This window comes from Gnatocerus cornutus, chromosome 1 (genome assembly GCF_029298725.1).
Source record: "Gnatocerus cornutus isolate USDA-ARS CGAHR chromosome 1, icGnaCorn1.1, whole genome shotgun sequence".
In the NCBI taxonomy this organism is placed as follows: domain Eukaryota; kingdom Metazoa; phylum Arthropoda; class Insecta; order Coleoptera; family Tenebrionidae; genus Gnatocerus; species Gnatocerus cornutus.
This window is the reverse complement of record NC_142233.1, coordinates 8432722-8551456: the sequence shown is the minus strand read 5'-3', so window position 1 is coordinate 8551456 and position 118735 is coordinate 8432722. Positions and strand designations below refer to the sequence as shown.

General features: G+C 32.2%; 5 protein-coding genes across 11 annotated transcripts; 3 read left to right on the top strand and 2 right to left on the bottom strand.

Annotated features, from left to right (window-relative positions):
* Nucleotides 1-437: 437 nt before the first annotated feature.
* LOC148180207 (F-box only protein 33) lies at nucleotides 438-11903 on the bottom strand. The gene is made up of 7 exons (XM_088038855.1): nucleotides 11771-11903; nucleotides 11229-11436; nucleotides 8317-8562; nucleotides 8026-8263; nucleotides 7681-7956; nucleotides 7304-7630; nucleotides 438-2797 (listed from the first exon to the last, which is right to left on the bottom strand). Exons 2-7 carry the CDS (start codon nucleotides 11432-11434, stop codon nucleotides 2663-2665), a joined length of 1428 nt encoding a protein of 475 aa, XP_087894981.1. The 5' UTR covers nucleotides 11435-11436; nucleotides 11771-11903; the 3' UTR covers nucleotides 438-2662.
* Nucleotides 11904-16074: 4171 nt separating this feature from the next.
* simj (transcriptional repressor p66-beta simjang) lies at nucleotides 16075-58893 on the top strand. Of its 3 annotated transcripts, XM_088033973.1 has the most exons (10): nucleotides 16075-16754; nucleotides 32584-32874; nucleotides 36308-36596; nucleotides 43165-43362; nucleotides 43727-43801; nucleotides 43938-44030; nucleotides 49325-49535; nucleotides 52652-52788; nucleotides 52847-53069; nucleotides 56978-58893. In XM_088033973.1, exons 1-10 carry the CDS (start codon nucleotides 16708-16710, stop codon nucleotides 57184-57186), a joined length of 1773 nt encoding a protein of 590 aa, XP_087890099.1. In that variant the 5' UTR covers nucleotides 16075-16707; the 3' UTR covers nucleotides 57187-58893. The 3 variants fall into 3 exon arrangements, with proteins under 3 accessions (XP_087890099.1, XP_087890107.1, XP_087890115.1); XM_088033981.1 differs by lacking the exon at nucleotides 43727-43801 and having other exon boundaries at nucleotides 16221-16754; XM_088033989.1 differs by lacking the exons at nucleotides 43165-43362; nucleotides 43727-43801 and having other exon boundaries at nucleotides 16222-16754.
* A 10689-nt stretch (nucleotides 58894-69582) lies between these two features.
* LOC148180205 (putative phospholipid-transporting ATPase IIB) lies at nucleotides 69583-87262 on the top strand. Of its 2 annotated transcripts, none has more exons than XM_088033996.1 (12): nucleotides 69583-70155; nucleotides 70573-70831; nucleotides 70882-71286; nucleotides 76941-77043; nucleotides 77096-77303; nucleotides 77360-77736; nucleotides 77790-78043; nucleotides 78096-78272; nucleotides 82460-83278; nucleotides 86208-86346; nucleotides 86400-86603; nucleotides 86655-87262. In XM_088033996.1, the coding sequence occupies exons 1-12, from the start codon at nucleotides 70007-70009 to the stop codon at nucleotides 86786-86788; spliced, it is 3228 nt and encodes a 1075-aa protein (XP_087890122.1). In that variant the 5' UTR covers nucleotides 69583-70006; the 3' UTR covers nucleotides 86789-87262. The 2 variants fall into 2 exon arrangements, with proteins under 2 accessions (XP_087890122.1, XP_087890129.1); XM_088034003.1 differs by lacking the exon at nucleotides 69583-70155 and adding an exon at nucleotides 70297-70523.
* Nucleotides 87263-89770: 2508 nt separating this feature from the next.
* Nucleotides 89771-95727, top strand: SerRS (Seryl-tRNA synthetase). The gene is made up of 3 exons (XM_088034818.1): nucleotides 89771-90233; nucleotides 90341-90718; nucleotides 94622-95727. Exons 1-3 carry the CDS (start codon nucleotides 89913-89915, stop codon nucleotides 95429-95431), a joined length of 1509 nt encoding a protein of 502 aa, XP_087890944.1. The 5' UTR covers nucleotides 89771-89912; the 3' UTR covers nucleotides 95432-95727.
* Nucleotides 95441-114248, bottom strand: LOC148180203 (protein VAC14 homolog). 4 transcript variants are annotated; one of them, XM_088034797.1, is made up of 13 exons: nucleotides 114035-114248; nucleotides 113834-113984; nucleotides 113553-113783; nucleotides 108302-108643; nucleotides 108128-108251; nucleotides 104797-104895; nucleotides 104609-104745; nucleotides 104296-104558; nucleotides 97373-97547; nucleotides 97206-97324; nucleotides 97049-97128; nucleotides 95826-95979; nucleotides 95441-95776 (listed from the first exon to the last, which is right to left on the bottom strand). In XM_088034797.1, exons 1-13 carry the CDS (start codon nucleotides 114133-114135, stop codon nucleotides 95608-95610), a joined length of 2145 nt encoding a protein of 714 aa, XP_087890923.1. In that variant the 5' UTR covers nucleotides 114136-114248; the 3' UTR covers nucleotides 95441-95607. The 4 variants fall into 4 exon arrangements, with proteins under 4 accessions (XP_087890923.1, XP_087890911.1, XP_087890915.1 ...); XM_088034785.1 differs by having other exon boundaries at nucleotides 104609-104895; XM_088034789.1 differs by having other exon boundaries at nucleotides 104609-104889.
* Between the last annotated feature and the right edge of the window lie 4487 nt (nucleotides 114249-118735).

The following is a 118735-nucleotide window of genomic DNA, read 5'->3' as shown; positions in this document are numbered from 1 at the left end:
CTAAAACTTTCCCCAAACAATTTAAAATTAAACTGTCTATTGATGTGGTTGAGTCGTATCTTTAAAAACATGGAAATAAATTGTTTAATCAGTACATCGAATCAAATTTGGTTGCATACATTTCAAGAAAGACTATTTCCAACATGGCGCCCTTGTTAAAACATCCCCACCACCACCTTTTCATCCTCTAGTAATATGAAAGTCTCAACTCTCTGCATTGAAGTAAGTAACATTATAAATAATTTTCAAGATAGTTATATTCATTATGTAAACAAAGCGGCAAAAAAGTGACAGGAATTCCATAGCTACGCTTGATGCTAGAAACATTTATAAACATCTTGTATGTACTGACCCTCGCAAAAAAAACTATTCATTTAAAAAAGCTTCACTTTCCACAGTTGTTCCATTAAATAGCTGTGATGAAATAAAAGACAAAATAAAGTGGATACCAAATATTTATTAACCAATTACATGTTACATTCAAAACGGAATATAATTACTTCTTTGATTATAACATACTGATTAAAGATTAAATTTGAGAACATTTGATAACACTGAAAGATTACATTCATAGATTTCATTTTAACCATAAAATTAATCTACATTTTAACTTCTCATGCTACACTAAACCTACACTACAAAAGGAGATTTTCCCAATAACAATAACCATATTCAAAGTGATTAGAAGTCGATTCTACAATGACGTAAACCAAAATCGACTCATCAATTTGAAGTTGAGAAATACATTGAATTATAGTGCAATATTGAAACGCAGAATAAACAAGTATTAATTAACACATCGGCAACCCCTTTACAGATGGAAGTGCCGAGACTTGTATACGGGTTACAAAAATACAGAAACAACGAACATTTTATAAAAAATATAGTCATAACGTTAACTCAGGTTGCATAGACAGGTAAGTAAAAATGAAAATGACTGTTTTGTCGTCCCTAACTTTCGAGAGACAGTTCGATCTTGCAGTGTTGTCATACTAGCCACTTTATTGTCTACAAGTTTTCGTTTGTTTATTAAAATATCGATTTTCATTGCATCATTCGATTTAAATTCTACAGACAACACTTGTTTTCTTTAAATATATTTAGCGATAGCATGAGTGGAATTTATGCTAAGGCTGGTGAGACCTACATTGTAACATTTGAGCGCTGTTTAACATATGTACGCTGTTAACAATGTGTCCGCCTGTACATCACAGATAGTTTCATGATAAGATGGCAACTTAACTTCAAACAATCTATTCCCACAGGGCACACATCTCAATACACCTCTGGAAGCTCCTTTTTGCAACATGAAAATATTCGTCTCCTTAATGACCGTTCGCAATCCCATGGGTGTAAGAGTGCATGACTTGGGAAGCTCTAATCATCCATTCACACATTCTATAATACATAATAAAGTTTTTATTCAAAATTCAACGCTTTGGACTAGGGTTAAGAGTTACAATAGCAGGCTAATTTTCGCTATAATCACTTGATATTCAGGTACTTGATCTTAACAATTTCTTATGTACATACATCAGCGTGCGTTTTCTGTTCTCAAAGATCAGAGCAAATGCATTTCTGTGAATCTCTAAACAAGAAATCTCCGCTATCACAGTCAAACTAATGCTTCTTTTAAGAAAAATAAACGGTTCCAAACAGAAAACACGCATGGATCATCTTTCACAATTAATTATCCTACGGAATAACGTATTGGAATGGCAATTTTGATTAGTCTACATTCACGGATTCTTTGTTTTCCTTAAATTGGTCGTATGGTGTAAATATAGGAACAGCACCTTTCCGATAACAGCGATCTCGATGTGACGTCTTTAAATATACATATCTCGTTAAAAAATTAACAGGTTGGTGTTTGTTGCTTTTTACGTAATTGGCAACAAGTTACAAACAAACATAATACTTCTTTGTTAAAAATGGAACCCATCACAAGCACAACATATTAAAAAGTAAAATGCAATGGCGCATTGTTGGAACACTGATATTCACGCTCTTATTCGATTGTTAACAATTTTTAGTGAGTACACTGGTCGCTTGTTGACGATAGTACAAGGCTTTTTCAAAAATACGATTGACAGGTACGTTTGTAGACAGCTGGTAATGATCTTTCCATGTTAACAATCGTTGTTTGTTGAAAATGTAAGAGTTGCTTATATCACAGATGTTTTTCTCCTTATCGCTACTTTATACAACTGAAAACAATAATAAAAAAATATAAATGAAAAATTGTTTGTCATTTTTCACTATGTCGAGATGAACTGAAAAAGAGATGTTGGACTGCGACAGTACTTTCCAACGAATATAAAATATTTCGATCTAACATTAATAAACTAAAAACAATTGTAGATTAATTAACAAATCGCGGATAGTTACTGTTCTTCCACACAGCAAACAAAACATTCATGAAACAAAAACATAAACGAAAACACTTTCTAAACTAACAAAATATCCAACATTCTTTTTGATTTTTAAACAGTAATCGCTTGGATTACTCCTGGTTACAATGGTCCTTGTTTTATATACAAAGTTTGCAGTTGTTAAATTACTATATTTGAAACAATGGTAAAGAGTTTTGCTTTGTTGAGTCGTACGTAGATCTTTTATTCATTAATTATTACTTTTTGTTCTTTTTAATTGTTGTACTTAACTAGTGCAGGTCAGCTAAAACTATTGGCAACAAGTACTCGTCTGAATCTCCTGCCGTCGGATTGCGAATGACGGGATGAAGATTTGCAGTCTTTGTTGGTGCCCAAGGTTGCTTCAAACGTAGTGGAATATCCTCCTACACAAAAAAAAATAGTTAGATATTTATTGCAGAACGCAATTATTTCAAAAACATCAAGACATCATTGTATTTTGCATACATGTCGATTTTTAACAATACAGGGTTCGACAACACTTATGGACACCCCTAAAATCGATTTTAAAGATAAAATTTTGAAAATGCGCTAAAAACATCTCAGTTGTCATTTTAGATTTTATGCAAACTGTTTATAAAATTTAAAGAAAAAAAAATGCTGTCTTATCAAGTTAGTTTCCAAATTCATAGCGTCAAAATAGAAGCTACGTTAACACCAAACTGTCAACATCTTGTGCTACAAATGTCATTTATCCTTTAGTTCTTGATGTTTTTTGTTCAGTCAGAATCCCAAAATTAATAAAAAATCTTGCATTTCATATTTAGTGCAAAGCGAAAATAATTTTGAATAATTTACATAATAAAGTTCTTGTCTTGTTCTGAGCAATAAAAGTCATTGCAAATGATTTTATAAAGTTTGTCATTTTAACTGAAAATCTAAAAAAGTTGAGAATTATTTTACTTTTCAACATATTAATGAAAATTGTTTTAAAGAATGACTTATGATTGCTTTTAGACTTCACCATTTCCAAGTGTATTTCAGAAAGCGTCAATTGTAATTCAGATTAGTAAGTTTAATTTCAGAAAGCGTTAATTGTAGTTCAGATTAGTCAAGTTAATGTCAGATAATATCAATTGTAATTCAGATCAATAAATTGTATTTCAGAAAAGATCACTTGTAATTCCGATTTGATATAATGAATTTCAGAACCTCATGCAAAAGATGCAATAAAATCTCACTATAGAAAAATGTGTATTTTTTTAAATTATTTAAGATTTCATGCTGATTGTGAGTAAATCAGTTTCAAATTTGTTCATTTGACAGTTTTTTGAAAAAGAGTCATTAAAACGTTGCAGAGGGCACAATTGTCTTGTAAATTAATTGTTAAAGGTAAAGACACACTACCGAAATGTCACGTTGAATAACAAATTTTATTTTCCACAACCTACGTGGTTCATATTCGAAAATTGAAAAATTTCAAGTAAATTGAAATTATTTGATCAAATCTGAATTACAAATGATCTTTTCTGAAATACAATTGATATTTTCTGATATTAACTTGACTAATCTGAACTGCAATTGATATTTTCTGAAAACAACTTGATCCTTTCTGAAATACACTTGGAAATGGTGTAGTTTAGTTTAGTGCACTATCGTGCATACTAAAGTTTCCAAAAACAAAATTATTTTGTATTCTTTTAAAGACATTCATATTCAGAATTACAAAAAAATAAGTGTTAAATACAAAATTAAATTTCCTTTAAAAAGAAGTATCAGATTACCAGATTACCATACTTTTGTTTTTTAGGCTATACTCTCTAGCACCACCATTTTAATTCTAATATTTAGCTCAAAATGTAATGTAAGCGAAACATTTTATCTGAATTTTATTATTTGCATTTATGTATCTTCAAAAATATAAAATTTACCAGAAAAACAACATTAAATGTGCATAGTAGGTTTAGTTTTGATAATTAGAATCATTTCAATTTTTTTTGCATTTTATTCCGTAATAAAATAAATTTCCATTTTATTAAATATGTATTTAAAAAACCAGACCAGATAAAAATTGTAGTTTTCAGTTTTCTTGTAAAAAATCGTTCAGATTCAACCTATTTTATCATGCGAAATAAATTCTTGTAAACTGTTATTGATGACTGATTTTTAAAAATCTTATTGAAATGTCAAAAATTTTATTATCTATAAATTGAAATAAATCATCATCCATCCGGCAACAACCCTATCTCAATATTCCCAAAGTTTTAGTGTTGTATTTAATTTTAAATGTTATCAAATCAGGGCTGGATTCAGAAATATTCTATTCTACGAGTACAAAAATTATTTTTTTGTGTTCCACTGTACAATTTTTTTTTTACTTTTTCTTGGAAACTTTTCAACGACCTATAACTCATCGCTGGGGTGAGTAATTCCCATTATATTTTTGAAATCAGATCTCATGTCTCATGAAAAATTTGGCTTGATTTTCATTTGCGATTTTCCATATAACTTGGGAATTAGCACATGAATTTTCCATTATAATGCATCATTGAAAAGCATTGAGAGCTTGTCTTTTTGATGGACTGACAAATGCATTGCTAATCGTATAATTTAGATGTTATAGAAGATTAAAACTTTGTAACTTTAGACGATTTCATTAAAAAACACGATAGCTAACTATTAAACATAAATACTCCCCAGTCCATTTGAAAATTAGCACAAAATGTATTTCTCGCATCTTCACTTGAACATTTTTCCAGTCAATCTAGTTGCAGTAGCCAACGAAGATATAAATTTTAAGAAAGATTTTATTTGAAACGTCTGCAAATGTATTTAAAATTTAAAAAAAACTTGACCATATGCATACTTTTTATCTGTGATTCTGACTAATAATCATTGAAAATCTCGAGATTTATCAAAAAACTACGATTTTATGAGTATTAAAATTAAAAATTTCACAAGGTAACAAAATGTAATTTTTTTTCTAAAAATCACTTCATATCCATAGTCATGTCAGTTCTAAACGACAAAAGATAATAACGTGTTTAACACCGCGTTAGAAAACAGAGATCTTGACCTTTATTATTAATTATGACGTATCATATTAAAAAACCAAAGTACCAATTTAGGAATGCTATGTAGAAAAGTATCAAATATTTTTAAAAATCGATAATTTTTCGAAATTTTCATTAATTTTTCTCAACTCAATGATGTATTATACAGGGTTCGGCAACACTTTAAAATTTTAAAGTTACAATTTTGAAAATGGGAAGCGTTCACAGTTGACAAAGCTCTAGAAGCTGACGCAAAAATTTGTTTTTTATCACGGTTTGGTTGGCGTCGCGACGCCTAAGAAGTATAATTTTTAGCGATTTTTGAATTTTTGCGGAAATATTCGCGAATTCAATTTTTTTTCAACATAACTGTGATACAAATATCTGAGTTTTTATTTTAAATTTACTGCAAATTGTGTTTAAAATTTACAAAAAAAACGTTGTTTTATCAAGTTAGTTTTCAAAATTATGATAGCGCAGCGGGAAACTACGTTTACACCAAAATTTCACAAGTCACTTCATTCAATCTTATAAAAGGTAATTTTGATTAACACGAGCATGTTGCACTTTATGGACCCCAGAAATTGTTAATTAACATCGACAAAGCGACAATTTCACCAAGTAAGACTTTTGTTACAATCTAAAGCGAGCCAAAGGATAGATGTCATTTGTGACACAAGTTGTTGACAGATGGGTGTAAACGTAGTTCCCAATTTTGACGTAATGAAATTGGAAACTAACTTGATAAAACAGCATTTTTTTATCAAACTTTGAAGACAATTTGCATTTAATCTAAAATAACAAATGAGATATTTTTAACACATTTATATTGAAAAAAAAAATAAATTAGAGGTTGATATCACAAAACCTCACAATTACCTAAACATTACATTTTTAAGGCGTCGCGACGCCAAAACTATCAGTGATAAAAACAAATTTTTGCGTTAGCTTCTAGAGCTTTGGCAACTGTGAGAGTATGCACATTTTCAAAATTTTCTCTTTAAAATTAAAGACCATTTTGGGGGTGAACACAAGTGTTGCCGGACCCTGTAGAGTTGAAAGTTGTTAAACGAATTCAAAAAGTAAACTTTTACATTAACGCTTAAAAGCAAAACCCGAGATCTGAATCTTTCAAAGCAATCGGAAAAGCTCTGCTTTTGCTTTTACATGTTGGAAGATAAAATTTCGTCAGTTTGACTTGACGGAGCAAAACAGGCTCTGGATTCTCAATCAGAAGAAAAATTAATTTTACAAATGACTTTCTACTGCTCGAAAATTTGTTAATTCAAAAATATTTAAAAATAACGAAGCAAAATTAGTTCCCCGAAAATTGTTAATTTTGAACGAAAACAACTTTCAGCAGTGCTGCCATATTATGTAGTACAATTTCGTCATTTCTAGTGGACTTTCAACAGCAAGTTTGATGAATAAATGAGTCAAACATACTAAAATCTAAAGAGTTGAACAATAAAAATGCTGGTACAAGACTTTACATCATAATAGTGTGTTTCAATTTCGTATCTGCAACGAGGATGTAACTAATGAGTTAATTGTTAAAAGTTACATCGCGTTCTAAATTACTTCTCATATTACAGTAGAACTCCGACCTCGGAACAACCTGAAATGTTTCTCAGCCACCGCCTAGACTTTATGTCTCGAATTATTAAGAATTTGAGTCATCGTTTTTCGTAAATTCCTAGTCAAAACATTCTTAATAATAATTAAATAATTAATTAATAAGCTTAATTTGGTGTTCCAATCCGTAAAGGTCAGATATTTATGAGGAGTTCTACTGAATTCTAGTTGTTTTTTTTTCTGTAGTATCTTTACTGATATGGAAAAAAAGAAATGCCATAATGAAAAAGTGTGAATACTTACAATCAGCAAATTTTCGTTAGAGAGGTAGTATTCATTTTTCGAAAATAAAATATCATCTTCAGCTATTTCCAATTGCTTCAAATTGTCGCCCCGCAGTCTTGCTATGGCTATTAAATTCTCCCCACTGTATTTATAGCCATAAAATACTAATTCCTCTAGCTTCTTGCACAGCCACGATATCATAACAAGCGGGTCAGGACTGTTTTCGTAGCGTGACGTTAAAAACGACCAACTTTCTTTGCTGTTACCCAAAGAGTCAACCCACATAATACTACGTAATGTCTCTGCAAAGTATGCAGAAAGAAATTCCAAAACCGCCATGTTTACCTGCAAAAAAAATTGAATTTTTTTGATGATTCTACACGCATGCTACTTACGTTTTCACAGAAAAACACTTTAAGATGCGTCAACGGCATTTGTTCTTTCAGAACGGTTTCGTGCAAAACCTTGATTTCATCATAAGAATGAATAACATTGAGTCTAAACTCACACTTTGGGTGCTGATTTTTAAAGTCAGTCCAAGCTGCGTTTGTTGTGCCTGGATGCCCATTTCGAACTCCATGTAAATGCACGATTAAACGTTCCAAATTTGTTGCATTGTTTAAACAGCATAAAAAATTATCGGATAATTGATCGAAGTCGATGCTTAATACCTGGGGAAAGAAATATGATGTGAAATATTCAATGATGCTGATTTATTTGTTTGTTATTTAAATGTTTACCTTTAAATTCGTAAAAGGTTTTATTATATCACATTCAAAATATGAATCTTCGTATTCATTTGGATTATCCTTAACTGATGCTAATCCCAAAACTGTCACTTTTGCTGCTTGTTGATTTGATAAAATCATTAAGTACTCGTCGAGATAGTGAGCAAAATCTTCAACGCAACCAATACTGAACTTGGACAAATTAGTGAGACAACGTTTTAATAAACTTATCACATATTCAATATTTTGACTGAAATAAAATATTATCAATATTTTGATACTTAGAGAAAATACAGAACTCACCTGGATCCGTGACAGTATTGTCTTGAGATGTCAAAATGGCAATGAGTAGGTTCGATAATCAGTTCTTTTAAGTTATTATTTTTACTTAAAGCTTTTAAGAGTGTGATGAACTCATCGATACATTCTGGAGCCAACGTGTTTACTTTAACTTTCGCAATTGAGACGATTTTGCCAAAAACGGATGTAAAAAATTTAGCTCTGTCGATATTGCACGGTTCAATTTTGAAAGTTCTCTCGGGCCACCACCTAATGAATTATTAAATTAAATTAGTAGTTTCACAAAAGTTGTGCAATTTGGTTTATACAAATAAGAGAAAGCTGCTGGTTAAGGTAGCATGTTCAGCATAACCATTTTCTTTTGCAGAAATACTCTTTACCGACAGTTTTTGGGAAAATCGTATGTAAAATTAAAATTTTCTACCTTATAATTTGAATTTTGAATATGTCAAAAAAAATTGTACCAAAACAATGTTTAGATGTTGAAGAAGTGCATCGAATTCACGTGTGAATTTTGATTGCTATTTCGAAATTCCGATATGATCGACTTTTAGGCATGTGCGAAAAAGTAAACTAACGGGTCGATTTCAAGTCACTGCGTTAACGCAAATTTGCAACCGTTGTCAAGGTATGAGCAATGTGATTGGCGTTGCTATGTTGCAAATGGGATTTGCAGTAACACAAGTCACACTTGAAATCGACCCCAAAGAGTGTGTAATAGATATTTACAATACTAGTGCGCGAAGCTTATGTTGTGCATGAGCGTTTATTTAAAGCACGAGCGACTGAAAGGAGCGAGTGTTTTATTTACGCGAATGCACGAACAAGCTTCGCGCACGAGGATTGTATAACATTTTTTATACGAATATATTTTTAATTAATTTTTTTAGATTTTACTAAATTTTTAGACAGAATTGTCATGCGGTTGCCATGATTTGTAAGCTTTTTTTACATGGTACTTTCAAGTCACTAAGGAGGCAAACAAAGGGGTAGACAAACTGCTCAAGTTTTTGTGTTCAGAAATAAAATCAGAAATTAAATCAAAGTTATTTAGTAACTTAGCAACCATTTTTTATATTTGTAATTTTGTTATTGTGAAATATTCAAATTTGTGTGCCCCAATGTCGAATAATAAAACCTCGTGTTATTTATTTGGTTCACCCTTTCAATATTAAGTTCCGTACTGACACTGGTTGTCAAGGCACGATTGTCTTTTGTTTTGTTTTGCGGTCGACTAGCCCTACTCAACCGCGAAACACTGCTTCGCGCACTGAAAAGCGTGCGCAAAACATCGAAAAATCTAAAAAAATCTAAAAAAAAAATATAAAGCTTTCTAAAAACTAAAAATTTGTCGCTGCTGTCACTTCTGACAATTCTTTTAATGCCTTAATTGCAACCAACAGAGGTTTTGGATAAAATCTAGTATTATATTCGAGTGTAAGGACAAATTATTCACTCCAAAAATCTTATTATGACTGATTTTTGTCGTGAATAATTTGCGTCCTTACACTCTTATACAGGGCTGTCCCAGAACTCGTGCCCCATAGAGCAAGAAAGGGTGCCGACAGCAATACAGATGGTAAATTTCAAAACGAAAATTGACTAAGTTTAATAGTATTCGAGAACTGATAAAAAGTTAATAACCAATCCCGAAAGCTTATTCGAGAAGTGGAGTAAAAGGCGATCCCAATTTCCTAGGCAACGAGAGTCTAATATTCATCTGACCAATGGATGATAGTATGTGTCCATAGTTACCAATTTTCAAATTCTGTTCAGCTTCAGGATTGGCTGGGTTTTTTGTCTTATCTCGGTTATTTTTTGAGTTTAAAAATTATAGTTTCGAAATTTTGGTTTAGAATTGTTGTCTCCATAAGCCCTTTTTCTCTGGCGCGCGAGTTCTGGGACACCCTGTATAATAAATATCTATTAAAATCATTCTTTTGCAACAATTTTTTTTTTAGGTTAGGTCCTCTGTAAAATAATTCAATTTTGACAGGATATATTCAAATCGCAAGTGTGACTTTTATTTTGGTAAACAAGTGTACGAAAACATTAAATTTCGAACCCATTTAACCGCGAGGAATATGTCACTTTATCGTAAGAAAAAGTATTTGTCACTTTGACAAGAATTGAAATTGTATGTAAAACAATCTTTTTGTACCCCTTTTTCAAATAATCCGTTACTGTGCGAAAATTCTGTCAAGCGAAGTGTTAATTCAACAATAATTATCAGTACTGTCACTTCAAGTATAAATTTTGCTCGATTTTCACTAATTACAGAATAAATCTTGTTTTCTACTCGTGCAAAATAAATGTTAAACACACGTCGAGTTATCCAAGCTCGTTGGCTACGTCTAGTGCGTAACAGTACCATTTCGTAACTGCGAAATTTAGTATAGTTTTATAATGGATGAGTGCCTTAATGGTCTTATGAACGAGTTTTTTATACTATTTTTTCTAATTTGTTCTTGTAACAGAGCTTCAGGGGCTGAAGAATTATAAAAACGTCTCTCAAATCTTGGACGTCTGGTCTGGCCTGGGGTAGAACAAGCAAGTGGAATCGCGGCTTAAGAGCTCCCCATATTATGGCACTCAGAGTTGAGATTTTTGAAAACAAACAAATTTAAAAATTTTCTTGTGGAAAGTTCATTTATCTGTGTACTATTTTTGGCACTTTAAGAAGGAGTTTTTCAAAATTTTTGAGGAAACCAGACGCTTAAAGTCGCATGTTCATCTTTGTGGAATTATTCCAATTGCTGCGGAGAAAATTAAAGTGTTCTAGGCATTTTTTTTCCAAACTTTACATACAATTTTCTCAAGAACTGCACGATAGACCGGTTTATAACTTTGGAGTATTACTATTGGAGCTTTAAGGAATATTGGGAAACGGTTGTCGACCATATTATCATACTTACTTTGGATGAAAGACGTTCTGTCTCCAATTTTTACATACACTGGACGCATTTTGTCTATCCGTTCTGTTTAATAGGTCAAAAATGTCGTGAATCACCACTGAAGGTAAGTGAGCCCATTGTGAAACTGTCGCGCTTTCTTCTTCCGAGGTCTTCGATTTTTTGGGCTTTGGGCAATCTCCAAAACAGGCAGAGTTATCACTATTCATATCTGAAAACAAGTTGTTACTTTTTGCGTACATATGTGAGGAGAGGACAGAGGTTGCGAAAATTTACCACTGCTTTTGCGTATCAATTTTATCGACATACTGTTTGTAACATTAGTCGAATTTATTTGTAATTTTAGTAAAGTTGAACTAAAATGATTAATTTGAATCATGAATGCTCTTAAAAAGGCTCAAAAAAGTCTAAAAAGAGTTTTTTTTCAAATAACTGACAGAACGAAGTTGACTTCGATGGAAAGGTTTTTTGTGACTTATGATGAAATATTTAATGATCTATCTGTCTACTCATTAAAAAGAAGGTGATATAAACATAAAACTCACCTAATTCACATCTGTAAACACTAACTAAACTTATTATTAAACGAGTGAGGAGGTTTACATATGTTCAACAATAAAGTGACAGTTCTTGAACAGGATTGACGTAAAGAAAACAATGGAGAAAGAGATCGGACAACTGGTGCGTGGTGTGTTGCTGGTTTGTTACGATTTGATTGGTTGCGCGGCAATGAGCGAAGGACGAGTAAGACACGTTAGAGCGGATGTACGAAAAAGCGCGAGAAGATCATATGAGCGAATATATCGCCGTACGCAGACTCGTTGTCGTTTCTGCAGTGACGGCCAAATTTAACTGGTATAGTTTGTACGGTGAGAGATTGAATGACAGAAAAGTCACTAAATCTACGCGATAAAAAGTGTACCAAACGCGCGAAATTTAAAATAACAAAATAACCCCAGTTACTGACAACCCTGTCAACCCATTTCGCGTAGGAATTTAGTGTATTTTGTAGCATAATTTGCTACCAACCTATATGTCAACTGTCGAAATATCCCAATCTCTCACCGGATAAACTATACTTACACTTACGGTCATGGAATTTCGGGCCATGTCAAGTGTCTCGGTTGGTTTAGGTTCAAATGTCCACCCAAGATCACAAATTTTAAAATTTTTATTGTGCAATTCGTTTTTGCAAATGTTGCAATGGTAGTGTTTTTTTTTAAATTGCGAAAATGAATTCATCAAGATTCTAACCTTAAATGACAAAATTACTGTCAAAGTCGCTTGAAAAATCAGTTTAAAAATTTTGAAACGCCAATAAAATGACAGTAAAGTATAGTTCACAATATTTTTTTGTACACTTGCAGTCATGCAATTTGGGACTGGATTATGATAATCACAACGTCATAATTTCCATTTTTTTTTTCTCAGCTGTCAAACTAAAAATTTAGAGATACTGTATATCCGGTGAGAGATTGGGAGATTTCGAAAGTTGACATATAGGTTGGCAGCAAATTATGCTACAAAATACACTAAAAACACTAAATTCCTAGGCGAAATGGGTTGACAGGGTTGTCAGTAACTAGGGTTATTTTGTTATTTTAAATTTCGCGCGTATGGTACATTTTTTATTGCGAAGGTTTAGTGACTTATCTGTCATTCAAACTCTCACTGTACGAACTATACAATCACCAAATGTTTTTTATAGACATTCACAACTTAAATGTTCTATTTAGATAATACAATAATTATTCTTCCTCTTGGCAAGAATAGTGTATTTTTGTCAACATTTATTTTTTGGCCATAACTATGTCTATTTCAGAAATTTGTTGTTGGAAGTGGTTTTTGTATCCTATTGTATCAAGATCATTTGGTCAAATTCAATAATTTTTATAATTGCCTAAAAAATGTACAACCATATGACCTAACAACAAATTTCAACAGTTCACAACGTCAAGGCAATGACGCCTGTCTTTTCTTAATTCTAAATTTGATTTAGTGTTTATTTTAATTTGAATTTGGTTTTTATTAGAGTAATGGTCATGTCGTAAGTAGCAACACTACAGAAATGCAAAATTCTTTGACATATTGTTTTTCAAGTAAAAACCGACATACGTTTAAAATGCTTGGCCTGTCTAAAATAGAAATTCAATAGATCACACCAACATCTCTAAATTTGAACTACCTAGATTCTTTGAGAAATTGTTGGACCAGATTGGAACCTCATGATGGCCCCGTTTAATTTTGTTGTCATGTAATTTGGATTGGAAAAATTCAACGGAGCTGTTACCGTTGCCATGGTTACGAAGTTTACAATCCTATTAAAATACACAGGAAAGTTACAGAATACATTCGTTATCTGTGTGGCGTTGCAAATTGGAGGAAGGTATCGATTTACAATTGCTTAGATAAAAGAACTTACGTTTTTTAATCCTGAGCAATTAGAGTATAGGAAAAATCGTTAAAAAAACATTTAAGAAGTTCCTAAAATGTAAATCATAAAAAACTGAGTACCGTTAAAAATCCACATACAAATTCAGAGTAATTCTAAAAATTGTTACAACTATTTTGATTTTTTATAAAAATGGTTGGCTCAAAATTACTTTAATTACAACGCAAAAATTTAAATTGGCATATCATTGAAATTGACGCTTTCTTCATTAATACATAAAGTCCAGCTCATTGCTATCCAGTCCACTCTCCTGTGTAAATTTTAGAAAAGTTTTGGGAGTAAATCAAGCTTCCAAATCTTTAGGGAGAAAATTAGGGAAAAATTGAATATAGCGATTTTTGACGTTTAAATGTTGTCAAAGTTGAGTGGATTAATCAATAACTAATTAAACATTTGTAGCAACAGGAAGTTTTTAATAGAGATTTAACATGTTTTAGCAATGTTGTGCAAGACGATTAGCTTCTACGCATGCCACAGTTGCGTCAAGGTCAAACGCTTTTACTGCCAGTTGTTATCAAAAATACAATTTATTCCCAAACACGAAATTTCGTCAAAAAATGCTAATATCAATTGTTATCGATCAAAATTGCTAGGCGCTGCTGCCAACTTAACTTTTTTATGGGTGGACCGATAGTATAATGAGCTCTGTTTTTTTTTAAAATGCGGTATTCAAAATAAATGAGTATTGTGCATAAGATTATTTGTTATTTTGACAGACATTAACATTGTGGGTAAATATAAACAATCGTTTTGTACCTCCAATTATAAATCTTTTATCAATTTTTGTAAGATTTCACGCATGTTCATGCTATTTTGTAAGTTTTCTAATTTAGGTACAAAATGACGTTTGTTTAATGATAAAATAGTGTCAATTTTTGTTACTACATAAATGAAAAATTAGACAAAAGAAAATGTTAAATATTCATTTTAATGAGTTTTTATTGCCAAATTGGGAATCTTTTTACCTATCACACGACGTGTTGCCTATCTCAGCTTTCTCTCGTTGGACAATAATCACGCGTAGTGATAAAATTAAGCGCTTTTGCGTCGAGTTGTAAAAACAACTGTATGTATGTACATTTTATTATTTCAATAATTTTTTTATCATTTTCGTTTTGTATTTTTTTTATACAACATTATTTGTATAAGTTAAAATTATGTAGGACTTTATTTTAGCATGCAAGATTGTACGCACACAAGTTTTTGTAAAGCGATTTAAATAGAATTCATTCGAAATTTTAACCGAATTTGAAAGTAAATATTTTTAATCGATATGTAAATTTTTGTGTGCAACAATTTAGCACGGGAAATGTATAGGTGCTTTCCAATAATGAGACTTTTTTTTATTTTTTTATTTTGTAGATTAATTGCTAATACACATTCGAGACGAATAATGTTTCTTTGTTTTACGTAGTTGTCGTGTTGATAATCCAAATATTTTTCTTAGGAATAAACACTTCCTGCGCATTGTCATTGAGTTAGTTTATCAAATTGTGACGTGTTGCACATTTTTTACGATTACAATAAATAACAAATTAATGAAGCAATTATGAATAGGAATGCAATTGGAATTGGAATATACATACATAGGTTTAATCAATAACTGAAGATATAATGGCGGCTATTGAAGTTGACAGTTCGAATATGGAAAGAAAACGGAACCTTTCATTTTATAACACATTTGTTTTTTTTTAAATAATTTCCGTTTTATAAGTTTACTGAATTATAGATTCATATTTTATCTAGGAGAAGGCACACACATCTGAAGTCATGTAATAATTTTCTGCATGCATAAAAAAATGTTGTGAAAAATTTCTGTTTTTTAATTTATAAAATATTATTTAATAGGTATAATTTTTTAACATCTTAAAAATTTCAATAAATCATTTAATTTGAATATGTACGAATAATACCCAGTAAAATAAAATTCCTCTATTTATTTAGACATCCCGTTATTGATTTTTAATTATATTAGCATATTAAATAGATTCGAACCTCGGACACTTTCAGTTTACTTTAAACCTTATGGTAAAGCCCCTACAATAACATTAATTAGGTTAGAAAACGACATTTTTAAAAAATTTCCATAATTATGCGCGAATAAAACCGTTGAATCAAGAGTCCTATGCATGAGTTATCGATAATCAGGCGAATGATTTTAGTCTACAAGTTTTTTATAGTTCATTTGTTCTCGAAATATTTTTGTTAAATATTTAATTGGTCGTTGCGTCATTGTTTAATCTCAAAGAGGCAACCCTGCAACGCTGATACTTCTTCCGAATGACATGTTTATGAACGAGCGAAAACCGTGAAGAAATCGCTCACGTCGCTATCTTAATAGCCTCTATTTCGTACAATTTAAAAAGAGACCGATACATTTCCAGCTGTTTTGTTTCCTGTGATTGGTTCGGAAGTGAGATGCCAAGTAGTTGCCGCGCGCAATTCTTCCGTTAGACGGTGATGGCGCACACGTTATGAAGCTGAACAAAGCGATGCGGGCACGTCGTTTCTTTAGTCAGGCGGCGTATGAATAAAGGCCGGTCGATGCGATCCCCGACGCACGTCGTGAAAGGTAGGAGTGACGTAGTAAAAGTTGACTGTTCACGATACGTCTGTTTTATCATCGCGGTAGTGTAGACACAACACAAGGCCACGCCATATTGAATTGAATCAGTCGTCTGTTAATTTTGGTTCGGAGTGAAGTGCCGTCTCGGGCTGATTTTTCCGTGTTTTGAGTGCTGAACTGTGAGGCTCAAGGGGGCCGAGGTGCTGATGGTGGGTGCCAGGGATGTGCCGGTGCCGGGGGTGTTTATCCCGAATGTGTGTACAGGAAGATAATCGATTTGTCAACGCTAGGTTTAGATTACGATTTTCGGTGCACTAATAATTGACCTAAGGGGCGTTCGGAGCGTTGGGATCGCTGTGTCATGTTTGGTGTCGTCGTCTGAGCCTCTGAGCGGTCTTCGCAACGGTGAATAGAGGTTAGGGTACGACGACGTGATTAGCAGGTGATCACTAGGCAGGGGGCTCATGGAGAAAATGGAAGTTGATGAAGCTGTTGTCGATCTGAGTCTTAGGTGGGTTCACCACATTTCATACATTAATTGTTTCGGCGCCGCATAACTTTAACAAACATTGCTAAATCTCGTGCAAAATTCGAGGTTTTTATGTTGCGGCGTTAATTGCGGGAACACCACGAGTCACCTTTGCATTTATATCAATCGATAATACATCTCCGATTTTTACTTCAATTACTCTTGTGGTCGTGGACTCAGGTCGCGTTCGTTTGTCATCGTGCTTCCATATTATTTTGTTGGCACTTGATAGACGAGATTAGCGTTTTGTGGATTCAGTATCCATGTGAACACAATTTCGTATAACCAAATATCTCATTTAAAATTGGGTTGAGAGTTGTGGTGTTTGTTGTTGTTGTGTAATTGTTTTTATATTGTTTCTATGGTTACAACAGAGCCCTAACCAGCTCTCCAAATAGGGGTCGATCACAGTTGACAGCTGCACATTTTCAGTTTTGATAATGTAAAATCGGACTACCTGGGGAACGGCAATCTCCATTACCGGAGTCACATTTTACTATAATTTTGAAAAAAAGATAGTTTTTACGAGTTGGTTAATCAGGTCTGCTGTTGAAAATACAGTCGCGGTCACAAAATTTCAGGGGTCAAATTTACTCGATTTACCTTTGCGTATGTCAAACCTATGTATGTCATTTGTTCTTATTTTCTTATTTAGAATAAATGATCGATATTAAACTATTTCGATTGTTCTACAACAAAAAATTGCAAGGATTTTATAATATTTTTTTCGATAATTTAACTGAGAACATTTTAAAGATTGCTTCTTTTGCTTTAAATATCTCAGTTTCTTGTCAATATTTGATTGATAATATTGTGAATACGAAATTTATTTTTGTAAATTGTTTTTATTCTTAAGATATTTCAAGATACATAGTGAAGTTTTTTACATAAATTTATTTCATCAATTCTACATTGGGGGGGTCAGTCTCTTGAAATTTCAAAATAGATACATTTTCAGTTTGATACAACTTATAAATATGAATAAAAATGTGTGTAGTATAAATGTAGTACGTTCTCCATTGTAAAAAAGAGTTTCGATGTTTCGAATGCATTTTTCTTATCGAGTTGAAATTTCCATAAATTTCTAAAATTTTTGTTCAAGATCAGATTTTTTAGGATATTGTTGTTGCATATGGAAATTAGTTTTCTGACTCAATTCTGCTAGTGGGAATAGTTAGAATAATAAAAATTATACTTGCCAATTATACCAGCTGTTCTAAAACAATTCTAAATAGTTTTTCCGGTGACATCGGAGGTCCACGATTTTGATATGATCCAGATGAGCAATATTGGGCATCTTGTTACAAGTTTCATAGCTCTCTAACACTTTTTGATAATATTCTTTATTTATAGTGGCTATTCATTATGCCTTGATTCAACGCTCGTAGCTTTGGTGGCAAGAAAACGACTTTTAATGCATTTAACTTATGTTGGATGTTGCGATGTGCAGTACAATTTTCCATCAGAATTAATTAGGCATTCAGGCTTTTTTTATTATGACAATAATTTACTGGCAACACTTGACGCCTTCAAAGCATCGAGGTTTCGCACTTTTTCCGATCAGAAATAGTTTTAATATTTCAGTCTCGTTTTGGTTTTTAAGCATTAATGTTTTAACTGACAAACGTTTAAAAAACAATCCTGTTTCGTCTACATTAAACATGTTCTTGTCGTTGGACGCTAGAGTACCTGGCAAAATACTTTTAATCCAATTGTTGCACTGTGTTTTATCTACAGTTGAACTTTCACTTTAAGCCTTTTCTGTCCTATTTGATGCCTAAAATCTTCGATTAAATAAACACAAAAATTTCAAGCGGTTCAATTCAAGTTACAGAATTTCGGGTTCTAGAGATGAAGTCACATGTAAATTATAAGGAAAATGCAAATTTTGAGTAGTAGAAAAATTTGAGTAATAGATGTTCCAGTTGTGGAAGTTTGATTGGAATTGATTTCTAGTTCGTTATTTAATAATATAATAAATTCCCCTGATAAACTTATAACCCTTGCGGTCTCATTTCAGGAAAACTTTCATTGAAAAACCTGCTTAGTTCAAATTAAAATCGTTAATTACAAAAATAAAAAGTCTAGAATCTGACGCAAAATTGTGTTTTTTATAAGCGTTGCAACGCCTAACAATTGTAATTTTTAAACATATTTGAGTTTTTGTGAAAGCAATCGTTTATTTAAATGTTTTCTCGGATGTTTTTGAATATAACTGAACTGAAAATCTCTCCGCTTTTATTTTTGTTTTGAGACAGTAAACGTAGTTTCAATCTGCGAAATCATCACTTTAGATAATAGCTTTATAAAATAGCAAGATAATAGCTTTATAAAATAGCAGTTTTTCCTGAAATTCTGAGTACAATTTGCATAAAATTTACAAAAAAAACTGAGATATTTTTAAGGCAGTCATATTGAGAAAAATATGAATTGGCGATTGTTTTCATAAAAACTAGAAAATCGCTAAACTATAAAATTTATTAAGCGTTGCGACGTCACATTTGTCGTTGATTAAAAAAAAACTGCATTCAAGTAAGCTGTGCCTACAATGCAAAGGTGTGTTTTGTAGATTGCGGATGCATTTAAAAGTAAAGGAAAATAAGCAAACCACTGCATAAGTAGTTTTCAACAGTTAGGATGCACCAATGTTTTTTTTTTGTTTTAGTTTTATTAATGTTAGGTAAAAGCAGGACTTTTAAACCTCATATTTGCTGAAGAGAATTTTTTTGTGGCTGCTAAATTTAAGATACGCTCCCGTCATTTTTTTAAGTTTTCGGAAAAGCGCCGAAGAGTTTGGAAAAACACTACATCGTGTTTTTTTATAAAAGGCGGCTTATTCACAATTTGATGATAACTTTGAGGTTATACATATTACGAAATAAACATGTTATGTTATTCTCCGTTGAAAGTACTTACCGTTAGTCTCTTAACACATTAACACACAAGCTTTCATTTTCAACAATTTACGCAGTGTTGATAATTTCACTTAATAAATAATAAAATAATTGCCAGATGACATTTCTCAATGACAGCTTACTGTGTGATGAATGTATCTTTTACTGTTTTTAACTGGTTTAGCGGGCGTTAAATCACACCCCAACATAAGGGTGGTTCTTTCTATTGATTCAATGGTATGTTAAATGTGATGTCTACATGCTGAGTTAACTTAAAGGGAAATAAAAATTGATTACTAAATGGAAGAGAACTAGATCTGGGTTATCCCAATGATTGTATAGTAGACAAGCATTATAATTTTGTCATTTAGGCAGACAAAATGGTGCAATTGGATTTTTACACTAGTTGCATAATAACATAGTACCATAAAGTAAAACATTGGCAATAATAGAACGAGAGTCGGTGACATTAAACTCTGACGGAAGAAATGCCATTCAAATGCAGCGGAGTGTCATTCCAGGTGTCATTTTTCAATTGTTCTCTCAGTGTTACCAAACTATGAAACAAAGCTATGACCTGCCTAATTAATTTTTAAATGATTTGGTATGTAGGATATCATCAGGTGCTTGAATCAGGAAGTGGTAAGGCACACAGTACACCTTCTGATTTTTCATTTGACAGCAATTTCATCCAATTTCATCGAATTAGCGATGACCTAGAGTTTAGTGTCACGGACTAGGGGTGGGATTTTGTTTCTGCAACGATACGAGGCACAATACAACGACCTTAAAAACGCCTAATTAATCAATGCATTTTTTCCAAAAAAACATGTGTACCCTAACAAGTTATGATATTATCGTGGCAACGTCTAATATTACTTGTTTCTCAACACAAGTGGTATTTTATTTATTTATTTATTCTACCTCACATCGTACCTCTACGATGTGAATAAATTGAAATCTTACGTTTTTCTATTTTGTTGTGTAAAAAACAGCCAGCGCATGTATTATGAAATCCGTTAAAATGTGGGATTATGACATTCTATGATAAACTAGAAGCCGTAATAACTTTGTTTAAAACAATTAAAAATGTGGAGACTCATTAAAGTTCCATGTAATTTGTTTGATTTATCGCAAATAATATACCAAGTTTACCAACGAAGTTTAATCATTTAGAAAAAATAAATAGGCGTACACAAAGCCTTTGGAACAAATACTTCATATTACCATCTTTTACTAACTTTGGATAAGCTGTGATAAATTTTAATCTCTGCCCAATCATGTTGCGGGGTATCTTCACACGTATTGAAATAGCGTGTTTATGGAGTCTGTTAGAAACGGGTGCTGAGTTTTAAACGTAATGTGCAAAATTCGTCTACATAGGTTTGGTAGTCTGCAAACTCGCTAAAGCAATCAGTTTGTTCAGTTTGACTGACATGACGCTATGTGCTTTTTAAGAACACAAACTTTAGACTAGGTCATTTACATATACAATTTACAAAATATAATTATGAAGGCATGTGCGTGCATATAGTACGTAACAAACAAAAGCAAAATTTTTAAGTTTATGTGTAAATGCACTAGTACATGCTGATATGCATAAAGAGAAGTAAATGCTTTTGCTTGAAAATTTAAAGTATACAGACAGAGTGTCCCAGAACTCGTGACCCAGAGAAAACGGGCATATGAACCAAAATTTCTAAACAAAAATTTTTTTTGTTTAAAAAATAATTGAGTTAAAACGAAAAAACGGTAGCCAATCCCGGAGCTGAACAGAATTTGATAATCGGTAACTTTGGACACATACTATCCATTGGTCAAGTGAACATTACACTCTCGTTGCCTAGGAAATTAGAATGGCCTTTTACTCCATCTCTAGAATAAGCTTTCGTGAATGGTTGTTAATTTTTTTTTGGCCTCATGAATTGTAAACGTCAAATTAACATTCAATTGACATCTTCGGAAACACTAGATTTACAAGCGCCCTGGACATTTACACACGCCGTGCGGTAAAAATTGCCCAAATCGTCTGCTCTTCAGATGCGTTTATAAATTAAAATCACTTTACCATAATGAAGATTGATCACCAAAGTTGGAATCTACCTAAATTATTATCTCAATTAAGACAATATTTCTATTTTTAAAGTAATATTAAAACGTTTTTTATACAGCGCCATCTTGTGTACTTTCTGTGCACCAACTACAAAATTGACAGAATTGACAGATGATGAAATTTACAAATGCTGACATGTGACAGTTCTCATGAATTTTAAAAAACCCAATTATTTAAATTAAAATTTTTCGGCCAAAAAGTTTAATACAACTCTTGTGCGTTAACTATTTTACAGCACTCATTCATTAAAGTACTCCGGCTACGCCGTCGTGCTTCAAACTGATTTCGCGCCGTAAAATGTAAGTTACCACACGCGACTCTAAATAACTATTATCCTTTCTCGAATACTGTTAAACTGAAGCAATTTTTGTTTTGAAATTTACCATCGGTATTGCTGTCGGCAGCTCCCATTGTTCTCTGGGTCATGAGTTCTGGGACATCCTGTATTCTTGCGTTCATATGCATAATGTTTAAGTATATACTTTATTCTTTTTAAGTAACTGCTACCTAAATAAGCATAAACTTGTTTACTAAGTGTTTACTTAATGTAGACAGTAAATGCTAGAATATGTATGCATAAAAGCTAGCATTTCCTTTAGTCTATAAGTTCTTATTTAAAATTTTACAAGCTGCTTTTTGGGAACTGTATTTATTTGTGTGTCGTGAAAATGCCTGTTTTAATGAATATCAGAAAGATAAAACACTATAAACCAACGCGTACCTGTTCCAACGACTTTTACAAAACTTTATATCATTTAGTTTAGTTTTGATTTCATATACAGGCTGTTTTTGAAATAATAAAAAGAGTGTGGTAATTCCTTGTTACAACTTGAGCCTAGTAAGAAAAAACAGTTTTAGTAAAAGTCTTAGTAAAGTTTTAGAGATAACATTACACAAAAATTTTAATAAATTCGCTTCAGCGCCACTGATTTAAAAGTGAACAAAAAATCAAGTTGCTGCTTGCTTAGGAAACAAGTCATTTGGGGATCATTTTACCTTGTCAGTTTTTTATTTAAAAATAGTTTTTTTATTCTTCATACTCTTTGTACATGCATTTCAAAAACACCCTATATATATTTTTTTATTTGCTGCGGCTTTAAGACCTCGCCAGATTTTGGTAGCAATTGAACCGCCTTTTGTTTTTTTTCTTTAATTAATGAGTATTTTGTACTGGCTTAGAATGGCTACAAAAGCTTTTTGAGTATTTTGATGTTGCTAATCGCTGCTCGAATCAGACGCCATTTCGACACCTGGCTATTCATATACCAAACTTCTAAACTAGACTGAATTTTGTGATTTTTATGCAAATGATTAAACGTGGCCGAAAAGGTAATATAACAGGTCGAAAAGTCACATCTTAGTGGATAAGAAACATGTTTATCACGCATTCACTGCTATCAAAAGTTAAGTATTTACTAACAAATTTAATTTCGATACATTACATTTAGAGAACTTTTACGATCGTCTTGTGTACGTCAAAAGCCAATTCACATAGCACCTCCATTGCAGCATAGATTAAAACTTTTGAATCTGTGACCTTGAGTGGTCATTTGCAACGTAAACTTAAACTGTATATTTACAAAAAAATTAAATTAAATTAAATTAAAATTAAATTAAGAACTTTATACATGCACATGCGGTCATAGAATTTTGGGCAGTGTCAAGAAGTGTCAACTGCCAATTTAATGTTGCAGGAGTGAGATATTTTTGGATAATGCTATGAGATATCTTTTAAAGCTTAAGTAATTAAAATCGCCTTATATTCTAAGGTTAATTTGTTCTTAAACTACATTTTCATTTGCTTGAAATTATCCCTGTCTTGAATTAGGATGTTTTCAAACATGAGAATCATGACCACGAAGACTATAAAGAATCGTTTACATTTTTTTATTGGATAGATATAAAAAATCTGCCTAAAATTCCACGATCACAAGTATACATAATGTTCTCAAATTAATAATTTCAGTTTTATTTGATGGAACAAAAATATTTTCGATTGTTATTAATAGTACTTTTGGAATTATTGCCACAGCTGTTGCGGAAATCAAACGTGCAATAGCAACGAACCCGATGAACCTATTTAACGAGACAATAATGAATACAATTATTTTTATAAGCCTTCTTCATTGTTTTCATTCTCCAGTTTTGAATCTTCATCATTTTGACAAGTACAGTTTAACACTGAAGGCTATGTTGTCACCATTTTGATAGCAAATTTGTCTTGCACTAAAAATAACCATTTTACTGGTTCATTGACAGTAAATTTGAACGTTTCCATTGGCACTGATTGACTAAACATGAGTTGAATTGTTATAGAAGGCGTAACTGAAATGATGTTGCACAAAAATGTCGCTTCCTATGAGTTTTAGCTGTTATGACATGTCTAACATCCACCTTGATCAGTGAACACTATATTGTTCATGAAAGGTTACTTATTAGTTATAAAGGTAATGATGATGAATCTATTGAATCTAATAATAATCTAATACATCACAGTGTGCCAGAGTTATTACTAAATTATTGAAGTTACATTTATAGATTAACCCTTAGAATATGTTGGATGCAATATTCTTTATGTCATGTAGTATTCACTATTATAGACTCAGTCACAGATATGTATCTAAACTAACAAAAAAATTGATGAATACCACTCTCGTCAGCCACTCCGTCAGTTAAATATTATGCGGGCAAATTAATCCTCAGTAGCCTTTGAAATTGCAAGTCCTATCTTTGATTGAAGGAATGTTTTTTTGTTTATTTTAAGGCCAAATTGTGAAAATATTAATTCAAGAACTTCCCTGACGTTACAACCGTTTTTAACAAGTTTGAAGTTTGCGTCAAAACCCACTGTTCCATTTTTTTTATAGTCGCAGCTGTACATCCTTTAAAAATCCTCATCAAAATATGTGTTGAAGTAGACGAGTCAGATTGTCATCTAATTCTAACAGACGTGATGCCACCGCATCGTTTCAATGTACTTCAAAATTTGTAATTTTAGACAGCGGCAAGTTACAATTTTTTTTACAAATTTGGCTGCTACAGTTAAATGCAGAAAATAAACACACTTTTTTCATAATATGTGTATTTCATACCAATTGATAGTGCTAATGGGAGCCCATTTTAGTGTTAAAGAGTATATACACATTGAGCAGTGTATTGTCCTATGCTAGGAAGTTTTGGAAAAGTTGGTATTACTTGCAAAGTAATGAAGTTAACGCAGTCAAAGTTTTATTTGTTGAAATTTTCTGGTTTTCAAAAAATGGATTGTAAGCGGATGAAAAAAACGCCAACGTTAAAAAAAGCAATTTCGGTCTTCATTTGCTATGTACCAATGTGTAAGTTGACATTTTTTCACATGAAGGTCATTATTTTTTTTAAATTTTTAGAGCATTAACTATAAACGAGAGTTCAATGGTTACAAAGAAATATTGTCTGGCCACCATGAACTTCACTGTTCTGTAAGTTTCACCATTCAAAAAAGGTATACCTAATGTTTGGTGTATTTCAGAAGACATTTAATTTCTTTGTATTTGATAGTTTGGTTATTGTGCAAAGTCTGTTTAATGTACAATTGCGATATTGTTTTGTAAAGGGAAACACTTTTGGAACCGTCCAATTGCTACAAATCTTAAAAATGCACCATTAATTTAACACAACTTTGTTAAACTTCTTTGGAATGGGAAGTTTTGTGCTGAAAACCGTACCTCAGAGTGAATTCCATGACAATAATTTGAAAAAAGACATTTTATCTTCTACACTAAAACAACATGAAATCTTTGATATGTGAGGTATACTATATATCAGAATTATTGACATCTCGGTAGGCCATGTCTGTGTAAAACGCCTCTAACAATGTAAACGACTTTTAGCATTTTGGTTCTAAAACTGTCAATGTAACATTTTGAGGTTATGAAGTAAATTACTTTTTAAGCTAATGGATTGATATTTTAATCAGATTCTGAATCTACCATCATAATACAGATTTTTTCTGCTTCAGATTCCAGTTCCTCCTTAGAAATAATTCTGAAATATAGTATATAGACGTATTCAAATTCAGCGACTCCAAATTTTTGATGGTTGAGGTAATTAGAATTTACCTAAATACTTTATAGTTGACTATGTAAACATTAAAAGCTTTGCTAAATTCTCCATGGGTTTCACTTCTAACCAGTTCTTCAAATAAGTTAACTTAAATATTTCAGTTATACGACTGCGGGCCACGCAAATTTTATAATTTCATTGTCAACAACTAGAAAAAGAATCCACTTCTTTGAAAACCATTCAAAAGCCATTCCAATTTTAAAATAACTTCAAATTTCCGTAAAAACGGGAGCCAATTGTCAATGTTTACAAATGATGACGTTTCTGTCAAAGTGCTGTCAGACAAGGTCGTCAACTTTTGGTGTATAAAAATGTCCCTATAAAGTACAGTCCTCTACAAAATTTTTTGGGATAGTCCCAAATTTCGGGCCAAGTTTGACCCAAATTTCGGGCCAAGTTTGACATTTGGACCTCACTATCAATTGGTATGAAGTATATAAAGTACAAAAAGAAAACTTTAGTTACAAACAAAAATTTTAAAAATTGAACAACAGAGACATATCAATAATGGCGTAAGTGAAGTTAGTTGGTTTTCTTTCTAAACGATTGTGACCTAGTTTGAAAGTCCTTATAGCTAACTCCATTTTTTTACCAAAATTATTTTTTTTGTAACGTAATGTAATGAGAATATCAAATATTTCAGAATGACAGAAAGCTGATAGAAATGCTTAAAATTGTCAGGTCGGTTCTCAATTTTCAAAATTCAAAATTTTTAAAATTTTCGAGTGTCATCGATTTAGCTTTAAATCGGCGATTTTTACAGGTCCTAATAAAATTAGTCCATTCATTCGATGTAAAAATGGTGCTTGTTTCTATATTTCTCTTCGCTCCACCTCTATATGATTATGTCTTCTTAAAAGGAATTTGTGGTTAATCTTCACAATATTTGGGAAAAGACTTACATATAAATACATTACAACGATCATCGAATTTCGATTTTGTCCAGCGCAGTTATCTGCCCAAATAGTTAAAACTTTCAAGTTTGGGTTACTTGACATAACCAGTTGCAAAACCAAAATGCCATCTTATTGCCGCCTCTACCACCCTTGACTTCATCCCATATCATACACCATGTAGTCTTTCTAGTTGCATCATATATTGTATAATTTAGAATCCACAGTTTTCGCAAATAAAAGCTTTCGGAATTTATTAATAATATAATTAAATTCTTCATTAAATATTTTTCTAACTAAAAATGGAATTATGCTGTTTTCGCTATACTTGCTATACATTTTGAAACGACACTTCAAGGTCACAACTTTGCAAAATTTTAGGACTTTGGGGAATTAATGTATTAAATTGCACCACAAAACAGGCTTTGTGTGTTAAAATAACCTTTAGTTTGTTACCAAGTTACATGCAAACAAATTTCCTTCCATTGCACGTATAGTAACCTCAGTTGACATATACCTAGTAAACATTTTATGGCTTAAGTCAAACCACCCATAGAAAGAAAACTGGTGTTGTAAACTGCAGCCGACACACATTTCTAGGTAGAGGGTTGACCGATGGTTGAACAGGCCCGGACTCATTTCGTGCTCATTTATGGTCCCCAACCGCAAGGATTAGTACTGCCCGGTCCTCCTATAATGTGGCCATAAAATTTACTAGGTGTATGTCAACTGGGTTTACAGTAGATACAACTTAAAATGCTTGTAATTTAAAGACTATACATATATACATATTTAGATTTTGATGGAGAATGTCCCATTAAAAGGAAGGGCGGACGTTCTAGGACACCTGTATACTTTGCCCTTTTTATTTTTTTGCACTTCCACATATTTTTTTAGATTCTAATCGTAATTTATTTAATGTATCAATTAAAAAAAAGATATAAATTGCATTAATTTACATAATAACGGATGTAACTGGTCGTTTAACATGGTTTTCATTAGAAACAAATAGAAAATTCTATTTTGTTTAACGAAAATGTGCTCCAATGTCATATTGCCCCAGTAGAAATCTAACGACGCGTGAACTAAATTGGCGCTCCAGAATACACCGCCAGTATTGCCAGTGTAATAGTCAAACTTCCACTTTAAAAAATATTGTAAAAAATGTAAATAATGGTAACAATTGCAATGTGAATGTCAACCGACAAATAGTGGAAAACACGTGGGACATGTCACAACGTTTAAACGGATGAATTTTATTTTTATTCAAGTATCGATTCGCACCTTCTCTCAATGTTGCCAAAACAAATATGTAATTTAACCACACGCTTAAAACAGAAGCTTTCATTAGGATGATGCGGCAACAGCGCGCACTGATCAACGGTGGAAGAAGTAAGAACGGCCTTTCGTTTATCCCAGTTATTATTACATTAAAGTTATTAAAGATTAGTTTTATTATTTATGGAGTTTGAGTTTGCATATCAAGTTAATATAGTGTAGGTATTTTACTGCAATTAAGATAAAACCCCTTAAATTCAGTTCATATTCAAATTAAACTAAGGTAGACAAATAAATACATTTTTCGTCTAATAAAATGGGCATAAAATGAATATAAATACATCTTCTACGCCACATAATTAATTTAAATTTTCGCAGCATGAATGGTCAGCTAAATCTTCAATTGTGTTTGAAAGTCAAGGGTTATCAGTGTTATCAGTTATCATTATCATCATAATGTAATGTGCAGGATATTAAGAAAAAGTCGTAGTGAAAACTTATTAAACCATACTATAATGTATAAATAATGTATGATCCATTTCACAATATTTGACATTTGGGTAGGCCATGTCTATGGAAAAAACACAATCTGGGCCCGATTTCAAGTCAGTGGCGCAAAATTGTGTTGACGCAGTTGCTAAGTTAGCATCAGTTTGATTGGGGTTGCTAAGGCGCAAATCTGATTTTCAATGCCGCAAGTCAACATGCAAGTCATTTCATCGAGAGATTTTTTGTTCAATACGCCGTTTTATCCATTCAAAACTTCACAAGTACCTTTTTTTCTCTTGCAAATAGCAGATTTTTTTTACATTTCGTCTCGGTTAACTTTCAATGACAATATTTATAATGACCTGTAAGTGCGCTAGTCATTTGTTTCGAAAATTTTGTCAAAGTTTAAATATGGAAGTTGAGCTTATCTCATAGAAAATTATTTATTTCGAGAAAAAATGAAGTTAGATTTCATTTACAAAATGTAAATTTTATATTTTGACAGTGACATTTCATTAACTTTGGCAGCAAAATTTACAATGGCAAAATTTTCAATGTCCCAGTTGTTTTGTCCACTGACGATACATTAATAAAATATAGCTCAGCAAACACTACTTTGTTGTGTGACTGCTTAGATACTTCTTATTATTGTTATTACTATCATAACTATTATAAACACACAAACGTCAAATGTGACATTCAATTGGTTGGCGCACTCATAACGACACCAAATGTGTTTTTGATTTTTAACAACAGGTTGGTGAAGATAGAGCAAAAATTTTAAATTTCTGTTAAAAGAGTCGTTTCTTTCAATTTTGCGATTAACTCTATTTCCTGCAACAATTTGGGTATACCCAAGCATAATACTACAGGGTGATTTTTTAAAAACGGCAGGCGTTGTAGAATTTTTATTTATTAACCGATTTCAAAAATTTAAAAAACAAATTAAATGATTTTTTATTATACCTGCATCATAATTCTAAATTAAAACACGCAAAAGCGTGCAAAAAGGGCTCTTTAAAACACTAAAGCTTTAAAGTCGTCTAGGTAACAAGAAATTGTGAAATGTCAGGACCAATTTTTATTTATAATATAAACATGAAAATTACAATTACTATTGTTTGAAATTTCAAAGCCGGCCGCTTGAAGCTGGTTACTGTTGTTTGTGGCTTCTAATTCATAACTAGTAGCAGCTTTTTCATTTTCATTCTTCTGTTGGACGTCCATAGCTCTTGATGAAATTGATTTAGCAACCGATGTGTTCAGAACACCAGCAATGCGTTTGGAAACAACTATTTTGTTTAAAGTGGATTCTTCAATATAGCTACTAGCCACACCCGAAGATTTCCATCTCACCTGACGTTTCAACTCATCGATGCCACCACTGTTTGCCATAATCGTATGAAGTTCGTCGGAAAGGATGACCAGTATACTTCTCAGCGTCGGATAGAATTAATCGCAGTTCTGCATGTTCTGCTAGGCTTTTAATATCTTCACTCATTTCCTGAACGGATTTTTACAAACGTGAAAAAATGTGCTTAACAACGTAAACAAACAATTGCTTGCTAACCGTCTCTACGAAAACGATTCGAAAACAACCTTCGATAATTTTATTGGGTAAATTCACAATTTTTCAATGCTCCTTAAGGATTGTAAATGGATAGGTATAATAAAAAATAGCGTATAACACTCGTTTATAAGCGCCTTTAAAACACTTACGACGTTAAAAGCACTCCGCTGACGCGTCGTGCTCTTAAACTCGTCGTGCGTGTTTTAAAGGCTTGCTTATAAACTTGTATTATAATATACTATTTAATTTCCTATAAACTGATGATTTTAAAATTTTTCTAAATGTCTTAGTATCTTGAAAACGCCTGCCGTTTTTAAAAAATCACCTTGTATATGATTAAAAAATTTAGATTTAGTTATCCTTGAAAAATAAAGTCAACGAAATTTACCTTACAGCCAAATAGTATCACTACAATCATTACGTATTTACCAATTATCCAATATACTCTATACATAACTCTAGGAAACTCCATTTGAATGCTTCTAATAACACAAAACCATCCCCCAATACTGTATGTGACATTATGTTACCTTCAATATTTGTCAGTATCTGTTAAACGTCTAATTGAAACCAAGTCCTACGTTTTGACTGTTTTGTTTTTCAAAGAGAACTAAATCTGATTTTTTTAAATCACACGGTAATATACAGTGTGATTCACATAACTTTACGCGCATGCAACCAGTAATCCCGTTAAAAACACGAATGTGTAATTTTTGTGTAGTTTGTTTTATTCTTTTTCGTCAAGAAATGGAGGTAGATTATATTATAATACAACAAAAGGAACACCAAATTACATCTATATCAATAGTAAGATTTTAATGCAAAAAACTATTTAGAACCTTGACCAAAAAAAAGTGTTAAAACCATTAAAATATCAGGGGTTTTCAGTTTCCGTGACAAGTACTGTCAAATCTTTCAAATATTTTGTTTTAATTCTTTCTTTTATTTACACGCATCCGCAGTATATTTGAATCGCTAACTTCAAGGTCGTAATTTTTCAAAATATTTTGGCTTTTCGGTAAATTTGATAGGCTTTATGTATTGAATTATATCACAAATGGGTTTTTGCGAAAATGTATAAATCCTCTCAGATCTAAAGCAAAGTTTCAAAATTTTGACGAATTATGACCTTGAAATTAGCGGTTTAAAGTAAATTGCAAGTATGTACTTTTGAATCGGCACTTAACTAAATGGATAAACACGGATGAACATCTTATGTGACACTTCGAAACAATTGAAATGTCGAAGTTTGAACTACATTTTTTTAATTATTTTACGGGTGGAACGTTTTTCTGTGCGCAGTTGCAAAACAAGTTTTTTTCGTATTGGATCAAGGTATTATGTACAGTGTGTCGTGCCATTTTATTAAGGGAGAACAATGTATTGGCACGTGACACCAAATTTATAAATTGTCACGTAACATGTCCATCCAGCGACGGTTTTCAATAATTTTTTATTTTAATTTTGAACAATAATTTAAATAATAAATTTTAGAAACTTGCAAACATTTTGCAATGGTAAAATACCATATAATTGAAATAATTTCAGATTAAGTCAAAAGCATTGTAGGTAATTCGCAATTAGCTTCGATTGTCAGATTCTGACCAAGCTGTACATTTTCAATGCTTTTGTTACTCAAGGATGATTAAATTTAATAATTTTAATCTGTTGGCAAGTATTGGGTTTCTATACATTTCTATTTGGGTTGTTTTTTAATTGATTTTCTCATCAAATCATTAATAAATAAATGTAATAATAAACAAAAAGTAAAATATTCGCTATCCTAAGTTATAAGTACATACAATTTCATATCTTGTTGTCTTTTGGTGGTTTAGGTAATAAGTGTAAATATACTAATCTGTTTGTTTCTGACGTAATTTCCGAACCGAAAAGAATCTTTCATCATTACATACTTTTAAATAGTTGAAAATATTTGGTTCGGTAAGTCGATTTTTACATGCACTGGATTATTTCTCACTTGTATATTCAATCGTTATTGATTCGCAGTTGTAGACGTTTGGTAGAACAGAATTCAGGCCAAGTAAACTACTAGTGCGGAGTAATTTATTAATGGGTACATTGGCTAACCTGGTTTTTATTTATTAGTAAGCATGTTTTTGTGCTACGTATTAGAATTCGGTGTAATCTTGGTCGTTCTTGTTATTTTTATCTAAAGAGAGTACAATCAAAATCAATTATCTGAATTTCTGACGTGTCCTTCCCTCCGAAATTTTACGCAACACACCCCTTCTCCCCCGCTTCACATCGCGCGGTATTACTCTGCCATGACCCTATGACATATCGCCACCTGGTCTTTTCTCCCTCAGTACCCCCGACACCGTTATGATAATAATTGAGAGAGGTTAGAATTTAGCCAGTTTTGTTTGATTTGGAAACCCATTGTTAGTTCATCATTATCCAATTACAAACCTTTGTATTACCGGGCACACTGACTTTTTTTTCTTGTTTACAGTTCAAACCGATCAGCTTCACCAGTTCAACAACAACAGCTCCTTCCGCCGCAGCATCAACCGGTGGGTATTGTTTCGACCAACAGCGCCCAGACTCTGGCATATTCGAGGAGAGTACTTCGCCCCCGCACTGAACCAAGAAGTTACGTCGAAAGCCCTGACGTGCTCATTAATGGCAGTTTAGATAAACCGCGGACAAACGGAAACGCAGACTATAGCAGCGACTCGAGCGAAGGAGAGATGCCACCTTTAGCGCCAATTAAAGAGCTTAGCCCCTCGGAGCTAAAGCAGAGGTAAGTCGATATTCCTGTCGAGAGTTTGGCGTGCATAATTAAAAAAAAACAGAAAGTAGCTTCTTGAATAAATTTACATTTTTCACGAATGGTAATAATAAATAGCTTTTTTTTCTATTAATAATATAATATTTTTTGTAGACATACTTATTTATTATTATTATTGTTATACAATTATTTCGAATTACTGGAAAACTTGCATGCTATATTTTTCTGAAATTTCCAACAAAAATGCACTACTTGGTTGATCATATTAAAATATTGCACAATCAAGTAAAAATTGATTATCACTTGTTTTATCTTTGTTATTTTGGTTTTTGGATGACTGACATTTTTTGTCAATTTTGTTAGTCAATGTCAAATAACGAGTGATTAAAAAGTTTTCAGATTAGGGTAGGCTATGGGATGATTTTTTCTAACACTATTAGGTTTAATTGTAAAACTTTAAACTAGTCAAATTATAGTCAGAATTTTATAACTTTGGTTTAACTCCGCCTACCTTTTGGGCCAATTGAATTTTAGCTAGAAGTCTGATTTACTCTGCAACATTTTGATAGTTCGTTGATATTTGCCACACGCCGGAGTAGAAATGTCTACACATTAGAAGACGAAACAAGATCAAAATCGACGAAAGTTTCACGTTTAATTAAGTTCCCACAAAAGTGCAAATCTTCTTGACAAGTGTGACACTAGAGTTGTCAAAATTTTGATTATGTTGTCTAAAGGAGGCTGGCCATTTCTTGATTCGACAAATTCAAATCGTCATTTGTCCATGTGGGCGGGGTTAAACCAAAGTTACAAAATTCCGACTACAGATTGAATTTTTCAAAAGTTTTAACATTGTTAGTATGACTTAATTACAGACGGGAAAAATTGTTCCATAGCCTACCCTAATCTGAAAACATTTTGATCACCCGTTACTTGTCATGACAGACATGAGTTAAAATTTCTAAGCTAAGTGACGATTTTTATTTGATCATACTTGTGTACCGCGTGTTCCACACATTGAACACAGGACAGTTGGTAGTTTCTATATTTTTTGAGTGTTTAAGGTATGTGATTAAGAAAATTTGTCATCAAGCAAGCTTAAAGCAGTGGAGTCATGTTTTTCTAATGACGTAACCGTACTTTAATAAAAGGTAATCTGTCAAAAATGACAGTTACGTACACAATCATGTTTTCAATTTTTTGTACCTCTAAAGGCCGATTGCAGAAACGCTGATTAAACAACGGACTATAAAATCTTGGATTAAATTTAGTCCTGAACTATATTTTAATCCTATTGCAGAAACGTGGTTTGTAGATCAGATTACGTAATCCAGGATAAAACGTTCTTGATTGTGGACGAACCACATTTTCGACATGTATTTCACGAATGGACCCAAAACTTGCAAATAATGCATACTGCAGGTTAGAAAACTAAAAAATTATCTAAATTTAAAATGATTCCTTATGTAAATATTGCAATGCAAGTTTTGAAATGTCGTTTTAACTGATATCTACCAACTATGACACTACTGTAAGTACAAGATTTATCTTGCTTGGAGATCTCTAGCACGGCTAAGAGGTTATGGGGACTACTGAGAACTACCAAATTATTGAATTATTGGGAAAATAGCGAAATTTCTAACATTTCTTAACAAAACTTTTAAATCACAGAAATGAATTTTTATTTGTAAAATTATTCATAATTAACTATCTCAAAATTACACCCTGTACATTATTTTACAATTAGGTTTATCATTTTAAACGGCTCTGAATACTAAATTGTATTACTCTCTTACTTCTATTATGGAAACCACGATTTTAGAGAGTTTTTCTCTAGATCAAATGCTGTAAAAACTAATGAAATTGGTGAAGAAATAACAAAGTTACGAAAAAGGAAAAAATTAGAAACAAAGCTCTAATTGCAATTGTAACATGTCGTATTAAAATATTATCCAGACTATTACAGACAATTTCGGCTGTCCTACGCAAAAACACAGTATCTGCTTTTAAGAAAACCTAGAATTGACCTATTTAAAATGCCTTTCCAAATGATTTTAACATTACACTTGTGATTTATCTTTTTGTTAATTAAAAATCTTCAGATAAATGACAAAAGTAGAGTTCAAATCATTTGTGAAAGCGATTTAAATAAGTTAATTCTAAGTCCATTGAATTTTTTTTAAAACAGATACTGTATTTTTGCTTGGGACAGCCGATTTATGCTTAGAATCCAATGTAAAATCTTGTATAGAAACACTCTCACTATCTATCAAGACTTTGATCAAAAATTGGTCTAGAGATTTTTTTTTCTTTCAAACGCTATTAGAACAAACGAAATCAGTTAAAAAATAACGAACTTAATAAATTTCGATATTTAAACAACCCCTAAATGCTTAAATTGATTTGAAATCCAAAAGAACAACCTCTTAGTCAGTGGTTTTCACACAACAGTTGTGCTTATTTTCAAAAAAATAAGTAAATATGACCCCACATGAGTACGTGATTTCGGCGACCTAGTTAATAAGCTCTTGTAGCTACCTGTGTTTGATTCCTGAAAACGCATAATACCATATAAAAATCATGTTTAGTTGAACATCCAGAGCCACAACAAGAAGTTAAGATTGTTTTGCCAGTATTTATTTCTTCATGCACAAGTCGCAAAACCATATAACCTAAAAGATTTTCCTTAGAACTGTCAATTTAGTCCATCCTATAATCCATCAAACCTGTGAGATTATGTTTAGTCTCAGACTATATCGTTTAATCCAAGATTTACGATTTCAAGTCACTGCGTTAACGCAAATTTGCAACCGTTGCCAAGGTATGAGCAATGTGATTGGCGTTGCTATGTTGCAAATGGGATTTGCAGTAAGGCAAGTCACACTTGAAATCGACCCGTAAGTCGTTTGTGCAATCCATATTTCGTTTAATCCTTGTTATAGTACAGAACTAAATTTTAGTCTCGGACTACATTTAACCTCAAACAAAAATATTATTCTGTAATCGAATTTGACATACTCCTCATTTATTTTGAATACCGCATTTCAAGGTCATAATTTGTGACAGTTGTGGTGCTCTACGACAAATTTAAGAGGATTTATGTGTTGAAAACAATCACGAACATGTCTTTGGGTGTTCCAGTACTCGTTTATGTTCAATTCAAGGGATAAATCTTCTCAAATTGCCCGTAGAGCTCCACAATTTTCACAAATTTTGACCTTGAAATGCGGTATTCAAAATAAATGAGGAGTATCATCATTTGACAATCGTACATTAAAACTTTAGTCTTGAACTAAAAATTTAATCCGCGTTTCTGCAATCGGGCCTAAGAATAATTAAATAGTAATTGCAGAATCGATCGGTATTTTCGACAAGAACATTCATTAGTAGTTGTTTTATCTAAACCAAGCAAAAACGTTGAAATTAACATGATCTTCCGTTGCAGAGACCGAGGCTTGAGACGACTGCGAGAAGACTTGCGAGCGGAGGAGATGAAACTGGTACTTTTGAAAAAATTGAAACAATCGCAGCAACTGAAAGAGAACGTGGCGGTATTGCCTCCGAGTATACCTCAGTCGGCGTTACCGCCTACCGGTCTTCCTAGCGGTTTAAGCATCACTCCGACCACTGTCAAAGTGCCGTCGAACAAGAACCAATCCCCACAGGCCCTACATTCGCGCCATCCAAATTCGCATAAAACAGGACAAGGAAATGTTCCATCTCTATTACGTGGAGTAAGTAGTATTGTAAAACTTTTTTTTAGAAATCGTTATAATCTATTGTAAAATGACAAGTTGTTGTAAATGATATATTATTTATATGATACGAGTTGTACAGATATCCCTAATCGTGATCATAACGTTTTGAGAGGAGTTATAAACTGTGATTTCCTTCATTTTATAATTACCTAGAAAATTTTTCGCGTGGCACATTCCATAAGCTGGTGCTTGATGAAGGAACATTTATAATAAACGTATGTCTGTACCTACTACTATTAGTTCTAAAATAGAAGGAACACGCACGCTTCCTCTCTCAGAATGTTTATTGCCCAAAACTAACTTTGCTTGATTCAATCTATTGGACCAATAATTTTAAGTGATCGTTCTTAACTAGTCAAAATTAAATGGAAGAGACAATGTTAAATATAGTGTGCCATGTTGGCACAACGCGGAATATATTTACAATTTGGATGAATTCGGATTTTAATGGATTAGAATTAAAACGTGATTCACACGGTTGTACTATCTGACATATCGGTTAGCATAGTCAATTAATTTTTTGTTTGGTCAAATTAACTCGCTTGCCAACTAGTTATTTATAGCATAAGTTGGTTATTTTAAATCTTACCAGCGAGGGCTTATTTGAGTAGGTTTATTACCTTGAGTATCTAATACAAATTTTTATCCAATATTTCGGATATTTTACCTAATAACAGACAATAGTGAAGTCTAGTCATCCAGTACAACGCATGGCAACATGGGTGGTATAGTTGTTGTTTATAAATAACGCTGGAGTGCAACGTGGGTAAACAAACAAGTTATAGCCCAGTTCACTCACTTGAGACTGACTAGGCAACGCCGTTTTACCATGGAATAATGGATAAAACTTTGTCGTTTTTGACTAGTTTGGTCCATTAACGTTTTTAATTTTTAACATACAGCCCAATTACCTCACACTGACAACAAAGTTCTGTTTATATTGTATAAGAATTTACAAATTCCACCTTGCTGCTGAACTTTTCGGCAGTCTTTTCTTAACGACATCGTCACCTTTGAAACAAACGAAAAACTCTTCTAAAATGGAAAAAATATGCGAACTTGTTTATGTTGGCTTGCTGCCCATCTATAATTAAATTTAATTGATATGCAAGACAATGTGTGCAATCAGAATTTTTATAAAGTTTTTTTATTGTTTGATTAATTTTCTTACTCATTCGCGCAGCAAGTAAATCTTTCATGCATTCTTTTTTTTTATCATGTGGTGTATGTGTTTGTTTTATAAGGCTGTTTTATAATGTGTTCTTTTGATTAAGACTAAATCGTCTTCTTGTGAAATGCTCCTTTTAATTTTTATCTGTTTTGGGGTCTAGTGGAGGGTGGCGATTCGATGCACATGTGGTAAAAGACCACGATGGACTCTGTCCGGTGAATTTTGTTGGGTTTCAATAGGTAGCAATGGTTTATCACTTCATTCATTGCGTTAGCTAAGAGTTTTACTAGCGGGATCTTCACGGGTGTATTATTTCTCAACTACTTACAAGTAGAAGTTGTGTAGAAATGATTAGGTTTTACATTGTGCGTTGATCAAACCGATCATTCGGAACAGTAAAAGTTATAATACAAGTATAATTGCCATAATACACAAACAGTAGCGAACAATCATGTTTGACATTTATTGAAAAAGATTCTGTAATGATTATTTGATCACCTATGCGGTCTTCATTGTTTATAGTATTTTAAAACATGTTTCATGTCATAACTTTATAATTGAGTGTTACCAAAGTACCAAAACGAAAGACCTGTTTTAATCAAAGACATGCTTTGGAATTGCAATTGACTGAGGATGAAAATGATAAAAGTGCAATCAATATTTGGTTGACAGGACTTAATGACATTCTTCTTTCCATTTCGTCTATTTCGACATCAAAAGTTTTTTATATCGAATGCGCATCATTACCTTGAATACATCTAGACAGAAGCCTTTGGTGGCCTAAGCCTCTTAAGAGATATTGTCCTCGTTACATAACAAATATATCGTCAAATTACTTGAACAAACTTTACGCTGTAAAATTACTTAATTTTAACTGTTTATAGTTTTAAAAACATTTCAAATGTGTGGCTTGACGAGGTGACAAATACATTTACAATTGGTTAGTTATTGCAACATTTTAATATTTTTTTTACACAACAAAATTTAATTGTTCGAATCTGTTAATTAATGTATACTATGTAGTGGAATCTCGAATTGGTACATACCCGAACAACTTTCGCGTTGCTTAATGTTGTAATAATTCCAGTCGCTTTCACTATTAATGACAATAATTTTTTAATATATATAGATCATGAATCGTTTTCGACCATTGTTTGGAGAGATTCCAAATCTCAAATCAGCAGTATAAAAATAGTTGTACCGTAGTAATTTTTAATTACAGAAAAACGTTTACCGTGCTTCATTTATCCTTAGTGCGATAAAAGTACATGAACGTGGTTATTTACTTATTTCAATCATTATGTGAGGAATCTAGGTCAAACTCTAAATTCACCTAGACTCCATACCAATTGTTAGTGTGCTATAAATATTTTAAGTAGGTATTTGAAAACTGAATAAATTACAATTTCCAAAATGTAGCTGTCATTGTATGTAGGTACATTTGTGATTATGAAATTTTGGACAGGATTTTTATGACAATGATTAAGGTTCTTCAAATTTGAGTTTTCAGGTAACAGAGAGTTGACAGTATTAATTTTAAGTGTTTCTTGACGATGGTGATTAACACTTGGGTAATTATATGTCATACCAATTGATATTGTGGCTCCCTTTTTAGTGTTATACGAGTATACATGAATGACCAGTGTATTGTATTGTGTTAGTAAAATTCATTAAAGTTGGTACTAATTGGGGTGTTTTGAAGAAGAGGGGGATATTGTGTCAAACGTCAATATGTTAAAATGGATTTGTTTATACTAACCTACAAACTTAAATTTTTGACCTTTAAACTCTTTACCTTTGACTCTTAAAAACTGCACTGTAAATTGAAAGCCACTTGGCAAAACACTAAAAAAGAGATACCGGTCATTTCTTACACTGGACCGGTGCGTAAGTTGCCATTGAAGACTTCGCAATGATAGGTTACATTTTGCACATTAATGTAGTAAGAGGAACGTGTGTAAAGAAACTTTTGGAGCAAAAACTTATTTGTAGCTTAGTTTAGATATAAAATAGACATCTATGCTGTATGCTTATTATTTATAAACTACAAGAAAAGTGGTGTTTGCCTTTGACGACAATTCTTTCCAAAAAATTTAACAATGCTAGATTTTGAATATTCTTTCAAAGTTTGTCATAAGTAGGGCATTTGGTCATAAAGTTTGTAATGTGTGCTTAATTTACGCAAATGCAGTATGGTTGCAAACATTCATGAAGTAAAATCAGACAGTTTCCAACTAGAGTGGTTAAGGTTAGAGCTAATTTATCAAAATTTGAATTTACTACTTCTTTGTGGACGCGTAGGCCAAAATTTCGGTTAAGATTTCATTCTAGTTTCACTTGCATCAATTCTCTTGTCGTCTTCAATCCTTTAATTAGGTGATTAAACATTCGTGTTTCAAAAACGCAGTAGTAAACTGCTAATCGGTGAGATTCTATTACTTCACTGTTAAAGAAACCACTTATTTAAAAACCATCCCAATTTTTCAAATCAACAGTTTTTAATGTTATTCCAACGCGAAATGTAAATGTCTCATCAATGTTTACAAATTTTGACGTTCCTGTCAAAATACTGCCATGCATGTCGGCAACTTTTGGTGTTTAAAAATATCCCTATCAAGTACATTCCTCGACACAGTTTTTCGGTTCAGTCCCCAATTTCGGGCCAGGATCGATCTTTGGACCTCACTAAGGTTAAGGTTTGATATAAAGTATAGTATCGGAATAAAATTGGCATCAAATGAATGATCGGAAACTGTACTGTTAAAAATGTTTGGTCTGCATTACAACCACGTGGGGAACACCTGGAAAACCCTCAAGGTTGCGCATACTTTGAAGCGGTCTGCCGGGTACTTCTCTTTTCTGGTGGGGCACGCAAAATTTTTCTGACAGTTTAGCTGATCTTTTATTTAATACCAATTTCATTTTGATATTAATAAGAAGCAATTCGATCGAGCTGCTATTAGACACATCAACAGATCTTCAATCAACTTGTCATAAACTTTAAAAAAGTTTCTTTGATTAAATTAGCTTATGATCCAGGGTTTAGTGTCATGGGATCTCGCACTAATGGATCATTATTTGTAATTGATAATTCGGCTTCATCATAAGGAGAAGTTAAATCTTTCTTAACTGACAATTTACCATAATGTGATTCAAAAATTTTTAGATTTAATTATCTTTGCAAGAAACCTAAGCCTTGGGTTGAACTAGACAAACGAAGCCCGTCAAAGTAAATGGCGAAGTGTCACCACTACCATTATGTATTTATCAATTATCCAAAATACATGAAAGTATCATTTGTAGAAAACTTGCTGGCTTTTCCAGGTGATCAAATAATAAAAACTTGAATTTTCTAGGACAAGTTATCGATTGAGAATATTGATAAGTTTTGACATTTTCCGTTACAGCAGGAATAGTAATCAACATGTTCATTTTAAAAAACACACTATGGGTCACGAGTTCTGGGACACCTGTATATTAGTACATCAAATGTGCGGCTCACTTCATGTAAAATTTGCTATATTTACCTAAATTTTATACCGTTTCAGATGTCTTAATGTTTTTTGTAACAAATATTGTAAAATGACACTGAACAGCTGTTACTTGTTCGTATCATACAAGGTGTTCATCAATGTTTCTAGCATCAAGTGTGGCTATGAAATGTTAAAGAAATTTGCTGCTCATTACAAATGTGGGTAAAGTTTTGTCAATTGACATTTGCAACCTCAATCATTGAACAAAATTAATTTTGATAAAAAACTGTTGTAGTTATGGTTTGAAACCTGAAAATCTTAACTTGGACATAAAATCTTTAACTGAAAGGCCGTTGACGTGAGTGACATTTTAAGAGTAGTTAAACGTACTTGTATTCACTACGAAAACAAAGCGGCAAAATAGTGCATGGCAAGAATTCCAGAGCCACTCTTGATGCTAGAAACATTAATAAACATCTTGTATAAAAACGAATTATTTACTTGAGTCATCAGTTTTCAACTCAAATTTTCGATTCCTGTTTCAATTGATAAGTTACTAATACTATATACAGGTGTCCGGAAAGTGGCCCACCACCTGGAAAATTGTGTGGTCTACCAGAGTACCAAAAAATGTTTAAAAAGAATCCACATTCTGTTTTCGCATTACAACTAAAATAAAATTAGGAAAATGCCAACGTTACTGAAGTATTCCCACAATAATTTAAATTTTTACTATTCAAAGCCATAGTAACGTTGCTGTTGTATTGTTGGTGAACGTGTAATGTAACTATGGTTTAAGGTGACTGTTCGACAATATTGATTCAAAAACCTTGTTAACAGTTTTCAGCCGTTTTCCACAAGATTTTTCCGATTTTTTTTTGCACCATGCTTTTTCGCAAAATGTCGTTTAGGTAACAAATTCTTTTTAATGTGAAATTACTGCACTTTTACTCTTCAATCCATATTATCTAGAAACATTGGAGACATGGATTTTTTCAACATTTTTCCAGTGATCTATATGGCATTGTACGATGACACAGTATCACCGTGATGCGCGACGTTCCGGACAACCTGTATTTATAATGCACACTGTTTGTTCAATTTTATTTTAAGCATTTTTGATGTTTTTACGAACGAATTTAAATTACTTTCACATACAGAGACCAACATTTTGGAACAACTCTTCAGAATATTGTGTAGAGGACTTGGCGCAATCCTAAAAACCATTCAAATAATTCTTCACCTTGTAGATTACAAGAAAATCATGTTTTTAAACGTAAATTTGGCAACGTTGAACATGTCTGAATATCTTACAATTGCCTACATATTTAATTTTACTGATAAAAAAGTTTTTACTAAATAGAATATTATTACGAGACGTTCATAAATTGCTTCAAGTGAAATGGTAATATGTTTGGGATGAATCATTACCTAAATTTTACCAATTAATACCGGTTAATAATATGTAGTAATAACGGATGCATTCGTTTCTTGAATACATTAATATGAAAATCATAGTGCGCCATTTTTGAGACACTCAGTATGTGAGCACCAACTTTATTTTGGGATTAAAGTATTTAAAAAATTTTGTGTTACGTTGTACGTTAAAATTTTAGTAGTACCTAGGATTCTCGAATTTTCAAGGTTCAACCGCGAAACATCGGTTATTGAACCCGTTTGAAATCGCTCGCTTCTTAGTTCAATTTTTACAACATTAAGTTACATGGGACTGATGATGAAAGTTGAATCTTCTAAGAAATAAATTGTTGTTAGTCGTTGTAGCTTGTACAGTTTTTCAGTTTTTTTGAGTTCTTGTTTATGTTCATCAATAAACAATAAACTTGAAAGTAAAATTGAACTACGAAAAACGTGTTTGATGGCAATTCCAATGGTTTTTCAGCAACCGCCACCGGCCCGTTCGAGTATCCACGCGCCGCCTCTAACGGGTTCACCGTTAAATAATCGGGGCGCGAGTCTTTCCGTACCTCAGCCGCCTCAAAGAAGCTCTTTGGGACGACCGCCGTCAGGTTTTCCGCCAGGCGTAAAGGATTTGTCGCCTTCCGTTACAATAACACCCGCACCTCCCCAACCGTCTAAGGTTTGTGTTTGTGAACTTTCTTTTGCATCGATAATGTAAATTGATTGAGGACTATCAGGTGATCAAGGAAATGTGTGATCACAGCGAACGTTCAAGTCGCGAAGCTATTTCTACTCTTAATTGATACCTCAGTAATCTACGAGCGTGTTTGACGTAATATCATTTTAGTTTTTAAGTAAATTACTGCTGTGTGAGTTATGAACAGACATGACTTCACGATTTCAGTGCTTGTTGTGATCACTTTTCTCGGCCACACAGTAATTTTATTATAAAAAATCTGAGAAAAGTTCAGCATCTGGCAAGGGGAGAAATAAATCAAAAAGTTGCGTTTTGTAACTAATTTTTTTTTATTTAATGCTGTCAGACTGCTAGTGGATTAGATAATAAAGGATTGGGCATTAGTACGAGCGCTCAAGTTACGCCAATAGGTGACCAACAGGTAATTTGTGCAGTGTAGTTTGAGTCATGCAAACAATTTTTCGATAGCGGAAGCATGATGCAGTTGAGGTTTAAGGTCTTAGAATAAAATTCCCACAAAAGTTCTAAGCTCCATACTAAAGTCTTTCTGTGATTAGGATCGATCGAGAGATGACGGACAAACACCCGCCCAAAGACAAGCAGCGGCGAAGTTGGCGCTACGCAAGCAGCTGGAAAAAACACTTTTACAGGTAAGACAATTTTCGTCATATACTGGTGTAAATACCAAGTTTTTAAGAAAGAATATGATATCGTAGTTTGCGTTGTAAACAACTGAAAATTTGCCGCCGTTTGGTGAACGTGGACTCGACTATACAGGCTCCGGCAACACTTGTGTCCACCTCCAAAATCGTTATCAATTTTAAACATAAATACGCTCATAGTTGACAAAGCTCTAGAAGCTGACGCAAAAACATGTTTTTTATCACGGTTTGTCTGGCGTCGCGACGCCTAAGAAGTATAATTTTTAGCGATTTTTGAGTTTTTGCGAAAATATTTGCGAATTCAAATTTTTTTCAACATAACTGTGATACAAATGTTTGTGTTTTTATTTTAAATCTAATGCAAATTGTGTTTAGGATTTGCGAAAAAAAACGCTATTTTATCAAGTTAGTTTTCAAAATTATGACGGCGCAGTGCCAAACTACGTTTACACCAAATTTTCATAAGTCACTTCATTCCTGGTCACCAGAAATCGTTAATTAACATCGACAAAGCGACAATTTGATTATTTAAGACTTTAAGACTAAGATACATGTCAATTTTGATTAATAGATGGCTCGACAAGCAACTGTCAAATTAAAAAAATGTATATTGTTGATTCTCCTACAATTTGGCGTCAAAAGTGACAGTTCTTGTTGACATTTCGCAGGAATTGCACGAGTTTAAAAATCACTGTTGTGGAATTGTTTTTGCTGAACGACCAATCACTGAGTCTTATCTTAAATTTAGTGTCTATAGGAAAAATAAGGTTTAATTATTTCTTGAAATATGGACATTGAACTGCGGTAACCTCATTTAAAATGTAGGTAGAGTAAAGTAATGTTTCGAAGTTTTTTTCGGGTTTTCTTGAACCGTTTAAGAGCTGGAAGGCTTTGAATGTGACCAATCAGGGAACAATTTGCATAAGGTTACAAAAATTTGAATCAGAGTTACTGAAGGAAATTTTTTGTTTGATGTCAAACTGACAGTTCTTATTTTTTATCAATGGTGTACTTGTTTCATTTTTGTGGACATCACAAATCAAGTTCGTCAACGAAAATGTGTTGGGTACAATAAAGGAAACATTGTTGCGTCGTTTACAATTATGTGCTCAACAAGATGGTGGCCATTTTGAACATCTATTGTAGTGTTGGTTTGTTGTCTGTTTTTTGAATGAAATTGCGTTTTTGTTTTCCCTTTTATTGACGCCACTGATTTAAAACTTCAAATGTGACGGGAAAGTGACAAATTATTCGTTTGGTCCGATAGCTACTTGGTTTTCTGTAAAATTGAAAAATTATTAAGCCATTCTATTGGTCAACTTTAAAGCCTTGTAGCTTTTTAACTAAAACGAAGAAAATAAAATTAATTGCGGATTCCGAGACAGTTTGCATTCCTTAATTACCCATTAGTCTATGGCCGTAACGTTACCTAACACCCTGTATCTTATTTGAGTGACGCACTTTTGGCTAATTTTTAGATCTAAAGTGTTACTCTTTAATTTTATAAGATAATTTTTTAATAACACATTTTTTGCAAATTTTGAGTGCCTAAATGAACGTAACAGATTAATTTTATGTTCTGTTATTTAATTATTTATTTTTCATGCAACACAAACGGCAAAATTTGCCAATCAAAAATTCCGTCATTTCAATGGTGACGACTTTGGGTTTTGGAGTGTCATTTTGTTAAAGTAATTTCAGTATTACTCATCTTGTATTCTTCGCTTTTGTGCAAAAATAGTCTTCTGGACTTCAACAAGTGGCTCGGTCGATCCTTATCTTCTTTCAACTTTAAAAGTAAAAGATTTTTGCACCTTGATGAGTTGCTACTCATCAAACTACTGCTAGAAATGTGTCGTACGCCCATAGATAGATTCAACGGTTCGTAAAATTTTGCATTAAAAAGGATATACAGTGTCCCAAAATTCGCAAAGGACCTGAATGTGATTCTGAGAAACTAAAAGTTAACTAATCACAAGTATTATATTAGTTAATATTTAAATAATTAATGTTTAATTAATATTTAATTAATTAATATTGATAATTAATTTGCAATAGTTTCGTGCAAGAAGAAATATTTGTGATTGGTGAATTTTAAACTGTGGCGGTTGTGATTGGTGTACTTTAAACTGCTCTAATTTAAAATCTAATGACTTTAGAATTTTTTTTTCGCAGATTTACTCTCAGGATGCAAGACAAACTTTGTGCTTAACGGGTCCTTTGCGAGCTGTGGTAATAAAAATGCAGTAAATCTGGCTAGTTAGAAGTTTAACCAAAAATCCTACGTTTAAAGGTTAAATAAAAGAAAATTTGTAGAATTGACATTAGTCAACAAATTTTGTAAAGAAAATTAACTGGAGAAGTGAAATGTTATTCCCAAAGGAAAACCCAGTTATCTCTGATGAATGTTCCAATTTCTTTGAATTAAGACAACAAAATGAAATTCAAGTTGTAAATTTCGGTTAACATTAACATAGTTTATCATTCGGCTTTCTCCTATTATCACGTATTACCGCGAAATTGTCGCAAAACCAAAAAAGTTTACTACGCCTTTCCAAAGAAAAAGTGCTGAGTGTTTTGCAGTTAAAACGAAAGTACTGCAAGAGACGATGTTATAAACAGTTTAAAGAATGCTGCTATAGAAGGATTTGTGAAAATGCATTGTTTTAATAAGTATTTTCTAAAAACTGTTCATTTTTGTTTTATTTATATCTGTTGTTCTAGGTATAAGGGTTCAATTTCGCGGCTAAGGCGAAATACGGTTCAAAAAATTTCAGATTTAGTTACCCTTTGAAAACAAAAACAATGAAAATTACAATTCACTACACCGAAAGGTGACCGATTTTTTCGATCTCATGGATTTTCTCTTAATTTTCATAATGTAAATGAGGCTTTGACCAGTGAAGTTCTTTTTAATTTTTGTCCAACCAATTTTATCTTAGCTATACATTTGCTAATCACCAGCAATTCCTCTTACCGACCAGTTCTCTTCTAATTTTGGAGTGGGTCTTGTTTTTTTGACTACGGTCAAATGTCTAGGCATTTTTAATTAACTACTGTCATTAAAAGATTACGCCTATGATTTAAAGTGAAAATCACGGTAGACAATTTTGCCGCACACATTTTGTTGTCGTCAATAGTACTACATATCATTATGTATCTACCACTTACAAACAGCGTGTTTTTGAAATACACTACTAAACAAAACACAGTAATTGGTGAAGACAAGTAGAATCAATTGAAAAAATGCCCTATGTTAAAGTCTTTCCACTGGATTAAAGATTATAATTTTGATTGGTTAGCAGCAATCCAAGGTTTGTTGTTTTAGGTGGATATGTTCATAAGTGGTTAAACTTTTTTTTTCAATACATCAATAAATTTAAAAAATAGACCGAAGACAGTGTTTAATTTTTGGTAGTGTATTTAAAAAAAACAGGCTTTTTGTCCAAAATACATAAAATATATCATTGGTAGGAAACTTTATTTAAATGCTTCTAATAACCCAACGCTCTTTAAGTTACATTATATTACCTGTCAAACATCTACTTCCAACCAAACCCTAGGTTTTCATTGATTATGTTTTTCAATTGTTTTTAATCACTATTGTATTAATATTTGAACAACAATATGGAAATTATTTTCGAGGCCTTAACAATGTTCATTAAAATCTTAGTACTCAACTTTCATTACAGGACTATAATCAAATGCATAATAGTCCTTTAATGAACGTTAGAATACTGTAATAAGAAACGTTGTTATGGTATGTTATTAACATTGCTAAGTAAATGACTAAGCACCATATTAAGTTTTTTACTTACTTAACGGGTTTGGAGTCAAGTTTGTGATTTTCTTCCACCTTGGCCTGTGTTTTGTACCACTTGTACGCGCGTTCCAGCATTTTTGCCAACTTTTTATTTCACGTTTTTATCTGATTTCTCTGTGCTTGTCTGTCAAACATCAGGTTTCGACTTAAGACAATAATATCGGGACAAGTACCTCGGTGAAAACTTAAAATTTTGTTTCACTTTTTATTTATAATTTAGTTCGGTAAATTAATTTAATTTACGATCTGATCAATATCAATAATTGAGTGTCAAATTTACCAAAAAAATATTCAAATAAAACAATATGTATAGGGTACTAACAACCATTAACTGAAATTACATATTTAGATATTACTCATATGAATACAGTAACATTTAGATATGAATATAGCAAAAGCATTCTATAAAGTTTGAATTTCTATTTAACAAAAAAAAAATTGAAATTTTGTTAAAAGATATCATTTTTGATACATTATTAACGAATGTAAAATTTAAAACAATATAATAATAATGACAGGAAAATATTTTCCAGATATTTTTTTCTTGAAGTATGAAAATTCTTTCAATTCTATTCAATTTTAAAGCCTTACAATAAAAATACAAGGTGTTTATAAATGTTTCTTACTTTGCTCCATATTTGAGGTTAACTGCAAATGTCAGTTGAAAAATCGAAACCTACATTTTTATTGAGTGGCAAATTTCTTTGACATTTCATAGCCACCCTTGATGCTAAACATTTATAAACACCTTGTAATTATAATGACGCCAAATTTTGGTCTTCATTTTTTTAATGAGATAAAAATCGTGCCCAAATTACATGATCGCAAGAATGCCCCTAAAACTGGGGCTTTTTTTTGACATTTGGTCAACACAAATTTACTTTTTTCATATCACCACCAAAAAGATATTCACGAATAAAATTAGTTCAGAAAATGTTAGTTGTGTACACGTTCTATCAGTAACAATTTGAACAATTTACATTGACTTTTTGGAGCTCAATAATTTACAATACTAAATATTTTCTTTTTCAAAATATTTTTCTCCATTGGTGGAACACAAAATATAATAGTCACTACATATTTGTATCATTAAATTGAAAGACGGCAGTTGATATTGCTCAAAATCCCGTGACCGCAAATGAAACCTATTGTATAACCAGTTATTATGGTGCACTTGTGGTATCTTGTCGGCTGACGCTTTATTTAATAATAATTCTCACTGTAATATCTGTTGTCAGATTCTAGTGATATAATGGTTTTGATAACACGACGATGATTCACGTCTATCACTATTTACGATGCGAGTGACATACAAAACTTTTTTTCTAGCAAAAAAAAACTTGAAAAATAGGCGAAACTAGTTACAAAAACCATTGGTCATTCATGGCAGCTAAATTGACTATTTTTAAACTTATGTTTAGTTTATAATGCATTAACAAAGAATGCTTTGAATTTTCAGATTCCTCCACCGAAACCACCGCCGCCCGAAATGCATTTCATCCCCAACCCTAGCAATACAGAATTTATATATTTGGTAGGCTTAGAACACGTTGTCGATTTTCTTACGAAAGAAACAAGAATGCCTATACCACCGATGCCGTTCGCTTGTACGCAATGTAATTCCGATTTTACACCAGTATGGAAATGGGAAACAAAAGGAAAAAGTAGAGGTAATTTTTGTTTGAGAATAATTTTAATAGAAACGTATAATAAGTAATATATTTTATAATTGGTACTTATCATTATTTCGAATTTCGAATCCGTATTTCGAATTTTTATTATATGAATGCATACTTTTAAAATTTATTCAAGAGTTCAACAGTTCTAGTGTATTAAAAAAATTGTAAAAATGTGTCATATTTGTGATTTTATGTTCATGAATGATGTGTTTTGGTTAAGTGATTGTGTTATCAATAGAGTAAAAACGGGTTTAATAGCTTAAAGCTGATAAAGTAGTCAAAATTAAACTTGCGCATACTTTTGTTGAGCTGGACGATAAGAGTGATAGAAAAAACCTGTAAACATTCTAAGTTATTCATAATATTTTATTATTATTTTCTTTTTTTTATATTTATATTTTACTTGAAAATTTTAGTTCGGCCAAGCTACCATAAAATCATAAAAATTAGACGGCAACCGCAACCGGACAGTTTGCGGTATTTTGTCATTTATGACGAGCCCCAGAGATGCTGTCCTTATCGCAGGGTGCAAACTTGAGCAAATAAACCCTTGCACATGCACTTGAGAATCTTTTTAAGCTGTCCCGTTGCGGTAGTCCGCAAATTTTTATGGCTGAACAATACCGAGCGTTTAATAGTTGATTTATTTCACTATTACTCTATTGGTTTAATAAAAAACAGTTCAATCTTATTTTTATCATATAATGCAAACGACTAATGTCAGTAATAAACGACAAAGGAAGTGTCAATTAATTCTCACCAACAGTTATATGTCAAATTTGTCTGTATAAAGTTAAAGCAATGATAGAAGATGAGAATGCCACAGATTATCTGCAGGAAAATCTAATGCAGAGATGAACTCCGACCACTAACATAAAAAATGTCCAGTGATGTCTTTAATAAAGTTTCATACTTGTCAAAATGGTTTCACCTCGTTGTATAAAATCCGTACTAAACTATGAAAAACATTGAAAAAGCGACGTTTTTCTTACTGACATTGTCCCGGCTGCTACTCTATATTAAACGTATGACTTAAAATAATACTATCGATTGACATCTGTCAATTATTTAATGTTTTATATCAAGTTAAGGCACACGTTTACAAGGTATAGTGGACAATTAGCCAAAAAATTCATTTGATTTTCCTGTAGAATATCCTAATGATTTGACTCATCTGTCTATACAAGATTTTTTTATTTCATTATGTTACATATTAAGGATTCACGTTCTGTAGAAATAACTAATGCTCATGGGCCGGTTTACACGATAATTTAATTGAAATTAAGTTAATGTCGCATCTAATTTGACGATTCGTGACATTTGATTGGCGGAACAACGCCATCTGTATCATCTTTAAATAAAAAGAAATTGAATAGTTTTTATCATGTTATACGGACGACTAATGGCAGTAATGGAAGATAGGAAGTGTCAATTACTGCATCAGTTATCTGTCAAGTTTGTCTGTACAAAGTTTGAGTCGAACCAGAGCAATGACAGAAAAAGAGTATAAGACTCTTAAAGGTGATTATGTACGGGAAACTTTAATGCCGAGCTCAGATGCGATAATTAAGGCAACAAATTTTCATGGATCTCTTCATTAAAGTGTTTTTTCAAAACTATGACAAACATTTAAAAGTGACATTTTCCTTACTATCATTGTTTCGTTTTTTGTAAAACCAGTAGTATGACAATGTTCAACGTATGCGTATGATACAATACACTAGAACTTACGTGTATCTACACAGCTTAAAAATAAAAATTATCAAATTTAGTTGCTTTTAGCGATTCTTCATTTTGATGTGTTGTCTAGCAGCTATGAAATTTTGTCTGAAGTCTTGTCTAAGACTTTATGATATGTTTATTATGACAGTTTGCAGACAACCTCAAATTTTAATTGTGGTCAACACTAATACAACGAGATATCGAAATGAAACTTTATTTTAAGTATTGTCGATTATTCTCGATTTTACTTACAGTATACCGTATACTGCCTTACATAAATACTGTATAAATGGCAATTTGAATTCTTATTTTCTTGTAATACGGGCTTTCAGTGACAGGTTTGGTGTGTCAAAATTTATTCAAATCAGGAATTTATTGAAAACTCAAGGCGATAAAGGTTACTTCTAATTAGTAGTAGTTGTTTATCAAATATGTCGTAGTAATATGAAGTTTTACTTGGCGGATTCAAACGAGAAAAGTAGCTATAAAAGTAATAGTTATTTATGGTTTAAGTGGGTTATTTTAGATATTACTTCGAAAAATTTAGTTAACCTACGAGGCTTGCCCAATAGGTTTAATACCTCGAGTATGGGTTTGATGTTTACAAAGCACATAGACGGATATTTGCTCTATAGCCCTCACTGCTAAAGGTAACGATTATTTTGCGTTATAACTAACGCTATCAAAGGCAAAGAAAGTCAACCAAGTTACTGGTCAATTTTCTCGTTTAAAACTGTAAAGAATAATGTACAACGTCATATAACATATTGGATAGATTATTTTTGTTGTGGGCTAAGCACGATGTGTTTTCATTGCAAGCAAACTAATCTGAAAATAAAAACATGTTTCCTATCGAACAGCACCGCAAGTCAGCTGAACAACGACCAATACAATTTTCTGTTGTGATCTAAATATGTATTAAATCATAAATAGAGGTCTGTTCGACCAATTTTAATTATCAACTGTCAGCAAAGCCATTTTTACATCAGGCAATATCTAAATATTTTGACATAACGTGAAAGTTAAGTTGTACGGGATTTATGTGAGCTTAACTGTACGTACTAAAATATCTTGACATATTGCCACGTCTATACTATAGTTTGCTAATAATTCAAGTTGAACTGTTTTTGTCAATATTAATGAATACTAAACACCGAGCTACTCATTATATTCATGAGGCAACAAAATAATGGTAATGATGTCTGAACTGTTTCTGATTGTTATAAGTAGGTTGCCAAATTAGAAATTTTGTATTGAAGTGATTCATACTGTTATTGTTATTTTTTTATAAATTATTAATGTATTATAAAAACTCTAACATACCAAATTAATTATTCTTGCTAAAGATTTGCAAGTCATTCTTTACTAAAAAATACTGCTTTTAGGATTTAAAGTCATCTGCGAACAATGCGTTACAAACAACGTCAAAAAAGCGCTCAAAGCGGAACACACGAACAGGTTGAAAACGGCGTTCGTCAAAGCTCTACAACAAGAACAGGAAATAGAGCAAAGGTTGGCCCAGGTAAGATTCAATTTCCATACATAAAAAAAGGACGAAAATCATTACATATTTTTTTCAGAATGGTGTTTTTACGTCAAGTAGTCCTGCACCATCACCGGTGACACCGGAAGCCATGCCTAAATCAGCCACTCCTACACCAACACCTCGCCATGCTGCCACCCCTCCGGCCCCTCCTGCTGCTCAACAAACGCCACCTCCTTCGCGTAGCTCACACTCGTCTTCGGATAAATATTCTCAAAATGCAGCAGCAATGCAAGCGCTGCATCAGCAACTACTTAGAAGTGAGTATGTTGGATTAATGGCATGTGTAAATGTTTGGTTTTTGTGTAGAGTAAATCTTAAGACCTGATTTACAGAAGCTAAATTAATTTTGATTCAGTATTTAACATAATGTTAAAGTGAAATGCGACAGTTTATTCGCGAATCGTATCAGCAATTGTTAAATTAGTTGCTAGATTAACTTACCTGGCTCTATGAGTTGGTTCTTTCATAAATTTTTGATCAAATGTGTCGTAGCACTATTCCTTACTTGGAGAAGTCAGATTGCATACAAAATAGGGTCAATAAGTCAACAATAAGTGAAAATTTAGTCTTTTTAGCTTTTTTTTTGTAAAAGTTATTGGGCCGGTTTATAGAAACTAAATTAATATTTAATTTCGATTAAATACGTAACATCATTTTAAAGTGACATGTGATCGTTTTTCCGCAATCGTCAAATTAGTTGCGAAATTAACGTAGTTCCAAATAAATCGTTGTGTAAATCGGCTTATAAGTTATAAGTTGACGATCAGAAAAAAAATTAAACATCTGACTGAAAACATAGCAGTTTGGTTATGCCATAAAAAGAGTAACAAACATCTGTCACATTTAACATTAGTTGAGCGTAGTTATGCAGAAACCATCCAAAATTGCAAAAAAATGAACTAATACGATTTTTGATATATTAATACACCTTTCTTTATTATCAAAGATCCTCTTAAGGCCACAATTTGAACCTCTAAAACCGTTATTAATTTTAGCTGAAAATATCCAACCCACATGCTCCCTATTTGCTGTTTACGGTCTAAACGATCAAATGAGCAATCTGTGGCTATTTATGCTTTTGAAATAAATTCAAAAAAACGTACCATTTGATTATTTTTTAATCTAAACGGTCTTAACGGAAGTACTTCTGTTGGAGAAGATGTTGACAGTTACAACGTCCAAACTTCAGATTTTGAAATTGTGGTAATACGATTTCTTTGTTGTGGATATTATTGGTAATTATTATATTAATTAATAAATTCCAAATACGTTAAAAACGTTTTTATTTATTTTGCAAAAACTCTAGCCCCCAAAATGTCAAGAAATTCATGTAAAGTGTTGAAAATATCCTCGAAAATAACATGCCGGTACAAATGTATTTGACACTTAATATTTCATTGAAATAGTAAATCATTTGTACGAAATTATAAGAATATTCAAATTTTCTGATATAAGTGGTATAAGTCTTAGACCACATTTTTTCAAAAATTAGGCTGTCTAAAACAGACTTGCAAAGTAAGCATAATGACAATTTTTGTAGGCTTAATTGATTAATAAATCAAAAGAAAAAAAATTACATTGATGGCATGCTTACACTTGTAGACTACTTATAGAATGGTTTGCTTATTTTCTTTTTTGTACTTTTAAATGCATCTGCAATCTTCAAAACACCTTAACATTGTTGGCATAGATTACCCTTGTAGGTTAATAATTATATGTAGTTGTAGTTATCATAACGTCCTATTAGTAGTTCAACAGTTTAATTTTTGGCCTGGATTACAATGTCGGTCAAAAGCTGTACCACTTTATTTTGGTCGTCAATGTATACAAGCTGTCCGGAAAGTCGTGCACCACCATAGAGTATCATGAGACAATGCCATAGATCACCGGAAAAATGTTAAAAAAAATCATGTCTTCAATTTTTCGAGATATGGTGGATTAAAGAGGCAAAGTTTGGTGCGAAAATGAACGATTTCTGTGCAATAATTTTACCTATTTTACCTATTTTGTTACCTAAAGGACATTTTGCGCAAAGGCATGGTGCAAAGGAAATCGGAAAAATCTTGCAAGAAATGCCTGAAAACTGTTAACAAGGTTTTTGAATCAACAATCTCGATCACGTGAAGCCATAGTTACATTACTCGTTCATGAGCCGACCTGACTAACGCCAATAATACAACAGCAACGTTACTACGGCTTTGAATACTAGAAATTTAAATTATTGGAGGAAATGTTGGCATTTTCCTAATTTTCTTTTGGTCTTCCTGCGAAAAGAGAGAGTCTGGAATTTTTTTTAACATTTTTTTGGTATTTTGGAGGACCATCCAATTACCCCCTTTCAAGGTGGTGCGCAACTTTCCGGACACGCCTGTATGTAATTCCGGATGTTATTTTGTATTTCATACATACAATTTTTGACTTTTTGTAAGCAAAGAACATTATAAGATTTAAAAATATTTTTTTTTATCATAATGAACTTTCTGAATTTAAGACATCGCAAAATTCTTCCTCGAAAATTTCATATTGACAAGCACTGTTTTAATAGATTATTTTGAAAAATCAGATAATTAGGACTTCGCTATACAAAAATGAGATTATTTAGTAAACAAAAACAAAACAAGTACTTAGAATTTGTTAAAAATCATGTTTAATATAAGTTCATAAGCGCAATTTTTTAAAAACCTAATAATTTTAGTTTACGCTTGATTCCGACCTGCTCGTATAATCGAGGTCGTACTGTATAGCATACGTGGGTTATGAGATGATATCACCTACTCATGGGTTAACTCGACCTCTTTGTAGGTAATATCTAAAGTAACCCACTTATGAATAACTGAAGACTTGACATATAAACCGGGCTAAGCGCCAAATCTTGTATTTGGAGATAATTAAATATTTTTGTTTATATCCATCATTGTCATCTAAACCGGTCTGCAAAAATTATGTAATGAGACTTTGCTAATGAACTTGTAATTTGATATTGAGATCTCTTAACTTCATTTTGCACAAATGTAAAAAAAAATATGTAAGTTGTGATTTCAAAAATGTGCTAAGGGCCAAATGTAAATTATAAATTCGGGGATATGAACATTCACATGAACATTTAAAAATTGTTCTAAGCGCAAAGATTAATCACAAATATGGGACAATCAAAGGTATTCAATAAAATAAAAACGCAAAACATATACGTAGTTGAGTAATTTATTGAAACATCAAAAATCAGTAGGTAAAATCAAAATGTTTACATTCTGTGTATTAAATTTTCATAAAATTGTCTATTTTTTTGTCTTAAAAATGGTAACATTTTTTGAAGTTTTTTTCTTTTCAACTGTGGCTTGTCACAATTTAATTTTGGCATTCCATTTCACATAAAGCTTGCTTATTTACATTTTTTTTAAATACCAACAGTTTTGCATTTTGCTTCTGTTACAACAAGAGTTTCACTAATTTTGATTAAACCAGAATTATCTTGGGAAATCGAAAGTCATTTTATTTTGGAAATCTTCAGCTTGCTGGTGTTTAAGGTGCTTTCAGCAAGGTGAACCTCAAAATTATAACAATAGAGTTGCCTTAAATAGTCCATCTGTTCAGAATCAACGCAAATCCTGCATGTGTTGCTTAGGGGAAGTTGCGACATTGCTTCGTCGTTTTTAATGCATTTGCATTTGCATCTCTATGATGATTTTAGAGTTTAATTTTCGCTGTTTTTGCTGTACATATATTCAGCAAGTCGCACGTTTTACAAGTATCAGTTCTTGGCGGATGAAAACTTAAGTTAGAAAATTTTTCATTAAACATTCTGTAGTACAATCGATAGGGTATTTTTCTGTAAACTCTAAATAAATCAGTCAATAATATTTTTATTTGAATGCCGCGGTCTACTAAATTTATAACTACAGTAATAATTGCATCTAAAATTACTAATGGCGCTTAGCTCGGTTTTTAATAAACACTGCTTTGAACTAAACACAAACATATTTTTTTCATACACGAAAGGCCTTTTTGTATTAATATTAATATAACATTGGCTATATCGATTACTATTGTTTTATGAAGTAATCTATATAATTTTTCAATTTTTTGGCGCTTAGCTCGGTTTTTATGTCAAGTCTTCAACTATTTATTAACTCGATTACCGAAGTGCTCATATTTGTTTGTGTTTTAGGTTTGACGGCCGGAGCCCCACCGGCGCACATGCTACCATTTTCGCCATTGTTTTATCCGTATCAAGTGGCAATGGCACAAGCAGCCGCAGGTGGCAAAGGTAACTCGGCCAACATGGCCGACTTACAAAGGGCAGCAGAATTGCAGCGACAGTACCTTCTAGACATGATCCCTCCAGGACCGGGCCAACGCCACAATTGGAAAACATGATGTGTCAGTGATAAGGCTTAGACAATAATAAGTGATTAGACTAGTAAATAGCGACCAAGGCCGACGCAAGACTGTTTCATCCACGTGTAAGTGGATTTAAATGTCATAAATATGATGTGCCCTTTATTCCAGAAGTAAAAATCTGTTTTTGGGCAAGTTTTGTTATTTTTACAGTTTGAGTGGAAATTTAGTCAATTATTGCAAGACTGATTCTAGTACCTATTGTATTATTAATACTGGATGTGTATTCATTTACTGAAGAAAGTGAAAATAACCCACTAAACGAACGGAGATCTCAGGATTGACATACTTAACACTAATTTAAAATAATTTCCCTATGTAATAAGAATAAGTGATATCGTTTTGTTCCAAATTACGTACGAATCTTTTACTTCTGGAATTTTTATTTATTACGAGATGTTCTCGAGATAGTGCAGGACATGTAAATAAGCTTTGGCAATTTTAGATGTAGAAATAACGATTGACATGCTAAAGCAAACTTTTGGGTTAAAGATATGTAAGGTTGTTTGTAATTGTGTGATTGATTATTTTAGTGGTAAGTTTTATGCATTCAACATTTACAACAGGTGCACCATTACTTCTTTTTTCTTGAGGCATTTATTTTGGAGTAAATGTTGCAATGCCAAAACCGTGGCGTACATTATAACAAATAAGTTTTGTAAATAGGTGTTTTTACAATTGTATAATAGTTAATCGATAGGAAGAATATTGACGCATATTATGCTCATTAATCTTGATGTTGACATTTATTATAAGGTGTTTTATATTGTAACAAGCAAAATGTTTTCTAAAATGATTAGTTAGCGAAACGTTAACTATACAGTTAAGCTGTTTTTCGTGGACACCTATGTATAACCATGTACCTTCTGTAAAAATTATTTATTTCCGATGTAACTATAACAAAAATGGTATTTTCGAGGCACCTTAAATTCTGCTAATGCAGCTATTTCGTTTCACGACAGGAAAATAATGAAGGGGTGAAGAATAAGTTTTATTCATTTTCACTATACTGTGTTCATTTTAATACTGTATTTTTTCCATTAGAATCGTGTATATTGTAGGTATTTGAGGGTGCTAACAGAAATTCTGTATTTCTGAAAAAATCTAATTCAATTTTGTTGTGTTTAAAGCATGAGTGTTCGGATTAACACAATTTGTTTTCGCACATTGTGTCACAAAGCTCAATTAATATGAAAAACCTTATTTTCTAATAATTTAAAGTTAAACAGTAAGACTTAGAGCACAATTAAACCAGTAAGCTATTAAAAATACTTGTGTAATTACATTTCAAATATCAGCAGTGTGAAAAATCGTCTACATAATAAAATCAACTTTTCAGTCTTACTTGTATTACTAGTGTTATTATTGTAGGTAGTGCTTGCAATTTTCCATCTAAAATATAGTCAATCTTTGTCGGTAATCGGCTGTGGATATATATTTTTTATTATTCTTTAATGTTTCTAAAACGTACAGTATATCACATAAACACACACACACATTTCTACACACTGAACAGGTTTTTAGCAAAAATTTATAAACTAGTGTTTGTAAATATTAGATATATGAACTAAATGCCTCTTCAGTACTTATGTTAATATGTTGCCTCAAAGTTTTCAACTATTACTATTTTGTAAGTTCTGTATAATTATTTCAACATGTTTTTAAATAAATTGGCTCATAAGTTAACAGATTTTCAATATAACAAAGAGTACCAATTAAAGATTTTGCACTCTAGGTACACAAATATTTATGGTCTTTTATGTATCAAGTTCGCAAAATAGAAATTTTGAATGGAGAGAGTAGCAAAGTCCGGAATATCAAATTTCACACAAATTTTCAGGTGGTGTGAGTTTTAGGCTCCAGGTTTTTGGTTGTCTAGTTTACTTTATTTCTTAAGTTTTCATGTTCGTCGAATCCCAAGTTTACGATTTGTCAGGTTCTTATATCGTCGAAAACTTTATCTTCATTTTTCTTGCAGCAGATATAGCGATTTACAATAGAGAAATTTTCAAAATCTGCAGGATTTGATGAAAGCCGGATTAGGGTAGGTGGAAATCCTGAGTGCATGAGAATCTATTGGTCCCCTTAGACTTAGAAGAAAGAAAATTTGAAAATATGAAAATTTTACCAAATGGACAGGACCTTATCAGAACTACAAATAGGCACTTAATGATTATTAACCTTAAGGAATACTCTATGCTTACAATGTAAAGATGTTTTGTAGATTGTGGATGCGTTTAAAAGTAAAAGAAAACAAGCAAACCACTATAATAGTAGATTTTGTTATACGGCAGAGAAGTGATCCTTTTTGACGAGCAATTAAATTGCAGTAGCGAGGCGAAGCGTAGCGTAACCGAGCGTATGCAAAATTGCGAGACAGCAAAGCCACTTTTCGCCCGAATAACAAATACTACTTTTTCTACAAACGTTAAAATTCAATTCCACGACCGACAATGAGTGAATGCAAATTGAATTAAAAACATGGATGGCTATGCATGTAGTTGTCATTGATTGTTGACATTTACTTACTGTGAAAAATATTGGTTTTCAAGTTTCAAGGTTAAGATCGTGCAAGTGCCATACAAAATGTAAGTCTCAAATAGTAACCGTCACAAAAAGTAGTGTTTCCATGTCAACGAGCGTTTTTCATTACTTATAACAAAATTGCCTACTTTACTGTTTAAAAACGACTAAAAAATAGTGACTTTTTGTGACGTTTGGAGAAAAATTAGTTTACAACTGGAAGAATGTATCAATGTTATTTTTTTCTTTTGTTTTACACAAGTCATTATTAAGCCTATTAAAAATTATCATTATGCCTACTTTGAAAGCCTGTTTTACACAGCTCAATTTTTTTAAAAATGTGTCCAAGACTCTTCCCACTTCATTTTGGCCGCCACTGTATGTATATTTTGTAATAATTGTCAAGGTTCTATTTAGATTTTCGAAATTCTCTTTTTGTCCTTATTATTTCGAGATTCTCTGTAAATACTTCGTTCCAATCGTTATAGCTTATTATATTTTAATTCTATTTTCATTCTCTTTTCCATTCTCCCAATTAGATTCATTTCAGTACAATTTTTAGATTATTTCTAAATATTCTGCAGATTCTTTTTCCTTCATTCTGTTTAGATACTTCACATTCTCTCGATTCTCTCTAATTTTTCAGTTTTTTTAGGCTTATTGCTTTTTCCTACGATATTCTCTAAATTATGCAGTTTTAAAAGATCAATTTCTAACGCTAGATTTTCTAGAATTTTTTTCTGAATTTGAAGGGGTGCATACATCAGAGCCGGATTAAAGTCAGTTAAGTCTGAATGCATGAAAAATTGTTGGAAATCTTTAGATTGTTTAGTCGATTTTGTTTACATTTTTTAGGCTTCCTTTGGATTGTTTATTAAGATTTTCTTTAAATTTTCAAAATTTGTTTACTTTTGATTCTTTTGAAATTTTCTTTAGATTTTTTAAACATTTTGAAATGAGTTTCTGAATTTACCTTTCTATAGTCCATACATATCTTGATTTTTATTTTTTCTAGATTCTTTTTACGTTCTCATAGAATTCTTTTCAGCTTTTGTTTTGACTGTATATTCTTTTTTAATTTTTCTTACATTGTCTTTAGTTAATAGTTTTAGATTCTTATTCTTAGATCTATCAAATTTTTAAATTTTATGCGTAAATTCTTATTGAATTTTTTAGTTAACTAAATTTCTTTAAATTCTTTTTTATATTTTATTACATTTTCAGAGGATTGTATTTAAATTATTTTAAATTCGGCAGCTTTGAGTTGAATATAATTTTGTGATTATGTGATTATTCGTTTTCACATTTATAAGTTCTTCAAGAATTTCGGATTTTCTTTAGTTTTTAGATTTTACAGGTATAGTTCCACCAAGTTGGTCTGAGCCACCATAAAATCATAAAAATTTGAGTGCTACCGCAACTGGACAGCTTGTGGTATTTTGATATTTATGACGAAACATCTGCCCTGGCCTGGAATGGTGTTCTTATCGCAGGGTGCAAATTTGGGTAAATAAACCCTCATTATATGCACTTGAAAATTTATTCAAGCTGTTCCGTTGCGGTTGTCCGCAAATTTTTATGATTTTATGGTAGCTCAAACGAACTTGGTGGAACTATACATACATATACTACCGAATGATCAAGTATATCGCTGCATTTTAAATTTGCCGCCTACAAATAATCCGGTTTAGGAGAAATGGAGTATAGTTTCTCACTTTTGCACGTTCTTCCGATTTCAGATTGAAACGTATTTGGGTTTTGTTAATCTCAAGTTCCATAACCTCGATTTCTCCGGTAGTCCACTAAAATAAGTACAGTAATGCATGCCGAATCCCCGCATTTCCCACCTCATATAATCGTAACCAATCGTAACACTTCATTGTGTAAAGCGGACGCCATAATCCGGCCGTATCGATTTCTATAATCCGAACGTTACCGGAAAGTATTAAAGCAGTTGTTCGTGGAGCTAATCTCGCCTTATTTGTTATGCAGTTGTCAGTGTTAAACATGGCTAGCAAGAGAAAACACGTAACATTAACGTTGGTTCAGAAAAGTGATATTCTAAATTTATTAGACACGGGCACTCCTTACAGTTTAATTACTACGAAGTTTAACATTGGAAAGTCGACTATTTACGATATTAAAAAGAAACGAGAACAAATCTTGAGTTATGTTTCGCGCACAGAGAATGGTGCCGGTGCTCGAAAAACAATGCGCTTATCGGAGTTTCCTGATGTGGACGAAGCAGTGTATTCGTGGTTCTTAGAGCAGCGGCAACGACAAGCTACAATGTCTGAAGCGCTTATAATGGAGAAAGCAAGACATTTTTATCGCCAGTTTCACCCTAATGAAGAAAGTGGCTTTGAAGCCAGCAGAGGATGGTTCCAAGGATTCAAACAGCGACATGGGATTCGTTCTTTAACTAACACCGAAGAGGAAAATTGCAATCAAGAAGCCGTGACAATGCCAGAGGAGACAGAACAGACAATTGAATCTATAGGTCTCACCAAAGACCAAATTTATAACATCAACGAATCTGGACTAGATTGGCGATGTTTACCTGATAAGACGCTTCCAGGGCGCAAAAGTAGCATGGACAGAATTACCTTTATGTTGTGCAACAATGCAAGTGGCAACCATAAGATGAGGCTGCTTGTGATCGGAAACTCTAGTAATCCAAGTGTCTTCAGCAACAGAAATTTACCTGTGTATTACCGTGTAGAAAGGAGTGCCTCGGTGACTAAAGAAATTTTCAGCGATTGGTTTCATCACGAATTTGTTCCAAGTGTCAGGCAAGAACTCAGAAGGAAATGTTTGGAAGAAAAGGCTATTCTTCTAGTGGATAACGCAAGGGTCCAGAATGTTCATGAACAAATTTCGAGTGATGACAATCGGATCAGCGTCGTGTTTTTGCCTTCAAATATGGGCAAACCCATGGATCAAAACGTTATTGAAAACATTAAAGTTAGCTACAGAAGAAAGCTACTTTCTGAAGTCATGTCGAAAGAAAACGACATCGCCAAATGCTTGAAGGATTTTACACTACATGACGCTGTGTTTGCATTAGCAGAAGCTTGGCTTGATCTGCCTGTAGACTTAATACAAAAATCATGGGGCAAGTTGATTAAAATCGAAGACACGAATGAATGGCATGAAGAAGAAGACAAGAGTCCCTTAGAGCACATTTTGATGGAACAACAAGAGCTAGAGGAGATAGTCAATCATGTAAGTCGTGGCATTGAACCAGTGAATGCAGAAGCAGTTGAACGATGGGCCAGAGGAGGTGAAGAACGGAGTTTGGAGGGCCAGATTTTAACAGATAACGAAATCAAAGACGAACCGAAGGATTCAGACGATGAGATGCAATCCCTTCAAACTGTATCCAATGAAGAAGCAATTAATTCATTGAATGTGGCTATTTTGTGGGCAGGAGAAAATGGACTACCTTTAGAAGACATACTTCATTTAAGAAGGATCAGGCAAAGGGCAGTGAAATCTAATAGATAAGGAAAGCCTCTTAGAGCAATACTAGTATTTAAGTTGTTGTTCTGTAATACAAAATTTTTGTTTAAATAAAATTTTATTTCCGCAGACAACTCCATGTTACGTCCCCTTTATTTCCATCAAGTCTGTGTCGTTTCTTTGAATAACTTTTGACTTACAGTAAGACATCTGCTATTGTGAACAACAAGAGATGAGTTTTTATAATTCTAATTCTCCCAAGGAGACGAGTTAAACATAGTTCTAAGATGCATAATGAGGGTGCTCTGAGCACCGCAAAATTTTACTTTACACTTCTTACTTTTTTGCACGATAGAACAATTTTGCTTAGTTACCGCGCCTGCTGTTGGAACAGTAAGTTGAGTTTACTGGTTACCAAGATAAACAAAACGGTAAGTACAAAATTTACTTACCGTTCTAGAACGGTAAGTAAAAATTTAAAAATAGTCATTAAAAAAGATGGATTTATATTCATTCTCAGACCGAAATTTTGACTTTTCAGGAATTATTGAAGAACAATTAATGTCAATTATTTGTAACATTTTTAGTTTTATAAAAATAATCAAAATTTGTCTATAGTGCAAAAAATTTTATAAGCATCACGAACGTTAAGGCGAGTGCCAAGACTCGTCGCTGGTCAGAATTCGAGCTGAGCTGTCACATCGGGAAGGTTGTCAAGCGGTACCTCTGTTTACAACACCCCTTACTGTGCTATCGTAAAGTGGTTGTAAAATAATAAATGCTTATTTTGTCTCTGTCTGGTAGAAATACTTTTTCATGGGTAAAATAATATGAATAAAAAACTTTTATTTTAAAATTGTAAGTATAGTTCAGGGACTGAAATACCGTGTTTATGGCTTAATTGAGGTACTCACTGCACAAAGAGGCGAAACCACAAGACAAAGGAATCAACAACGGTGGTGGTTTCGTCTCTTTATGCAGTGAGTACCCCAATTAAGCCATAAACACGGTATTTCAGTCCCTGAACTATACATCAGTACGTTGTTCAAAAAATAATTAGTCAAATAATAAATAGATCAATGTATTATTTAATATTAGAATGCCAAATAGAAATTTTCTAAAAAAAACTAAACTTATCTGTTTTATGTTTAATTTTATTTGTTTCCAAATAGATACGTATTTGGTATGAAGGTATACTCAAAAGATACAAAATACATAGTATAATAATGTGTATAATATGTACATGTTAGTAAGTATTTATAAGAAAAGTGGTATTTACATAATAGGTACTTATTTACAATATTGACAATTAACTAATACATAGGTAATACAAACTCAATGACGGCGGATCGGAATAGACAATCTTTGTTTCCTAGAGTCAATTAATTCCAGCAACATGTGATCAAAATAAAACTTAATCAATTATGGTTCCATTTTTTTTTTCGAAAAAGTTGTGTCTTCATAAATATATTCATATTTCATATCACTTTCTTGTCCAAACCAAACACCCAGAATACACATTTTTTTTCGTGTTATTCTTAACTGCCCTTGGATTTGGTAATACCAATTATGATTTGAATTTACAATGTATGTTCCATTTTTTTCTAGTTACCAGAAGTCAACCTTTTTATTCTCCCAAAAAAAATTTATATTGTTCTCAAAGGAACAAGATTTAGTGGGTTTTTCAGTAAAAGTTGAACCGGCCGGCGGCAAAATGAAAGAAATTGTCATCACCTAGTAAAACTCCGGTCAGTTTCTTAGATAAACTTTAATCCAATATTGCAAACATCAGGTAAATTGCATCCGGTCAGGTCGCTCCATAGAGTCATACCATTCAAAACAATTTTGTTTCCTTCAACATTTTTTATTCATTGATGAACTTTTAAATTCTAGTGAAATAAGAAAAAAATAAACATAAATAATAAAATATGTAATAAGAAAAATAATAATAAATTACTATTCTATTAAATTTCATTTTCTAAATTTTACGTCCAACACCGTGAAGTAGTCGAGAAATTAATTCGTGTGTCATTGAAAAACTTTAGTTAAAAACATGACTATAAATTAAATGAATTTTCATACTACATAGTTGTTTCTATAATTTCATACATCAAGCATTATGAAACTTCGATGTGCTTGTACTTATTAGCACTTTTAATAACGCTCTTCTAATTGTAACCATTTTATTATCCTCTGTGCCAAACAAGCAGGTAAAAATTTTAGAAGAAATCCCTTGATTTACAACTTCCAAAGCTGGTCAAGTAACCGCAAATGAGGGTACGCTTATAAATCAACCTAGTCGTAAATTATCTGCAAAGCTCAGAGCTTCGATTGAAAAATTTTTAGTTTATCTCACTCATAACTACACCAATTTTAATGATATCGATTTAAATTTAGCGGGAAACTGATTTTGAAAGTATTCTTTACTAATTCTAAGTTTAAAAATTCACAAAAATCGGACATAAACTTCTATTCGTAAAACTACCCCTAAATTATCGAATTTTCAAGTCCTTTAACTTTTAAATTAAATGTTTTTTCCAATGTTTGATTCTTAGTTTTAGAAGAAAATATGAATACAAGCAGTTGAGAATAAGAACGAAACTGATACATGAAAAAATAAGCGAAATATTTAGACGATACTTTACATGGGATTCTCCATAAGAAAAATGTCATGGCACTCGCCTTAAGGACTATACCGATCTCAGACAATAATTGGAGTCGTCGCTGCGCTCCTCCTCCAAACAATTGTCTTCGATCGGTAAAGTGTCCTTACCGTTCTTAATACTTAATATACTATATCACACTAACCAAAATTTGGAGAATGTAAAATAGACCTGAAGAAAACGTAAACTAAGTAAGGAGAGTCAATATGCAAAAAGGAATGTACAAAGTTCAAGAAGAACAGAAAATACGCAAAATATAGACAAAAGAAAATCCAAAAAGAATGTGAAATTTCTTTCTAAGAATTGTATTTAAGGATAATTCTAAAATTGACAATTATAAAAAATGGATACAAATCCTCGGAAAACAGAATTTGAGGAAATTTTGAAGAAAATTTAAAGCATACAAGTTTTCGTACAAACAGTAAGCTGTTTGATACCTGTCAATTACGAGGGCCATTCCAAAAGTTTTAAGAATGGAAGAAACAAGAAGGGTGGGGAGTGACAATAACGAACGACTAGTGTGGTGACTATACCACAAAAATTTCACTCACCTCCTCTAACACTTTAATCTATAATAGAAGCGCGAATCAGTCATAAAAATGAAACTGACCAGAGAACAATTCCGGGCGATGATCCTGTACTACTTCAAAGTTGGCATAAAGGAAGAACAGTGCTTTAAAAAATTAAAAGGGGCATTTGGGGATGAAAGCCCTTCCTAAGCAACGGTTTACCGCTGGTATGGTGAATTTCGGCGCGGACGTGTAACATTGACGGATGAAGAAAGAAGCGGCCGACCTTCAACCGCAGTTACTCCAGAAAACGTTAATGCTGTGGAGGAACTGATAGTGAATAACCGTCGAATCACATGTTGCGAGATTCAGCACATCTTGAACATTGGATCGGCAGCGGTCTACAGCATTTTGCACCAACACCTGCGAGTAAAAAAAATTGCATTGCGTTGGGTGTCACACTAGCTGACGAAGGAGCAAAAGGACTCGCGCTTAGATTGGCGCCGCTACATGCCAGATTGTTTTGAAGATGACACTTCCAAACGTGTATCAGAGGTTGTTACAGGTGATAAAACCTGGGTATACACCTATGACCCCAAAACCGGTCGTTTCAGTGTCCTGATGACGCGCTGCAAGCATTCCAGGACGAAGTTAGCGCGGTACCCCAAGAGGCATGGGCTGGTTGCTTTAGGGATTGGTTTAAGCGCATGCACTCTTGTATAGAAGCTCAAGGGGCCTATTTCAAAAAGCTGTAATAAACAGTTTTGATCTAACTTGTTTTGTTTTTTCTATTCTCAAAATTTTTGGAATCACCCTCGTATAACAAATACATAATAATTATAAGAAGAATTGTTCCAAATTTAAAGAGAATCTAGAAATAGAAAAAGAAACTATAGAAAATCTTGCAAATACAACAATGAAAATCGAGTTAGAATTTGAGCAAAATATCAAAAGAAAATGCGATGGAAATTTAATCAAATGTAGAATATCCGAGGAAAAGACATATTGAATAAGAAAAATGTCATAAAGCCGGTTTACGGAAACTAAATGAAATCTCTAGTTCAGATTATATATTCTTGTGTAGAAAAGTGTTCATTGTGAATCAGTTGATGGTTAGTAAATGTAATACATTTTATGGTATTTTTTCATTCCTCACGCGTTTCTGTAGCATAGTAGCAAATAAGGGTAATAAAATGTAGCTTAGGAACGCCATAGCAGCATGGCACATGCATATAAACACACAAGCAGCGGACGTCAGTAATCAAGTTTTTTTTGTGCGCATAAATGAAGATGTGTAGTCATAGAACAAGTACAAGGTGTTTATAAATGTTACTAGCATCAAGGGTGGCTATGAAATGTCAAATAAATTTGCCGCTCGTTACTAATGTGGGTTTAGACTGACATTTGTCGTTAACCTCAATCAAAGTTAGTTTTGAAAACAAACTGTTCAAGTTGTGGTTTAAACCCTGAAAATCTAAAATTTTGACACAAAACCGTAACTGAAAAGTCGTAGACGTAAGTGACGTAAGTATGTAAAAGACGTAAGTTGTGAACATAGTTATATTCACTATGAAAACAAAGCGGCAAAATAGTGCATCACAGGTATTCCAAAGCCCCTCTTGATGCTAGAAACATTTATAAACACCTTGTATATATAGTCTAAAACTTGCATGGAATGTCTATTTCCCACTCGTATGAATTGAACATAATATTATACTGATTTGCAACTACTTTTTTAATCAAATGTCAACAATCTTAAATTAGTTAGTTTAATAAGTTAGCTAATTTAACTAAATTTCAATTAGATAATGTGGAAACCAGCTCATAATGATTTAAAAATTAAGAAGAATTTAAAGTGAATTGAAAATTTTAAGGAAAATGTAGGGAATCTGAAAGAATTCTAGCATCTCAAGAAAAATTAGATTCCAAGATTTTGAAAAATTCATGAATTTATTAGAATTAAAAAATAATACGAAATTTAAAAATTCTAGATAATTTAAACAGAACAGAGAATTTACGACAAATTTAAAGAAAACAATTACAATATCTAAAAACTAGAGAATTAAATTTAGTCTAACTTTACCCATTGATTTTACACAGATACTAATAAAATAAAAAAAAAACAGATAATGCAGACAAAATCTAAAAAGAACGTACGAGTAAAGGGTACACAAGGAGAATTTAACAAATCCAAAACCTCTAAGGAAAATTTAAAGAAAATTCATAGACAATTTACAGAGTATTTAAAAATAGCAAAATAGCATCGAATAGTATGAATTTAATAAAGTTTGAAGTAAAACTAGAAAATTTGAACGGAATCATAAAAACAATATTACGGATCTACGAGATGTCATGCTTCATCCTATTTTAAGCATTAAATTTAGAATTGTAAAATTCTTTGGAGGAGACATCGTCGAATTTTGAAAAAGTGAACGATTTGACTTTTATTAATCGAAATCTGTTTACGTAAATAACAGGTGGATTTGTTTTTCGAGCTCTGCAATATTATTCAGAATTTTATATACAAAAACTAAGTATATGTTTATACCAAAGTTGAATGTATTGGTAGAAAGTGGGTTCCTAATTCTACGTTTTACCGAAGAATTAGGTAGTTTTCTTGAAGTTCTAATTTGATGAGTAAAACATGAAATAAAATTAACTAATGATGTATATTGATAAAAGTAAATAGTAAATTTAGTGAGGTGTTACAAGAATTAATGTTTATAATACGGAGATTAAAGTCACACTTGTTCTCTTACAACTATTTACAAAAATCTTATAATAAAGTAAAAGAATAGAGGGTAGTTTTACGTTGATTTAATAAGATGTGATTGGTAGAAAGTGAAGAAGTGGGAAGTGGTAGATAAATGCGTGACCATCAGCAGCAAGATTGTCGAGAAACAAGAAGACAAAACTGTCTGAGAATAACTATTCGAGTCAAAATATATCAAGGTGAAATGTTTTGGGGTTAAATATTGTCCAATCAAAGAACTGCCATCATTCACATATTATACCTGTATGTGGAGAATTTTATTTTGATATTACGTCCAGGGCCTCAATCGACTTTAGTCCGGCTCTGATGGCCGACGAACAAAACTTTAATTTTGTACAAAAAGCAAATTCTAAAGAATTTGAAAAATGTAGATAACTAACCACATTACGAGTTTAAATTTAATTTAAGCGCGTCACATGGCCGTCAACAGTTACAACGCAAATACGAAAATCCCTAACATGAAAAGTTACGAAATGAAAGTTGTCAAAATCTAACCTCGAAATTTTGCATAACCGAGATTAGAAATATTTTGACAAAATTTAGACAATGATGCAATCTGCACGTCTGCTTATTTAACAGTTTAAAAACACAGTTGTCAACATCATGTGAATGTGTTTTACGACAATTAATAATTCACCTGTGTGTCAGTTCTGTCAATATTTATCGTGGAACTGAGAAATTGCCAAAAATAGAAATAATATCCAGGAAATAGAATGATTACAACTTTTGCGCCACGAAAACCACGAAGCTTTAAAACGCAGTAAACCGCCTTCAACGAACTTTTGTGCAAATTGTGACTCGTTTTGTTTTAAAAGCTAATTAGGCGAATCGCAACCGGAATGACGTGATGTGAAGACGGAAAATTTGGCATGGAATATCCTATGCAAGATTTTGATTTTGATCAAGAAACAGATTTTTTACTAGGAAATCCCCAAAATCATGGAAATGAAATGGAGACACAAATCAAAAATAATCGTACCCCGAAAAAACGCAGGAATTTAGGAACAATATTGTGCAGGTAAGGATAAAACACTTCAGCTTTTACACAGTTTTAAAGTTGGGTAATTTATGTATTCAGTGTACACAATACACCATTAAACTAAAAATAAAACAAGACACACACTCTGCATGTTTGAATTTGGCGCGCTGCGCCATGTGCAAATTTTTGAAATGAGTCAGATGGTACTGACATTTGCGTGACAGCTACAATAATACGTCAACTTTTTATTGAATAATCTTGAAATTATGGATTTGTGTGTGATTTTGGTCAGTGAATAACGTGAAAGTGATCAAAATGGACAGTTTAGAGACTCAGAGCAATTTAACCAAAACGTCTAAAGAAGACATTCCACTTATTACCAAATCATACAAAGATCCATTATGGAGGTACTGTGTAGGACTATGTTTATGTGTAATTGTGTGTGATTATTTACAGTTGTTGGTGTTCCATGTTCCGAAAATGTTGCGGTCCAAGGGAATTGAAGCCCCGCAAGATCATGTTGGGGAGCCAAACCCCAGGGCAGTTTCCAGCAAACGCCATCAGAAATCAAAAATACAACATAATTACTTTTTTGCCATTAGTATTATATCAACAATTTAAGTTCTTTTTGAATTTGTATTTCTTAATAATGGCTACTTCACAATTTGTACCAGACATTCGAATTAGTTATCTTTACACATACTGGATCCCATTGGTAAGTTGTACATTTAATAATAACACATTTAAATAACTTTCTGTTTGTAGTGTTTTGTTCTTACGGTGACTATTTGCCGTGAGGCCATTGATGATCTGCGTCGTTATAAAAGAGATCAAGAGGTCAACAATCAGAAATGCAAAAGACTCCTAAATGACAAGAATAAACCTTATGAGATAGTGGCAGCTCATAAATTACGCGTTGGAGATCTTATTATCGTGGATAAGGACGAGCGGGTTCCAGCTGATTTGGTTTTACTAAGAACTTCTGAAAGCAGTGGCTCTGTTTTTGTTAGGACTGATCAGTTGGATGGAGAAACAGATTGGAAGCTTAGATTGGCAGTTCCTATAACACAGAAGTTGGCGACAGATCATCAACTTTTTGAGATCAGTGCACGTATTTACGCTGAAAAGCCTCAGAAAGATATTCATTCTTTCATTGGGACATTCAGTAGGGTAAGTTTTAAAATTATAAATTTGCTGCTTTCTTGCAATTCTGAAATGACTTTATTATAAAGATTTTTTTATGTGATGCGGTTTCAGAAACAGAGCAATATTAGAATGCATTGAGAGAGAACATTCAGTAACCATTCCTTTCATTTCATTTTATTTTCCTTTGTCTTTGAATTATAACACTTGTCGTTAATTTTATTTTTACACGACTCACTTTGTGGAGTGTACGGTGCTTTGGCTACTGCTGATTAGTCCTTTCTTTCAGACAATTTTTTTCATAGACTTTTTCTCAAATTGGTCGCCAACTAAACACAAACACTCCAATTATAATCACATTAACATTATTAACCTTTTAACTGCGCAATTTCTTTTTGGAAAATTGTATACTGTTTGTTAGCTCCTGCGACATTTTACGTTCCGAGCAAAGCAAGTTGACTATTACTTCCGGCATAACCGGAAGTGTCCCAAATATGTGAATATTGTCATCCAATTTGTATTATTTGGTTACTTTTGTGCCCAAAATTTCAAATTCTTATTCTTTGTGGATTATGAAAAAAAAAGTTTGAGCGGATTACTGTTTTGCGGATTTTTTCGGACCGGGCAGTGTAAAGATTAGGCAAAAGAGTCGTATTGATTACGTGTATTTCGCTTGTCTTTGATCTGTTACTAAACGTTATTATAGATTCATTTACAAAGCTTGCTTGCGACAAATAGAAGCTAATATTTCGCTTATTAAGCAAAAGCGTAGTCATTCTAATTCCGTTGGTCAAGTTTGCAGTTCACTTCTATCGATAGTTGATGAGTTTGCTGACTACTTTCTAAGTGTGTTTAAGTTTTCTGCCCATCCCTCATGCTTGCTTACTAATACTGGAACCTTGGGTTTATTATTGATTTGTCTTAGCTTCTTAACCGAATTAAAAAACAAGTCTATTAGGCACCTTATAGCCACAGTGACATCTGGATCTGATCATATCCCGTTTATTTATGATGGATTACAGCGTTCCTTTAGCTGAACTTTTACTTTACATTTTCGATTTATCATTAAAAACTTCCACATTTTTAGACTAAATATTGAAGACGACTATTTCTCCTATACTGAAATTTGTTGTACCTTCGAGTATTACTAATTATCGGCCCATACCTCTTTCAGTTATCGACATACAAACATCTTGCGTGTATTACTCAGTTCATTTTTTATCAGGTAGATGTTGTTTAAATCGACTTACATAGAGCCCTTGACCAGATGGATCATTGCGGTCTTTTAAGTAAATTAGTTAATCTTGGATTCTCGGGCGATATGCTAGCCTTGTGGCGTACTTAGGAATGCTTAATCTTAATCCTAATTAATCCAATACTTTTGCTAATTTTCATTAACGATCTCCTTTCGGTCCTTGATTGTGAGAAGCAAACGATTTTCTAATAAGCTAAGATAAGATTATTCCGAGGCTTTATTCTCGACATACTTCAACAACAGATCAATGTTTGTTCAACAGAAAGACCAAAACTCTTTACTTTTGTGCAAGAATCTGGTGTCCCTCAGGGATCTGTTTTTGGTCCTTCTTTTTTCCATGTTTATTAACAACTTTGCTCAGAACTTCTCACTTGTTCTATTCCGATGACCTAAAAATATTTCTTAAAATTTACTCTAATGACGATTGTCTTAATCTTGTGATAATTCTTGACCGGAGTTCAAACAATAATTTAAAACTAAATAATGATAAATGCTATGTTATATCCTATTTCCGAAAAGGAGCTATTATCAACTTTAACTATAATACTGAGGGTGCAGCCATCAACTTTCTTTTAGAGCTCATCTCTTCTTTATTACCTCTTCTCTCTTTAAGATTCTTGGATTCCTGCTACGAATTGGTAAACAATTACAATACAGTAACTCATTGACATTACTGGTTAAAACTCTTGTCAGAAGTCGTCTTGAATATGCAAATGCGGTTTGGTCGCCGTGCTATTTTATAGAAAAATCTGCTTTGAGTGACCTCAAAGACGCTTTGTAAGATGTTTGATCATCTATGGAAAGTATTCAATAAGGGGTTTTCCAAACGACTTACTTCTCGAACGTGTTCAACTTTGGCTAGTCGGAGGATATATTTTGCTGTTAAATTCTTACATCAAATTTATACCGGTGACATTGATAGTCCTCATCTGCTATCTAAGCTCTGTTTTTTAAATCCTTTCCTTTGGTGGTAGAAAAATAGTTTCTTTTACTGTTCAAATTTTGAAGACTAACATATGAGAATTATTTAGATATTTTTCATCTCAAAATAATCCTCTATTATGAGATGAATCCAAATCTTTCTTGACACCGATATTATTTTACCAGTTAGCTTGTAATAAAGTTTACATACCTAGCTGTTATCTAATCAAAATTAATAATAACAAGAAAGTCTCGACCTAAAGATGTTTTTCAATATTAACACGGTTGAATCAGTGTCTAAACTTCGGTGGAAGTTTGGTATCGAGTACATATACTAGCTCTTAACTTATTATTTATTATATTATAATTTATTATTATAAGCTTCACCAAAAGAAAGACTCCTATAATTTTTCAGTATGTTCTGCTTTGAATGTGTACATCTTGCTAAAGATTTGAGTGTTTATTTTGACTGTCCTTTCACTTTCATATAGATAAGACGGTTACCTCAGCTCATAAATGTATTGGGGTGTCCACGTTTGAAATCGTCTTTGTCAGTTTCCCTCTTAACTACCATTCTATTGGAAAGTTCTTTGCGTCAGAATTAATATTTTGTTGTTTTTCTGTTGCGAAAATAAATTCGAACTTGCCCCAGGTAGCAGTGTTAAGTCTAATGTGGACTAAGTTCGAATTTGCACCGATTTTACAATAAAAAATCATTCAATTTATTTCATAAACTATGATTCGAAAGTACGTAGAGATAAGCTCGGAATTTATCTAAGAACATTGTAACTACCTAATCTAACTAGGTAGTTCAAAACGTAACGTTCCTTGATTCATTCCCTTCAAATTGGGTTTATACAGGGTGACCCAGAGAAAACGGGCTTATGCAGGCAACAATTCTGAACCAAAATTTCTAAAAAAAAATTTTTTTGCTCAAAAAATAATCGAGTTAAAACAAAAAAACGGTAACCAATCCCGGAGCTGAACAGAATTTGAAAATCGGTAACTATGGACACACCATCATTCATTGGTCAAGTGAACATTAGACTCTCGTTGCCTAGGAAATTGGGATGGCCTTTTACTTCACCATCTACTATAGTAAATCCAGCGAGTAAATAGGATGATTTGAATTGTATGGCATGAAACATGGCAACTTGAAATACTCTAGAATTTTCCGTCTTTTTGGGGATATTAATCTCGATTTAAGTTGGTTATGCAACTACGCCTTCCCGCCTTTTTTAGAAATTTGTCGATCATTTGACATTCACTGACATTCGTCATTCTTGACCACGTTAAGATCCACTTTTTGCACACTGCTCCTTGAGTTTTTTTGGTAAAATAGTGTCTAATTACTAGTTTTTCGGTTTTTCTCTTGTGCAAATTGTCTTTTGCAAGTTTCATGATGAGTAGATTCAAGATCTGTTGGTCAACTTGACCGAAGTTTCCTAATTAGAATGTTGATAATGAAAGATTTGTAACAACTGGACTGCTAATAAAGTTTTGTGTGCCTCTCGATTTTCTGGCGGAAGGACTTACCTGACACACAGCTTTAAAGTGTGTAAAAATTGAGGGTTTTTGAGGTTTTCTCTACGTTACCAAATTAATGACAAAACACTGAATTAGTTAGTTTGTTAATTCCCTTTCTATAATCAAGTAATAGGAGCCATTTTTATAGCAGTAAATTTTGTAAAAATAATGAATTTTAAAATTAGCATCGTGATAACTATTTTAAATTTGGCGGCTGTTGGTACTAGTTTTTATCGCGCAGATTTAGTTAGAAAACTGTCATCTATTTATTCGTTGGACAGACTATACATATAAGCTTTTGGGATTGGTTGTTAATTTTTTATCCTTTCTCGAAAACTATTAAACTTTAGCAATTTTTTTTTGAAATTTACCATCTGTATTGCTGTCGGCATGTTCCCTATATAACCCTATATAATAAATGGGTGCACCATATTAGTTAACTTAGGTAACCTTTGTACATATCAAAGTTATCATTGCTTAAATTTAGTTAAAAATTGGTTCATAATTCGATTCAGTAGAAACTGAGAATTCTCAACTAGTCTAAGTTTCGTTCGAACTTGCCCCAGTTCACCTTACTTCACTTATTTTCATAGTGTGACCCGTTATATTCTACCAACTAAAGTGTTTTGGAATCCTGTCAAAAGCGATTATTAAAATTCCTTTCCCTCAAAGCGCATAATATATTATGTATCTTCTTATAGAGGATACGACCATCAACTCTTGTGAGAGGAATTTCATATTCACAGCCTACAATCAAGAAGAGCTCAAGCAACAGTTCTGTTTCTCTATGCCTGGTGAATGGCTCTATCTTTCGCTTTTTGCTGGACAACACTGACTCCGTTATACAGGATGTGTCCAGAGAGTTGAAACTAATATTAGTTCCAACTCTCTGGATGTGCCGGCTCTTAACTCTGTGCAGGAAGACTGATTTTTACGTTTACTGTGGCTAGTGGATTCTGAGATATTACCTCTCTAATAATTTCTGTTATTATTAAGTAGTAAACTTGCAAATTTCACTGTTTTGGGGACGGTTAAAATTACATAAATTCATACAAAATTGTGAAATGTTTTGGTTCGTTTCAAAGTGAACATTCCTAAAAATTATGTTTCTAGCTCCGACATTTACCGATTTTTTAAATGAAATCGAAGGTTGTATAACCTACAAAAAATATTACTATTACTCCTTTAGGATTAATAGTGTCAAACTTTCGGAATTTGATAGAAAACAGGGGAAATTGTTGTCCATCTTCAAAATGAAAATTTCCAAAAACTCTGTTGTTTATTTTAAAATTTTAGAATTTACCTACCATAGTTGATAATTAAGTCGAAATTTTACCGTTATACTATCAAAACTTTCAAAGTTACGGAAAGTTGTAGAAATTTTTAATTCGTCTTCAAAATGAAAGTTGAAATAAACATATCGAAGGTAATAAAATCCACGAATTTTGCTCATTTACTGGAACTGCCAAAGTTACGGAACTTAATAATAATAAGTGCTGGAAAATTTTGGTTCGTCTAGAAAATCTAAATTTTTAAAGATTCTATTTCTTACTATAAAATTAAGAGTTACGTACAGTTTTGATTCGGACGACAAAAAAACATCACTTTGTTCCATAATTTTTGAATAAAAATTGTTTAAAAAAAATGAAGGGCAATACAGTGAAACCATTTTTGAATTCAGCGGGTACGATTTTACCAATAATACCCAAAGTCCTAAAGTTTAATTTTGTTTAATATCAAAAGAAATAGATTTTAGTGTGCTTTCTACATTGGCCTATTTCTGGAGTCTATTAATACATATTATAAGAACTATACTTATGAAAAGGATAATAGTTTATCAATAACTAATGTTGCAAAAGGAAAAAATGTTTCCATCTTCTTATTAATTTAATAGTAAGTTATAGAAATCCTATAATAAAACTTATTAGATATTAAAATTAGGTAGATTATTATTTAGTAATGCTTGTTTTTATTACAGTTAGACTCGATAAATTCCGACGAGAGTTTGGATTTGGAGAACACATTATGGACCAACTGCGTGATTGCTTCTGGCCAAGCTTTAGGCGTTGTAATCTATACGGGTATTTAAAATAAACTGAAAATACAACCTGACTTAACGTTGAAAATTTTAAGGTACCGAGACTCGTTCTGTTATGAACAATTCAGCTCCTCGTTCAAAAGTTGGCCTTCTAGACATAGAAGTCAATACTATAACCAAACTGCTCTTCGTGGCCGTGATTGCTCTTGCTTTAATTATGATGGCGTTGAAAGGTTTCGGAGGTCCTTGGTATCGATATTTATTCCGATTTATTTTACTTTTTTCGTACATTATTCCTATCAGGTAATATTGAAGATTTTATTGCAATAACACGAAACCAATGTCTTTCCTCTTTTTAGTTTAAGAGTTAATTTAGAATTGGGCAAATCGTTTTATTCATGGGCAATTGGGAAGGATCCTAGCATGACAGGAACGGCAGTGCGATGTACAACAATCCCGGAAGAACTAGGGAGGATATCTTATCTTTTATCGGATAAAACTGGGACTCTCACACAAAATTCCATGGTACTAAAACGGCTTCATTTAGGAACCGTCAGTTACGCATTGGACAGTTTTGAGGAACTTAGCACCACTCTTAAATCCACATATTTAGGCAGTGATGCAACTTCGAACAAAACTAAATTCCGGAGATCTGAAAACACCAGAATCAGAGATGCCGTGCAGGCACTGGCTTTGTGTCACAATGTGACTCCAGTGTACGAAATTAATGAAGCAGGTTTGTTTCATACGAGTTTTCTAGAGATTGTTTTCAATTTTACTTCTAAACAGATTCTGGTTCTATTACATCCGAAACGGAAGCTGACCAACACTTGCAAGCTGACAAACAAGTGGTTTCTTACCAAGCTTCTAGTCCAGATGAAGTCGCTCTTGTTCAATGGACTCAGGAAGTTGGCTTGGCTCTCAGTAGACGAGATCTCTCTTCAATGGATCTTCGCGGACCGGATGGACGTCTTTATAACTACAGTATTTTACAGATCTTTCCGTTTACAAGTGAGACTAAACGAATGGGCATTATCGTAAAGGTTTGGAGATTTGTTTGATGTCGGTTTAAGTATTTATGTTGTTGGATTTCAGGATTTGCAAACGGGCGAAATTGTTTTTTATCTCAAAGGTGCGGATGTTGTCATGTCTCCAATTGTTCAGTACACTGATTGGTTGGACGAAGAGGTTGGAAACATGGCAAGAGATGGTTTAAGAACTTTGGTGGTGGCGAGGAAGTTGCTTACTGAAGAACAGTATTTGGATTTTGAGGTAAAGCAATTTTTTAGTTTTGAAAACTGTATACTTTGACGAGCGAGCGAAGCGAGTCCATATTTCTCGTGTTGTTAAGGTAGTATGGTCGAGATAAATTGAGCTGAAGTTTGTTGCGGATACTTTTTTAATGTTGCTAACTTCAGACCTTTCATGGCAGTTGTAAAGTCCGTTTTTTTTTTTAAAATCACCAACACCGCAATTTTCCCCTGCATTACAACCGTCAACGTTGCCTAGGGAGATTTTTGGTGAGAAAATAGTTGTTAAATTTTTGACATTTCTGAAAATTAGGCAGTGTTTCGGTTAAAAACGTTTCTTTTACAGCCTGTTGGATTGCAAATCAAATGATTTAATAGTGAAAAGACTCGGCACAGCCTGAAAGGCCGTTTTGTGTAATCAAATTGTCAATTAGGCAGCTAACCTATTTGATTTTATCACCAAAAAATCACCATCGACGACGTTGCCGGTTGTAAAGTGGTGGGAGAGTGCGGTGTTGGTGGTTTTTTAATAAAAAAAAAACGGACTTTATTGCCCACGCTCCATTTCCAGATTACATTTCTGTTTGATAATTGCTAGGATGTCTGAAATAGTTACGTTTAAAGGCAGGTGGCAGAAACAAAAATTTGCGGAAAAAGAAGAACAAGCTTGAGTGCTTGCTGCAGTTCAAAAAATCAGTTGTTGATAAGGAATTGTGAAAATTTTCTGGAAAATGCGATAGAGACGTTTATAGGAGGGCAACTAGTGCAGATTACGAAGTTGGGAAAGAAACTTATTTCTAATTTGCAAAATACATTTCGACAACTAGGCAACGTTGCCACATTGACCTATGTAGGCTGTTGAAGTGTCAGTTTTATTATTAAAATTGAATTAGATTGCTGAAGCAAGCCTATTTTATGTAATCTTGGTATGGTATGGTATTAAGGGGGAGGGTGATGTATTCACTGCACTCAGGCCGCAATCGGCCCATTGTGCCGCCTCCCATTTTTCCCAGCTAGCTTCCCTCGAACCAGCCCAGCTTCAAAGCAAATTGAAGGAGGGCGGAGGGGGAAGTGCTGGGGACCATGCCCATATCTGGGTATTGATCCTTTCCCCACATGGATCTTCTTAAATCGACGAGCGCGGGGCAGTGACAAAATACATGCTCCACGGTCTCGTCGTCTTATGTAATCTTACAACACACTTTATGCAGAGTTCGATCTAATTACATTATGTAGAATATATGAAAAATTAAGAGCTAGTCAACACTTTTTTTATGTATTGTGATAATAATTGAAACTGTTATAGTTGGATGTTATGCATATAATTATCCAGACGTCTTTTGAACTGAGAAATGTTAGCTGCACAAACGATTTCATTCCTCAGGCTGTTCCAAATCTCAAATAATTAGAAAATATTGTCTTGCAGATGTTTTAAAATTTTCTCTTTTTAACTTAAATTGATGACCCCTAAGTCTTGTGTCAGTGTTAATCGTAACAAAATTTGTTTTATCGTCGGGAAAAAGTTTATGGGTAATCATATACATTTGAATCAAATCCATTCTATTTTGTCTATCAGCAAGTTCAGAAATATTAAGATGTTGCAATCTTATTTTGTAAGGCAATATATTATGCTGCTTGGGCCATCTAAAAACAGTATGCTGGACCCTTTCAAGAATATTTCGGTCTTTTATTAAATGAGGTCTCCATACAGCAATTGCAAACTCCATGTGTGGACGAATGTAAGTTGTATAAAGTCTAGAGCATAAGTCAAGTGAGGGATTTCTAAATATTTTTTTTAGAACATATAAAACCGAGAACGCTTTCCTTGCTGTATTACATTGTTCAGTCCAATTTAGTCTGTTGTCAACTATCACACCTAGATCTCTTTGAGAACTTACTTCTTTTTTAAAAGAATTACTGATGACATAAGGAAATTTTAAATTGTTTTGCCTAAGTACTTGACAGTGCATTTATCTAAATTTAACGGTAAAATCTACATTTCACACCACTTTTGAACTATATCTAAAGATTCTTGAATGTTGGAGTTACTGTCGGAAGAGGCACCAAAGAATTTTAAGTCATCTGCGTATGCAGTATGTTTGCATTTTATCCGACGTGTAAAGCACGAATAAAATAGGACCCAGAACTGAGCCTTGGGGCACACCGCTTACCACTGCATGTTCCCTAGATAGAGCATCGTGTACTTTTACAACAAAAGTTCGATTAGACAAAAATGCTTTGATCCAATTCAACAACTGGTCAGTTGTTCCATAAAGAACAATTTATGTAAAAAGTAAATTATGTGGAACTCTGTCAAAAACTTTACTAAAGTCTAGAAATACAATGTCCAAAGTCTTTACTAAGTCCAGAATTTTACTCCATTCATTGCACGAAGATAATAAGTTAGAGACTACAGAACGACCGGGGATGAAATCGTGTTGATGATTTCTTTATTATTTTAAGAAAAAACTCAGCAATTTCATATGTCACGGGTGTGACAAAACAACATTATTTTTTTAATTTATTTACAACTAAGAGCTTTTTCAAGCAGAAGTACACTGTTATCGGGTAGGTTAAAGTGCTGCAAATTATCTAAATAAAATTTGTTAAGTTACGATTGCAGATCATAGAGCAGCAAATTAAGTTGTGGTGTCACGGGTGTGATGCGTACAAATTAAATTTATTATTTTTAATAACATTTTTCTATATTTCTACGAATAACAAAAGTCTGATTCCGTCTCTTTTAATACACAAATATATGAACTATAGGCACACATTTTAAGCCTCTTTGCAATTAGAATAACCAATTCAATTGTGCACTGTATTTTTTAGAAAACTGTAACGGGTGTGACATACATTTGTAACGGGCGTGACAAAGCGAAACTTGTTAAATAAACGTTACTAAAAAATGAAAATAATGGAAAGACTAATTTTATTAATGCTTGTAACATTTTGAACAAAGTAAGTTATATTTTACACAGGCGGAGGCGCCCACAGCCCCCAGTTTCGGTTTCACAAATTGGTCGAATGTACTTATATCCGCTAGACATACCTACATCCACCCTAAACTAACTTCTTTATTTGGACAAAATATGAGATATGGTTGGATATTTGGTATTGATTGCTTGAATATTTTTACTTAGTTGAATCAGATATTTTGACTTTGAATTCACCAGTATACAAAATATTTATATTATTAATTGATTCTTTGCTTTCAAGAAGAAATCCTTAGCAGAATTGTTGATTACCTTTCTGTGAACGATACGTTTATTTGTGCCTCCCATACCATCCAGAGTTTCTTTAACATGTGAGCATTTTAATAGGAGTTGTTAAAACCAACTGTGTGTACATGTTTAAGCCTTAAATCATCAAATTTGGAAAGTCCGATCTAACAATTGTCACACCCGTGACTTTTATTTTCAGTATTTCTCTAATATATTTTTTAACTTTAATTAGTGCAAAAACTGCATTATCAATTTGTTACTTTGTATACAAATTATCAATTTTTAACTCCACAGATTTCAACCAGTTTTGCCAACTTTTGTTAAAATATTGTCACGGGTGTGACAAATTTTCTTAACAAAGTTTTAATTCAAAAACAAATTATGAAATTACTTTTTTATGTATTCAGTATCTGATGTATTGAGTAAATAGTTCAAACTGATTTGTCCACTAATTTTAAATTCTTGGAATTTATATTTTGAGAGAAAAAAATAAGTGAAGTTAAGCGAAAAATTTAATTAAAATAGATGAACGAAAGTGTAGTTAAAGAAGGTGGTTATTTAAAGTATCAAGAAGCAATCAATTCAACCATTCATGGTTTTGGTTAATTTAAGATTGATATATTCGATTTTTAACAAAATTATGTCTCTGCAAGATGTTTTAGTTTTTAATGTGTCAGGTTCAGTTTGTGTGGAACTGCTGAACTGTATGGTAAAAATTTATTTTGCAACTGTCTTCTTAACACCTAGACAATATTATGGGAGATTTTGATGAAAATCCAAGGAAGCGTTAAAATTTTAACGGCAAAAACTAACTTTTTACATGTATTCTTATGACATTTTGACTTCGATTTTCTCGAAAACTGTACGGTAGATCGATTTATAATTTTAATTCAAAACTTTTATAAAGTTTTATCAAAATCCTAGGAAAACGGTTACGTCGACCATACTACCTTAACTAGCATGTTAAATATCTAATACTTTCCAGGGTCGCTACAACGCAGCTCGGCTCTCCGTCACAGACCGCGTGGCCCGCGTGGCCCAAGTAGTCGAATCATTGGAACGCGAAATGGAGCTCTTGTGCATAACTGGTGTTGAAGATAAACTTCAAGATAACGTCCGCCCAACTTTGGAATTGCTCAGAAATGCCGGCATCAAGATTTGGATGTTGACAGGTGACAAACTGGAAACTGCAACTTGTATAGCCAAAAGCTCCCGTTTGGTATCGCGCACTCAAAGTCTTCACATCTTGAAAAAAGTGGTGACTCGTACAGACGCACATTTGGAATTGAACGCCTTCCGACGAAAACAAGACTGTGCTTTGGTGATAAGCGGCGAAAGCCTCGAAGTATGCCTTTCGTACTATCAGCAAGAATTTATGGAATTGGCCACGGCGGCACCGGCGGTTGTTTGTTGCCGATGCTCTCCGACACAAAAAGCTCAAGTCGTACAACTTATTCAGAAACATACGGGAAAAAGAACAGCTGCTGTTGGAGATGGAGGAAATGATGTTAGTATGATTCAACAAGCTGATGCAGGAATTGGGATTGAGGGACGAGAAGGAAAACAGGCTAGTTTGGCAGGAGATTTTAGTATTCCGCAGTTTTCACATTTGGCAAATTTATTGCTAGTGCACGGAAGAAGATCATATAAAAGGTCAGCCTCTCTGGCTCAGTTCGTCATTCATAGAGGATTAATTATTTCCACCATGCAAGCTGTCTTTAGTAGCGTATTTTACCTCAGTTCAGTTGCGCTGTACCAAGGCTTTCTAACGGTTGGATATGCAACGGTTTACACGATGTTCCCAGTAAGTAAAAGTACAATAGGGAGAATGCAAAAAACGTAACCTATATGTTTTTGTACCAAATTTTGTAGAATATTGTTCAAATAACGCAGTGGTGCAAAAATTTTTTAAAAATACATGACGGTTTTGCCAAAATTGGCTAAAGAAATTTAAATATTCAGGTGGGAGCTAAAACACTTTTTCATTGGTTTGACGTCACATCTCAGCTGCACGCTCCGCCTACTGATGGAATTCCGTATGCAGAATATTTGTTTAACACCAGCGTTGCAATTTATGGTTGTTTTTACAAAAGAATTTATACACAATGGAAACGGGATTTCAAAAAGCCGACACACAAAATTTGAGACACGTAGATGTGCGAATGATATGGGATTTATCATCAAGAAATCCTAACTTTGTTGCTATGAAAGTGTCGCGGTAACTACATCTTTCTTTAACTTGATATGTCAGTTTACAATTGCTATTATCCAAGAGAAATACAATTATAATTATTATGTTGATGTTTCTTATTCAACCGGTATACTTTCACACGTTTATTCACATTTTTGCTTTGCATTCTCGGTCAGCGGGCGCATTTATCGCATTTACCGCATTTAACGATCATTTCCACGAATGCACAGTCAGATTTATTATTTTTTTCTCTCTCATGACACCTTTGTAGAAAAGATATGATTTTTACATTTTGATCTATTCTGTTTTGATTGAATTTTATTTATGTATAATAACTTTCTATTTTTTTTTTTCTATATTCGAAACAGATTCGGATAGAGAATACGCTCTCCGTATTCGGAAGAAAATTTATAATTCAATAATTTGGTAGAAATTAAATAGGTGATTTACTGTATTGGATTTTTTATAATCAGACCAAATTAATAACAATAACTGATTCAAAGCTTTTGTTGTTTTTTTAATTTTTAATTTTTATACAATCCACTATACAGTGTGTCCCCGGATTGAGTTCACAAAAGAGAAAAAAAGTTATTTTACATTTTACAAAAAAACGACAACGGAATAACATTTTTGCTTAATTCAAAACAGATAAATCTGCAATTAAAATTTCAAAATTATTAGTTTGTACTCTTAAAATCAATTTTTTCATAATTTTATTTGTTGAGTTTTCTAATCGTAAGTACATAATAGTAGGCTGTGAATTCAAAATATCAAATAGTGCATTAAAGATTAAAGGAAAATTTACTCAATAATGGGTAAGTATTAAAAACTCGGATAATAAATGCAGTTGCATCCGATAAAATTCGAAACAGTGGAATTACGAGTTAGAATTATTGAATTATGTGCTGAAAGAGGTGTGGGTTAATCAAATCTTTAAAATTGGTTTAAATTAAGGAATAAATTTTATTCTTTTGGCATTTGTTGCAAAATTAAAAATAAAAAAGTTCTTTGTTAGTTTTTGTTTTTTACGATTTCAGAAACACATTCTGATAAGTTTTAATTTAAGCAAAAACTATTATTCCGTGATTTATTCGTAAAATTAAAAATAAAGTTTTTTCTCCTTTTGCAAATTCAATCCGGGGACATACTGTCCACTCTATACTACTCTATAGAATAAAAGTCGCAACTAAATTGGTAAATTTCTTCGAATAGTTTTTTCGTTAGGCCAAAGGATTTTTTTAATTAAACGCCCAACGCTTCAAGTCTTTGAGAAAATGTACAATTGGCAGTTGTTTCAGATATAACAAAAGTCTTCAGTTTAAGCAAAAAATTCATTGTTTTTAAGTTTGTATAAACCACTTAAATAAATAAAGTCAGTGTATGTAGCATGTAGACTAGAGTTAAAGTCAATCAAAAAATGTAATGCCTGCATGTATCATGGGTAATAACATAATTAATTACAATAAATTTAAAATATTACACTTTATAGAAACATCAGACATCGAACATCTCGCGGCCGAAAAGAATTTTTTTTTCTTCTTATTGTTTTAAGGAACTGTTAAAATAGCTATTTATGTACCAAGGCCAAAAAGTGGTTCTTTTTTGGCCGAGCCTTTTTTTAATGGACGAGGCGCTAGCCGAGGCCAGAAAGAAGGCGAGGGCAAAATGGCACTTTTTGGCCGTGTTACACACAAGATTTTTTAGGCGGCATCATTAAATTTACAAGTTAATTAATTTTTATTCATGATTTATTGATTTAATCAATTATAACAACTAAATAATTGTAAATAAATTGTAAATATTTATGAATCCTTCAGAAAAGTTCATATTTTCTTTATTTACATTTGCAGTTTCAGCACGTGTAGCTTCACAATTTGTATGAATTAGGTTTAATGTGTTTTTTAACGTTGTTGCAGGAGCACTGCTAGGCATGTTCATTTTCAATAATTCAACACGTCTTTGTTGCACTTTACAGCAGTTTGTCGATTTGATTTTACCTAAATATGTATAAAATTGAGGATAATGTCGGTATCTTGATGTAATATGCAAAACTATGGATAGATGGCGCCACCATAGATCGGCCTAAAATGTTTGCGGCCAGAAAAGACTCACTTTTAGGCCGCTTTTAAGGCCTAAAAATTTCATTTTTAGTTAAAGTCGCCTAAAAATATTTTTTTGGGTGCATTAATACTAGCACTTTTACATCCTGGCACAAAACACCACTGTTTTGACCCCATTTTCAATTATAAAGACGGCAATCAAATTAGAGTAATACAAACGCAAGGCTCCGCTAAGAGCGAAGCTGACATGTGACGTCACAAAGCTAGCCTCGTTGATAGGTATGTTTTCCAATCTCGCTCGAATGGTACTTTTAAAAACGCTTAAAAAATTATAAACAATTTTTTTGCAATTTTTCCACTAGCGACATCATATTATACGACATGAAAACTATCGATTTTCGTCAAAATTCAAAAATGAGAATTCTCCCTATTGTGACCAGTATTCATGGGATTCCTCTGTGTAATGACTCATAATTCCTCAGGTCTTCAGCCTTGTTCTCGACCAAGACGTGAGCGCAGAAATCGCACTAACTTATCCAGAGTTATACAAAGAACTTGCAAAAGGACGGAGTTTATCATACAAAACTTTCTTTATGTGGGTTTTGATATCAATATATCAAGGTAAGAAATTCTTCTTTCCTCTTTGAAGACGAATTTGTATTCTTAACTTACAGGTGGAGTGATAATGTACGGAGCTCTGCTTCTGTTCGAGGACGAGTTCATTCATATTGTGGCAATCAGCTTCTCATCACTAATCTTGACTGAACTAATAATGGTGGCCTTGAATATAAGAACATGGCACTATTTGATGATTTTAGCTGAACTCATCTCCCTTGTATTGTACCTTTTGTCTTTGATCGTTTTGCATGACTATTTTGGTAAGTTTTAGTTCTATTGTGTAAATTATCACCTAAAATTATTTTTTTCAGATTCGGAATTTATACGAACAGAAGATTTCATTTGGAAAGTATTAGTTATTACGTTGATTTCTTGCTTGCCTCTTTATATTTTAAAATTTTTACGGAAAAAGTTTTCACCGCCAAGTTACAGCAAATTATCTTAAATTTTTCTTTATTGTGATAATGTTAAATATTTGCATTTCTCTTATTTATCTAATTGAGTGAGAAAGTCAGGTATTTTTAGAATTGCTTTAATTTATAGTGAGTTACTTATGAATAATAGAATATTAATGACCAGCATAAATAGTTTTACTTGAAACTGATTTAATTAATAGTAACACTAACTGCGCAATTATCGTACTTGTGATATTTTTGACATTACTGCAAGCATAAAAGTAGTAGTGATTATAAAATTTGGTAATAATATGTATTTAATCACGTTAATAAACAATTTAATACAAAATTTTTTTGAGAAATGCAAATTACAAAACTACCCAAAGTCAATGATTCAATGAATTTATTTTTATTTCACTAAATACTACAACATAAATGTTAGAATATTTTACTAACTAACTTTCATATTGTTGTTATTTTATCAATAATTAAATGTAAAGTATTAATATATTCTACATATTTAATTGAGTTTTTAATCATATTTATACAGAGAGGTAACAACAGTTTTTCTGAAAGTAAAATTTGATTGGCTAAAGTTTAATAAGTATTCCAGTCCTGACCTGAACGTTTCGGAAATTCTGAATTGTCTTATAAAACAGCATTTTTCGGAAGCATTCAAAACTTACTAACATTCCGATGACATTTTATAACGAGTGAAAATAACATTTTTCGGAAATGATTTGTAGAAATGATCAGAAATCTGCACGAAATCATCAAATTTCTTAGAGAAATCCGCTTATTTCGATGCAAAACGACGATTTCTCGCTGATTTTCGCCGTTTTCTGGCTTGAATTCGCAAAAAGGAGCTCGAAATCTACAAAACCATCAATTGTTATCAAGATTCAACGGCTGAATTGCAAGAAAGCAGCAGAAATCTTCACGAAATCATCAAAAGTCTTAGAGAAATCCGCTTATTTCGATGCAAAACGACGATTTCTCGCTGATTCTCGCCGTTTTCTGGCTTGAATTCGTAAAGAGCTCGAAATCTACAAAACCATAAATTGTTATCAAGATTTAACGGCTTAATTGCAAGAAAACAGCAGAAATCTTCACGAAATCATCAAGTTTCTGAAAGAAATCCGCTTATTTCGATGCAAAACGACGATTTCTCGCTGATTTTCGCAGTTCTCTGGCTTGAATTTGCAAAGAAGAGCTCGAAATCTACGAAACCATCAATTTTTATCAAGATTCAACAGCTGAATGCAAGAAAACAGCAGAAATCATCAAGTTTCTAAAAGAAATCCGCTTATATCGATCCAAAACGACGATTTCTCGCTGATTTTCGCCGTTTTCTCGCTTGAATTCGCAAAGAAGAGCTCGAAATCTACAAAACCATTAATTTTTATCAAGATTCGACGGTTGAATTGCAAGAAACAGCAGAAATCTGCACGAAATCATCAAGTTTCTGAAAGAAATCCGCTTATTTCGATGCAAAACGACGATTTCTCGCTGATTTTCGCCGTTTTCTCGCTTGAATTCGCAAAGAAGAGCTCGAAATCTACAAAACCATTAATTTTTATCAAGATTCGACGGTTGAATTGCAAGAAACAGCAGAAATCTGCACGAAATCAAGTTTCTGAAAGAAATCCGCTTATTTCGATGCAAAACGACGATTTCTCGCTGATTTTCGCCGTTCTCTGGCTTGAATTTGCAAAGAAGAGCTCGAAATCTACGAAACCATCAATTTTTATCAAGATTCAACAGCTGAATGCAAGAAAACAGCAGAAATCATCAAGTTTCTAAAAGAAATCCGCTTATATCGATCCAAAACGACGATTTCTCGCTGATTTTCGCCGTTTTCTCGCTTGAATTCGCAAAGAAGAGCTCGAAATCTACAAAACCATTAATTTTTATCAAGATTCGACGGTTGAGTTGCAAAAAACACCAGAAATCTGCACGAAATCATCAAGTTTCTGAAAGAAATCCGCTTATTTCGATGCAAAACGACTATTTCTCGCTGATTTTCGCCGTTTTCTGGCTTGAATTCGCAAAGAAGAGCTCGAAATCTACAAAAACATTAATTTTTATCAAGATTCAACGGCTGAATTGCAAGAAACAGCAGAAATCTGCACGAAATCATCAAAATTCTTAGAGAAATCCGCTTATTTCGATGCAAAACCAAGATTTCTCGCTGATTCTCGCCGTTTTCTGGCTTGAATTCGCAAAGAAGAGCTCGACATCTACAAAACCATCACTTTTTATCAAGATTTAACAGCTGAATTGCAAGAAAACAGCGGAAATCTTCACGAAATCATCAAAAGTCTTAGAGAAATCCGCTTATTTCGATGCAAAACGACGATTTCTCTGATTTTAGCCGTTTTCTGGCTTGAATTCGCAAAGAAGAGCTCGAAATTTACAAAACCATCAATTTTTGTCAAGATTCAACGGCTGAATTGCAAGAAAACGGCAGAAATCTGCACGAAATCATCAAAAGTCTTAAAAAAAATCCGCATATTTCGATGCAAATCGACGATTTTTCGCTAATTTTTGATGTTTTCTGGCTTGAATTCGCAAAGAAGAGCTCGACATCTACAAAACTATCAATTTTTATCAAGATTCAACGGCTGAATTGCAAGAAAACAGCAGAAATCCGCACGAAATAATTTCCGAAACATTAGTGAATAGCACCGCAGATGGAGCAAAACGGGCCTCACATTCAGAATTTGGGAAACAATTCTATCTAAGAAATTACCTTTTATCACTCCCAGTCCAGAATTTTTCCTTTTTTGCTGCGAAATTAACGACCTTTTAGAACAATTATCGCTACCAAAATGCAAAGATAACAACCTTGAGTATTAAAATTTTTATACTCAATGATAACATGCACTTTACTGTAACGAAGCTAGTCCGATCAGACAATCAGTTCGAAATCGACAAAAGTTCTTGTCTGACATGTTGCAAGAGCTGTATTTTAAATTTAGCGCCTACAAGAAAAATAAATTATTATATTTAGTAACTTTTGGGGAGAACGATGGTATCACTGCTGACACGTCAAACGTCAACTGTCAATGTGATTCTAACCTGCAATAAGAAGACGTGTTTCGTGACTTCCGTGTTGACCAAACCGCACGGTAACAAAATAACAGATTGCATCATTAATAGAACGTGTACAAAATGGTGTTGGATTTGGATTTGTTCCGTACGGATAAAGGCGGAAATCCCGACAAAATTCGCGAAAGTCAGAAGAAACGATTCAAAGATGTGACTTTGGTGGATAAAGTTGTCGAAGCCGACAGCACATGGAGACAGCTAAGACATAAAGCCGACAATCTGAATAAGTTTAAGAATGTTTGCAGTAAAGAAATTGGCGAAAAAATGAAAAAGAAGGAGCCACAAGGTGATGTAAATGAAGCTGTACCTGAGACAGTGGTGTCTCAAATAGAAAATTTAACTGGGGAACTTCTCAAGCCATTAACAGTGAATCAGATTAAAAAAGTAAGTCAAGAGGGAAAAATAAACATTTCCTATGGATTTTCCAATTTCAACCATCAAGTTTTATTACTACTTTTAAACTTGAGTCTATAACATTGTTGTAATTGCAGGTTCGTCTTCTGATTGATGAAGAAACTTCCAAGAATGACGCTGAATTGGTTAGAGTTGAGAAAGAAAGAACAACAGCTCTAAAAGAAATAGGCAATTTGCTACATGAATCTGTTGTCATCAGTGATGATGAAGACCAAAATAAAGTGGAGAGGACTTTTGGAGATTGTGAATTTAAGAAGAAATATTCCCATGTAGATTTAATTCATATGATTGATGGTGTTGATACTGAAAGGGGGGCAACAATATCTGGTGGACGTGGTTATTTCTTAACTGGACCTGCACTATTTCTTGAGCATGCTCTCATTCAACTTTCTCTAAGGATGCTGCATAAGAAGGGTTATAAGCCTCTATACACCCCATTTTTCATGAGGAAAGAGGTATGATGATCAGAAATTAGTTGATACTAGTCTAGCGGCAACCTCGGCTCTCTCAGTTTGAGAAATATTTAGAAACTTTTTTAAATTGAATTTGCGGGTGGAATTTACTAATCTTTTGTATTTCTAAATAGATAAAATCTTAAGCTAAAATTTAAAAAACAATCAATCTTTAAAAAAAGACTAATTGCATTGCCAAAAAAATGAGATAGCTTATGTTCCCGCTTAGGCGACAATACAAATATTAAATTTTTGTCTAATATTTTACAGTGATATGGCTTTTAAGTCACTAGTTTTGAATAAATAAAGTTACGTTTTCCTTGATACTTGTTAGGCTTATGCAAATAGGTAAGTCAAGCTGGCCTTTTAAATAACAATCATAACAAACGCGTTTTTATGCTTATCTGTTGAAAAGGAATGTTGGAATGTTAAATTTTATAGTAGACTCGTGACTTCTTTGGATACATACAGGGTGATTTTTAAAAAACGGCAGGCGTTGTAGAATTTTTATTTATGAACCGATTTCAAAAATTAAAAAAAAACAAATTAAATGGATTTTAATTTACTATAAACTGATGATTTTAGAATTTTTCTAAATGTCTTAGTATCTTTTGGGCGATATTCAACTTTCTTATTTTGAATTGGCACCATTTTTTTGCATAATTTGGAAGATATTAATTTTCTTGATTCAGAAATGTGTAATATGTTCTAATTTTACAAAAAATAAAAAAATACTTTTAAAAAAATTATTAAAATTGAAAAAAATAGGCAATAAAAGTTAATAAAATCTAGGTGCATGGTGTCAATTGTGCAATGAAAAAAAACGGGATGGCGTTTCAACAGTATTTTAATTAAATTAGGTAGATGTTTTTTCAGATTTGTAATTATTATTGTCTTTTGTTATCAATAATTTCAAAAAAGATTGCCAATCCTTTCTGTTATTTGCTGCTTTTTGACATTACGATAATGGTATTGTGTTATTTGACAGCAGATTTTATTAACTTTTATTGCCTATTTTTTTTTCATTTTTGATAATATTTTTTGTTAAAAGTAGAACATACTACACATTTCTAAATCAAGAAAATTAATATCTTCCAAATTATGACAAAAAAATATGGGTGTCAATTTAAAATAAGAAAGTTGAATATCGCCCTAAAGATACTAAGACATTTAGAAAAATTTTAAAATCATGAGTGTATAGTAAATTAAAAACCATTTAATTTGTTTTTTTAAATTTTTGAAATCGGTTCATAAATAAAAATTCTACAAAAATCACCCTGTATAAATTACTTTCCAAGCAGGATCCTGCACAACTCTACCCTTTTTTTTTAAATAATACCGTTTTAACTGGAAACAATAAAAATCGAAAATTTAAAGAAAATCTAAAAACAGAATAAGGGAGAATTATAGAAAAAGTATAAGGAGAATTTACAAATAAAATTTAAATGAAGTCCAGGGATTGTCAAATAGAAAAAAACTGAAGAGAACTTGGACAATCTAAGAAAAAGTCTAAAGAGAATACTTAAAAAAAATAATTTTAGAAAATTCTAAGAAAATCAAGAGGGTTTTAAAAGGATTATAAAAAACCCAGTCCAAAGTCCAAAATTTTGTGAAAAATTGAAGAAAATCTAAAGCATCTATGAAGAATTGAACCGAATCTAAAGACAATCAATATGATATACAGAAATTACAGAGAATCTAAAGTTAATCTAAACAGCAATTAAAAAAAATGCTGAAAATCTTATAAGAATCGAAATAAATGCTCCAAGCAGAATTGAAAGAAAATTCAATACATTAAAAATTTACACAGTCTAGACAAATCCATAAACATTAAAGAATCTAAAGTGTAAAGCACATTGAGAGAAAATAAAATTTAAAAATATTATAAAAACTAAAGAAATTCTAAAAATTTTATAGAAAAAAATTCATGAATATAAAATGTAAAAATAAGTAATTTCCAAGAATTCAATCTGAAGAATCTGCAGACAGAAGTTAAAGAAATTCGGAGAATTTAGTAAAATCAGATGGGGTCTAAAATTAATTTGGATTAACACTCGAGAAATCTGAGGAAAATAGGAGAAAAAAAAACAAAATCTAGAGAATCGGAAAAAAGTCAAATTTAGCCCAGTCGTCAAGATCATACACGTGAAAAACAAACCAAATGTACAACGAATAAAAAGAACAATAAATAATTTCCAATTTGTTTTTATTGACTCGGCTTTTTCCCTTTTTTTTATTCTTTGAACTTTTATTTCTTTGTGTTTGAATTTTTTCAATTCTTTCTTTGGATTCTAATCAATCTCTTCATTTTTTATTTGTATTCTTGAAATTTATGTTTTAACTTTTCTTTTTTGTTTCAGTTCTCTCACATTTTTCTTAAAATGATTTCGTTAGATTATTTTGATTTTTTCTTTGGATTCTTAGAATTCATTTATTGCATTTTTCAAACTCATTCTTTTGGATTCCCTAGATGTTTTCTTTAAATACATTTTTCTGATTCTTTAGATGTTTTATGCTCTCTTTGTATTCTGTTTTGCGGTTCTTTTATTCGATTCTTTATTTCTATTCTTGGGATTCTTGGGTTGTTTGTGTTTTTACATTAATTCTTCATATTCTTTCATTGCAATCTTTAGGTGCTTCTTTCAAATATAATCTTTGGATTCTATCTTTTGATTCGTTTGATTCTCTAGTTGGATTCTTGGCATTCGTTCTTTCGATTTTTTACATAATTTTTTGGATACTTTTGTTTCTTTATCTAAATTATACAGGGTCCGGCAACACTTGTGTCCACCCCCAAAATCGTCTTTAATTTTAAAGTTACAATTTTGAAAATTTGCATACGCTCATAGTTGACAAAGCTCTAGAAGCTGACGCAAAAATTTGTTTTTTATCACGGTTTGGTTGGCGTCGCGACGCCTAATAAGTATAATTTTTAGCGACTTTTGAGTTTTTGCGGAAATATTCGCGAATTCATTTTTTTTTTCAACATAGCAGTGATACAAATATCTGAGTTTTTATTTTAAATCTAATGCAAATAGTGTTTAAAATTTGCGAAAAAAACGCTGTTTTATCAAGTTAGTTTTCAAAATTCTGACAGCGCAGCGGCAAACTACGTTTACACCAAAATTTCACAAGTCACTTCATTCACTCTTATAAAGGTTAATTTTGATTAACACGGGCATGTTGCACTTTGTGGACACCAGAAATCGTTAATTTACATCCACAAAGTGACAATTTCACCAATTAAGACTTTTGTTACAATCTAAAGCGAGCCAAAGGATAGATGTCATTTGTGACACAAGATGCTGACAGATGGGTGTAAACGTAGTTCCCAACTTTGACGTAATAAAATTGAAAACTAACTTGATAAAACAGCATTTTTTTCTCAAATTTTGAAGACAATTTGCATTGAATCTAAAATAACAACTGAGATATTTTTAACACATTTATATTCAAAAAAAATTAAATTAGGGGTTGATATCACAAACCCTTACAATTAAATAAAAATTACATTTTTAAGGCGTCGCGACGCCAAAACTATTGGCGATAAAAAACAAATTTTTGCGTCAGCTTCTAGAGCTTTGTCAACTGTGAGCGTATGCAAATTTTCAAAATTTTATCTTTAAAATTAAAGACGATTTTGGGGGTGGACACAAGTGTTGCCGGACCCTGTATATAAAAAAAATCGGTACAGAATTTAAAAAAAAATCGAATTAAATCAAAAATAAAAATTCAAACAACTGAGAAACCATCAAGAGACTCCAATGAGAAGCTAAGAAGAATCTTAATATATTAGTGTGAATCTATTTTTTTTGGGCAGCATATTTTCTTATGCGCTCAAATCCTCAATCCAGCTTAATCCGCCTTTAAATTCTTAACTTACTAATAGAGAATTTTTATTTTTAGATCATGCAAGAAGTAGCCCAATTGTCGCAATTCGACGAAGAACTCTACAAAGTGATAGGAAAAGGCAGCGAAAAAGCCGAAGAAAAGGAAGTCGAAGAGAAATACCTTATTGCGACCTCGGAACAACCAATCGCTGCATTCCATAGGGATGAATGGCTCTCGGAGAATTCATTACCAATTAAATACGCCGGTCTATCCACTTGTTTCCGACAAGAAGTTGGATCTCATGGCCGAGACACCCGCGGGATCTTCCGTGTCCACCAATTCGAAAAAGTAGAACAGTTTGTCTTAACTTCTCCTTTTGACAACAAATCCTGGGAGATGATGGACGAAATGATTAACAACGCTGAAGAATTCTGTCAAGCGTTGGAAATTCCATATCGTATAGTGAATATTGTGTCTGGGGCATTGAATAACGCCGCTGCTAAAAAACTCGATCTAGAAGCGTGGTTCCCAGCATCTGGAGCATTTAGAGAACTAGTATCTTGCAGTAATTGTTTAGACTATCAAGCGAGGAGGCTCTTGGTGAGATATGGCCAAACAAAAAAAATGAATGCTGCTACGAATTACGTCCACATGTTGAATGCTACAATGTGTGCAACCACAAGAGTAATTTGTGCGATTTTGGAAGCCCATCAAACTGAAACTGGCATTAAAGTGCCTCAAATTCTAAAGAACTATCTGCCAGAGGAATATCAAGACGAAATTCCATTCGTCAAACCTGCACCAATCGATGTTGAACAAGCAAGCAAAAAAAACAAGAAACAAAAAGAAGGAGTTGCGAAAAAACAAGGAGGTGGTGAAGAGTGAAGTAAAGAGTTTTGGCACTAACTTTTTATTTATTCTTAAAGTTAAATATAAATGCGCGTATTTATAAAATTTGGTTTTATGCAACGTTTTAGAGTACTAGCCTAGCAGTGACCAGAACGTGGCTCAAAAGGAATGTGTTTAAATATTTTTTCAATAATACTTTAAATCATAAATTGCTATATTTCCAAGTTGCCGAGTTCCTTGTCCGCATAAGTAATATCCTTTAAGCGTGAATTCTTTTTATACTCTTTATATTTGTCTTGTACTTCAATAAAATGTTGCAGTAACTTACTAAAGTCTATATTTTGCTTGTGGGTTGACCTTGCGTTTACTTGCACTGTACCCCTGAAACTTGAGATATAAACTTTGAGGACATAAAAAAAATAGTACAAACTTTTCGTCACTATGAAGATGTAAGCTAGGAATACAACTTAGTCTTGTTCTTAAAGTTTGAAAGGCATCAGTTTGTGGCAATAACATTAGTAAGCCATATAATGCTTGTATAAGGTTTTTATCACATGGAACTTGTAGTAATTCTAACCTTAAATCTTTTTTTAATTGAGTAAGTAAAGTAAAGAATGAAGTAACAAGTGTTTATAAATGGTTCTAACATCGAAGGTGGCTCTGGAATTCTTGCCGTGCACTACTTTGCCGCTTTGTTTTGATTTGAAAATCATTTATAATGTTACTTACGTCAACGACGTTTCAGTTACGGTTTGTTTTGTGTCCAAATTTTTGATTTTCAGGTTTTAAACCACAATTAGAACAGTTTTCTTCTCAAAACTTACTTTGCTTTATGATTGAGGCACAGAATAGGATTGAGGTCAACTACAAATGTCAGTTGAAAAATCTAAACTCACATTTATAATGAGCGGCAAATTTCTTTGACATTTCATAGCCACCCTTAATGCTAGATACATTTATAAACACCTTGTACAACAAGGTTACTAAAATTAACAGGTTTGCTACAAAATTTTCAGCCAATAGAAGCAGGCCTCTTGAACTGGCGCGAATACGTCATCGGAAAGCTCTTTTAAATTCCGTTTGAATTTGTTCATAGCTATTATTATTTAAAACAGCAATATTTAACACTTTGATGTTTCTACAAGAACAACAATGGCGATCAACAATGCTTTTACACCGTAAAACAATTGACAGAACTTTCTTGTGACGTCATTTATGGTCGTACGTCCTTAGCAACCAAAAGGGGGTGGAGTTTCAGCCTTAGTAACGAGCAAACCTGCTAATTTAGGAACCTTGCTTGTACAAGGTGTTCATAAATGTTTCTAGCATCAAAGGTGGCTCTGGTATTCCTGTCATGCACTATTTTGCCGCTTTGTTTTCATAGTGAATATAACTATCTTGATATTTTTTATAATGTTACTTACGTCAATGACGTTTCAGTTAAGATTTTGTGTCAAAGTTTTTTCATTTTCAGGTTTTAAACCACAACTAACACACTTTATTTCTCAAAACTTACTTTACTCCATGTTTGAGGTCAACTGCAAATGTCAGTTGAAAAATTGAAACTCACATTTGTAATGAGCGGCAAATTTCTTTAACATTTCATAGCCACTCTTGATGCTAGAAACATTTATAAACACTTGTAGAACTTACATGCAAAAATTGGAGATTCAATAAGTTGAACAAGTTTATCGATTTCCATAAGAAAATCCACGGTAACTTCCAATTGTCCACTGCAAACATCGTTAAGGAAATGTTCAACAATAACAACAAATAAAAGTTTATGTAAAAAATCACTTTAAAAGGATACAATAATTTAATTAAGTCACATACGTGCCCGTAACTCTGAGTCAATAGACATAAGGCGACTGTAGCAACTGGATTATATGACCACGTTTCATATAAACAACAAAATAATGAGCAACTTTCCTAAAAAAGCATTCATTCATTACGTAATTGTGTTAATGTGCAACAAACCTTAGTATTGAGCTCCTTCAAGCGGTTTCTCATATCAAACAATTCCGATGATGTTAACAGGATCATGTTGAGATGTTCCACCATTTGCCTGGCAAAATTTAAATTTGGCTCGTTAAGTAAAATTACCGCTAAGTTTCGGTATATGTCCTCAGCGTTAAGTAACACACAAAGTTGCCTGCAACAAGATTGATTATCAAAATTATCAACACAAATTTAGTGTTGTAATTATTATAGGGGACTCATTGTTAAATAAAAGATTCGGAAACAGAAACGAAGGAATTGAAGGGAATTAAGAGAAAAACTACAAAAATGTAGTAAAGCTTTGCCTAGAAAATGAACTTTGAATAGGAAATGCCCACTTCATACATAAAGACAACAAACTAAGCAAAGAAGTTAACAGCAGAAACGAAAATTCAATAATTCAATAAATAATTTCCTTGTGAAGAAATGTATCGCAATGTAAAGTCAAGGCCTTTAAATCGACAATAGATATTTGTTACACAATAGTATAGTGGCACTTTACATTAAAATTGCCCAAAAACTCCGTTACAGACCGAGATAATAAGATTTTTTTAGAAAACAAACTGCCATTATACTACAATAGATTTATATCTATTAACCTTGTATTATATTATTAATACAAGGTTTTATCCAAAGTCTGTTGGTTTTGCTTTCTGTAAAATTATGTATTTCGAGCCCCAAAAGTCGTATAAACAGTGAATCTCTTGTAGGTGCGCCACTAAATCAATCTGAAAAGCAGCGCAAGCCAGATATTAATTTGAGAAGGAAAAGAATTTGGAGAGAAATGATTTGCTAGAAGGTAAAGATGTCAGAGAAGAAACAAGTCAATACGACAAAAATAGTCAGAGAAACGCAAGAAGCAAACGAAACAAATAATTCTGAAAAGGCTATAGAAGATCAAACAAGGAACAGTCTCTGACCTGACAAAATTTTAAACGATATGCTAAAAGATGAACCAATAAAATAAAGTAAATTGAGGTAAAATTGTCGTATTTTAAAGTAGTTAAGAATTGAGAATCAGCATCCATTGAATAGAAAAGTGAAAGATTACTTAAGTTACTAATTTGATGTACCCATGTTTATGTATAGACTTAGAAAAAAAATTCCACAAAATAAACAGCAATGATATAAGGGAATACATTCAAAAGAAGGGGAGCAAAACAGAGTACTGTAATAGTCAAAGATTTAAAAGGGCGCAAAACGTTAGCTTTTGTTTGGAAAATCTATTGACAAAAGTGAAAGTAACTATGGTAATATTTCAAAGTTAACTAAATCTATTACATTTGCCCCCCCTTTAAAAAAATCAAAAAATTTTTTTGAACATTTTTGTTGCTTATTAGGTGGAAAAGCTAAAAGACACATAAACTGTTAATATTTGAAACAGAATCATATCTGCGGTTAATGAAAGAAGAACGTGTATTTCAGCTACAAAAACCACCTTTCTTTTCAATCTAACGTGATTTTTATAAAATTTTCTAACTGAACAACAACATTAACAAGAGAAAACAATGGAAACATTCGAGAAGTATTAGAAGGTGTACTATTCGATTACTTTTATCATGTGTTTTGTTTTGTAGTTTTATATAGTATAAACTGGTTTCATTCTATCTAAAGAAACTATACCATCAACCCCAATCTTCTAAAATAAAATATTTCTTATAACGTTTTAAAACCTTAAAAGGACCAAAATAATTTTGTTTTAAACCTATAGACTTTGAATCATTCCTCACAAAGACATGATTACAAGAATATAAATCTTTGTTAATATAAGCTCGAGGATTCCAATGTGCATTTGTGTAAAAATATTTTGTCCTCCCCATAATTTTTTTTATCATAACTATTAAAATTATGAGTTTCAAAAAAATCTGATGTTAGTCTCAAGCCAGATCCATATAAAATTTCTGAAGGGGAAACTTGCATTTGGTGATTAATTGAAGATCTTAAACTTAACAAAATCCATGGAAGCTTTTTAATCCAAAAAGAAATGCCACAAGACCTGATTGCTTGTTTAAGAGTTCTATGCCACCTTTCAATAATTCCCTGACTTTGAGGATGTTGAATACTACTTTTAATATGTTTAACACCTAATGAATTAAGAAAGTTTTCCCAAATACGCGATAAAAATATTGTTCTGTAGTAATTATTTTTGGAACTCCATATCGTGAAATCGAAGAATTTGAAATTGCTGATATAACAGATTCAGCATTCGCAATTTTAAGTGGAATTGCTTCTGGCCACCTTGATAGTCTATCTATAATAGACAAAACATATTGATAACCGTCACAAAAAGGAAGTTGAACAATATCTAAATGAATTTGTTGAAATCTACAATCTGGTTCTCTAATAGTTTGAAATGGTAACAATGAATGTTTTGTTATTTTACTTCTTTGACAGTTATCACAAGATTTAACCCATTTTTTTATATCGTTTTGCATGCTTGACCAAAGATATCGCCTACAAATTAAAAGTTGAGAAGATCTCTTGCCTGGATGAGCTAAACTATGAATATTATCAAAAATTAAAAATCTAAACTGTTGAGGAATGTATGGTCTTAACCAATTATTTGAACAAAATCAAAATTTGGGGATTCTAACAAAGTTTTAAGTTCATCATCGTTATTTTGAGCAAGTGCTATTTCTTTAAAATCAATGTTTATTGAGTCATTAAAGAGGCAAGTTCTTGTTAGTACATCTGCGGGAATGTTAGTTTCTCCTTTAATATGTTGAATATCAGTTGTAAAAACAGAAATATATTCTAAATGTCTGAAATCACGAGGTAAATAATTTTCAGATGATTTTTTAATAGCACTACATAAAGGTTTATGATCTGTAAAAATAGTAAACTTTAGACCTTCGGTTCAATATCTAAATTTTTTAATACTAAAGTAAATTGCTAATAATTCTCTCGAAAAAACACTATATTTTTGTTCCGTACTAGAAAGTGATTTAATGTAAAAAGCTAAAGGCTCCCAATGTCCTTTATAAAATTGTTGTAAAACACCTGCAATGCAAGTTGAGGAGGAATCACATGCAATTGAAATTTTCGAATTATTTCTTGGGTGAGCTAAATATGTTACTTTTGCAAGTGCATTTTTAGCTTCATTAAATATTTGAACTTGACTATCATTTAAATGAACAGGTTGTGTTGTGGCTTTACCAGGAAGAACTAAATTATGAATTGGTTTTAAAATATTTGCACATTCGGGAATAAACTTGTGATAATATGGAATAAGACCTAAAAAATTTCTTAATTGTTTTTGAGTTTGTGGAATTGGATAATCTACAATAGCTTTAATTTTTTCAGATTGAGGTGAAATTCCATCTTTTGAAACATGGTGGCCAAGAAAATCAATTTCTGTTTTCCCAAAAATACACTTATCTAAATCTAAGCAACCCATGATCATCTAAGCGTTTAAAAACTGTTTCTATATATTGAATATGTTCATGTTTGCTTTTACTAAAAATTAAAATGTCATCTAAGTAAAAGTAAACAAAGTCACACAACCCTTCTAATACCTCTTGAATAAATCTAGACCAAGAAGTCGGGGCGTTTCGTAAACCAAAATTCAACCATCATAGACATAAAGTCCATTTGAATAAATTTGGCCGCTACCTCTCACGCAGTACTCTATGCCCGAAATTGTCACTTTCAAAGATTCAAGTGGGTTTAAAAAGTTCTCCTGTCTTATAGATTGGTAATTTTCGGATTTTAGGAAAATTGTTTTTCCTCAGCGTATCATCAATCCTTACTCCAACAAATCATAGATATTTCTATCGCAAAAACAATAAACGAATAATAATTTTCGACGAATACATTTCACCAAGGTCAGCCCAGGTTCACCAACTCTGCTTTTTTGCCACTTGAATATGTCAAACTGACAATTTTGGTCCATAGCGTTCTGTGTTAAAGCAAGCGGCCAAATTTATTCAAATGGACTTTACAAATTCCGTCTAAGAGCACGACAAACTACGTACAAATGAGACGTTTTCAGAAAGATTCCAAACTGTTCAAGGTTACAAACTAAGCCCACTTCTCTTTACACTCGTTCTAGACCAGAAGATAAAATAGCCAGAAAAGTAGTAAGTTTGACGAAGTTGGGTACCGGAAAATACAAAAAATCAGAGACGCCATTGTACTAATGAAGAATCACCTAAATTGATCAATTTATACTGGTTGATTAGCTCGATAAGGATGCGATTAAAATAAGATGGATGAAATTGATAGAATCCGGCTCAAAGAACCAGTTTGCGAAATTTAATCACATCAAAAAGAATGTTTGGTTGTCTGTGGTTTGTTCGACACTGCCTGAACACAACCTAGATTCACCCTAAGTCACAAAAAAAAGAAACCGAACAGCTGAGAGCTATAATTTTTGTCATTGCACTCAACCAAAAGTTTAAACAAGTTCATCTATGAAAACGCCCTAAAGCTAGATAAACACGAAAATGAGTCGAAGAAAGACAAAACTACGATAAATAGGTATTATAACTAAGGAGTTATTTTCAAAACTCAATAAATCCACTTTGTCATTTTTATAGGAAATTAAAAAAAACAATATTTTGTTCTACTTTGTTCAAATTTTCTTCAACTATTTTGGGATAACAGGATATCACACTGTTTTAGCCACAGGTTTTTTACTGAATGAAAAATACACATCGTTGGATTTACCCAAAAGAATTTCACATCAAACTCAACTGCGGCTAAAATAGGATCTCAAAAGTTTTAAAAAATAACTCAACTGTAATAGTTATTTATTATACAAGCGTCTAAAATGAATGTTTAACAAGCAGTCACTTTAAAACGCAAGAGCCGAAGGCCCGCGCGTTTTAATGACTGCAAGTTAAATATTCATATTAGACGCGCGTGTAATACAAACTTTTATTCAATTTTGATCACCCTAAGCCCCAAAACTAGTGATTCAAAGTTCACATTCGAGAAACGTCAGAACTGACAGCTACCAATAAAAATTTTATTAGCGTAAAAAACCTTCTACAATATCAGGTGTGCATGTGCAGTGACTCTGGCGACGGTGTTTGTTTGTTTCAAACAAGCTAAAAATTGTCAAAAATTCATCCAAAAGTTCAAAAATCATGCAAGATTCCATTAAAGAGTCGAAATGAGCCATGGTTTTAAAACAGCAAAATACAATTTTTATTTAGCTTGTGGATTAAAATTTTTATACCGTTAGCGGATAAACCAAAATAAACGTCTGTTTATGTCAAAATTCAAATTAATTAACATAAGTTTAGAGTAACTAAAAAATTAAAGTTTCTTGGCTTAACAACAGACCAAAATGGAAAATTAATTGCAAGAAAAATAGCGGCGAAGAGATTGTCCAACAAAACGTATTTTTTGGGAAAAAAAGGAATCCTGAAAGAAATCAAAGCGGAGTGAAACCAAAAACAACTGTTTTTGAATGTTTCAAATTTCAACGAGGATACATACTTGCCACAAAATCCATTGTTTTTAAGAAAATGTTATATAATAACATTGCTTCCTGAAGTTTTTTTTGAAATTTCAACTAAACATTGATTTTTAACAAAGTTTTAAAATTAGCTTCAAATTATTTTAGCCTGGGACTAGTTCTGGTTTATTAAAGAATCACTAAAACTTACGCATTACAAAAATCTCTAAACTGGTGCAGAGACATCAAAAGAATAGACGAAGAAAGAAACAAGAAAAACATACGAAACACGACTAGAGATGCAGAGGAAAGTCAGGTCAGCAGAACATGGAATGAGGAAGTTACCAAGGCAACTAAAAATCGCGGTGAAAAATGGCAAGAAAAGTCCCAATTGTCATGGAGAAGAGTATATATGCATTCACGATCTTTTTAGACCGCGGCAAGCCATGGAAATCTAGTAACTTGGTTGGTAGTCAACCCTTGTGAACTAAAGTTTCCTGAAAATGATTGACATTCGTTCTGTCGATTCGAGTTGTCACCTTTTTTTGGTTATGAATTGTGTCTGAAACCTTTCCTCTGTTGCCAGTTTGAACCGAACATTCAGAACTCGACAATTTTATTGAATTTTTATATAAAATTTTGAAATTATTTTTCAACAAATGCAATATTAATCATAATGGAAGACATTACTGCTGGTACATTCCACTGGCGAAAAGTTTACCACTCTCAAAAAGCACTTCTGCCAGGTCTTGATTCTAGTCATAAAACCTTAAAAAAGTTTATTTGATCGAATTAGCATTTGACCCAGGGTTTTATGTTATGGAATCTCACACTAAAAGGAAACTTTGGCGAATTTCGTTAACTAAAAAGTGCAGCAATTTAGAATTTGATTTGTTTTTGTTTGCATAAAGTCTTGTGATCGTTCACTTCTCTGTGTTTGTAACTCCTAGACTTAATAATTTTTAAAAGCGTTGTTCTCTCGGCATAAAATTCTAATTGTTGTCGCTTGTCAGCCAAAAGTTTTCATCTTTGGTGTCCAGAACTTTGGAAACGGTTGCACGCCGCACCTAAAAATATTTTGAAAACAAACGTCTACGGGACTTTGTACCTTACAAAGAATATATTTGTAACACCTCAGATTACTTGTTCCAGTCTTAAATCAGGCCGATCTTTTCAAAACTGCAAGAAGCACTTTTTAAAGGCAAATTTTGTTCGAAAACGAAATCACTTTAATCATTTTATTGCAACATTTTGAAGATAATGCCTTTAAACTGTTACTTCCACGATTAAAAGGAAACACACGATTTTTCCGGTATCAGAAAAGTGGCAAACTAGCATGCATGAAAGACACATGTCAGATGTGACAGTAAAAAAACTACCTCTGTCAGTCATTGTAGCCAACAAAAAGAAAAAAAAAACATGGCCTACTCTGGTCTAAAAAGATCGTGAATGCATTATAGTAACTATTTATGTAAAATGGCGCATGACAACAAATTACCTTATTATAAATGAACCCCTATCATCCAAAAGCCTCTTTTCTGTACTGAACGAATGAAGTAGACTTATCAAAAATTTATTGTAATATGGGTTTGCTTCAGATCCTGCGTTTACGTTCAGTTTTCGATTATCACTACCGCCTTTACCAACTGGTGAAGAAATTACTTCTGCTATTACGACTAGACACTGTTGTACCACCTGGTCTGCTTCATCCCCTAAAGTGCGTTGCAACGCGGGGAACAGCACGTCAATATGGTTAACCATCTACAATCCAAAAATCGCGATTTGAAGTTTTAACAGAAAATTTAAATTACCTCGTCCGGCAATTTGGTGTACAAGTCGTGGATCCACTTTAAGACCGCTACTTTGGTTTGTATGGAATTATGCATAATGTATTGTGTGAGAACATCTACAACCGATGGCAAGTCTAGTTTGCTGATAGGTTCTTCTCCTACAACGAATAAAATGTAATTAACAAGTGTGAGTATTTCGATATAATTACCAGCAGCGTTAACACGAACTCCTTTTTCCTCCCCGTGGACAGCGATCAGTTTCATTAGTGTAAAGTTCACTGCTGTAGCGGTTTCCTTTATGTCTGTCACTGCGTTAAGGAAAATAAAAATTAGGATACAAGAAAGTTAAAAAAGAAATAAATGATGACAACTGCGAAAGATAGGAAATATTGTTTTTATTACTCTATACATTTGTACAACACAAAGCATACTTAGTAGGAAGTTTATAGGTATTACGAATACAAAGTGTTTATGAATGTTTCTAGCATCAAGAGTGGCTATGAAATGTCAAAGAAATTTGCCGCTCATTACAAATGTGGGTTTAGATTTTTCAACTGACATTTGTAGTTAACCTCAATCACAGAGCAAAGTAAGTTTTGAAAAAAAAACTGTTCTAGTTGTGATTTAGAACTTGAAAATGATAACTTTTGACACAAATCTGCAACTGAAACGTCGTTGACATAAATAATTTTCAGGATAGTTTTATTCACTATGAAAACAAAGCGGCAAAATAGTGCATGGCAGGAATTCCAGAAACATTTATAAACACCTTGTAGATCTTCTACTTTTTGAATTCTGTAAAAATATTTATTTTTTAATGTTGAAATAATTTAGACCGCAAAAAGATGTGGCAAAAAACAAAATCCTTAAAAAAAATTGTTAGTAACACTCATTTACCATTAATAGCACATTACTCAAAGTGTGCGGTAAGTTGAGTTTTATTCACCTGTAGATTGGTTACTTATGAGTTGAACGCGTATTAAAATTTAGATTACCTCATCCTTTTCTAACTTTTTCACTCAGTAATGATTGAAATTTAAAGTAACCACTAGTGAGGAAAATTTTAGTTTCTGTATTTTACCAAACAATAACAGAAAATTCATTTTACATGTAAAATTGAAAATCAACTAAGTAAAAGCTATAAAATTTTTATATTTAATAAATTATATCAAAGAAATAGTCATGTCAAACTTGGATGGAAAATAAACAAAATAAACAAACTTTTGTGCGATATTCAAATTGACTCTAGGTTGATATAAAAACAGGAGTGGATTTAAAGGAGGTAGAACTTTATAAAAAATATATACAATATGTCCTTGGATTGAGTTCACAAGAGAGAAAAAAGTTTATTTTTGATTTTACAAAAAAATGACAAAGAAATAACATTTTTTTACTTATTTCAAAACAGATAAATCTGCAATTAAAATTTCAAAATTATTAGTTTGTACTCTTAAAATTAATTTTTTCATTATTTTTGTTTAATAAATTTTGTAATCGTATTTAAATAATAGCAGGGTATGGATTCACAATATCAAATAATGCGTTAAAGATTAAAGAAAAATTTACCCAATAATGTGTAAGCATTAAAAAATTGGAAAAAATGCAATTGCATCCTTAACAATAATTGAGAAAATTCGAAAGAGTTTTAAAGAATTACGAGTTAGAATTGAACTATGTGCTAAAACAGGTAATTGGTCAATCAAATAGTGGAAATTGGTTTGAGTTAAGAAACAAATTTCATTCCTTTGACATTTTTTGCAAAATAAAAAATAAAAAAGTTCTTTGTTATTTTTTGTTTTTTTCGATTGAAAGTACACAGCTTGATAATATTAAAGTTTTAATTAAAAATTTATTTATTTTAAATTAAGCAAAAAATATTCCTTTGTAATTTTTTTGTAAAATGAAAAATAACGTTTTTTTCCTCTTGTGAACTCAATCCGGAGACATACTGTATACAATATTATTATAAAAAAATATGTCGGGTGTATTTAAAGACAATAGAGAGAAAGTATATGTAGAGAGAATCTGTAAAGTCCAAATGACAATTTCAAGAATTTGTATATAAAGAGAGAACTTGGGGATTCTAAGAAAAATCTGAATAAATCTGGAAAATGTAAGAAACACTTGAAGAAAATCTAAATAAAAAAAACTAATAATTAGAATGTAAGAAAAAAGAGTTTGAAAAAATACTCGAAGAAAAACATAGTGAATCCACAAAGTTCAAAAAAATACAGAGATCCTAAACAGAATTTACAGAAGATATAAAGAAAATTCAGACAAAGTAATTCAGGAAAAATCTAAACTGACTCAAGCAAATATAAAAATAAAAAATTAAGAATGAAAAAGAAAGAAAGAAAAAATGAAAAAAAAATCCAAGAAAAATCTGTAATTGCACCAAATCTAAAGTATCCACGAGATCCAAAGTTAATCTTAACGAACTAAGACAACTTAAAAAAAATAGATTATAATAAAAAAATCTTAGAAAAATCTTAAAAATTCAATAAGAATCCAGATATGATTCGAGGGAAATCAAACAACCAAGAATCTACAAAAAATCAAAATTAAAAAAATACAAATTCTAAGGAAATTGTGGGCATTTTAAGACACAAAATGCGTTTTGAATTTTATTAAAAGAGAAACAAAAAGTATATCGTTAGATTCTGATTATTTTAAAATTAACAAGCAATCAGTTTTTCCCCAAAATTTCAGACCTGACGACAAATAATTATGTAAATTTCAACATTCGTTAAAATAAAAATTAAATGGACTTAACTTAAGCTGACGATATGTATAAAATCTGTAAATCTTTTATTTTTATTTTTTCTAAGAGCCCCAATATTTAAGGTACGTCCTTAATCGTCTCTATAAACCACAGTGGTATAATCAAGATTCACGAAATTTTTGACATTATCAAATCAATCTTAACAGTTAAAATCAGACAAAAACTTGGCTTACTTTTGAGAACTTAATTTCAAAATTTTTGTGAACCCAGAAAAAAATGCTATTTAAAACTCCGCCGTTATGCTACTCTCTAAAATAACTCTTCAAATCTCGTTTTTTTAAATTTTTATAGGCCTTATTACAAAGCGCTTACAGGTTTCATCCCATGCTCCATATTGTACTATAAAATTATCAAGTGGAAGCCAAAATAAAGTGTCTTCAACATAAAAGTATTTAAGCCAGAGATATCGTAACCTTACTAGAAAGATTAAGATGTCTATGATTACTGTTATTTATTGTAGACTTAACGTTGACATTTTATTTTAGTCTTGAAACTATATGTTCAATTAGTTGTTGACTTGTTTTACAGATCAAAATACCCTTGTGTCACTTTATTTTGGCCGTTGCAGAATGGTATAAAAAAGGTAGTTGATTACCATCTGATTCCCGTTTTTAAATGAACTTTGCCTCTTGTCCTTAATAAACAATATTTCCTATCGCTATAGTTTCCCCACTACCTTTTCCGAAAGCAACAGATTGATTAAAAAATTAAAAAATGTTTTGTTAATTGAAAGCAAAATAATTGAATATTAAGGATACTTCTCCGTGCGTCCGTATCATAGGCTAGACATGGTAAGACTGCAGTGAAGATCCCTGACATAAATGGTAACATTGCTGGACCCGATAACTGGACAAATTCTTTAATCCACGTAATTGCAATAAACTAGAAAAAATTAAATCAATAAATTATAATACTTGGAAGTTTTTCATTACTTGAACTAAGTCGTCGTTTTTCTCTTGGGCATGATTAATAAGTATGTTGATCATGGCCGGAAAATTAACTTTGGATGGATCACTTTTGATGTTTCTCAGAAATTCACTTAGGGTAGTTTCACACATTTTTTTCACTTCCAAATTTGTGTCTGCCAAAATCCTAAATAATCCATCTAAAATTTCAGGCAAGTAAAACAACAAATCAATGTCTGGTACCATGTCCAAAACTGAAATCCATGAAATCACAAACTGTCTTGCAAAAGTGGCCTTGGTATAAATTCTTTCTCTTAAAAGTGGCATAAAACCTTCCAAGTCAAAGCAGGTACTTTCTGTTACAATATCCTACAAACAATTACCAACATCATCAAAATAAACTACCCAATAAACTGTTGCCATAAAAAACGCACCATCCTTAAGAAGTGAAGTTACAGGTTAATTTTTTTACAAATTATTACTGTTAACTTAAGCAATGTATGTCTGCAATTTGGAAAAAAGATTCTAACAGTTGAAAAAATCTATAATACAGGGTGATTTTTTAAAAACGGCAGGTGTTGTAGAATTTTTATTTATGAACCGATTTCAAAAATCAAATTAAATGGTTTTTAATTCCCTATAAACTGATGATTTTAAAATTTTTCTTAATGTCTTAGTATCTCTTGGGCGATACTTAACTTTCTTATTTTAAATTGGCACCCATATAGACAGTATGTCCCCGGATTAAGTTCACAAGAGGAAAAAAAACGTTATTTTTCATTTTACAAAAAAATGACAAAGAAATAATATTTTTTGCTTAATTTAAAATAAATAAATCTTTAATTAAAACTTTAATATTATGAAGCTGTGTTCTTAAAATCGAAAAAAACAAAAAATAACGAAAAACTTTTATTTTTAATTTTGCAAAAAATGTCAAAGGAATGAAATTTGTTCCTCAAACCAATTTCCACTATTTGACTGACCCATTACCTGTTTTAGCACATAGTTCAATTCTAACTCGTAATTCCTTAAGACTGTTGCGAATTTTCTCAATTATTGTTAAGGATATAATTGCATTTTTTTCCAATTTTTTAATACTTACACATTATTGGGTAAATTTTTCTTTACTCTTTAACGCACTATTTGATATTGTGAATCCACAGCCTGCTATTATTTAAATACGATTACAAAATTTAATAAAGAAAAATAATGAAAAAATTAATTTTAACCGTACAAACTAATAATTTTAAAATTTTAATTGTAGATTTATCTGTTTTGAAATAAGCAAAAAATGTTATTCCTATGTCATTTTTTTGTAAAATTTTTCCCTCTTGTGAACAGAATCCGAGGACATACTGTTTTTTTTTCATAATTTGGAAGATATTAATTTTCTTGATTCAGAAATGTGTAATATGTTCTACTTTTGCAAAAAATTTGGCAGTAAAAGTTAATAAAATCAAGGTGCGTGGTGTCAAATAACACAATATCGTTAATTGTAATGTAAAAAAGCAGCAAATAACAGAAAGAACAAGATTTCTTTCAACAAGATGGGGCTACACCTTACAATGCACAATGCATTTCTCGTAGGTGTCAATTGTGCAATAAAAAAAACGGGATGGCGTTTCAACAGTATTTTAAATAAATTAGGTAGTTGTTTTTTCTGATTTGTAATTATTATTGTCGTTTGTTATTAATAATTTCAAAAAAAAAATGCCAATCCTTTCTGTTATTTGCTGCTTTTTGACATTACAATAACGGCATTCTTTTATTTGACACCATGCACCTAAATTTTATTAACTTTTATTGCTTATTTTTTCTCAATTTTGATAAAATTTTAAAAATATTCTTGTAAAAGTAGAACATATTACACATTTCTGAATCAAGAAAATTAATATCTTCCAAATTATAAAAAAAAATATGGGTTCCAATTTAAAATAAGAAAGTTGAGTATCGCCCAAAAGATACTGAGACATTTAGAAAAATTTTAAAATCATCAGTTTATAGTAAATAAAAACTCATTTAATTTGCTTTTAAAATTTTTGAAATCGGTTTACAAATAAAAATTCTACAACGCCTGCCGTTGCCAGATAAGTCAACTAAAGTCGCTGCAAATGAAACGAATGAAGTCCTCTTGCAAAGTCTATTCCTAGATAGTGATTCACAATGAAATTATTCGACATTTTTCTCAGAAAACTACAAATGATGGAAATTTAAAATTTTTAGAACACAAGTAAACGGATAAGGCAAATCGATTAAAATATTTACATTTTCGTGATACCTCTGGTTATATTGGATGTATGTAGGAGTCAACTTGCTTATTTTAAATAGAACACCCTAGAGGTATATTATTGCATTTCTGCAGTGTAGTGTTACTTTGTGAATAATGTAAACCGCCACTTTAATTAGAAAATAATATGTATACGTGTGATTCATGGGCAGTTCATTTTTGGTTACTTTAAAATAAAGTAAATTCGTAAAAATTAAAATTAAAATGTTACATTATTCCAAAACATTAGACGAAAATAGGTAACACCCACGTAAAATTCAAATTAAATAAAAAGTTATTTTACTTTAAAGTGACCGAAAATTAACTGATTGCAAACCACACCCTGTAAAATCCTGAAATTCAATAATATCAGGGTGTTTTTGAAATGCATGTACAAAAAGGATGTGGTATTTCCTTGTCACAATTTGAGCCTATTAAGAGAAAAAAAGTTTTTCCTACGACCCCATCTGAAACTGGCATTTTCCACACGGTTAAATGACTCCGAAAGTTGATGATTTCGTACATCCATTTACGAAAGTAAAAGTCACTAGTATGATATGAATATATCCGCACAGATCTGTCAAAATTGACAGTTATTTTGAAAAACAAATGTAATTCTTGAATTTTTGTCTTAAATATCTAGACGATTCACTGTAAAACAACATGCATAATGGTAAAAATGAATAGGTTAGGTCGTTTATGACAAGACAATTTTGACAGGTCTGTGCGGATATATTCATATCACACTAGTGACTTTTACTTTCGTAAATTGATGTACGAAAACATCAATCATCTAACTATGTGGAATACGTCACTTTTATTCATATAAAACCTCATGGTCGTAAAAAATGATAATTAGAATAGATAAGAAATGAACTATTGTCAAGGCTTATGGTTTCTTCCTGATGATGAAAGGTCGTAGGAAAAATAGTGCACATAACTCGTCGGAAAGTGCCTTTCTTGCTTTCTGCTTTCGTATAAAATTGGTCACTTTCCGTACTTGTTATGTAAATATCTATTTCATACTTCATACTCTTTCTGCAATAGCGCAGAACTGTTTTGTAAATGCATTTCAAAAACACCCTGTATCTATAGGGAGTTCTCTTTAAAATAAGCTAGTAGACTGTTATACGACATTCGGTATATCCGCATAGAGTGATTCATACGCGCATTTGCAGTACAAGGTGTTTATAAATGTTTCTAGCATCAAGGGTGGCTAAGAAATGTCAAAGAAATTTGCCGCTCTTTACAAATGTGGGTTTCAATTTTTCAACTGTCATTTGTAGGTAACCTCAAACATGAAGCAAAGTAAGTTTTGAGAAATAAACTGTTCTAGTTGTGGTTTAAAACCTGAAAAACAAAAACTTGGTCACAAAACGTAACTGAAACGTCATTGAAGTAAGTAACATTATAAATAATTTTCAAGATAGTTATATTCACTATGAAAACAAAGCGGCAAAGTAGTGCACGACAGGAATTCCAGAGTCAACCTTGATGCTAGAAACATTTATAAACACCTTGTACATTCATAACATCTCGTGTTACTATGCCTTACTAAATTAAGCAAAAAATTTGTCCCCTCTCTGTCAAATTTCCAACAATGCTTAGCACTCTTTTTGTCATCGAGTATATCGCAAATTAACACTAAAGGCATATGAATCCACAGAATGGATTCATTACAGAATTTCTTGAAATTGTTATCATATTTGCATTAAAAATGTCTCATGATTTTTAAAATTAATTGCCATTAATTTAAATTCACTCTTTTGCACTCCAACTTCAAGGTAAAGTGCTTTGCTTTGAGGGTCTTTTATAACGTAGTACTACAGGCTGTTTTTGAAATACACTATCAAAAATTAAACAGTCTCTGGCAGCCTTAAGGAATCAAATTAACTATAAAAAAACACCTTTTTACTTGTCTTCACCAATTACCGTGTTTTGTTTGGTAGTGTATTTCAACAACACCCTGTATATCAAGGGAGTTAATCCAATACTCAAATTCAATACTCAAAATATTTTCCTTTCCTGTAAAATTTGTTGTTTTAGATCTAATTACTTACTAAAAAACTTGTATAAAAAACGAACTTCTCTCTCAAATTCGGAAACATTATTCCGTGTTTTACAAATCAAACAGAGTTTCTCTCAAAAATTTTCAGATATTTTGTGCTATGAACTACAAAGTTAATTTATAATATTTCGGTATCTTGAATAATCAAATATTCACTGAGACAATCACACAAGGAAACACAAGTTTGCCTCCAAGAATGAAACTAGGCTAATTATTTTTAAATAGACACATTTTCACAACTGGATCAATTATTTTAGTTACAGGGTGAACTAAAACGACATATCAACTGTTATAACTTTTTTGATTTTAAATTTCTGGCCATTGTCTTAGGGAACGTCTTATGTAACCTTTTTAGCTATATTTTGGTAATACTAAAGTTTAAAAAAAATCGCTATATTTTTTTAAGAACACCTGTATACATATTTTAAATTAAAAAAAAAGTATAGCTGTCAAATACAGAAGTAAATTCCCTTTCAAAAAAGCTGTCATATGACTGTACTTTATATTTGATATTTTTAGTAGATAGTGCCTACGGCGTCACCTATGATTTGTTAATTGTAACATTTATCTTGAAATGTAGTAAAAATGTTACGATTTTTATCAAATTATACTTTTTTAATTTATTTGAAAAATTGTAAGTTACCGCGGATAGAAAATATTATATAAATTCGTTTTCTGTGTTTTTTCAAAGAATACAAATTGCTGAATTTGTTCAACGTTGATATTCGAATTCAAGGCTCTTGAATTAATAGAAATTTATGAAAATTGGTTGTGGAGGCAATTTTTTGCATTTTCTTCCCTAGTGTAATTTTATTGCGTCAGCTATTTAATTAATATTGGTATCAGACCTCCTTATTCTCAGATGATGATTTTCTGAAAGTTTTGGCTTTCCAATTATATTTCATTTGGGTGGTGCGTTTTCATAGGTTTATAAAATAACTTACTTTTAACAATCGATCTAATAATTCAGACGCATTCTTCACATGTTGGTCTGGATCAGTGGCAATTTTACTCAACGCGTTAAAGATCTCTGAAAAATGAGGGAGCACGGCGCCCCTTGACACTTTGACAACATTGTATAAAGACTCGCAAGCATAATAGCGCACTCTTAAATCTTGATCTGATAAACACCCCAAAATTGGTTTAATTAATTCATCAATGTAACTGCTGGTATCCTAGAAGTATTCAAATGATGCCACAGCTACAGTAATAATCTGGTCTCTACCTTTCCCAAGGCAATTGAAGTGGCAGCTAAACCTATGAGTCCCCCTTTGCGAGCATGAGGATTTTGAGAAAGAGCGAAATCTTGTCCTAACACTTTCAATAGTCTTTTGATTTGGCTTGTGTTGTTGATTGCGGCAAACTCCTTCACCATTCTGAAAAGGCAAATAAAATTAATGTGTATACAAATATGGTGTTTACTCACTTTTCTATTTCTAGGGCGGCGGTTTTTCGCTTGTCGTATAGTTTATCGTGAAGAGCACGAACACAAGCGGCACTTAGAGGCGCATAGTCTTTTTCGGACATAACTAATATTGTTTTCTTCAATTACTGGAAATAAAATGTGGATGTAATTAACCTCACTTTTTAGTCATCTTTGCACAGCTGATCGCACAAACAGAACTAAAAAGAGGGGATAAAACACTAGCGCAACAAACTTTCAAGTGGTAGCCAAACAAACTACTTGAATTTTTAAGCGGGAAACTTTAAATTTAAGTCCTGTTAATTTCATTTTCTTTTAATATTAAATACATTTTTTGTATCAATCAAAATAGTTTTTTTGGTTTATACAGTTTATACAATTTTTATTTATGAACCGATTTCAAAAATTTAAAAAACAAATTAAATGGTTTTTAATTGAATATATTCTGATGATTTTAAAATTTTTCTAAATATCTTAGTATCTTTTGGGCGATACTCAACTTTCTTATTTTAAATTAACACCCATATTTTTTTTTTCATAACTTGGAAGATATTAATTTTCTTGATTCAGAAATGTGTAATATGTTCTACTTTTAACAAAAAAAATTTTAAAAGAAATATCAAAAATGAAAAAATTTAGGCAATAAAAGTTAATAAAATCTAGGTGCGTGGTGTCAAATAACACAATATCGTTATCGTAATGTCAAAAAGCAGCAAATAACAGAAAGAACAAGTTTTCTTTCAACAAGATGGGGCTACACCAATGCACAATGCATCTCTCGTAGGTGTCAATTGTGCAATGAAAAAAACGGGATGGCATTTCAACAGTATTTTAATTAAATTAGGTAGTTGTTTTTTATGATTTGAAATTATTATTGTCTTTTGTTATTAATAATTTCAAAAAAAAATGCCGATCCTTTCTGTTATTTGCTGCTTTTTGACATTACAATAACGACATTCTTTTATTTGACACCATGCACCTAGATTTTATTAACATTTATTGCTTTTTTTTCAATTTTGATAATTTTTTTAAAAATATTTTTGGTTTAAAAGTAGAACATATTACACATTTCTGAATGAAGAAAATTAATATCTTCCAAATTATGAAAAAAAAAATATGGGTTCCAATTTAAAATAAGAAAGTTGAGTTTCGCCCAAAAGATACTAAGACATTAAGAAAAATTTTAAAATCATCAATTTTTGAAATCGGTTCATAAATAAAAATTCTACAACGCCTGCCGTTTTAAAAAAATCACCTGTATAAAGTAGAATTTATTAAGAATTCATTGATTGAAACCTCAGTCCCTATTTTGTAAGAACTTTCCAACAGTTTGTTTCCAAAAAAAGACTTTTACAGTACGCACCTGAAGATAGCTATTTTATGGACTCATTTAAATCTCTAAAATACGTCTTTTTCGGACTCAGTCTCAAAAAGTTGCCATGCCAATTAATAATGCGTACTGGTTCAATATAACAACTTAAAAATTAAAATAAGCACATCAACATAATAGTATATTATGAAACGCGTTTCATAATGAACATTTTGCCGCACGCACGTTTTTAAGGCACGACGAGCGCAGCGAGGAGTGTCATAAAGTAGTAAGTGCGGCAAAATGCATTATGAATGCATTATCATACGCAATTTTTTCTATTTAGCCTTATTTTAAACGAAAAAACTTGATTTCGAAATCTAGGGAATTTTAGGGTAGATGGCATTTGCAAAATGTTCGGGAAAAAAATTCGAAGTAGCCAAATCCAATTTTAGTCAGTTTGACAAGTGTGACGTTTTGAGGTTACCGGAGCGCAAGGAAGCCAAGAGAGCGAAGATGTTGATCATGATATAACGGTTCTTTTGCATCCAAAGAGTTTTTCTCCGATGAATTATTAAGCCAAGTACAACAAGAAATAATAGTTTATTGATCGATTTATCATGGTTTTTTCAAAACCAAAATCTAAATTGTCAACGTTGACGGCAGGTTGACGGTTTGTCTGCTGCAAACCTAAGAAAAATATAAGTTCCTGGAAATATTGGCACGGGATTGGTCCATTACGGCATTACGATACCGAAATACGCTCAAACGCGTATCGAAATATCTTCATTATGAACGCGAAATAGAAAAAAAATATATTAGGTTTGTAAATAAAAATAACACTATTTTCTTCTGTATTTTATGCAAAAAAAGTTAAGGAAAGTCTTTAAAAAGCATAACCATGTCTTTTGAAAAGTTGGGAGCTGTAACTAAAAAACATTGTTTGTAACACGTACTTAACATTAATAGTTATTTAACGTACAAGTTAATAAAGTTAGTCTTTATTGTATGAGTAACTGGTTTAAAACACGATTTTAATGAGTACCATGAAGAAACTTTTTAAACGTGTACTTTACAGCATTTTATCTACGATTGTTCTCCATTTCGATTTTAGCAAAAAACCGATACATAATTAGAAATCATCTGCCATCCAATGTAAAAATAAATACAATTTGACTGCTGATTTGAGGTATCTAAGCAAAAAGCGCGCAAGCAATAAAACTTTTATTAGACGCCTATTTGAACGAAAATACGGGCAAAAGTGGCTACTTTCTAAACGATCGTACGCAAGATTCTTTTAAAATGTTAGATATTTCTAGAAATAATTATTTTGTAAGCAATGCAATAATATTTACAATATTTTTTAATAAAATCGTAAAAAAATAAAATAAAGTTTTGTCTTGCAACTTGCTCTAAAATTAATGGTAGGATGTAAACTGTTACTTCTGGACCAGGACATTTGGCGTCTTACAAATCAAGGCAGAATCCTACAAATTTTGCTGTTTCCCAATAGTTAAAAACCAAAAAATATCTACAAAATCTCACAAGATGTCTTGTTTTTAAACACCCCAAAATGGCTTTTTATTTCTGGAATAGGATTTTTAGCGTCTTAAAAAACATGGCAGAATCCTAAAAATTTAATTGTTTTCCCAAAAGTAAACAACTGACAGAGACCTAAAATCCTTTGAAAAGCACTAATTTTTATGCACATATAGACACATACCGATAAACGATAAAAAACCAGGGAATGTTTTGCTTTTTTTTTTTGACTGCAAATATTGGGCCTTTGAAAACTCAGATATTTGAGTAAGAATTTACTGGGTGAGGTGTGTCTACTTGTCCTTGTGTAGAACTATTTTCTGTCTTGACAAGTAATCTGGAGCCGGTGAAATATTCAGACAAGACTGTTGATATATTTTTTTTATTTTACCAGTTATTATTCTGGTCATTCATTTCGGGATATCTAAAAGTAAGGAACTTTGACCCCCTTTTTCAATAATTTTAATTACTTTTTAAGACTAATTTTCATGATTTCTTTGAGAATTTTTCAAATGCATTTTGACATTCATTTGGTGAAAAAACAAAAAAAATACCATTTAAGAGTATTTAAAAAACGAGGTATTTTGTAAGTTTTTTTAGGGTGCTTTTGAGGTAATTTTGCATTATTTTGGATAATTTTCAATCGTGTTTTTATATGCCCAATTTCTGGTAATTTTAGGCTTTGGTTGTTTAGCTTCGGAAAAAACAGTTCTTAGTGGTTTCAGCCCTGTTTTTAAGGCACCAAATAGCCTGGTACCGTCACTTTTTGATTTGGTCTTGTTTATGCTTTTTTTGCATGCGCCAAATGGTTTGGTCCGGAAATAAGAATCCATTGGGAACTTATGTGGAGCATAAAAATTTATGCTTTTTGAAGAATTTTAGATCTTCTTCGGTTGTTTACTTTTGAGAAAACAGATAGGGGTGGCCGAGGTATAATGATCTCTTTAAGGTTTTTAGCACCATAACTGCAAAGCTTTTAGATTAAAAAATTTACCACTTATGCAGAAGCTTTGACAACTAACGTGCTACAAGTACGCCTAAAAATGTAACAGTAATTTTACACCATTTACATTAAAATAAGAATTATTTTAGAAGGATCATTTTACCCATAGACTAGAGGTAAACTTATTCCTCGGTTGGGGTAAAAAGATTCCTTTCCATCGTAAGTAGGTATGTATGTTTTATGTTCGAAAAATTTTGTATGTTAAACAAAAGTTAATGGAAGTAGTGAATATTTTTAAGCATTAAGATAAAAACAAAATGAACTTGAAAACAAGAATTAACATCAAAGCGGAAACTCTTACTGAAACATAAATAAAAATTACAAAAACTAAAAGTTTTTTTAAAAACCATAAGTTTTTCTGATTTTAGAAGTTTTTGATTCCACCAAACAGAAATCGCAAGTGAATATATACCGTCCCTTTCATCTACTCCTGCACATTGATCATCAGCCCATTTTTGGTACACACTGCATCTAATCTAACCCTCTTGTTCTGAAAAGTGAATATATTTTTCACAGCAAAAAATTCATTCTGCTTCTGACTCATCGTTCTCAGTGCTTGATTCACTCTCTCGCAATATACAGGTGTCCCAGAACTCGCGCCCCAGAGAGAATAAAGGACTTATGGTGGCAACAATTTTGAACCAAAATTTTGAAACCATAAGTTTTTAACTCAAAAAATAACCGAGATAAGACAAAAAAACGAAAGCCAATCCCCAAGCTAAACAGAATTTGAAAATCGGTAACTATGGACACATACTATCATCCATTGGTTAGATGAACATTAAACTCTCGTTGCCTAGGAAATTGGAATGGCCACTTCCCGAATAAGCTTTTGGAATTGGTTGTCAATTTT

Bases quoted from the DNA above. Each gene is read 5' to 3' on its own strand.
- LOC148180205 (XM_088033996.1), top strand. From the start codon at position 70,007: ATGGAATATCCTATGCAAGATTTTGATTTTGATCAAGAAACAGATTTT. The intron at 78,044-78,095 runs GTTTGGAGATTT...GTTGGATTTCAG, and splicing joins GAATGGGCATTATCGTAAAG to GATTTGCAAACGGGCGAAAT. The intron at 86,604-86,654 runs GTAAGTTTTAGT...TATTTTTTTCAG, and splicing joins CGTTTTGCATGACTATTTTG to ATTCGGAATTTATACGAACA.
- LOC148180207 (XM_088038855.1), bottom strand. From the start codon at position 11,434: ATGAATAGTGATAACTCTGCCTGTTTTGGAGATTGCCCAAAGCCCAAA. The intron at 8,264-8,316 runs GTGAGTTCTGTA...ATTTTATTTCAG, and splicing joins CAATACTGTCACGGATCCAG to TCAAAATATTGAATATGTGA. The intron at 7,957-8,025 runs GTAAACATTTAA...TTCTTTCCCCAG, and splicing joins AACCTTTTACGAATTTAAAG to GTATTAAGCATCGACTTCGA.
- LOC148180203 (XM_088034785.1), bottom strand. From the start codon at position 114,135: ATGTCCGAAAAAGACTATGCGCCTCTAAGTGCCGCTTGTGTTCGTGCT. The intron at 108,644-113,552 runs GTAAGTTATTTT...AATTGTTTGTAG, and splicing joins TATTAGATCGATTGTTAAAA to GATATTGTAACAGAAAGTAC. The intron at 95,980-97,048 runs GTAAGTTCTACA...AATTAAAAAAAG, and splicing joins TGAATCTCCAATTTTTGCAT to ATTTAAGGTTAGAATTACTA.
- simj (XM_088033973.1), top strand. From the start codon at position 16,708: ATGGAGAAAATGGAAGTTGATGAAGCTGTTGTCGATCTGAGTCTTAG. The intron at 43,802-43,937 runs GTAATTTGTGCA...TTCTGTGATTAG, and splicing joins CGCCAATAGGTGACCAACAG to GATCGATCGAGAGATGACGG. The intron at 52,789-52,846 runs GTAAGATTCAAT...TATTTTTTTCAG, and splicing joins TAGAGCAAAGGTTGGCCCAG to AATGGTGTTTTTACGTCAAG.
- SerRS (XM_088034818.1), top strand. From the start codon at position 89,913: ATGGTGTTGGATTTGGATTTGTTCCGTACGGATAAAGGCGGAAATCCC. The intron at 90,234-90,340 runs GTAAGTCAAGAG...TTGTAATTGCAG, and splicing joins CAGTGAATCAGATTAAAAAA to GTTCGTCTTCTGATTGATGA. The intron at 90,719-94,621 runs GTATGATGATCA...TTTTATTTTTAG, and splicing joins CATTTTTCATGAGGAAAGAG to ATCATGCAAGAAGTAGCCCA.